This window comes from Scyliorhinus torazame, chromosome 11, assembly GCF_047496885.1.
Source record: "Scyliorhinus torazame isolate Kashiwa2021f chromosome 11, sScyTor2.1, whole genome shotgun sequence".
Taxonomy (NCBI): domain Eukaryota; kingdom Metazoa; phylum Chordata; class Chondrichthyes; order Carcharhiniformes; family Scyliorhinidae; genus Scyliorhinus; species Scyliorhinus torazame.
The window spans coordinates 118,116,497-118,260,675 of record NC_092717.1 but is presented as its reverse complement, the minus strand read 5'-3'; the positions used below and the strand labels follow the sequence as shown (position 1 = coordinate 118,260,675).

The 144,179-nt window shown below is 46.6% G+C and overlaps 1 protein-coding gene and 1 long non-coding RNA gene across 4 annotated transcripts; one reads left to right on the top strand and one right to left on the bottom strand.

Annotated features, from left to right (window-relative positions):
• Positions 1-51,657: 51,657 nt before the first annotated feature.
• On the bottom strand, positions 51,658-64,775 carry LOC140385481 (uncharacterized). The gene is made up of 2 exons (XR_011933388.1): positions 64,689-64,775; positions 51,658-53,178 (listed from the first exon to the last, which is right to left on the bottom strand). It is a non-coding gene; the product is annotated as an uncharacterized lncRNA (long non-coding RNA).
• A 271-nt stretch (positions 64,776-65,046) lies between these two features.
• ythdf3 (YTH N6-methyladenosine RNA binding protein F3) lies at positions 65,047-122,161 on the top strand. 3 transcript variants are annotated; one of them, XM_072467671.1, is made up of 5 exons: positions 65,047-65,367; positions 65,629-65,653; positions 75,331-75,410; positions 112,045-113,607; positions 121,202-122,161. In XM_072467671.1, the coding sequence occupies exons 1-5, from the start codon at positions 65,344-65,346 to the stop codon at positions 121,220-121,222; spliced, it is 1,713 nt and encodes a 570-aa protein (XP_072323772.1). In that variant the 5' UTR covers positions 65,047-65,343; the 3' UTR covers positions 121,223-122,161. The 3 variants fall into 3 exon arrangements, with proteins under 3 accessions (XP_072323772.1, XP_072323773.1, XP_072323774.1); XM_072467672.1 differs by lacking the exon at positions 65,629-65,653 and having other exon boundaries at positions 65,048-65,367; XM_072467673.1 differs by lacking the exons at positions 65,047-65,367; positions 65,629-65,653; positions 75,331-75,410 and adding an exon at positions 105,687-105,776.
• The last annotated feature ends 22,018 nt before the right edge of the window (positions 122,162-144,179 follow it).

The window sequence follows — 144,179 nt, the reverse complement described above, 5'->3', positions numbered from 1 at the left end:
TTGTGACTTTCCAAAGCCTGCCCACTGATAACAGTGACTATCTTGTCTGATCTTCAAAAAGGGAAGGAAAAAGACAAATTCACAGAGAATCATCTGGAACAGGCTTCTACCCAGTGTGGCTCATCCACACTGAAGGCACAGCCATTGTATTGGGTGGGAGCGGAGGCTGGAGTAGAGAGTAACCTGATGATGCTGCTGATGCCATGCCTCTTCTACCCTTGTCTTTCTATCTGTTGGAGCTTGCTGGTCTGGAGGGGGCTACCTAAGTGGCCGAGCGGACTAGCAGCCGTGCATTGCTCACAAATAGAACACACTAACACACTAATGGGTTAGTGGTCGAGGGATAGAATGTAGAAGGTGCTGGATGAGGTGTCAGTCTAGTGGCCTGTATAGTCCTGCGTGGTGTCCAGCTTTCCAAGTCTTCTTGGAGCTGTGCTTATCCAGCTAAATGAACAGTATTTCCTCAAACCCCTTACTTGCTGATGGTGGGCAGGCTTTGGGGAGTCACAAGGTCACTTCTCAGCCACAAAATTAGCAGTATGCAACCTGCTCCTGCATCAGTAGTGCTCACAATCCATCTATCTTCACACAGGAGAAGACAGTGCACAACAGGTGTGAGGGAGAGGATGGGAGGGGTCATGCCCGACGTCCGACTCCTCACACAATGTGAGCAGCAAGTTGCCAAGCTAGCAGGGGAGAATCATGACTGTGTATGTGCCAATGACGAGGGGGGCCTTCCTTCAAGCATCCAGTGAGGAAACATGCTTAATCTCTGCAATTTGGAATATGAGTGTGAGGCAGTGTGCAGTGTAGGATCAGTCTAGGCAGTCACTCATTCTCTTCTCTCATCAGTCCAGGTGCCAGTAAGAAGAAGGCAAGACCAGCTTCCACACATGAACTAAGCCCCAGCCCACAGAAGAACTCAGAAGAGGACGAGGACAACTTTTCACCTGTAGTGCTGTCACAGCATTCACATGGGGCTGTTTAGCACAGGGCTAAATCACTGGCTTTGAAAGCAGGCCAAGGCAGGCCAGCAGCACGGTTCAATTCCCTCACCAGCTTCCCCGAACAGCGCCTGAATGTGGCGACTAGGGGCTTTTCACAGTAACTTCATTTGAAGCCTACTTTTGACAATAAGCGATTTTCATTTTCATTTCATTTCACTTGCACTCTCCAGCAGCTCAGAGACACAGACTTAAGTGGTTTATAGATCTAGTTTAGGCTGAGGCACTGTGGTGGTCACCTTACAGCCACAGGTCCACAGCAGGAGGGAGTAGTGACAGCCAAGATCTCTGGCACTCAAAGAAATACTGGAGAAGATGCTCCTGCTAAATCTGAGTCAGGTGATGAGCCTCTGGCAATAGCCATGGATAAGATGCTGGAGTATCAGTGCGATATAGGGGCATATCAGGCAGCGGTATCAGAGGCCCTCAACAGAGTTGCACGAGAGGCAAAGAAATGCACCCGCGTGCTCTCTGATGTAGTGGCTCCGACATGCAATTGTATTGAGGTCTCCATAGGGAGGCTGGCGGATACCATGGAAAATCTGGCCTAGCAGAACGTCCAGTTTTGCTAGGGATACAGTCAAACCTGCATGCCATTGCTGTAGCCATGGGGGAGCTTTTGCAGTGGCTGTGTGAGAGGGGATGGAGCACCTCTATAATCCTCCAGGTGCCCCTTCTTGTCAAAGAGTCAGATAGGGATCCTCAGCACTCAAAGGCAGGAGATGTATCAGGCAGACATCGTTGGAGTTTCCACCCAGGACTCTCCAGGGGTATCTATGCGTTCTGTGTCCCATCTGCCTATGACCCATCAGCTCCACCCCTTGAGACTTTGCGTTCTGTGATCTTGTCTATAGAATGAATCTACAGAACTGCTGGTGACTTAACTAGAATGATGATTTATTCATGTAAACATGGTAAAGTAACAACCAGAATTCAATACAGACAAAGTTACTGACTGAGTCTCCTAGACTCTCCTGGAACTATCCTTATGTGCGACTGTCCTTGTGTAAACCTTACAACGTTCTGCCTATAGCCGGATGTCATATGGCTGATGTCTGACGCCACCTGTTAACAGGAGGTTGCACTGCTGAGTGCATGTAATATTATTCACAGGCATATCACCACATCCCCCTTCCTTTGGAAATTGCTTATCTCTATATACAAACATTGATTAATATTTTTACTTTACACATTTGGTTTCTGTATCAACAAATTTAACTCATGCGTCCATGGATATGATATGCCTGCTACGTGTGTGTATGTCCCTTGTGCACAGCTCATTGTGCCTCCCTCATGGGATCACCCCACTGATCGCTTGGACTGTTGCCAGCCTTTTTGAAGACTAGTTTGGATGCCAGTCTCTTTTGTTATACGTTTAGCTGCTGTTGTATAAAAAGTCAAAGATTCTGGTCCTTTTCCACAAACACCTTTAATTTACTTCAACAGACTCTGCACGAAACTCTAACACCACACCCCTGAAGCCCCTTTACATATCAGTGTCAATTATTGGATACTTAACATAAATGAGACAACTAATTGGAATGTCTCTTAACCCATTACTTAACAGTCTCCCCTTCCTTGGAGAAAAAAAAAATTAGGTGAAAACAAAATTACAAGAAACTCAAAAACACACACGCAATTCCCCCCCTTTATTTTTTTCATTTTTGGGAAAATAAAAGTCACAGAAACAGGCGCCCTTCATTAACAATATCCAAAAGTTTCTGTGAGCTAGCCACTCTTTTTGTAAAACAGTCTGACAATTGATAGCGACTGTGAACCCATTTAATTTTTGCTATTTCTCCTCTGTCCAACATCTGCTTCAAACTTGCGATGTCTATCCTTCACCTTTTTTCAGTGACACGTTTTGAACAGTGCACATTTTCCCACAGAGATTTATTGTCAATGTGATATTCAATAGGTACATTACCCAAATCCCCTAATCCCGGAATGTCTGTCAATATCTGAGCTATATAAAAGGCCATAACCACTGCCTCTACAAGGCTTAACATCTCAACAGCCAAAGTGCTTTTGACCACTCTCCTTATTTTCTTTGTTTCTCACACAAGAGCGCAACATTTACCATTGTTCCCCAAAAGGAAAATTATTAAATCTCCTGCGCTTGAATCCCCATCACATAAATTTGCAGAGGACGCATCACTATAAACTATGAGTTTCAAGTGCCTAAGGTCACCTAAAACCGGGAACCTCAAAACACGCGCCTGCATTTTTTGTTTGATCAACGCTTTATTTGCTCTTATTATGTCTTCCACTTTGGGATCATTCATTTTTGTACTCAACTCTAAGACATCAAAACTCACGCCCGGTCTAGTCTGTCTACCTAACCAATTCAGTTGCCCAATTAAACTTCGTAGTGGCTCTTTTTCCATCTTTGAAACCATTGCGTCTTTTTGTGAAACCCGGCTACCGCTAATTGCTAGTGGGCTGATGCTTTCCAAATAAGATTGCTGACGTAAAGTTGCCCCTAACTTAGTCTGTCCGATTTCCAGTCCAATATATTTAAATGCACCGGAAACCTGACTTCCAACCCTGAATTCTTTCCTCAAACCAGAGATTACAATAGCATCGAAATCACTAGTCCACCTCCACAAAAAGTCATCGACATGCATCATAAAAGATGCCAGAAAGATTTCCTTTATAGTGCCAGTAAAACATTGCCGGATCTGCTTTCAACTGGCAACAGGGGACCCATTTTTACCAACCGGCCAACCTTCGGGACCGAACCGGGCCGACCTTCGCGGCCCACACTGGCCGATCCTCGCGACCCACGCCGGCCGACCTTCGTGACCCACCATTTTCTCTTACCGTTATTGCGAGAGGTGAGCCTGCTTGGTCCTCATGGTCTCACTCCAATCAGGTTCACAGGAAGAGAGGGCTATGCGCATGTCGGGTGAAGGATTCAGCCGGTTCCTTTGTGGCGACTTCATCTTTGTGAGGACGGAAAATCCAACGTCGTACATGTCGGTCGTTGTGAAGGGCAAGAGCAACAAAATGCTTGTTTTATTCAGCTCCGGATACTCCTCAGAGATGCTACTCCAGAATGCTGACAGCCTCGGTGACTTGTGCCGTGTTTTTAATATGCTGTCACAGCTGAGACGCACAAGCTCAATTTCTTCTTTTGGGGGCAAGTTAAGAACTGATTCTGGGGTCTCAAACTCAAAGGGATTTGTCACCCCCCTCCTCTCTCTCAGAATCTTAAACTTCTCCTCTGGAAAGTAGCGGCCAAAATTATCGATCAGGGCAGCTAGATGCAACTCAATAAGGCTTGCCAATCCATTTACAGTTTCCTTACTAATGCTGTTTTCTTCAATGTGTCGTAGCAATGTGGGAAACATGTAGTAGTTTTGGCTTCGCACTCGCAATTGCCAAACTTTCAATATCTTTTGGAAAGCTTCAATTTCTTCAGAGTGCCGAAAGCAATCATCATCCTTCCCTTGCAATTTGAGGTTCAGTTCATTTAGAATTGAAAAGATGTCTGCAAGGTAAGACATTGCTAGCATCCAAGTTTCATCAGCAAATGAATCTGCCAGAGGGGACAATTTCTCGAGGAGGAAAGCGTGGATTTCGTACCTCAGTTCGTAAACTCTGAGTAGCACCCGACCCTTTGAGAGCCAACGTACTTCTGTGGGGAACAATAAGTGTGTGTGCTCAGCCCCCATATCGGAACACTGAGTGTCAAAAAGTCTGGCATTGAGTGGGCTGTGTTTAATGAAATTCACAACTTTCACTATTCCTTTCAACACCACTTCAAGATTGGATGGAATTCCTTTCGATGCCAGTGCCTCACGATGAATAAAACAATGATTCCAAACAATGTCCTGACCAGCTGCCTCCTTAATCCTTACTATAACTCTGCCGTTTTTCCCAGTCATGTTGGCTGCTCCATCATTTGCGATTCATCTGCAACGAACCCAGTCGAGCCCACACTTTCCAACAATGAAACTATTCAAAACTTCAAAAATTTCTGTACCAGTTGTGTGGGTTGGTAAAGTCAGGTAGCACAGCAAATCCTCAACAAATTCATTGTGCCAAACATACCTAATGTAAACTAGCAAGGTTGCACAATGTGAAACGTCTGTACTTTCATCCAGTTGTATTGAGAACTCCTGTGCTGATATTAAATGAGAAATAAGCTGGGCTTCTAAATTCTCAGCAATATCAGAAATTCGGCGAGCCACTGCGCTATCACTAAGTGGGATGCAATTCACTTTTTCAACGAACCTCTCATCTATGACTGTACGAACTATATCTAATGCTGCAGGGAAAATTAATCTCTCTGCTATAGTGTGGGGCATTTTCTCTTTAGCTACATGGTAAGCTATCATGTAAAAGGCTAATTGTACTTTGTCGTTCAATGTAACATTTCTGCTGAGAAGGACTTCAGCCGATGATTTAAGTTCTCGTTGCATCCTTTGAAAAAGATCAAGAGGTTTTGTCCTCGAACTTGCCATGCTTAGTCTTCAAATACCTTTGAAGTTTTGAGGGTTTTAAACTTTCATTTGCCAGCACTTCCCTGCATATAACACACATGGGCCTTGCATCCTGATTTGCATTGGCACAATTAATAAATCCATACCTTAAAAAATCGTCTTTATACTGCTTTGTGCCTGATTTCAGTTTCTTCTTAATGGGCTGCTCCCCAGAGGCCCTGGAGCTCATACCAGCACTGCTTTGTCATGGTGTGGACCATCCTGAACAGCTCACACCAACACTGCTTTGTCCTGCTGTGGACTCTTCTGAACAGCTCACACCAGCACTGCTTTGTCCTGCTGTGGATTCTCCTGAGCCACTATCTTCAGCAGGTTTAGTTGTGAGATCCTGTCCTGTTTGTGTCTCTGGTCCTCTCTTCCTGAAAATAAAACGATCCATTTTCAATTTTACTGTCCTGTTGCTTGTTTGTTGCTAACAAAATGGAGGAATCGCAATCGCGCTCAAAGCACGTGACGTCGATGTTCGGGGGGCGTGACCTGCCCTCTGCCTCCTTTTAGGCAGGAAGATTAGATAGATTAGGTAAAAAAATCTTGTGTCTCTGCAGCAGCCGGCTTTTAATAACGCCGGCTGCAAGCGGCCTTCAAAATGGCCGCGAACATATTTTAAAAAATCGGCCGCATTCCCAATCATTGGTGCGCATGCACACCGATGATCGGGCGCGCATGCGCAATGCGGCCGATTTTTAAAAATATGTTCGCGCCATTTTGAAGGCCGCATGCAGCTGCCGTTGTTAAAAGCCGGCTACTGCGGCTGATTCGTGCGATCGGGAGCACCGCAAAGGACGGCTCCGCGACCCTCCCGACACCCGCCCTCGACCCACCCGTGGGTCGCGCCCCCGAGTTTGAAGAACACTGCTCTAGACGCATCATTTAATCCATATACACATTTGTTCAACGTCCAGAGTACCCCTTCTGTGTGAGCTGCCTCTTTAGGAGGATGGAGAAAAATGTCTATCTGAAGCTGATCTTCCTGCAAGAAGGCAGCTTTTATATCTATAGATTTGCATTCCCATGCCTTTGTGGCCAATAGAGCCAAGAAGATCTTTAAAATAACCTTTCCTGCCGTAGGTGAATCTACCCTTAAATCCTGATCTTCTAAGTTTTCTTTAAATCCCCTCGCCATAAGCCTGGCCTTTGCCTTAGAAGTTCCATCCGGAAGAACCTTTTCTGTGCAAATCCATCTGTGGGATAGAGCTCTTTGTCCCCTGTCCGGTACTGCCGTGTATAGCCCAAATTCACTCCAACTATACAATTCTTGCTGTTTGGCATCTTTGATAACTTTTTCATCTAACTTATTGGAAGCCACCAAAATCTCACGTGCATGTGGGCTTCTACTCCTATTAGTATTTGTAGTCTTACTCATGTTCCGAGACCTTGATAAACTACGTCCCCTCACCTGCCTGGTATCTCGTTCTGTACTGCTGCTGCTTGATCTTTTCCTTCTGCTGTGGGATGTCCTTTCAATAGTTCTCAACCTTTTCCTGAGGACCTGTTCACTATCCAATGTACTATATGAACTGGCACTGCGTTTCTGTGCCCTCTATTTTTTAACTTCGTGTTCCCAATTCATTGTCTTGACTCCCTCCCCTGATGCTGTATTTTCAACCAATGTCTATACTTTCCAGTGGCCTTCCCTGCTCTACTAATAACAGTTGCATCCTACCATTGACTGGACCCTTCAGGCAAGTATGTCAACTTTTGGCAGTTGTCCTTTAGGAAAAATGGCCTGTTCTAAATCATCAGAAGTGTTGTGTTCCTCCACAGAAACCCTGTCTGTATCAGTTAACTGGTCCTCATAGTTCTGTAACACGTGCGTACCAGATGACCCTGGTTCCTCTTCATGTCTGTCTGCTCTGTCTAAATTTGAAAATTTGTAATCTGTACCCATTATCCTTGATGAATGTACCCTAACAGTTTGATTGCCATGTTGCAAAATAATTGTTTTGCCATCTATGCGTATGATCTTCCCTGGGCCTTTCCATTCATTAAAATTGTCTCTCTTAGAGTATACTATGTCACCTTGCTGAAAAACGGTATTTGATGGCCGTACATTATGCCTCAAAGAAATGTGAATTCTTTCAGAGACTTCTGCTTCCAAAAAAAGCTTTTCTACTGCTATGTAATGCATTTAAACGCTCAGCAAAAGGCAGAGCTAATTGTAGTCCCTTCCCAAGCTGGAGGCTGGTCATCCAAAATGGATGGAATTTTAGGATTTCTACCAAACATTAATTGATAGGGACTATAGCCCCCAACGATCTGCAATGAATTCTTTGCATTTACCACCCATACTAAAGCTGAATTTAGCTTGCAGTTTAGTTTATCTGCCAAAATTTTCCATGTCATCTATTACAGCATGGTTTCTTTCACACACACCATTACTACATAGGCTTTCTGCAGCTGTATTCAGAACTGTGATATTCACGTTTTCACATGTATCCCTAAACTCATCATTAGCAAATTCTCCCCCATTGTCCGTAAGGAATTTTGCCGGTGGGCCCATTCCTGTCCCTATCCATTTTTCCACGATTTGATCCCGAATTACTCTCTTTTCTTTACTTTGTACAATCGTTGATTGACTAAATCTGGTTGCTAAAGCTACAAAATGCAAAATAAATATTTTCTGGCTTTATCCCAGATCTTAAGGTCCATGGCCACAATGTCGTTAAAATCCCTGGCCAAAGGTAGGGTTACTATCTGTCGAGCCGGTGTCCTTCTGTACTTCCTACAAACTTCACAGCGATCACTAACCTGTTTTATTAGCTTAGTATAGTCTTCATCCCTTACCCCTGCATCCTTTAATAAATTTTTCAGCCTCTGAGGAGATGGATGTGCAAATTGCCTATGCAGTTTTAATACAACAAGCTTTTTATCCGCTAAAGTCCCATTTTCAACTGCCATTAACACATCCTTAACAATTGTACTTGAAATATTATTTCTCAGTAATGGAATACATAGTGTCGCGACTGTGTAAATTGTAAGTCCACCGTCTTTCCAAAAACTGTTGCCATATCCTTTTCCGTATCCAGTTTCATGTGTGCTTTCTTCATCGACGGTCTGCTCAGAAGCAAAGGTATCTCACTTGATACAACATCCGTGCTAATGAAATGATTCACTCCGGCAATATTGCAAGGGATCACCATTCTTTTCAGCGACTTCAGAGTATTATCATCCCCAAACCTGAAACATGTGGAACTTTCAAATTCTTTAACCTTGATACGATTTTCAGCATTCTAGGAATCCAGGTATCATTTTAACCAGTCAATTCCACACACAGTAGATATACAGCCACTGTCCAATACAGCACAATTGAAGGATTCTGCAACCAACACCCTCATTACCGGCATAAAACTGCTTGTTTATAGGACAATGCCTTCTTTCTGATCACTATCTTTTTCCTCTTCTGACTCTTCCATGTCATGTGTCGCTTCAAACACTCTATTATAACATGTTGGACTGTTGAAAGCATATTGGTATTGAAAGTCACATAGAAAACATTGTTTTATCATGCCCCGTGCATTTCTGGGGTTCATCTTCCTATTGTAGGTTCTAACTGGGTTTCTGTCTTTATAATTTCCTGGTCCCGATCTCCTTCTATAGTCATGGAACCTGTTTCTAGCCGTGCGATTTCGGCATCCTGTTATTTAAAAAAATATATATATTTTATTGAAATTCTTTTTCCCTGAGCAACATTTTTTCCCGCTTACAAAACAAGCGAAACGATAACAGTAACAAAACAGAAATTTTTAAACTTTTTAACAATAATAATAGTAGTAATAATATACAAGTAACAAAACCTCGTACTCTATTGACCTATACTCAACTGCCTCCCCCCCTCCCCCCCCCCCCCCCCCCCGGGTTGCTGCTGCTGGTCATCCGTCTTCCCTCTAACGTTCCCCTAGGTCGTCGAGAAATGGCTGCCACCGCCTGGTGAACCCTCGAGCCGATCCTCTCAGGGCAAACTTTATCTGCTCCAGTTTAATAAACCCCGCCATATCGTTTACCCAGGCCTCCAGACCGGGGGGTTTCGCCTCCTTCCACATGAGTAGGATCCTGCGCCGGGCTATGAGGGACGCAAAGGCCACGACATCGGCCTCTTTCGCCTCCTGCACTCCCGGCTCTTCCGCAACTCCAAATAGAGCTAACCCCCAGCCTGGTTTGACCCGGGCCTTCACCACCTGCGAAATCACTCCCGTCACTCCCTTCCAATACCCTTCCAGTGCCGGGCACGCCCAAAACATATGTGCGTGGTTTGCCGGGCTCCCGCCACACCTCCCACATTTGTCCTCCACTCCAAAGAACCTGCTCAATCTTGCCCCCGTTATGTGTGCTCTATGTAGCACCTTAAATTGAATCAGGCTAAGCCTGGCGCATGAGGAAGAGGAATTTACCCTGCTTAGGGCATCAGCCCACATACCCTCCTCTATCTCCTCCCCTAATTCTTCTTCCCACTTTCTTTTTAGTTCGCCAACCGACTCCTCCCCCTCGTCCCTCATCTCTCTATAAATCTCTGACACCTTGCCCTCTCCGACCCACACCCCTGAAAGCACCCTGTCCTGTATCCCCTGTGTCGGGAGCCGCGGAAATTCCCTCACCTGTTGCCTAGTAAACGCCCTCACCTGCATATATCTCAAGAAATTCCCCCGGGGTAACTTATACTTTTCCTCCAGTGCTCCCAAGCTCGCAAAAGTCCCATCTATGAATAAATCTCCCACCTTCCTAATTCCCAACTGGTACCAGCTCTGAAATCCTCCATCCATTCTTCCTGGGGCGAACCTATGGTTGTTCCTGATAGGGGACCCCACCAGGGCTCCCCGCACCCCTGTCTGTCGCCTCCACTGTCCCCATATGTTCAGTTTTGCCACCACCACCGGGTTCGTGGTGTACTTTTTCGGTGAGAACGGTAGCGGCGCCGTCACCAGCGCCTCTAGACTCGTCCCTTTCCAGGATCTTCTCTCCAGCCTTTTCCACGCCGCTCCCTCACCCTCCATCATCCATCTACGTATCATTGCCACATTGGCGGCCCAATAATAATCTCCCAAATTCAGTAGTGCCAGTCCTCCTCTGTCCCTACTGCGCTGCAGGAACCCCCTCCTTACTCTCGGAACTTTCCCTGCCCACACAAAGCTCGTAATGCTCCTATCTATTTTATTAAAAAAGGTCCTGGTGATTAAAATAGGGAGACATTGAAATACAAATAAGAACCTCGGGAGGACCATCATCTTAATTGCCTGCACCCTGCCCGCCAGCAATAAGGCTGCATGTCCCACTTCTTAAAGTCCTCCTCCATTTGTTCTACCAGCCGTGTCAGATTAAGTCTGTGCAAGGTTCCCCAGCTCCTAGCGATCTGAATCCTCAAGTATCGGAAGTTTCTTTCCACTTTCCTTAGCGGTAAGCCTTCTATCTCTCTACTCTGGTCCCCTGGATGTATCACATATAATTCACTCTTCCCCATGTTTAACCTATACCCCGAAAATTCCCCGAACCTCCTCAAGATTCGCATAACCTCTATCATCCCCCCCGCTGGGTCCGACACGTATAGCAATAGGTCATCCGCGTATAACGAGACTCGGTGTTCTTCTCCCCCTCTAGTCACCCCTCTCCATTTCCTGGAGTCTCTCAGCGCCATGACCAGAGGTTCAATTGCCAGCGCAAACAACAATGGAGACAGCGGGCATCCCTGTCTTGTTCCCCTATATAATCGGAAATACTCCGATCTATGTCGACCTGTAACTACGCTTGCCGTTGGAGCCCCATAAAGTAGTCTAACCCAGCGAATAAATCCGTTCCCAAACCCAAACCTCCTTAACACTTCCCATAAATACTCCCACTCCACCCTATCAAATGCCTTCTCTGCGTCCATTGCCGCCACTATCTCTGCCTACCCCTCCACTGAGGGCATCATTATCACCCCTAATAGCCGTCGCACGTTAACATTCAATTGTCTCCCTTTTACGAACCCTGTCTGGTCTTCGTGCACCACCCCTGGGACACAGTCCTCTATCCTCGATGCCAGCGCCTTTGCTAGCAGTTTGGCGTCCACGTTCAATAGTGAAATAGGTCTATAGGACCCACACTGCATCGGATCTTTGTCCCTCTTCAAAATTAGCGATATCGTCACCTCCGACATTGTCGGGGGTAGTGTCCCCCCTTCCCTGGCCTCATTGAACGTCCTTGCCAACAACGGGGCCAACAAGTCCACATATTTTCTCTAGAATTCCACCGGGAACCCGTCTGGCCCCGGGGCCTTCCCTGCTTGCATGCTTCCCAGTCCCTTAATAACCTCGTCCACCTCAATCGGCGCCCCCAGGCCTGCCACCGCCTGCTCCTCCACTTTCGGGAACCTCAGCTGGTCCAGGAACTGCCGCATCCCCTCCTCTCCCTCTGGGGGCTGAGACCTATACAGTTCTTCATAAAAGGTCTTAAACACCTCATTTATCTTTCCTGCCCTTCGCCCGGTGTCTCCCCTTTCATCCCTAATTCCTCCTATCTCCCTCGCTGCTGCCCTCTTTCGCAGTTGGTGCGCCAACAGGCGACTAGCCTTTTCCCCATATTCATACCTCCTCCCCTGTGCCTTCCTCCACAGTACCTCCGCCTTTCTGGTGGTCAGAAGGTCAAACTCGGTCTGGAGTCGTCTCCTCTCCCTGTACAGCTCCTCCTCCGGGGTCTCTGCAAATTCCCTGTCCACCCTTAAAATCTCCCCCAGTAATCTATCCCTTTCCTTGGCCTCTGTTTTCCTTTTGTGGGCCCCAATAGAAATCAGCTCTCCTCTGACCACCGCTTTTAGTGCTTCCCAGACCACTCCCACAGGGACCTCGCCGTCGTCATTGACCTCCAGGTATCTCTCGATACACCCCCTCACTCTTGCACACACTCCCTCATCCGCCATCAGTCCCACATCTAATCGCCAGAGCGTTCTCTGCTCCCTGTCCTCCCCTACTTCCAGGTCCACCCAATGTGAGGCATGATCTGAAACCGCTATGGCTGAGTATTCAGCTTCTTCCACCCTAGAGATCAACGACCTTCCTAGAACAACAAAATCTATCCGGGAGTACACTTTATGGACGTGGGAGAAGAAGGAATACTTCCTAGCCCTGGGTCTAAGAAATCGCCATGGATCCACTCCCCCCATTTGGTCCATAAACCCCTTAAGTACCTTGGCCGCTGCCGGCCTTCTTCCAGTCCTTGAGCTGGATCTATCTCGCCCCGGGTCCAGCACCATATTGAAGTCCCCTCCTAAAATCAAATTTCCTGCCTCCAGGTCCGGAATACGCCCCAGCATCCGTCTCATGAACCCCGCATCGTCCCAATTTGGGGCATACACATTAACCAACACGACCTCCATTCCCTCCAGCCTACCACTCACCATTACATATCTACCTCCACTATCTGCTACGATGTTCTTTGCTTCAAATGCTACCCGTTTCCCCACCAAAATGGCCACCCCTCTGTTCTTTGCGTCCAGTCCTGAGTGGAACACCTGTCCCACCCATCCTTTCCTTAGCCTAACTTGGTCCGCCACCTTTAGGTGCGTCTCTTGGAGCATAACCATGTCTGCCTTTAGTCCTTTCAAATGCGCGAGCGCTCGGGCCCTTTTTATCGGCCCATTCAGGCCTCTCACGTTCCACGTGATCAGCCTCACTGGGGGGCTAAATGCCCCCCTCCCGTGTCGACTAGCCATTACCTTCTCTAGGCCAGTCCCATATCCCGCCTCCGCGCTCCCGCTCGCTCCCCCAGCGTCGCATTCCGCCCCCGACCACCTTCTCTTTAGCCATTTCCTTTTGGATTTCCGCAGCAGCAACCCAGTTGTCCCCTTCCCCCCTTCCACCACCCCCCCCCCCCCCACTAGATCCCTATCTAGCTTGATTGCTCCCCCCATATCACTTCCGTAAGTCAGCTAACTTCAACTGACCCCGGCTACTCCTGCTCGCTCCTCGGCCCCCCCGGTGTGAGGGAACTCCCATCCGCCTTGCGCCTGTTTTCCCGCCTTATTCTTTCTGGCGCGGGAACATCCCTTTACCTGTCCCGCCTCTTATGGCGCAGCTCCCTTTCCCCTCCCCCTCTCCTTCCCCATTCTCTGACTATGTCCCGCCTCTCCCCCCCTCACCGGCGCCCACATTTCCCCAGTGTCCCCCCCTTCCCTGTTTACTTCTCGCTTAACTTTCACCATCCCATTAACAAAAACAATAATAACAACAATAACAGTTCCCTGCAGCACCAGTCCCTCAGTTCCGGTCCAGTTTCTCTTCATTGATGAAGGACCAAGCTTCCTCCACCGTCTCGAAATAATATTGTCTCTCCTGATGCGTGACCCATAGTCTTGCCGGCTGCAGCATCCCAAACTTCACCTTCCTTTTGTGCAAAACCTCTTTGGCTCGGTTGAAGCTCGCCCTCCTTCTCGCCACCTCCGCACTCCAATCCTGGTAGATCCTTACCACCGCATTCTCCCATCTGCTACTCCGCACCTTTTTGGCCCATCTCAGGACCTCTTCTCTGTCCTTAAGGCGGTAGAATCGCACGATTATCGCCCTCGGTGGTTCTCTCGCTTTTGGTCTTCTCGCCGGGATCCGATTTGCCCACTCCACCTCCATGGGGCCCACAGGGGCCTCAGCACCCATCAGTGAGCTCAGCATCTTACTTGCGTACGCTCCACAGTCCACTCCTTCCACACCCTCCGGGAGACCTAGTATCCTAAGGTTCTTCCTTCGCGCTCCATTTTCAAGGGCCTCAATCCTGTCAGCACACTTTTTATGAAGTGCCTCGTGCGTCTTGAGTCTTGACCGCCAAGCCCAGGACCTCGTCCTCAATACCTGACACCTTCTGCTCCACCACGCGAAGTTCCGTCTCCTGGGTCTTTAAAGTCTCCTTAAGCCCCTCAATTGCCTGTAACAACGGGGTCATTACCTCCTTCTTCAGCAGGTCCACGCACCGTCTCACCACCTCGTCCTGCTCAGGCCCCCATGTCACCTGTGGTTTCTCCGCCGCCATTTTGTTTCACTCCCTCTCTCTCTCTCTCTCTCTCTGATCTTCTGGCTGCAGATTCTTTGGGCATCAGCCGCCGCCGCCGGTTTTTCCCTCCGTCTTTCGGGGGGGGGCTCCCTTCCCTCGCGCCTTGCACCGGGTTTTACGGCCGTCCAAGTCCCCATTGGGGCTCTTAAAAGAGCCCGAAGTTCCATCGGAGCTGGAGCCGCCGAAACGTGCGGCTAGCTCATCCCTGCCGCAACCGGAAGTCGCCATCCTGTTATTAGTGTATCTTCCATATTCTGTTTCATTGCAGGCTGACCAATTTGGGTCATCAGAGCCATCGGAATCAAATGTTTCCCCAGAAACTTTTTTAAAGCTTCTGTCATACATACATACAGTGCAGAAGGCGGCCATTCGGCCCATCGAGTCTGTACCGACCCACTTAAGCCCTCACTTCCACTCTATCCCTATAACCCAATAACCCTCCGAACCTTTTTTTTTAAATTAAATATTTTATTGAAAATTTTTGGTCAACCAACACAGTACATTGTGCATCCTTTACACAATATTATAACAACACAAATAACAATGACCTATTTTATAAACAAAAAATGAATAAATAATAAATAACAAAAATGAAAACTAGCCCTAATTGGCAACTGCCTTGTCACAAGTAACACTCTCCAAAAATATAATTTAACAGTCCAATATATAATTATCTGTAGCAATGACCTATACATACTATACAGTATATATTAACAACCCTGAGAGTCCTTCTGGTTCCTCCTCCCGCCCCCCCCCCCCGATCCTGGGCTGCTGCTGCCTTCTTTTTCCCATTCCGTCTATCTTTCTGCGAGGTATTCGACGAACGGTTGCCACCGCCTGGTGAACCCTTGAGCCGACCCCCTTAGGATGAACTTAATCCGCTCTAGCTTTATAAACCCCGCCATGTCATTTATCCAGGTCTCCACCCCCAGGGGCTTGGCTCCTTTCCACATTAGCAATATCCTGCGCCGGGCTACTAGGGACGCAAAGGCCAAAACATCGGCCTCTCTCGCCTCCTGCACTCCCGGCTCTTGTGCAACCCCAAATATAGCCAACCCCCAGCTTGGTTCGACCCGGACTCCTACTACTTTTGAAAGCACCTTTGTCACCCCCATCCAAAACCCCTGTAGTGCCGGGCATGACCAAAACATATGGGTATGATTCGCTGGGCTTCTCGAGCACCTCGCACACCTATCCTCCACCCCAAAAAATTTACTGAGCCGTGCTCCAGTCATATGTGCCCTGTGTAATACCTTAAACTGAATCAGGCTTAGCCTGGCACACGAGGACGACGAGTTTACCCTGCTTAGGGCATCTGCCCACAGCCCCTCCTCGATCTCCTCCCCCAGCTCTTCTTCCCATTTCCCTTTTAGTTCATCTACCATAGTCTCCCCTTCGTCCCTCATTTCCCTATAGATATCTGACACCTTACCATCCCCCACCCATGTCTTTGAGATCACTCTGTCCTGCACCTCTTGTGTCGGGAGCTGCGGGAATTCCCTCACCTGTTGCCTCGCAAAAGCCCTCAGTTGCATATACCTGAATGCATTCCCTTGGGGCAACCCATATTTCTCGGTCAGCGCTCCCAGACTCGCGAACTTCCCATCCACAAACAGATCTTTCAGTTGCGTTATTCCTGCTCTTTGCCACATTCCATATCCCCCATCCATTCCCCCCCGGGGCAAACCTATGATTGTTTCTTATCGGGGACCCCCCCCAAGGCTCCAGTCTTTCCCCTATGCCGTCTCCACTGTCCCCAAATCTTCAGTGTAGCCACCACCACCGGGCTTGTGGTGTAGTTCCTCGGTGAGAACGGCAAAGGGGCTGTCACCATAGCCTGTAGGCTAGTCCCCCTACAGGACGCCCTCTCTAATCTCTTCCACGCCGCTCCCTCCTCCTCTCCCATCCACTTACTCACCATTGAAATATTAGCGGCCCAATAATACTCACTTAGGCTCGGTAGTGCCAGCCCCCCCCATCCCTGCTACGCTGTAAGAATCCCTTCCTCACTCTCGGGGTCTTCCCGGCCCACACAAAACCCATGATGCTCTTTTCAATCCTTTTAAAAAAAGAATTTGTGATCACCACCGGGAGGCACTGAAACACAAAGAGGAATCTCGGGAGGACCACCATCTTAACCGCCTGCACCCTCCCTGCCAGTGACAGGGATACCATATCCCATCTCTTGAAATCCTCCTCCATCTGTTCCACCAACCGTGTTAAATTTAACCTATGCAATGTGCCCCAATTCTTAGCTATCTGGATCCCCAGGTAACGAAAGTCCCTTGTTACCTTCCTCAACGGTAGGTCCTCTATTTCTCTACTCTGCTCCCCTGGATGCACCACAAACAACTCACTTTTCCCCATGTTCAATTTATACCCTGAAAAATCCCCAAACTCCCCAAGTATCCGCATTATTTCTGGCATCCCCTCCGCTGGGTCCGCCACATATAGTAGCAAATCGTCCGCATACAAAGATACCCGGTGTTCTTCTCCTCCCCTAAGTACTCCCCTCCACTTCTTGGAACCCCTCAACGCTATCGCCAGGGGCTCAATCGCCAGTGCAAACAATAATGGGGACAGAGGGCATCCCTGCCTTGTCCCTCTATGGAGCCGAAAATATGCAGATCCCCGTCCATTCGTGACCACGCTCGCCACTGGGGCCCTATACAACAGCTGCACCCATCTAACATACCCCTCTCCAAAACCAAATCTCCTCAACACCTCCCACAAATAATCCCACTCCACTCTATCAAATGCTTTCTCGGCATCCATCGCCACTACTATCTCCGTTTCTCCCTCTGGTGGGGCCATCATCATTACCCCTAACAACCTCCGTATATTCGTGTTCAGCTGTCTCCCCTTCACAAACCCAGTTTGGTCCTCGTGGACCACCCCCGGGACACATTCCTCTATTCTCATTGCCATTACCTTGGCCAGGACCTTGGCATCTACATTTAGGAGGGAAATAGGTCTATAGGACCCGCATTGTAGCGGCTCCTTTTCCTTCTTTAAGAGAAGCGATATCGTTGCTTCAGACATAGTCGGGGGCAGTTGTCCCCTTTCCTTTGCCTCATTAAAGGTCCTCGTCAGTACCGGGGCGAGCAAGTCCACATATTTTCTATAGAATTCGACTGGGAATCCATCCGGTCCCGGGGCCTTTCCCGCCTGCATGCTCCTAATTCCTTTCACCACTTCTTCTACCTCGATCTGTGCTCCCAGTCCCACCCTTTCCTGCTCTTCCACCTTGGGAAATTCCAGCCGATCCAAGAAGCCCATCATTCTCTCCCTCCCATCCGGGGGTTGAGCTTCATATAATTTTTTATAAAATGTCTTGAACACTCCATTCACTCTCTCCGCTCCCCGCTCCATCTCTCCTTCCTCATCCCTCACTCCCCCTATTTCCCTCGCTGCTCCCCTTTTCCTCAATTGGTGTGCCTTCTCCCCATATTCGTACTGTACACCCTGTGCCTTCCTCCATTGTGCCTCTGCAGTGCCCATAGTCAGCAAGTCAAATTCTACATGTAGCCTTTGCCTTTCCCTGTACAGTCCCTCCTCCGGTGCTTCCGCATATTGTCTGTCCACCCTCAAAAGTTCTTGCAGCAACCGCTCCCGTTCCTTACTCTCCTGCTTCCCTTTATGTGCCCTTATTGATATCAGCTCCCCTCTAACCACCGCCTTCAACGCCTCCCAGACCACTCCCACCTGGACCTCCCCATTATCATTGAGTTCCAAGTACTTTTCAATGCACCCCCTCACCCTTAGACACACCCCCTCATCTGCCATTAGTCCCATGTCCATTCTCCAGGGTGGGCGCCCTCCTGTTTCCTCCCCTATCTCCAAGTCCACCCAGTGTGGAGCGTGATCCGAAATGGCTATAGCCGTATACTCCGTTCCCCTCACCTTCGGGATCAATGCCCTACCCAGCACAAAAAAGTCTATTCGCGAGTAGACTTTATGGACATAGGAGAAAAACGAGAACTCCTTACTCCTAGGTCTGCTAAATCTCCACGGGTCTACACCTCCCATCTGCTCCATAAAATCTTTAAGTACCTTGGCTGCTGCCGGCCTCCTTCCAGTCCTGAACTTCGACCTATCCAGCCCTGGTTCCAACACCGTATTAAAATCTCCCCCATTATCAGCTTTCCCATCTCTAGGTCCGGAATGCGTCCTAGCATCCGCCTCATAAAATTGGCATCATCCCAGTTCGGGGCATATACGTTTACCAAAACCACTGTCTCCCCCTGTAGTTTGCCAGTCACCATCACGTATCTGCCCCCGTTATCCGCCACTATAGTCTTTGCCTCGAACATTACCCGCTTCCCCACTAATATAGCCACCCCCCTGTTTTTCGCATCTAGCCCCGAATGGAACACCTGCCCCACCCATCCTTTGCGTAGCCTAACCTGGTCTTTCAGTTTCAGGTGCGTTTCCTGTAACATAACCACATCTGCCTTAAGTTTCTTAAGGTGTGCGAGTACCCGTGCCCTCTTTATCGGCCCGTTCAGCCCTCTCACGTTCCACGTGATCAGCCGAGTTGGGGGGCTTCCTACCCCCCCCCCCCTTGTCGATTAGCCATCACCTTTTTCCAGCTCCTCACCCGGTTCCCACGCAGCTGTATCTCCCCCAGGCAGTGCCCCCCCGCCCATCCTCTCCCATACCAGCTCCCCCCTCTCCCCAGCAGCAGCAACCCAGTAATTCCCCCCTCCCACCCCCCTCCGCTAGATCCCCCGCTAGCGTAATTACTCCCCCCATGTTGCTCCCAGAAGTCAGCAAACTCTGGCCGACCTCGGCTTCCCCCCGTGACCTCGGCTCGCACCATGCGACGCCCCCCTCCTTCCTGCTTCTCTATTCCCGCCATGATTATCATAGCGCGGGAACCAAGCCCGCGCTTCTCCCTTGGCCCCGCCCCCAATGGCCAACGCCCCATCTCCTCCACCTCCCCTCCTCCCCCCATCACCACCTGTGGGAGAGAAAAAAGTTACCACATCGCAGGATTAGTACATAAAACCCCTCTTCGCCCCCCACATTCGCCCCACCACTTTGTTCGAACGTTCTTTTTAATAACTCGCTCATTCCAGTTTTTCTTCCACAATAAAAGTCCACGCTTCATCCGCCGTCTCAAAGTAGTGGTGCCTCCCTCGATATGTGACCCACAGTCTTGCCGGTTGCAGCATTCCAAATTTTATCTTCTTTTTATGAAGCACCGCCTTGGCCCGATTAAAGCTCGCCCTCCTTCTCGCCACCTCCGCACTCCAGTCTTGATAAACGCGGATCACCGCGTTCTCCCATTTACTGCTCCGAGTTTTCTTCGCCCATCTACGGACCATTTCTCTATCCTTAAAACGGAGGAATCTCACCACTATGGCTCTGGGAATTTCTCCTGCTCTCGGTCCTCGCGCCATCACTCGGTATGCTCCCTCCACCTCCAACGGACCCGCCGGGGCCTCCGCTCCCATTAACGAGTGCAGCATCGTGCTCACATATGCCCCGACGTCCGCTCCCTCCACACCTTCAGGGAGACCAAGAATCCTCAGGTTGTTCCGCCTTGCGTTGTTTTCCAGTGCCTCCAACCTTTCCACACATCGTTTCTGATGTGCCTCCTGCGTCTCCGTCTTCACCACTAGGCCCTGTATGTCGTCCTCATTCTCGGCTGCCTTTGCCTTCACGACCCGAAGCTCCCGCTCCTGGGTCTTTTGTTCCTCCTTTAGCCCTTCGATCGCCTGTAGTATCGGAGCCAACAGCTCTTTCTTCATTTCCTTTTTGATCTCTTCCACACAGCATTTCAAGAACTCTTGTTGTTCAGGGCCCCATGTTAAACTGCCACCTTCCCACGCCATCTTGGTTTTTGCTTGCCTTCCTTGCCGCTGTTCTAAAGTATCCACTGCAATCTGGCCACTTTCTCCTCCTTTTTCCATCCGTATCCAGGGGGGATTCCCTTCTGGTTTACCGCACAGTGTTTTTAGCCGTCAAAATTGCCGTTGGGGCTCCTATCAAGAGCCCAAAAGTCCGTTTCACGGGAGCTGCCGAAACGTGCGACTCAGCTGGTCATCGCCGCACCCGGAAGTCTCCCTCCGAACCTTTTTTGGTCATTAAGGGCAATTTATCATGGCCAATCCACCTAACCTGCACGTCTTTGGACTGTGGGAGGAAACCGGAGCACCCAGAGGAAACCCACGCAGACACGGGGAGAACGTGCAGACTCCGCACAGACAGTGACCCAGCAGGAAATCAAACCTGAGACCTGGCGCTGTGAAGCCACAGTGCTAATCACTTGTGCTACCGTACTTGCCCTTTGCTACCATGATGCCCCTTCATCTGATCGAATGAGGTATCCTTATCTGCAACCTAAACTCCTGTCAAAACCAGGAGCCTATCAATGTTGCTCACTCTAGCAAAGTCAAGTAATTTAAAGGCCAACACAGACTCAAAATTCCAGGTTGTGTTTCTGCAGCCTTTTATACAGTCTGCCAAATTCCATTATATATTCTTCAATGGAGAAATCCTCTATTTTCCAGAACCTACCAAAATCCGACCATGCTTCATACGCACTTAACAAGTCATCCTTCTTATAAATCTTATCCATATAGAGTTTTGTTATGGGCCAGGGTTTAGAGAACCCCAAAGTGTATCATGGAGTTCAGCTGACCCACAACGTTTACTAGACTGTGGTATCGGGAGCACATGGCCCACTCTACAGGTGTGGTACAGCAGAAATGGAAAAGTATTTTTCAAAGCAAAACAACGTTTATTCTATGAACTCAAGTTAACCTTTTAAAAACATACAGTGAACATCTTAGCAACCATTAATTCACATACAACCCCCAAAGAATACAACACGGGCAGCACGGTAGCATTGTGGATAGCACAATTGCTTCACAGCTCCAGGGTCCCAGGTTCGATTCCGGCTTGGGTCACTGTCTGTGCGGAGTCTGCACATCCTCCCCGTGTGTGCGTGGGTTTCCTCCGGTTGCTCCGGTTTCCTCCCACAGTCCAAAGATGTGCAGGTTAGGTGGATTGGCCATGATAAATTGCCCTTAGTGTCCAAAATAGCCCTTAGTGTTGGGTGGGGTTACTGGGTAATGGGGATAGGGTGGAGGTGTTGACCTTGGGTAGGGTGCTCTTTCCAAGAGCCGGTGCAGACTCGATGGGCCGAATGGCCTCCTTCTGCACTGTAAATTCTATGAATCCTTAAGCTGTCCTTTTAACATCCATAAGGCTTTAAAAAACCTTTAAAATACAAAGATTAGGTTTAAATTCATTATTGAGAGCAGTTCTTTCTTTTAAATCACCAAAGGATCGATTTACAGTCTTTAGATTACAGAGAGAGAGACTAATACACCTTCTGGCTGTGACTGCAGCTATATAGCTCTGAAAATGAAACTAAAACACACCCTGCAGCAAACAGCCTAAAACGAAAGTAAAAAACTGACAAGACCGCCCAGCTCCACCCACACTCTGACATCACTGATAAATACCCAATACTTAAAGGTACATTTCTTAAACACCCATTTCTTAAAGGTACTCTCACATGACAGTCTGCAGACCTTCTTCTGAGTCTATCTCTTCCAATTCCAGCTCAGAAAACACTTTGCTCCGGATTTTACTGTCATTAGGTAGAGAAAGAGCCAATGCCATACCTTGTTTTCTCTTTCCCAAGGCAATTCCCTTAGTCCACATAACTATTGCACTTCTCCATTGGCCGTACGATTTCCTTTCAGAAAATAAGGGGAGGTAGTCATATCCAGCCATCTTTATCCTCGGTTCAGCCATATATCTTTGGGTTTTTTTCTTCTCACTCACTCCTTGGTTTGGGCTGGAAAAGTTGTATCTTTCAACCCTTCACATTTGCACAGCAACCATCCTCTGCTACCATTTGTTAGATGTTTAGCTGCTGTTGTACAAAGAGTCAAAGGTTCTGCTCCTTTTCCACAAACACCTTTAATTTACTTCAACAGACTCTGCACAAAACTCTAACATCTCATCACCTCACACAAAGGCCACCTGAAGCCCCTTTACATATCAGTGTCAATTATTGGATACTTAACATAAGTGAGACAACTAATTGGAATGTCTCTTAACCCATTACTTAACATCTTGCTTTGTATCTTTCTGACGTGGTGCTTTCTGAAGGCATGTATCCTTGTTGACCACACCCACTTTTTTTTTTTGTTTCTTTACATGACTCTGCTGCTGCGTCATAGTACATTCTCTGTCTCTGGCCTGTCGGCTACAACATCGATATCTTCCCTCTTGGTATAATCAGTGGGATGCTCTGCCTCTCCCACTCTTCTTCTCTTCCTCTTTTTAACTTTGATGATTCTTTTGTGAGTTCTCTGTCTATGTTTGGATTTGGCAACCCCTGTGTTTCTACTGGTCTGCACCATGTGCGCAGTAGTGTGCGGATCTTCAGTTGGGACTTTTCGTGCTGGCGTGCTTCCAAGGGACTGCGTAGTCACGACCAAATCTGTGTCCTCAGCTGGTGGTTGCAGAACCTTGTAATCCAGTGCCTGGGTGGAATTCACATCTATCACACCGGGTGCTGTCCATTCCTGGCTTGTTGGAACATCTATTGATGGCTCCTCCTCACTGGACTTTATGATACAAACGTTCTCTGGCCCTGACGATCCAGGCAATGGGTCATCCTGGCCTTGCACTAGTATGTACATGTGATCCATCAAGCTACATAACGATATAGTCATCAGCTCCTCTAACTCATCATCCGCCGGCGTAGCCTCGAGTAGCAGGGAAGTGACGGCTGTAACCATTTCAGAGGCCTGAGACGATTCATCATGTGCCTCTGGAGCCAGTTGCTCCAAGATTGGAACAATGTCTTCTGTGATTAGTTTATTGGAGTCCTATTCCTTCAAGGTGTCAGCTACTGCAATCTCACTTTTTATTTCAGAGTGCACCATTGCATAGCTTTTGCACTTCTCAGGGTCCTGCGTAGTGTGGGACCACCTTGTCATTCTCGTCAAACCACCGGAATAGCGCTGCTCAGGCTCCTTCATCTAGCTCACCATTACTCTTGCGAAATAGGTTCACCCGCATTTTGTAGTCGCCTTCCTCTGGCTCAACTTCCCCGTCCTTGCTGCCTGCATCATTGTTGTAGTCGCCATGTATGTCATCGTAGTATTCATCATCGGAGTCAGTGTCCTCTGTAAAGACTTCTCCTGTAAAATACAACATTGCACACGGAATTATATGTTCGCGCAGGAGGCAGCCAATTTCAAAGTCAGCATCGAGTTTTGCCGCAGAACTTTTGCTGTGGAACTTCAGGAGGGCTGAAGAAATCGAAGAATGATTCATTTGGTACAGTTTTTGTAACTGTTTTGCGAGTGCTCCGGCCCTTATGCTGCTGCTTGGTTTTAATGGTTTTCAACGTGACATTTTTTCTTCCTTCCAGTCGATCTGGCAGCCGATGCACGCCATGATTTCTAGTTCATCAAAGAATGAAGATTCAAGCTTGTCAGCCCGTGACTGTAGCTGGTTTATTTTCGGAATCGCCTCATTTGTAAAATACTCTTTAGGTTTGAACTTAAACTCCAGTGTGAAGGTCCTTGGCTGTTCACGCACTGAACGTCTAACGTTCACATCTTGTAGATGCTTTAATATGGGCTCATCATGCTCCTGTATCATGCCACTAAGTACATACACCTTTTTGAAGACCGTTAACCAGAAGCCTGGAATGCTCTTTGGCTCTTCCGCCTCTTTGTCTGATTCGTCGTCCTCCGCCCAGGCTTCTGCTGAATCCTCATCAAATCACTGCACTATCATATCTCACTGGGATTTGTAGAGTTCGGCTGGCCACCCATCTTCTGGAATGTACAGCCGCTCCACCAGGTTCAGGGATTCACATGCATCCGCTCCTATGATGGATTAGATATTAATATCCACAATATAAAACAATAACATGTATGTTGTATCGTGGACGCCCCGCTCAAGCTCACATTCACCCAACGTCTCAATCTTTTTCTTACCTAAGCCTATGGGCGGTCCCGGTCGATCAAGACTTTCCGCTGCATGTTCAGCTTGTACAAAGCAGACCAACTGACCAATGTCAAGGTTGCAGCAAATTAATGAGTCATTCAAGAACACCATCGTTTTCCATCTGGGTTTGATGGCATCGGGTCTGTTATTACAAACGTCGTTATTTTCTGAGATTATATCTTCATCTTTCTGGGTCGGACTCTTCTAGTCCTTGGTTGCAATGAGATCGATGAAGAATGGTTCGTCCGGAGGCATTTCATCAACCGCGTTGACTGATCTGATTTGGTCCATTGTAGGACGCGAAAAACACAGTTTCGCAAAATGGCCGCAACGGCCACACCTGGAATATACTTTTCCAAATAGCCTGACATTGCCATGGGTCATGTCGGTTGCCACATTTCTGGCACAAGATGGCGGCTCCTGTTGGCCGCTTAAAATGGCCGCCCGCACTGAGACCACATTTCTTATTGACCTGTGTCACAGTTCTGGCGCTGGCGCTTCCTCCATTTTGGTGCCAAAATGTTTCAGAGTGAGTGTACTGCCTTGCTGTGCAGCTCACTTACTTGCATGACATATCCTAATATGGCTTTCTGAATGAAGCCCTTCTTTCTGGGTATGCGTACTAAATGTGTCATTTTTTTTTTCCAGAGAGCAGTACTGATCGAAGTGCTTTATCACCTCATCATAGCTCTTGCTCTTCTCTGTCACAGGCAAAGGTATGGTATAGTTCTGTTGCTTGAGGACCTAATACCGTGAGCAGCAATGCAATAAGCCTCTCATCAGGCTGTGCCTGCAGGCCAAGGGCTACAATATAGAAACCAAATTGCTGCTTAAAAACACGCCAATTTTTTCTACATTACGCAAGAATTGAAGCTGGTGGGGTTCCTTTAAACCTTTCATCTCCAACTTCATCATCGTTCACTGCATTGAGTTGCCAATGGTCGCAGTTCACCAGGTCAGTCGAAGTATACTTTCTTCTCTTTTGTCCTTTGGCCGATTTAACTTAGCCTTTTCTGTTGTTACTTTCAATTCTTCAACACCTCTTGTACCATGTTGTGTTCCATAATCTTGTCTATGCAATGAACCTAGGACTCTCCAGGGATATATATGTGTTCTGTGTCCCCTCTCCCTATGACCCCATCAGCTCCAGCCCCAGAGACTGTTGCATTCTGTGATCTTGTCTATAGAATGAATCTACAGAACTGCAGGTGACTTAACTAGAATAATGTTTTATTGATGTACACGTGAAGTAACAAGCAGAATGCTATGCAAAGTTACTGACTGAGTCTTCTAGACTCTCTGGAACTACCTTTATATGCGACAGTCCTTGTGTACGCCTCGCAACCTTCTGCCGATCGCCGGATGTCACATGGCTGATGTCTGACACCACCTGCTGGTAGAAGGTTGCACTGCTGAGCGCATGTAATATTATTTTTAGGCATGTCACCACAGAGACCACTGAGGATGCACTTGTCCCAGAACAGGAGACCCAAAAAGGTCAGGGCCCTCCAAGCCTCAGTCCTCAAGAGGACGCCTACCAATCATCAGAGACGAAGCCCATTATGGTCAGTGTGCGGCCTCCACCTCTGCTGTGATTATCAGGGAAGCACTTGAAAAGGTAGGATAGGTAGCGTATGGAAAATTGAAAAGATAAAGTTCACATCAGTGGCACGGGTGTACAATCATTGGGCCCGATTCTCCGGCCTTGTTGTGCTCACGCTCAATCAAAGCAAGGCCAGTGAAGTGGCTGAAAACGAGATCCGCGCCAGGCAGCAAACAGTTTGCGATGCAACTGGCCCGCTCCCATTGGCAGAATCAGGATCTCACCATCGCGTGGCGACAAACCAATTATCACCACTTAAGCCCTATTTCCATCCAATCAACAGGAGCAACTCCATATCCAACGCCCTCCCCAACAAGTGGTCACTCTGGCACCGATTAGTACTCCTTTTGAAAAACGTGAACCTGGAAGAAGGGCTTCTGTGGGGAAGCCATCTTTGCTCACAGGCTTGCCAACTCAGTGCTCGGCAGGGCGTGGGGGTCCCTTGGCTGGAGGTTGGGCCACCATGGGAGGGTGGGGTGAGGCACTGCGGGGCAACTGGGGGCATCTGCGCACAGTACCACATGCCAACCTGTGCATTGTGTGTACCCATTCCAGGGGCAACCCTTACCCCTGCCCCATAACCCTCATTGACTGCTGAGGCCTCTGGCCGCGTGGCTCAAGACTATTGCCAATAGGGAATTGGCAATCCTGGGTAAGTGAGCACTTCACGCAACCCAAGTGGATTCCCGTGGGAGGGTGGGCCATGTAGCATGTGCAGCCCATTGCCTAGCATCCCAATCAGACCTTGATGCATGGACACTGTGCCGAAACACTGCAGAAGGCAACACCACATATGCAGCAGCCAACATCCGAACACCCAGAGGATGGGACACAGCTCCAGGGACATGTCCATGGACAGAGGATGGGTGAGTGTCACGGGGGGGGGGGGGGGGGGGGGGGGGGGGTTCTGAGGTCGGCCCACATCATGGAAGAAAGTGACAGAGGTATCATACTGGTTGTGCACAAGGATGTTTATTGTGTGTAACAGTTCTCCAATCACCCAATGGTGTCAGCCCCCCACCCCCTCTCCCAGTGCCCTCAGTGATCCACGATGTGCTTTGCCCTCCTATCTCTACTGCTATGTCTAGGTGTCTCCCTGGGATAACATCAGAGGTAGAGGTAGCCAGCTGCTGACTACGTCCCGTGGCCTTTAGTGCCGTTGGCGAGCATCCTCTGGGGGCTCTGGGGCTAGAGGGCCCCGGCTCATCTGTCGGCAGCACATGCACAGCCATGCCGCCTTGTCCCGTGTGCTGACATCGATATGCGGCCTCATCAGAGACTCAGAGGAGCTGGGTTGCTACTCCAAGGGACGGGTCCGGGTTGGCACCAGCGATCCTCCTCCTGGTCGGTGTCCATTGGTCCCGGAGGTTCACCTTGGGATGGAGGGGCAGCTGGTTCAAGCCCCAGATGCCCCTGCATCATCTGGCTCTGCGAGCCCTGGCTGCTCCCCATGGTCTGCATCATTGTATCAATGCCCTTGACGATGCTCCTCAGTGACTGAGTCATGCTCTGCAGCGCCTCGGCCATGCCCATCTGAGGGTGGGATATGTCCCGCAGAACTTCATCAAGATCAGCCTGGTACTGCGTCACATCCACCAGGGAGGCGGACATTCTGCCGAGACACTCAGCCATGGGCGTCACTGACTGTGCGACACATTTGACACCTTCACTAATGGTGCCAACGTTGTGCATGATTTTACACAGGTTTTATCATTTTCTATGTGGAACATGGTTTCCATGGAACATCAACGGCTTGCCTGTTCAAATCAGGTGACAACGCGATGGCAGGTGAGTGTTAGTTAAATCTAGCAGCCATTGAGCTCTGCATTTACAAAAAGGCATGCTCAGGTCACAGAATCAGAGCGTAAAGCGGGAGCAGAGGGCTCAGTGGAGTGCAACGGAGGATCAGAACCATTGCACCATAAAGGCTGAAAAACTAAATGGATGCCCTGCACTCAGTGTTGGACACCTCCAATCAGGAGGAAGGTGGGAGAGACAGAAAGATAGACTACTTCAGCCTCATGGAGAGGGCATGCCAGTCACATCATGCCATAAACTAATTGGGAGGTGAGCTCTCGGTGAAGGAACTAAGGGAGACCTCGCGACAGGGTGGGGAGATGTGGACTTTGGTAATGGATGGGATGGGATGGGATGAGGAGGGTGCTGCTGCTGATACTGCTGATACCATGGGAGCAGTGGGGCAGGAACAGCTCCAAACTCAAACCACCAACCCACCGCGGCAGTCACGTGTGTGGAAACAAAGAATGCAGAGATGGAAGAAATCTGGAACAAAACCTGTCCCACGGAGGCGGAACCCAGGATGCGAGGCAAAAAGCCAAATTACGGTACATTTCTGGAATGTCTGGGATGGTTGATCCCTTTGACAATACTTTTAAAAGATAAGACACAGGAAAAAATAGACACCATACCTTCAAAATGGATTCCAGATAGTCAGATGACTCTTCTTGCGTTTTCTGGATGGACAGTGAAAATATGTCTGGAAAGTTTCTTGAAGATGCAAATTGTTTTCCAAATACAAATGGACTGCCTCTCATTATTTCAATGGCAGAGATTTACAATAATAATCTTTATTGTCACAAGTAGGCTTACATTAACACCTCAAGAAGTTACTGTGAAAATCCCCTCGTCGCTACATTCCAGCGACTGTTTGGGTACACGGAGGGAGAATTCAGAATGTCCAATTCACCTAACAGCACGTCTTTCGGGATTGTGGGAGGAAACCGGAGCACCCAGAGGAAACCCACACAGACACGGGAAGACCGTGCAGACTCCGCACAGACAGTGACCCAAGCCGGGAATCGAACCTTGGACCCTTGCGCTGTGAAGCAACAGTGCTACCCACTGTTTAAAAGATTTAAAAGACAATAGCTGCTAGAATTGTTACCCCATGCAGATGGGATGCCAAATAAAGTACTTTGGTGAGCTAATCATAATTAGAATGTTGCTGGGATAACCATCCCCCATTATGTATCAATCGCATCAGCTGTGTTGTCAATGGAATGTATCAATATTCCCAATATTCCCATCACATGACCCAAACCAGCTGGAGAGAGGTGTCATGATATCCACATCAGCATATCATGGTGCAATCACACACACACTGATGGACAGGCAGTTGGACCAACCAACACACGCATAACGTTGCAGCCAATCACCAGTTAGAGCACACGCACTACAAAACAGGGAACACCACAGATCCCGCTCATTCTACCAGGAGATAGCTCAGAGCACAGAGCTCACAGCGCGCCTCTCAGACATGACCCCACAGAACAGCGCGATGCGCAGATTGAGAAGGAGTGCCTAGGCCTGTTGACTGGCATCGACAAGTTTCACGACTATGTATATGGTCTTCCGCAGTTCACTGTGGAGACCGACCATCGCCCCCTGGTCGGCATCATTCAGAAGGACCTCAACGACATGACCCCTCGACTCCAGCGCATTCTGCTCAAGCTCCGGAGGTACGTCTTCCAACTTGTCTACACACCGGGGAAGGATCTCATCATCGTAGATGCTCTGTCCAGGGCAGTCAACACACCGCCCGACTCGGAGGGGTTCGTTTGTCAGGTTGACGCACAAGTAGCCTTCACATCGGCCAATCTGCCGGCCACTAATGCACGTAAAATTGTGACACTGCCCCCCCCCACTGCGGCTGACCCCTTCTACAACGTGTGATGCGCCACATGACGGAAGGGTGGCTCAAGGGGCAGTGTCACAATTTTACAATGTCCGGGACGACTTGGCCGTCATTGATGGTGTCCTCTTGAAGTTGGACCAGATCGTGATCCCACGCGGCATGCACCGACTTGTCCTCGAACAACTGCACGAAGGCCATCTCGGAGCTGAAAAGTGCAGGCGGAGGGCCCAAGAGGCTGTGTACTGGCCGCATCAGCGACGACATCGCCAACATGGTGCTCAACTACCCCAACTGCCAGAGGTTTCAGCCGGCGCAACCCCCTGAGACCCTTCAGCCCCATGAGTTGGTCACGTCCCCCTGGTCAAAGGTGGGCGTGGACCTCTTTCATGCGCTCGGCAGGGACTACATTATTCTTCTTGACTACTTCTCAAGTTATCCGGAGGTCATACGCCTGCACGACACAACGTCATCAGCTGTCATCCGGGCATGCAAAGAAACTTTTGCTCGCCATGGAATTCCGCTCACCGTCATGTCTGACAACTGGCCTTGCTTTGTGAGTCAAGAATGGTCTTCCTTTGCCACTTCATACACCTTCACATACGTGACGTCCAGTCCCTTGCATCCTCAGTCGAATGGCAAGGCGGAAAAGGGCGTCCACATTGTGAACGGCTCCTCTGCAAGGCTGCTGATGCTGGATCTGACTTCTGTTTAGCCCTGCTGGCCTATCGCTCGGCCCAGCTGTTGATGGGTCGCACCCTCAGGACCACTGTGCCGGCCATTCATATTCCTGACCTCGACCATGTTCCAGTATTGCGAAGGATGCAACAACAGTGTGCTCAGCAGAAGGTGGCACATGACGCTCGGGCGACTGATCTTCCTGCCCTGGCGCCTGGAGACAACGTCCGCATACAGTTACCGGAGGGTGGCTGGTCGGCAACCGCCGAGGTTCTCCGCCATGTGGCTCCCCGCTCATTCCTGGTTCATATGCCTGACGGCTCTATTTGCCGCCGTAATCGGCGGGCCCTTCGTCTGGTTCCGCGCTCGCTACAAGATCATGCACCAGTGCCACGCCCTCCTGTTGTTCCTGATGTCGACTTTGTTGAACTTCCTGACATTCTGCCTCTTCCTCTCTCGCCCGTGGCCAGGCCCATTCCTCAGCCGGTGGATCCTGACCCACCCTTGAGGCGGTAAACCCAAATTTGTCGCCCACCTGAGAGACTTGACTTATGAGCCTGTTTGAACATTGAACTCACTGAATTGTTTTACAGTACTGTTAACGAGTTTCTTTTCTTGTCATTCATTGTTCCAGAAGTTTTCTCTCATCGTTTGTTGATTTCATTTGTTCTGTTATTGGTACAATCTCGTTGTTCTGTTGCACCTGACACCTTCCTCTGTATATAGTTTAGCCTCATGTACATGTTGTAAATATTGCACACACATACTCAGATGCACTCAGTACACATTTCTATTTATTACCATGTAGGCACATATCCTTGTGAAAAGGGGGGATGTCATGATATCCACATCAGCATATAATGGTGCAATCACACACACACTGATGGACAGGCAGTTGGACCAACCAACACACACACAACATCACAGCCAATCACCAGTGAGAGCACACGCACTACAAAACAGGGAACACCACAGTTCCCGCTCATTCTACCAGGAGATAGCTCAGAGCACAGAGCTCACAGCGCGCCACTCAGACATAGTGCCTCACTAAGATAGTGATAGGGCTGGGTCCACAGGTTAGCTGGTGAAGCACGTACCCAAACCAGTAGTTAAATGTTTCAGTTGTTTAGACAATAAAACAGAGTTGTACCATCTACAGCCGTGTTGGATCATTTGTGCATCAAAACACCCAACACGATAAGAGGGTCAATAATTTATTAATCCACAAGGCAGTCTGGGACCAGCTGCTCAAGGAGATCCCACCCAACAAAGAAGGAAAGAAACCTGCCTCTAAAAGACAGTTCTCTCGGGCAGTGAAGTGGGGCTTACACATTTTACCTGCAAGACTGTATTGCTTCGCTCTGGCAACTTGACCACAATTACACCTGGAAAAGTCAGAGTGCATAACCTCCATTTGCCTTCAAAGACCAAGCAGAGAGGATCCGAGAGGCCTATATACTTTCAACTTCCATCTTAAATTTTGTTTAAACAAGTGACTTGTTTCTTGTTTCACTGTTAGTAACCGAAGTGCGTGTTACATCCTGAGAAATGGTAAGTTTCAGATCGTCGTGTACAAATTTTTTATGTCATGCTGGGTACAAGAATGTTGTTACAAGTTTCACAGAATTTATTAAATTAATCACAACTAGTACACTTAACCAAGGCAATGGTATACAGTTGGTTTACTGGAGCACCGGGTCGTGATCCTCCAGTTGACAGCGGTGCTGTTTCTAACTCGGTTTTGTTGGCTCTAACGTCACGATTGTTTTAAAAGGTGTTCCCCAAAGTCGCCCATAAACAATATGTGTGTGTGTGTGTATGTGTGTGTATTTTCTTATCCGTGGGGTGAGAAATTCAGTTTAAAATAGCTCAGCAGCAAAGCATTTTGATTAAAAAAGAAGGTTTGTTTATTTCACTCTGTTGCTCTGGAGGTTACCTAAGAAAAGACAACAGGAATTTCCAGAATTCTGGGGCTGGATTCTCCGCACCCGACGCCGAAATTGCGTTCAGCAACGGGGCGGAGAGTTCAGTTTCCCGCAAGCAATCAGGACCAGCGCCGGTTCGGTGATTCTCCGCCCCCCCCCGAAATTCGGTGTACTCGGGGAGTACGCCACGCAGAGTATCCACCACCTGAGGCCATTGCCAGAGGCCCGCCCGCTAATCTATGCCCCCGACTGGCCGAATTCCCGACAGCGTGGATCTAATCTGGTCCTGCCGTTCGGGAAACCCACGAGGCAGCTGTGGACTGAGTCCGCGGCCACCGATCGGAGAGCAGGGGGGGCCTCATTTGGGACTGGGCTTTTATTGTGCAGGCGGTCCGGGTCGGTCACACGGCCGATCGGGGGCACTATTTCTGCAGCCTGCGTCTGCCATGGAGCATGGCGCGGCCGCTGGGGGCCGCCGCCGTGCGCATGCGCGGCCTCTGACCTGGAAATGCGGGGGGCCGTGTCGGCAGCTGGAGCTGGGAGCTCCACGACAGCTGCCTGCTAGCCCCCTGCAAGACGGTGAATCTGTGGCCTTTTGACCCCAGTTTTATCTGGCGTAAAAGACCACTGTTTTCACGACGACGTGGGGACATAGTCTCTGAAATGGAGAATCCAGCCCCTGATCTCCATCGCTCACAATTATGTCATGCACTAAAAAAAGTACAAACTGTGTGTGCACTGTGATGCTAAATGGAGCCTTTGTAATGTGGCAATCATAACATCATGCAGTACCCGAAGTGCCGTCCAGCCAGGGTTCAAAACAGGTTTACAATAATTTCCCTACTCTTCAATTCTATCCCTCCAGAGGTAAGGCTTGGTGTTTGGTGTGCATTTTTTAAATAGCCTTACTAACTGTGACACAGCTTTAGTGATTGATGTGTTAATCTGACATTCCTTTGTTCCTTTACCTCACCTAGACTTGCACCTTCCAAGTAATAAGTGACCTCCATATTCTTCCTGTTAAAGTGTCCTACTTCAAGTTTATCTGTGTTGAATTTCTTTTGCCAATTATTTGCTCATTCTGTCAGTTTATCAGTGTCCTGCTGTAACTTGTTGCAATCCTATTCGATATTGATTGCACACTCCCTCCAACTGCCTCCACCCATTTGATGTCAGGCACAAATTTTGAAATTGTGTTTTTAAAATTTATTAACATCAACCATTTTAACCTTGTAGCCCTTACAAATTAGCTCAACTTGTATTTAAAGTCTTGCACTGAGCACTTCATTGTCTATTTAGCAATAATTACCTCTAATAAATTGCAATGATTATTTGCTGCTTCAGTAAAAGGTTCACTGCTTCACTTTCAATACAGTAAGAAGTCTTAGAGCCTTGGATCCATGTGCTCCCCGCGTTGGAGACCTCTACAGAAACTCAGCACCCATGGACCAGTTGAACCAGGAACATTCCTCGTCACAATGGACGTCTCGGCACTCTACACAAGCATCCCCATGACGACGGCATTGCTGTAACAGCCTCAGTACTCAACATTGACAACTGCCAATCTCCAGGCGCAATTCTGCAACTCAACCACTTCATTCTGGATCACAACGTCTTCACCTTCAACAACAAGTTCTTCATCCAGACACACGGAACAGCCGTGGGGACCAAATTCACACCTCAATATGCCAACATCTTCAGGCACAAGTTTGAACAAGACCTCCTCACTGCACAGGACCTTCAACAGACGTTATACACCAGATACATCAATTACATTTTTTTCCTTTGGACCCACGGTTAAGAATCACTGAAACAACTACACGATGACATGAATAAGTTGCATCCCACCATCAGACTCACCATGGACTACTCTCCAGAATCGGTTGCATTCTTGAACACACTCATCTCCATCAAGGACGGTCACCTCAGCACTTTGCTTTACCGCAAGCCCACGGATAACCTCACGATGCTCCACTTCTCCAGCTTCCACCCTAAACACATTACAGAAGCCATCCCCTATGGACAAGCCCTCCGTATACACAGGATCTGCTCAGACGAGGAGGCACGTAACAGACATATACAGACGCTGAAAGATGCCCTCGTACGAACGGGATATGGCACTCGACTCATTGATCGTCAGTTCCAATGCACCACAGCAAAAAACCGCACCGACCTCCTCAGAAGACAAACATGGGAAACAACAGAGAACCTTTCGTCGTCCAGTACTTCCCTGGAGCGGAGACACTACGACATCTTCTTCGCAGCCTTCAACAAGCCATCGATGAAGACGAACATCTTGCCAAGGTCATCCCCACACTCCCACTACCTACCTTCAAACAACCGCGCAACCTCAAACAAACCATTGTTTGCAGCAAACTACCCAGCCTTCAGAACAGCGACCACGACACCACACAACCCTGCCATGGCAATCTCTGCAAGACGTGCCAGATCATCGCCATGGATGCCACCATTACACGTGAGAACACCACCCACCAGGTACGCGGTACATACTCGTGCGACTCGGCCAACGTTGTCTACCTCATAGCTGCAGGAAAGGATGTCCCGAAGTGTGGTACATTGGCGAGACCATGCAGACGCTGCAACAACGGATGAACGGACATCGCGTGACAATCGCCAGGCAGGAATGTTCCCTTCCAGTCGGGGAACACGTCAGCAGTCAAGGGCATTCAGCCTCAGATCTTCGGGTAAGTGTTCTCCAAGGCGGCCTTCAGGACGCGCGACAACACAGAATCGTAGAACAGAAACTTATAGCCACGTTCCGCACACATGAGTACAGCCTCAACCAGGACCTTGGATTCTTTCACCCCCCACCATCTGGCCTGGACTTGCAAAATCCAACCAACTGTCCTGGCTTGAGACAATTCACACCTCTTTAACCTGTGATTATCCATCTCTCCAGTTGCTCCATCTGGACCGGTAGACTTAATTACCTGCAAAAACTCGCATTCAAAGTATCGTCTTGCATCTTTGACTTTGTCTATATACATGTTTCTGGAACCCACTTCCTCATTCACCTGAGGTAGGAGCAGTGCTCTGAAAGCTAGTAATTCGAAACAAACCTGTTGGACTTTAACCTGGTGTTGTAAGACTTCTTACTGTACTCACCCCAGTCCAACGCCGGCATCTCCCCATCATGACTTTCAATAAGCCTGTTCTTATGTGCATCTCTCTGCAGGAGGGAAAAGGCGGGGAGCGCCTTGCCCCTTTCATCACTGTCCAAATGCAGGTCCACCAGCTGCTCTCTATCCATGCTGCTTCCTCAGGAGCTCCCATAGAATGGCCCTGTTAACAATAATGTCAGGATTTGCCATGTCATTCATTTCTGGCAGGTTACGGATCAGTCTTTTCTGTTGGGCAAACCGTGCGCAACAGACCATCACAATCCTCACCATTTAGACAGCTGAGTACTGCAAAGACCCCAAAGACCTGGCTAGGTTCTGGAAGTGTGATTTCAGCACCTAGATTGTCTTCTCCACCAGTTGGTGCATGCACACATGTGCTTGGTTGTTCCACTCCCTGTGCTTAACTATTGGTCATGCAGTAGGGTATCATCAGCTGATACTTTGATGTCTAATATCGATCCAGATCATTGAAGCATCATTTAAGTCTGAATACCAGTGCACATCCCCGGTGATATGTATTGGCATTCAAGATCCACACTTATTATCACAAAAGACATCCCATTTAATGAATGAAAGACCTTCTGGCTATTTTATATGGGATTTAGGTTCCACCATCAACTCCTATCAATTTTGGGAAATCAGCAAATCCTGTGGAATGTAAGATACCTCTCCTTTGGTTTTGTACAAGGGAGGTCATGTCTCACTAATTTAATTGAACGTTTTGAGGAGGTGACAAAAATGATTGATGAGGGAAGGGCTGCGGATGTTGTCTACATGGACTTTAGTAAAGGATTTTGATAAGGTCCCTCATCAAGGTCCCTCATGGCAGGCTGGTGCAAAAGATTAAATCACATGGGGTCAGGGGTGAACTAGCTGGATGTATTCAGAACTGGCTTGGCCATAGAAGACAGAGGGTAGCAGTGGAAGGGTGTTTTTCCCGAATGGAGGTCTGTAACTAGTGGTGATCCGCAGGGATCAGTACTGGGACCTCTGCTCTTTGCAATATATATAAATGACTTGGAAGAAAACATAGTGGGTCTGATTAGCAAGTTTGCGGATGATACTAAGATTACAGGAGTTGCAGATAGTGATGAAAATTGTCAGAGAATACAACAGGATATAGATAGGCTGCAAAATCGGGCAGAGAAATGGCAGATGGAATTTAACCGGACAAATGCAAGGTGATGCATTTTGGTAGATCCAATTCAGGTGGGAGCTATAAAATAAATGGTAGAACCATCAGGAGTATAGAGACACAGAGAGATCTGGGCGTGCAGGTCCACAGATCCTTAAAAATGGCAGCACAGGTGGAAATGGTGGTAAAGAAAGCATATGGCATGATTGCCTTCATAGGATGGGGTATCGAGTATAAAAGCTCGGAAAATATGTTACAGTTTTATAGAATGTTGGTTAGGCCACATTTGCAATACTGTGTCCAATTCTAGTCACCACACTACCAGAAGGACGTGGAGGCTTTGGAGAGAGTACAGAAAAGATTTACCAGGATGTTGCCTGGTATAGAGGGTATTAGCTAGGATGAGAGATTGAATAAACTGGGATTGTTCTCCCTAGAGAGACGGAGGCTGAGGGGTGACCTGATAGAAGTTTAGAAAACTATTAGGGGTATAGATAGCGTGAACAGTTGGAGGCTTTTTCCCAGGGCGGAAATTACAATTACAAGGGGCCACAAGTTCAAGGTGAGGGGGGAAAGGTTCAGTGGAGATGTGCGGGGCAAGATTTTTACACAGAGGATGGTGGTGGCCTGGAGTGAGGTGGTTGAGGCAGATACGTTAGCGACCTTTAAGACTTATCTGGATAGCACATGAACAGAAGTTCATGAACATGAACAGGGGTATAGAAGGATGCAGGTGGTTTGTCTAGATAGGACATGTGGTCGGTGCAGGCTTGGAGGGCCGAAGGGCATGTTCCTGTGCTGTATTGTTCTTTGTTTTGCTGCCCTGAGGTTATGTCAAAGTTGATGAACTGAGAAACCTTAAGGAATCCAAGACGTGGTGAATGAAGGCCATCGTAATGCTCTGGATGATGTTTCAGGGCGGCATGGTAGCACAGTGGTTAGCACTGTTGATCCTGAATTCTCCCTCTGTGTACCCGAACAGGCACCGGAATGTGGCGACTCGGGGCTTTTCACAGTAACTTTATTGTAGTGTTAATGTAAACCTACTTGTGACAATAAAAAGATTATTATACAGGTGCCATCTCCCCCAGAGCTAGTGCCAGTGTTCCAGGAATCCAATGCCCTGTATAATTGGACACTCAGTGCCTGATTAAGCACTCCAGCATTGGGAATGGCACGGCCACTGTAAGCTACCACAGCATTGTCTCCAACACCGCCCATCCCCCTTCTCCAGAAATCCCCCCTCCCCGGGACTTCCATCCCACCCTCACTGACCTGTGAAATGGGATCAGCAAAATCCTTGTGCTGGGCTTCAGTGCATTTCCGGCAGCAGCTGCTGCTTTAGGTAACACTGCTGGCAATCAAGAGCGGCCAGCCTCTGATTGGCTGTCAGTAGGTTTTCCCTCCCACTGGGGACTTGATCACATGACAGGCCTGCTTTGACCAGTTTAGCATCAGGCCTCCCCCTTGGAAACAACATGCAGTTCCTGTCTGGTTTCCAACCAGTGGCGTGGGACCCACCTCACTGGAACAAAATACAGTCCAAAGTTATCTCACACATAAATCTTCTGACACACACTCAAGACACCTACTTCCTAAAATCTCTCCGGGATTGCAAAATGTTCCTCCTGATCAGCTAATGAACATCGTGCCTGACTTAGAATCACAGAATTGTTAAAGCACAGAAGATGGCCATTTGGCCCATTGTTGTTATGCCGACTCACCAAATGAAAAATGTACCTATGGCCATTCCCTAGGCTGCTTCCTGTAACCCTGCACATTTTTTTTTCTTCAAATACTTCAATCGAACTTGTCTCCACAACACTCTCAGACAGTACATTCCAGATCATAGCCACTCGCTGCATGAAAACTTTGTCCTCATCTCTCCATTCCTCCTTTTGCCAATTATTTGAATCTGTTCCAACTCGTTCTCAATCCTTGCACCAATGGGAACAGTTTCTCCCTATCTACTGTGTCTAGACCTCTCATGATTGTGAATACCTCTATTAAATCTCCTCTCAACCTTCTCTTATGGGAACTTCCGGTGCTGGCCATGGTGTGAGTGGTCGCACAGTGCAGCTCCTGCTTGAAGGTACAGGAAAGAGCACTTTTTACCCAAGACAGGGTGGAATTTTGATGAAAAGGCGTAGGTGAAGGTCAGAGGAGTAGTTTTCCCTGGGAGTGGTATGTCCGCTGGTTACCAAACCTGGCAGAAGACGGTGAGAGAATAGTCAAACAGTAGGAGGAAACCTATGCTGCAGCAGCCAGTGTAAGGATGGCTGAGGGGGAAGGGCCGGTGCAAGGTGGAAATCCCCAGATGGAGCAGTTGATGGTTTTTATTAAGGAGGAATTCTGCCAGCAAAGTAAGGAAATGCGGGAGGATCGCTCGAAGGTCATCGAAGGAGCTGTGGCACCCCTGAAGAGTTCATTGGAACAGTGGAGAAGTGTTTGGAGGTGCAGGGGTCGCAGATTTTGGAGATCGAAGGAGTGATCTCGGACCACAGCGATCATATGTGGTGGCTCTGGAGGCAGAGGTGGGGCTCCTAGGGTACCTGTGTAAAACATTGAGCACAAAGATGGAGGAGCAGGAGAATACCTTGAGAAGGCAGAACCTGCGAATAGTAGGCTTGCCTGGAGTGGAAGGTGTGAGTGCCACGAGGTACTTCTCGAAGATGCTGGCGGGGCGGGTGGTGGAATGGGTGCTAGATAAGGCCCCTGAAGTGGACAGAGTGCACAGGTCCCTGAGGCAGAAGCCTAGAGCTGGGGGGCCGCCACGGGCAGTGATTCTGTGACTTCACAAATTTGTGGAAAAGAGAAGATTTAGCGTTGGGCCAGAGGGAAGCGCAACTGTGAATGGCAGGGGAAGGTGGTCCGATTTTTTGAGGACATCGGAGTCGGGTTGGTGAAGCGGTGGGCCGGGTTCAACCGGCGGCAGTTCAGGTTTTAGGGTGCTCTACACGGCAAAATTATGGGTGACGTTCGGAGGCCGGGAGTATTATTTTGAGACCCCAAAGGCGGCCGAAGACATCATTAAGGAGCATGAACTGGGGGGAACTGAGAGGACAATGCTTGAGAACCAGGGTGCTGGCACTTCGTAGGAATTGGTTTTTTTTCATCCCCTCCAGTTTGGGGGGGGTCCTTTTCAGGGTTTGCTGTTAACTGTTGGGTTTGTAAGGGGTGGTAGGGGTGAAAAGTTTATGTGGGGATGGATGTTCCCATCCCCATCTCCTGTTTTATGGGACTGTTTGTGTTTAGCATTTGTTTGTTTGCTTTTGGGGGAGGCGCCCTGGGATTCGGGAGGAGTCTTTGTTTGGGTGGGGGAGGGTAACGCCTTCTTCCTTGAGCTGAGGAGTGGGGTAGGGGAGGTCGTTGGGAGGTGCCTTTGGGCAGGGGCTAGCAGGTGATGCTGGTGAACGGAAGTGAGGTGGTGGAGGAGAGGGGTGGCCGGGGGAGGGGGGAATGGGAAAGGTTGTTGCAACATGGCAGGGGGTGAGAGATGACATGCTAGGGGCAGAGAAGAGGGCCATGTGCGATGGGTTAGATGTAGGGTGGAATTAAGGGGGCGGGAATTAAGTAGGGAAGATGACTGTCATGGAAATTATAGTAAAGACAAATTCCTCGAGGTTCGATTTAAGGAAATTTATTTACACAAATATATTTGCAGAGAGAGAGTGTTCCGGCTGCTTAGTCAGTGCACCACACTCTGAGATTCGATTGAAGAAAGCATATTTTTATAGTCTGAAATAACAGCTTGAAGTAAACAGCCATGTTTATATTAAATAGACCTTGGAAAGCACGCAAGATGGAATATGTAGTACACATGTTCTTGCCCTTGGCTAAAAACAACTCGAGTACACATTTTGTTATCTTTCGGAGGACAATGTGTTTTCATAATAAGGCCGAGAGCAAAATATTAAGCAGTATTTCGTTTATGTTACCTGACCTACTTATTTACATGTAAAAGCAGTGTTAAACTATATAGTCAAGCATTTCCCAGCATGCTTCTAAGTTGGCAACTGATTAATTTCCCTTCCACAATTCCCTCCTTGTTGATCTTTTGATCAACACCTTTTAGTAAATTATCGTGTCCTCCATAGAGAAGGGTGGTTTATAATGTAAGGGGAACGGACGTATGACAGTTCTCAGCTGTGTTATGAGCCTGGTAGCAAGGAGGCAAGGTGGCTAGGGCTGTTCCCATGTCAGTACAATAAAAATATCTTGCGCAACATTAAAACAGTAACCATACGACAATCAAGATGACAATGGCGATTATAATCCAGAACACAATCCTCTGTCCTAACGATCTTACCATCCAAAGTCAAAGTTGCATCCCTCATTTTCATGTAATCTTGTTACCTCTCTACAAATGTGATCCACCAGGTTATCAATTTTCTCTGAGTTCTCTGTACGTGCAACAGTCACTTCCAATCAGGGCACAAGTGCCTCCCTTTTCAGCTAACAAGAAATCAAGAGCCATTTTATTCTGCAGGGCAACCGCTCTTATAGCGACCATCTCAGTTTCTATCTGGTTAACAGCTTCTGCAATGTCAATAGCTACCTGCTCAAGGATATCTTGTAGTTCGCGTAGTTCGTATGCATTAATGGGTATTCCTAATGGTGGTATCATTATTCCCAGCATTTGTGCCCATGTCAAAATACTTTGTGTCGTCCTGTGATGGGGATGGACCTGCAATTGCTAAACGTAATGCACATAAGGGACTACGTATCCCAAATAGCAGGAGCCGTTCCAATTTTCTGGTATGGCCACAGATAAAATACGTGCCGTTATATGCGGTCAGGTTTCCTTTACTATCAGTCATCATTAGTCTAATCGATCCCCTTCCCAGGAGCCTCCACTAGTTTGATTTTCAACCCCTGACTAATCAAAGATGAATAATCCTTCAGCTGTAAGGTGGAACATAGGGGGTTGCCAATTCAAGGTCTGATCACACCGACTCGTGCCTACTGAGTGGATCCCATATGTTTTATGATTCTTAAAGCACATACTTCCTTTTGGGACTCCAGTATAATTGGGAAGGATCAACCAGGGTGGTTGACGTGTTACATTAAACCTTAGGGGGACATATAGGTTTTCCTACCTCATTCCGTTACTTTATGATTGTTTCTTTTCATTTTCTTACTCATTTTGACTCCCTTATCTGTCTTCTCCAAGGAGTTCACCTTCTTTCTCGCTCCGGATGACTTTACCGAGGCTTCGGGACGACCTGTGAACTCAGGTTCATCATTCCTTCTGCAAAATACTTTAGAACATACATATAACAATAACAGCGACCGTGGAAATCATTTACAAATACGACAGAGAGCGCACACCGGTGTTTATCCTTTCACGAACCTTGAAGTCTGTTTTTTAAATTTTAGTCTCTAAGGCACCTTTTTCCTTCCCATGCAGCTATCGTTAATTTATTAATTAAGATAACTCATCCTAGCATTAGTCACCGGCCAGTAATTAAGGCTGCCGAGTGCCGCCACCCCCACTTTAAGCTGGGGTCGCGCTATGGCTCTCTCCCTTTCAGCTGAGAGAGTCCTATTTATAGAGTCCTTTCGGGGTTCACATCCTGTTAAATTAGGGAAACTGCAATTACTACGCCAATTTGTCGAGGAATTTGTCTTTATTATAATTTCCACGACAATGACGGACGGTAGAGGGGATTGGAGGCGGAAACCTCCGGTAAGGCTGGTAACGGGGAACGTCCGGGAACTGAATGGGCCGGTTAAAAGGTCACGGGTGTTCACGCACCTCAGAGCTTGAAAGCGGGGGTTGTCTTTCTGCAGGAGACACACCTCCATGTGAAGGACCAGGTTAGGTTAAAGAAGAGGTGGGTCGAGCAGGTTTTCCACTCGGGGTTTGCTTCGAAATCAAGAGGAATGATTTTAATGAGCAAAAAAGTGGGATTTGTGAATGCGAAGGAGGGGTCCGGGTGGGAGATATGTTATTGCGAAGGGTGCCACCGGTGTTGGTAAATGTGTATGCCCCAAATTGGGATGTTGTGGGTTTTATGAGGGGTTTGCTGGCAGCGATCCTGGATTCCTTCTTCTCACACGCCTATAAGGTGTTTTCGAGGATTGATTACTTTGAAGTGAGTCGGGAGATTTTGGTTGGGTTGGAGGGGGCAGAGTATGTGGGGATAGTTATCTCGGAATATGCGCTCCACTGGCTGGAGATTTGGTTTAGGTCGGGACGAAAGCAGAAGCTGGGGTGGAGGTTTGATTCAGGAGTGTTGGCGGATGCAGGTTTCTGTGATAAGGTGCAGGCGGCGATTAAGGATTATGTGCAGTTGAATCAGAATGAGGAGGTGTTGGCGGCCATTTTTTGGGAAGCACTGAAGGCAGTGGAAATTATTTTGTTTAAGGCTTGTGCAGATAGGGAAAGGAGGGAGGAACAGGACTGTAGTGAGCGAGATAGTGGAAGTGGACAGGGAATATTCAAGGGTGCCCACCGTGGAGGTATTGGCGAGGAGGAAAAAGTTGCCAGGGCAGTTTGACAGGTTGACAAAGGGGAGGGCGGGAGGGCAACTGCGAGGGCACGAAGGATGCAATATGAATTTGGGAAAAGGGCGAGCCGCATGCTGGCCGCATCCAGGGAAATATTGCAGATACAGACTGGGGCTGGGGATGTGGTGTCGGAACCAGGGAAGATAAACAAGATGTTTAGGGTGGACTCCCAGGGACTACCAGGGTGGGGTCGGGGAGGAGGGGGGGGGGGGGGGGGGTGGATGGAGATGGGTGGAGGGTGAAAAAGGGGAAAAAATTTGTACAGACTGTAAAATTGATTGCTGGGAAGTATGCTTTCCGGGGTGTTTATGTGTTGTAATCTGTTTTGATACATGTTGGTAATAAAATACATTTTTAAAAAACCTTCTCTTATGGATGGAAAACAGTTCCAACTTCTCCAACCTATCTTACGAACTGAATTTCTTCGTCCGTGTCAATCTTTTCTGCACCGTCTCGAATGCCTTCATGTCTTTCCTAAAGGGTGGTGCCCGGAACTGGGCACAATACTCCAGCTGAGGCCAAACTTGTGTCTTCCACAAGTTCACCATAACCTACTTGCTCCTGTACTTTATGCCTCCATTAATAAAAGTCCTGGATGCTGTATATTTTATTAACCACTCTCAACCTGCCGTCAACTTTCAATGATTTAAGCTACACCCAGGACCCTATGCTCCTGCACCATCTTTAGAACTGTACCCTTTAGTTTACATTGTCTCTCTGTGTTCTTCCTACTGAAATGAATGTCACATTTCTCTGCATTCAATTTCATCTGTCTCTTTTTCACTCACTCCACCAACTTGTCGATGTTCTTTTGAAGTTCTATTCTTCTCTATCCTCCTCACTGATTCCAACTTTCGTATCATTCACAAATTTTGAAAATGCGTCCCATACACAAGGGGACTGGATTCTCCATTTGAGTCTTGGTGCCTAATGCCGGGACTGAATCAGTTGTGTTCTATGACCACGGAAGTGCCATCGGTCTTGGAGCAATTCAGGATCCATTAATGGGCTAGCACCGGCATCACGTGGAACTAGTGCAATTCCAATGAAAAACAGTGTCCGATGTTCTTGGTTCGGGATTTGCACTTGAGAGTGCAGCAACATATCATCACTCCACTCCCCTCACACACTCATTCCAGGCAACAAGATGGAAACCCGAAGAGCTGCACCACGGTTTGCAGATGCAGAGCTTGAGACCCGGCTGGACCCCGTGGAGGAGAGGTGGGGCACCTTGTTCCCCGGGGTGGGAATGAGGCTGCCACCGGCCGCCGTATACCGGGCCGAGGTACAGGTGGTAGAGGCCATGAGCGCTGTGGGCCCCACAACCAGGACCGAACAGCAGTGTCGGAAAAAGCTGCATGACCCCCTCTGGCGGTCAGGGTGAGTAGCCAGCACCATGCCCCTGGCACCACCTCTGTCCTCCACACTCGCAACTACCCTGCCCCTCCACCAGGGGGAGTTACTGAACCCCACACACCAGCAGTCTGCTTGCACTCCACCCTGTGCCAGCGCTCATTAAAAAAAAAACACATTTTATTCAAACTTGTATCAAAGTAAATAAACACCCCGGGAAACATTCTTCCCAACAATCAACTATACAGTTCGTACAGATTTTTATCCTTTTTCACCCCCCCCCCCCCCCCCCCCGCCCCCCGACGAACAGCTCCTCAAACACGGTCACAAACTCCCCTGCTGAGCCCCTTAACTCATACTTTATATTCTCTAACCGCAGGAAGTCGTACAGGTCACCCAACCATGCTGCTACCCCCGGTGGTGATGCCGACCGCCACTCCAGCAAAATTCGTCGCCGTGCAATCAGAGAGGCGAAGGCCAAGACATCGGCCTTCCTGCACACCATGAGCTTCGGCTTCTCTGAAACCCCAAATATCGCCACCAAAGGGTCCGGGTCCACTCCCTCCTCCACTATCCTGGCTAACACCACGAACACTCCCGCCCAGAATCTTCCCAATTTTTCACAACCCCAAAACATGTGCGCGTGATTCACTGGCCCCCGCCCACACCTCTCACACTCATCTGCTACCCCCTGAAAGAACCCACTCATTCTCGCCCGAGTCATATGCACCCTGTGCACCACCTTAAACTGTATCAGGCTCATTCTTGCACAAGAGGAGGTCCCGTTTACCCTTCGCAGTGCCTCACCCCATACTCTCCAATTGATCTCCATTCCCAACTCCACTTCCCATTTCTCCTTGATCTTCACCATCCGCTCACCTCCCTGCTCTCCCAGCCACTTATATATATCCTCAATTCTTCCCTTCCCTTCCACATCTGGAAGCAGCAGTCGCTCCAGCAGGGTGTATCCTGGCAATCTAGGGAACCCCTTCCTGACCTTTTTGTGCAAAGTCCCTAACCTGTAGCTACCTGAACTCACTACCCCTCGGCAGCTCTACCCTCTCCCTTAGCTCCTCCAGGCTGGCGCACCCTTCCTCCAAATACAAATCCCTCACCTTGACCAGCCACACCTCCCTCCACCTCCTGTATACACTATCCACTCCACCCCCCCGGCTCAAACCCATGATTCTCGCACAGCCTTCCACCCTAAAATGCCTCCTCAGCTGAATCCATATCTTCACCGTGGACTGCAGCACTGGGCTCCCTGAATACCTACTCGGTGCCATTGGCAATGCTGCCATCACCATAGCCCTCAAACTATACCCCTTACAAAATTCCTCCTCCATCCTAACCCCTTCTCCTTCCCACCACCGCCGCACCTTGTCCACATTCGCTGCCCAATAATAATGAAGCAAGTTTGGCAATGCCAACCCCCCCCTGCTGTCTCTGCCTCTGCCACAGGGTCCTCCCCACCCTCGGCACCTTCCCCGCCCATACAGAGTCAGAGATGATTGTGCCCACTTTCCGAAAAAAGGCCTTTGGTATAAAGATCGGGAGAGCCTGAAAGATAAACAAGAACCTCAGCAGAATATCCATTTTCACCACTTGGACCCTCCCCGCCAATGTTAAGTGCAGTGTATCCCACCTCTTAAGATCCTCCCTGGTCTCCTCCACCAGCTTCGTTAAGTTCCACTTATGGAGCCCCGTCCATTCCCTCGCTACCTGAGTCCCCAAGTACCTAAACCTTTCCCTTGCTACCGTAAATGGCACCCCCCTAAATTAGCCCACTGTGCCAGCTCATTCACCGGGAATACCTCGCTTTTCTCTACATTCAGCTTGTATCCCGAGAACCCTCCAAACCTCCCCAACATCCTTCCCATATTCTCCAATGGATCCAAAACATACAGCAAGAGGTCATCGGCATAGAGCGACACCCAATGCTCCCTCTGTCCCCTCATTATCTCCTGCCACTCTGCCGACCCCCTGAGAGCCATCACCAATGGCTCTATGGCCAGCGCAAACAGCAGCGGCGACAGCAGGCACCCCTGCCTCGTACCCTGTGTAAGTCAAAGCTTTGTGAGCTTATATCATTCGTCCTCAACCTTGCTCTTGGCGCCACATACAGCAATCGCATCCATGCCACAAATCTCGACCCAAAACTTCGAACAAGTACCGACACTCCACCCGATCAAATGCTTTTTCCGGTGTCCATGGACACCACCACCTCCGATACCAGAGCTCTCGACGGATTCATCACCACATTCAACAGCCGCCTTATATTATTCGTGAGCTGCCTGCCTTCACGAAGCCTGTTTGTTCTTTTGCAACCACCACCTGGACACAATCCTCCATCCTCCCCGCCAACAACTTAGCCAATACTTTCACATCCGTGTTCAATAGTGATATGGGTCTATACGACCCAGATTCCACCGGATCCTTCCCTTTTTGGGGGATTAGTGTGATTCTGCCTGCTTCATCATCTCCGGCAACTCCCCCTTCTCTAGTGCTTCATTAAACGCCCCCAACAGATGTGGTGCCAGGTCCACCGCAAATTCCTTATAAAATTCTGCCGGGTACCCATCTGGCCCAGGCGCCTTCCTCGACTTCATACCCCTGATACTATCAAGCACCTCCTCAGCCCCAGAGGCTCCTCCAACGCCTGCCTCTTTGCTTCCTCCACCTGGAGAAATTCCAGCTCGTCCAGAAACCGCCCCATGTCCCCCTCATCTCCTCCTGCGTCTGCCTCATAAAGTCCCTGATAATACTCTCTAAATGTCTCATTTACCTTCCCTGGCTCTGACACCACATCCCCAGCCCCAGTCTGGATCTTCAATATTTCCCTGGACGCAGCCTGCCTCCGCAGCTGGTGCGCCAGCATGCGGCTCGCCTTCTCCCCATACTCGTATTGCACCCCTCTTGCCCTACGCATTTGCCCTACCGCTCTCCCCATTGTCTGCCTGTCAAATTGCCCCAGCAACTTTTTCCTCCTCGCCAATCCCTCTACGGTGGGCACCCTCGAATATTCCCTGTCCACCTCCACTATCTCGCTCACTAGACGGTCATGTTCCGCCCTCCTTTCCTTATTCGCACGAACCGTAAATGAGATAATTTCTCCCCGGACCACTGCCTTCAGTGCTTCCCAAAAATGCCCGCCAACACCTCCCCATTCTGATTGAACTCCACATAATCCCTAATCTCCAACCGCACCTTATCACAAAAACCTCTATCCGCCAACAACCCCGAGTCAAACCTCCACCCCGGCCTCTGCTCCCGTCCCTTACTGAACCGAATACTGTGCCAGCACTCATACCATCCAACATGGCCGGGTACCCTGGTCACAAAGGCTACCAGCTGCCAACCACCTGTGCTGCCTGCGTTCAACTGCCTAATACCATGCATTTTCTGTCTCCACCCAAGGAGATGGAGGTGCACCACCGCAGAGAGAAGGAGAAGACTGGAGGGGGCCCGCTGGGCCTGCAGCCCCTCACCATTGCAGAGCTGCGGGCACTGGACCTAGTCGGTGGGTCCAGAGAGAGGGCAGTCATCAAAGCAGAGGTCGGCGTTGGGTTACCAAGTGAGCCCAAGCTGAGTTGCGGTGTCCCTATGGCACGCTTTGCACAACCCCCACACCACCCCACCTCCCCCTCACCATTCCCACAGCACTCTACCACCCCACCATGGGGTGGTCGGCGGGGGTAGTGGGGTTTTGGAGTTGGGATGGGATGTTCGTGCCACTGTCGGCCAGGCACCCTAGTCGGTGAATCTGGAGACGATTACAGCATCCCGTCCTTGGCAGCCTAGGCACACTAGCTGCACAGCCTCCTGTGTCTGTCCCCACCCCATGCCCTGCCCACCCCCGCATCCTCCTCATTGGGCAGAGCCAGGCATTCATTCCCCTCCTCCAGCAAGTCGCCCCTCTGCTGTGTGATGTTGTGGAGGACACAGCAGGCCACCGTAGTGTGCAAGACTCTCCTAGTGCTATACTGGAGGGCCCGTCTAGAGTGGTTCAGGCACCTGAACCGCATCTTCAGGATGCTGATGCACCGCTCACTCATGGCTCTGGTTGCGGCATGGGCATCGTTGTAGTGGGTCTCCGCGTAGGTTTGTGGCCTCCGCATAGGCATCATCAGCCATGACCGCAAAAGATAACCCCTGTCGTCCAAGAGCCAACCACTCACCCGAGGAGGGCGTCTCGAAGGTGTCGGGAACCATTGAGTCTGCCAGGATGAAGGTGTTGTGCACGCTGCCTGGGTATCAGGTGCAGACGTTCATGATGTGCATCTCATGGTCAACACCAGCTACCCATAGAATTGTGCTCTTTTGGTTTGTGAAGGCCACTCCCTCATGTGCCTATGCTCGTAAGGGACATGCGCCATGTTGATCACCCCCTGAACCTGGGGCATCCTGGCAATGGTGGTGAACACTGCTGTCCAGGAATCCTGGTGGGCTCGGTTCACATTGAAGCTGATATATTGCACCAACTGGGTATATGGGGCCTCCGTTACGGTGCGGATGCATTGTGCATCCTACGATGCAGTGCGGATGCACTGTGCATCGGTCTATGAGATCCCTGACGTATCCCCACTCAGTGTCTGGAAGGACCCCATGACGAGAATGTTCAGGATGACAGTTACCTTGATGGCCACCGGGGGCAGGTGTCCTCCCCCATACACCGTGGTTTCAGGTGTGCCATGATCCGGCAGATATGCTGTACGTTCCTCCTGCTTAGCTGGAGTCTTCGACGACACACCCTGTCTAGCTGGTCCTTGAGTGACAGGTGCTGCTGGTACACAGGACACCTTCCCACCTCCTCCTCGGCCTGTTGGGTGGCCGGCTCCATCCTCACCTGCTGCCTCCCGTTCCTCTGGGGTAAACCCCTCTGTTGCAGGGTCCTCCCCGAGCAGCTGCTGTTCCTACAGCCTCAGTGCATCCCCCAGGACTGCAACGGCCAGGCAGATTCCAACCATTCCTGGCTAGATACCAAAATCTGTTGTCTGCACGGGGTGAAAGGCAGATATTAGCATGGTGCATACGCCCATGCCCGACAGGCTACATGGTGGCCTTGGCGTGCACCGCAGCCCCTGCCCTGCATGTCCCCCTCTCATCCCCACACCCACCCCTGGCTGTTCCCTCTGGCACTCTGCTGTCCACACTGCACCCCTGGCTGTCAGTGCCCGGCACTGTGGGGCCTCTAGCTCCGGCATCCGCTGCTGCTGGCAGTGGTACCGGTGGTTGGCACTACCCGTGTCAGCAGTACGCTCCACAGCTCCTGTCCGGCACTCTCCTGTAGAGGCTATCATGAATGTTCCCCTTGGTAGGGCCGCTTGATGCCCATCAGCTTATGGCGCCCGGTTGTGGGTGGGGGCGGTTGGTATGGTGGAGGAAGGGGTGTGGGGTGGGTGCACCCGTATGGGTGCTCTACGCAACCATAGGCCATGGTGATGTTTCAGTGGCGTGCACAGCAGGATGGCTGCCTTGCAATGGCGGTCCGTGCCTGGACACCCCGATCCTAGGAGATGCCCCAACACCACTGCCCATCCTCTGGTCATCCCTCACTACTCCCCCCCGGCCGTGGCAGAAGCTCCCCACCCCAGCCAGCCATGCCAGCGGCAGGAACAGCAGCCCACGGTCATGCCTCTGGGAACATGACCTACCCCCTCTCTCTCCCTCAGCAGCTACTGCACCTTTTTCCCGATTTTTAAGACCACGGGTGATCCTCACTGTCGGTAATTCCTCCTGGGGCGGAGCACCGCTAGAATACCAGGACGGGCCAGTTAATAATATGCCAATGGCGTTTACCGTACGCGCGGTGCAGAACGCATTCATGCCGCTGTTGAGGCACCGAAGCATGGCATTCTGTCGGGCATTTGGCGCCGGCCTCGATTTTAGTCTAACACGTGATTCTCCATCCAATCCTGCCTTGCGATTCCGGTCTCGTGTATCCCGCCCAAGGTCGAGGTCATCAATATACATATCAGGAAAAACAAGGGTCCAATCACTGACCCCTGGGGAACTCCATTACAAACCTTCCTCCAATCTGAATACATCCATTGACAACTACTCGAGATTTCTTGTCACTTGTGTTCATGTTTTGCTCACAACTCTGTTGTAAGGCACTGTTATCAAACACCTTTTGGAAGTCTATGCACATCACACCAACAGCATTACCATTATTCACCCTGTTAGCTCTTCAAAAAATTTCAGCAAGTTAATTAAACATGGTTTGTCCATAAGAAATCCGTAAGAAGTCTTACAACACCAGGTTAAAGTCCAACAGGTTTGTTTCAAACGCTAGCTTTCGGAGCACTGCTCCTTCCTCAGGTGAATCATAAGAAATCCATTTTGGCTTTCCTTTACCGACAATTAAAGTGACCGTTAATTTTGTCCCAAAATATAGTTTCTTGAAGCTTCCCCGTGATCTAAGCTAAAGTGACCAGCCTGTCTTTGCTGGACTTATCTATACCCCATTGTTTGAAGTGTAACATTTGCAGTGCTGCAGTCCTCTGGCACCGCCTCTGAGTCTAAGAAAGATTGGAAAATTATGGTCAGTGCCTCAGAAATTTCCATTCTCACTTCCCACTATGTTCAGAAGCATCGCATTCAGTTCAAGACAGCCTCCTCCTTCTCAATTTTAAACCCTTCAAGTGTCTGATTTATTTCTTTCACCATGATGTGAGCAGCACTTTCTTTGATAAAGACAGAAGCAAAGTATACATTTAATACCTCAGATATGCTTCCTGTTCCCATGTGTAAATCCCCTTTTTTGTCCCTAATTGGCCCTACTCCTCCTTTTGCCTTAGATATGTCTTCAAAACACGATGAGATTCCCTTTCATGTTAGCTGCCCATCTCTTTTCATACTCTCTTAGCTTCTCTTTTTCACTTCACCTCTATATTCAGCCTGGTTCTCAGATGTATTATCCACCTGATATCTGTCATAGACACACATATTTGGCTTCATCTTAATCTCTATCCCTTTCATCATCCAGGGGAGCTCTGTAGTTGTTTGACCTACCTTTCCCCTTTGTAGGAATATCCCTCCAATTATTTTTAAATTAAAGGAGAGTTTCAAACAAAACTGCTATCTAAAGTCTCACATCCGTAACACTTTATAGAACCTTGGTTCTCAAAGTTATCCTTCGTCAAAATCATCATAATAATAATCTTTATTAGTGTCACAATCAGGCTTACATTAACATTGCAGTGAAGTTACTGTGAAAATCCCCTATTCGCCACATTCCGATGCCTGTTCAGGTACAATGAGGGAGAATTCAAACTGTCCAAATCAGCTAATAAGCACGTCTTTCGGGACTTGTGGGAGGAAATCGGAGCACTCGGAGAAAAAACACCAATGAGGGGAATAGACAAATATTTCCAGTACATGATTTAAACAAGTTCCCTCTACATAGAGTTTTGTTAGAAATAAAAGTAATGTAAAAACATGACAATATTCGTTAGCTTGGAAAAGCAAGACAGGTATAGTACTCCACTATATCAATAAGGACAGAATTATTCACATGAGAGTTAATATTCTACTTAAAGAATGCAGTAGTTTTTACCTCAAAGATTTCCTGTGGCAAAGGATTCCTTGTTTTAAAAACAGTTTATGCAACCAATTTTACTTCTGAATGTAATTATTACTATTGTGTGAAACTCCATCAGAAACCAAACCCATTTTTGCAACTGATAATTACTGTATGTATTGTGATGACTTTTGAAACACTTGCATAATCATTAATATCAGTCTAATTATTGATATTTTAGCATACTCCCATCCCAACCTCTTTTCATCTAATTGTGCTGTTACTGTAATTTTAGAATTTATTTAAATGTAAACATACCAAATAACATTTACATAAAAGTAGTAGCCTATGAAACACCAGTAGGATTTGTATGATAGGCTCTAGTGCATCATATCAACTATAATCTCCCTTGCAGCATTTTTCTAAACACGGAAGATTTTGTCACCAATTTAACTTCAATCTTTCTTCCTAAAACAAGCACATGCTGTAAAATTCCTGTCATGATTGCCACAAGTCCAGTATGCTGACAGCATAATGATTCATATCAGCCTGCCAGTAAGTTAGCCATAATTTACATCCTGTTTTCTAATATCTAAAAGGTGTTGCAACTTTGTGTTCGGTTTGGTCTCACCGTATAACCAAGAAAATTACCCAATCGTGAATTGTTTTGGAGTGCAATGACTGTTGCCAACATTATTCATGTTTGCCATCTGGATAGCTATAAACCTATTTATTCCAGATGCATTGCTCAGCTCACGAGTTGAGATAACAAAGGCAACCGTACCTGTACTGTGTTTGAAATATATGTACACAAATATAGCTCAAAATTATTCATTTAAGTGGGCAGCACGGTAGCATAGCGGTTAGCACTGTGGCTTCACAGCACCAGGGTCCCAGGCTCGATTCACCGTTGGGTCACTGTCTGTGTGGTGTCTGCACGTTCACCCCGTGTCTGCGTGGGTTTCCTCCGGGAGCTCCGGTTTCCTCCCACAGTCCAAAGACGTGCAGGTTAGGTGGATTGGCCATGCTAAATTGCCCTTAGTGTCCAAAATAGTTATTGGGTTAGGGGGATAGGGTGGAAGTGAGGGCTTAAGTCAGTCGGTACAGACTCGATGGGCCGAAAGGTCTCCTCCTGCACTGTACACTCTGTAATAAATAATGGGGTAAATTTTAGTCATGGCTGTTGGAACCGGTGAAATGTGAACACAGTGGTAGTTTTGTCTGCATGAACCATAGAAAATTGCAACACAGAGAAGGACATTCAGCACATCTGCCGATGCCGGTTTATTCAGAGAACCATCCAGTTAGTCCCAATGCCCTTTTTTCTCACATACTGCAAATTTTACCCTTTAGATATTTGCCCAATTCTCTTTTGAGAATTTATTATTCCACCACATTGTGCTTCCACCACATTTTCAGGCAGAGCATTTCAGGTCATAAGTACTCACTGCATACAATAGTTTTACTTCATGTTGCCTCTGGTTCTTTTAATTTCCTCAAATCTGTGTCCTCGGGTTGCTAAAGACAGTTTCTCCCTATATGCTGTCAAACCTTCATGAATTTGAATACCCCATCAAATCGTCTCTGCTCCAAGAACAACTCCAGTTTTCCAAACTGAAATCTTCCATTCTTGTACCATTCTAGTAAATCCCCTTTGTACTCTCGAAGGACTCCGTGGTCTAAAGGCCAGGGGCTGGATTCTCTGTTTGCCGACACCAAAATCGGGAAACGCAATTGTGCGGAGAATAGCTTCCGACACCAAAATCGCGGTAGACAAATCGTGAACCTGGCGTCCTGGCTGCTGAGCGACAGAGTGGAGGAAGCAAATGGCGTGGGGTGACTGCCAGCTGTCAGTCCGGACACCGGCCATGCTGGCTGTGGCAGGGCCCCCTGCCAGAGCCGGGGGAGGTGGGGACTGGCCTCGCAGCCGGGGTGGCCCCCCCACGGGACTGAGGCAGTGCCCGGCATCGACTACCATCCTGCTGAACACCCACTGATCGACCACCCACCCCCGGCCCCTGGTTTTACACAGTGGCACCAGCCGTATGGGTGCGGCAACTCCCGCACCCCCCCCCCTCGGCACCAAACAGCCCGCCCAACCAGCAGGGGACCACCCAGGGCCACATCCACGGGAGCCCCCCGTGAGGGCAGAGCAAGCCAACGGTGCACCTGGCAGCAGGGACGGGCACCATCCACTCAGTCAACCACCAACTACAACAACGGTGATACCTACAGCAACCAAGGAGGGGGCCATCCATGCCATCCACAGAGGGACCAGAGCCAGGGACACCGATGACCAGCGACAGACATCCAGCACTGCCAGACAACGGATTCCAGATGAGGCCATATCTGCTCTGCACATGCCAGTCACCTGGAAGTTAAGTTGGTCTTTCTTGGGTGTTGGTTTAGAGTCCAACATGCATGCATGTGTGATTGACTAATATCCTGTGTGTGTGTACTGAACTAGTATTATTGCATGCAGCATCTGTGGTCATTTGTTCATCGTATATACACAAGCTTCTCATCTGCCACATGTTTGCCCATTTCACCAGTCTAGGTCTTCCTGAAGTTTGCTAATATCCTCATTACTTGTGGTAACCTGACCACAAAAAGGTAGTTAAACACGTTGTAAAAGTCTAATCTTTACTTCAGAAAATATTGAAGTAATAATACTTTGGCTTCAGACATCAGCAGCAGCTAAACACCACTATACAAAAGCTTCTCGTGTCTATACTGAGAACCCACACAAGCCTGTGCTCCCGATGATGTCACATGCACATGTGCACTTGTTAAAGACATTCACACACATAATCAAATAGAAAGATGCCTATTAAAACACTATTAAAACACACTATAACATCACTATTTTTAGGATCTGTGTCATCTGAAAACTTTGAAATTATATCCCATATACCCAAATCTAGATTGCTAATATATATCAAAAAGAGCAATCGTCTCAATATTGACTCCTGGGGGACACCACTGTATGCTTTGCTGTAGTCTGTAAAATAACTGGTAACCATTATTTTTCTCTCAAAAATGTTCTAATTGTGTGGATGCCTCTTTCTGCCTCACTGTTAAGCGATTATAGGTACTGTGGGAAACTGGTAAGGTGCTGAAAGCCATAACTGATGGCAAATTGAGTGAAGCATTCATTTGCAAATTGCACACTATTAGAATCCCTAGTGTAGAAGGAGGCTGTTCGGCCCTTTGAGCCTGCACCGGCCCTTGGAAAGAGCACCATATTTAAGCCACGCCTCCACCCTATCCCCGTAAACCATTAACCACCTAGTTCAGGAGGCCGTGGCTCACAATCAATTGAAGGAGCTAACAAGGACTCATGTGGTGGTCGTGTGTAACTGCCTTACTTTGAGCCATCAGAAGAAATAAGCAACCATGATGAGGTAAGACCTGACATTAACTATGAACAAATTCATTCCCAACCGTTCCCACGGCCTGATAGCGAAATATGTGGGGATAAGAGGCAGTGTGCACATTTGGCAATTTGAGATCATTTTTTCAATTGCCCTTAATATTGCCGGCCACCATACTGCAGACTGAGTCCATGCTCTGCACTTTGTAATCCCCAGGCAGCCTTGGTGGATTTGTTGAGTGAATCTCCGGCTGAAAGGGGATGGAAATGTGCAATCGCTTGTTATATACCAGTAGCTCATCTACCTGTGAAGTGTTTCTGCTGTTCAAAACAAATGTTCATGACGCTACCGCCTGGCCTCTGCTGTGGCCATCCATGTTGGCAGTAATGATGAATGTGTACACACTCATCATCTCACAACTGCTCCTGCTGTATTTGCATCAGTGGAGGAGGGAGTGGATATTGAAAGTGGTAGCTGTGGTGCCAGTCACAATAGTTCATAGAATCATAGAATTTACAGTGCAGAAGGAGGCCATTCGGTCCATCGAGTCTGCACTAGCCCTTACAAAGCGCACCCTACTCAAGCCCACGTATCTATCCTATCCTCGTAACCCAGTAACCCCCACTTACACTTTTTGGACACAAAGGGTAATTTAGCACGGCCAATCCACCTAACCCGCACATCTTTGGACTGTGGGAGGAAACCGGAGCACCCGGAGGAAACCCACGCAGACACGGGGAGAACGTGCAGACTCCACACAGTGACCCAGCCGGGAATCGAACCTGGGACCCTAGAGCTGTGAAGCAACAGTGCTAATCACTATGCTACCGTGCTGCCCCAGTTCTTTTATCCTGGATGGTGTCAAGCTTCCTGAGCATTGTTGGAACTGCATTCATCCAAGCAAGTGGAGAATATTCCATCACATTTCTGACTTGTGCCTTGTAGCTGAATGGGTTTGAGGAAGTTGGTTAGTGATTTAATCTCTGCAGAATTCCTAGCCTCTGACCTGCTCTTGTAGCCACAGTATTTATATAGCTGGTTCAGTACAGTTTCTGGTCAATGGAACCCCCAGGACATTGATAGAAGGCGATTCAGCAATGTTATGTCCTTGAATATCAAGAGTAGATGCTCAGATTTTCTCTAGTTAGAGATGGTCATTGCCTGACACTTATGAAGCGAGTTCAGCAACTTTTGATTTTTCTCCTCCACCCTAAACCCCCCTTCTTAAAAATATTCCAGTATGAGGTCTTACAACACCATGTCTTCGGGTAAGCGTTCTCCAAGGCGGCCTTCAGGACGCACGGCAACGCAGATTCGCTGAGCAGAAACTTCTCGCCAAGTTCCGCACACATGAGTACGGCCTCAACCAGGACCTTGGATTTATGTTGCATTACATTCACCCCACACCATCTGGCCTGGGCTTGCGAAAACCTACCAACTGTCCTGGCTTGAGACAATTCACACCTCTTTAACCTGTGATTATCCCTCTCTCCAGTTGCTCCGTCTGGACCTGTAAAGACTTAATTACCTGCAAAGACTCGCATTCAAAGTATCGTCTTGCATCTTTGACTTTGTCTATATATATGTTTCTGGAACCCACCTCTTCATTCATCTGAGGAAGGAGCAGTGGTCCGAAAGCTAGTGATTCGAAACAAACCTGTTGAACTTTAACCTGGTGTTGTAAGACTTCTTACTGTGCTCACCCCAGTCCAACGCCGGCATCTCCTCATCTTAAAAATATTCCATACATGTATTGCCTCAATGCAAAACACCCTCCCCCTCTCACACCAGGTCATCTGCTTTTTGTTCTTAAAGATGCTACTTTCTGTTGTAGTTTCTTTGACATTTGCGGAGAAACTACGACATCTTCACAGCTTTCAACACGTCATCGATGAAGATGAACATCTTGCCAAGGTCATCCCCACACCCCCACTACTTGCCTTCAAACAACCGTGCAACCTCAAACAAACCATTGTTTGCAGCAAACTACCCAGCCTTCAGAACAGTGACCACGATACCACACAACCCTGCCATGGCAATCTCTGCAAGACGTGTTAGATCATCGACATGGATACCACCATTACACGTGAGAACACCACCCACCAGGTACGTGGTTCATACTCGTGCGACTCGACCAACGTTGTCTACCTCATACGCTGCAGGAAAGGATGTCCCGAAGCGTGGTACATTGGCGAGACCATGCAGACGCTGCGACAACGAATAAACAGACATCGCGCGACAATCACCGGGCAGGAATGTTCCCTTCCAGTCGGGGAACAGTTCAGCAGTCAAGGGCATTCAGCCTCTGATCTCCGGGTAAGCGTTCTCCAAGGCGGCCTTCAGGACGCGCGACAACGCAGAATCGCCGAGCAGAAACTTATAGCCAAGTTCCGCACACATGAGTGCGGTCTCAACAGGGACCTGGGATTCATGTCGCATTACATTCATCCCCCACCATCTGATCTGCGAAATCCTACCAACTGACCTGGCTTGACACAATTCACACCTCTTTAACCTGGGGTTACCCCATCTCTGGATCTGTAAAGATTTAATCACCTGCTAATGCTTGCATTCCAAGCATTGTTTGTCATCTTTGAATTTGTCTATATATGTGGGGCGAAATTCTCCGTTATCGGCGGAAAGTCCGCCGATCGGCGCAAAAAACGGCGCAAATCCGACTTGCGTCAAGTCGGAAAAATGGGTCGATAGTCTCCGGCCCGAAATGGGCTAGCAGCGACGTAACGGGATCCGCGCTTGCGCAGTGGTTCACGCCGTGCAGCGTCATACGCGCTGCACGGCGTGACGGCTCATAAGGCCGCGCTGCTCCCCCCCACCCGACCGGAACACCCGACCGGAACACCCGACTGGATGGCTGGCCGTCGCTCAGCCCCGAGGTTCGAGTCACGGGATGTGGAGGCGCTCCTGGATGCGGTGGAACAGAGGAGGGACGCCCTGTATCCCGGGCATGGCCGCAGAGTTGCCCCACACCACAGCCGGCGTCTGTGGAGGGAAGTGGCAGAGGCCGTCACCGCTGTGGCCCTGACACCACGGACAGGCACCCAGTGCCACAAGAAGGTGAACGACCTTGTCAGAGAAGGCAGGGTGAGCCTCCCGCCCCTGCCCAATATCCATATCCCCCCTCCCCCATATCCCCCCCTCCCCCATATCCCCCCCTCCCCCATGTCCCCAAGTGAATCCAGCCCTAACCTTAACCTCTGCAATGCACGCGCAACCGATGGTGTGCATTCATATACCTGCCTAACACTGTTGCCTTTTACCCCTGCCCCCCCACAGGAGAAGCGCGCACACAACAATAGGGAGCATGTGAGGACTGGAGGAGGGCCCGCTGATGAGAGGCCACTGACCGTACACTAGGAAAGGGCCCTGGAACTGGCTGGCGGACCTGAGGACCGGGAGGTTGCTGATGCAGAGGTCGGGGGCGTACTAGCGAGTGAGCCACCGACAGCCCGCCCCCATATCCCCCCTCCCCTATATCCCCCTCCCCCGTATCACCTGATCACTGCCCGATGTCTAACCATGCATGCTTCATTGTGTATCGCAGGACCAAACGTCCAGGCACCCATCCCCGCAGATGCAGACCGCCCGCAGGATGCCCCTCGGAGACCACAGGAGACGGAGAGACCCGCACCCTCCAGCATGCGACACCCGCAGGATGCCCCTCGGAGACCACAGGAGACGGAGAGACCCGCACCCTCCAGCATGCGACGCCCGCAGGATGCCCCTCGGAGACCACGGGAGACGGAGAGACCCGGACCCTCCAGCATGCGATGCCCGCAGGATGCCCCTCGGAGACCACGGGAGACGGAGAGACCCGGACCCTCCAGCATGCGACGCCCGCAGGATGCCCCTCGCACACCACGGGAGACGGAGAGACCTGGAGCAACAGGGAGACGACACCCCCGTCACGTGCGGGAGCGACCACCCAGCGACGAGGGGGGCAGCCACAGGCCCCCGTCACATCCGAGCCAGGACACCACTACCCAGGACACCACTACCCAGGACACCACTACCCGGGACAGCACTACCCAGGAAGACGAAATACCGGACAGTGACTCAGAGTGGATGGGTGGAGACGAACCCCCACCCCAAAGTGCCATAGACTCAGAGTGGGACGAAGAGCACGACACAACGCCACTGCTGTCACCAACACCCTCCACCATCGCAGAAACACTCACCACGGTTGGGCACTTTAGTGATGAGGTGTCTGTTACACTCACTGGTGCGCACAACACAGCCGTCCCGGTACAGCAGGTGGAGGTAGGAGCAGCAGAGGGACCGGGCGGTCGGAGGGCAGCTCAGCCCAAGCGAACATCTGCCGCCCAGATGGATCCCGGGTTCCGGCAGTTACCACACCCACACATAGATCCCATGCAACCACCGACCCGGAGACGAGCGAAGAGGGTGACGGGCGGCTTGCGGCGGCTGCGGTCGCAGGTGGAGGAGTCCACCCGCGTCCAGGAGCTGGGAGTGGTGCCGGTCATGCGTGCCACCCAGGCTGACACCGCGCGGGTGGCGTCCGCGGTGGAGGCAATGGGTGCGACGGTGTCAGACATGGGGAACGGTTTGCGAGGTCTGGGGCCTTCCGTGCAGGCGGCGTCTGTGGCCCAGGAAATGGCTGCCCTCTCACAGGAGGCCATGAACCAGTGCCAGATGGCAGAGGCGCTCAACGCCATAGCCCAGTCTCAGCAGGCCATGGCCCAGTCTCAGCAGGCCATGTCCCAGTCTCTGCAGGCCATGGCCCAGTCTCTGCAGGCCATGGCCCAGTCTCTGCAGGCCATGGCCCAGTCTCTGCAGGCCATGGCCCAGTCTCTGCAGGCCATCGCTGAGGGCATCGGCGCCAGTGGCCATGTGCGAGCCGGCGTCGCACTGTCACAGACAGGGTTTGCCAACCCCTTGGGCTCCATGGCTGCAAACCTGCAGACCCCTGTCGATACCAGCACGGGCCTCCAGGACTGGCAGCGCCAGATGTCGGGGGGGGCATCGGATGGCCAGTCCGTTCGCATCCCACACCCATGTAGAGGCCTGCGGGCCATCGGGCACCCCGAGGGAGGAGGAGGTGCTGTGGTCCGTCCCAGGTCCCCCTGTAGGGGAGGTCCCGGTACACCGCGACACCTCGGACTCCCCCCCCCCCTTCCGTCCCAGGTGCATCGGGTGGGCAACGGGCAGGACAGGCTGGCAGCTCGCCATCCCAGTCGCCCGGGCCGCAGCCTGGCCCATCTAGGCCAGGACGCCCCAGGAAACGGCCGCCAAAGGGATCCAGTGTCAGAGGGCAGGAATCACAGGAGTCCACCTCCAGTTCTGTTGTAGCGTCTGGGGAACCACGTAGACGTAGTCAAAGGGCCCGTAAGGCCAAACAATTAGACACTGAGTAAGTTGGCACGGGTGCAGGGCACAGATGAGTTTTAGGGGCTAGGGCACGTGCATGAACTCCTTTGGTTATTAAAGTCAATGTTACACCTACCGAAGCTGCCTTTGTGCTCTGTCCAAAGTGTGCGGGGGTGTCATGTACGTTGAGCGCAAGTGTGTGTGTGAGGGGTGGTCTTACCTCAGCCCCAGGTGAGTCTGCCCCCTTCCCCCTGGGCCGCCATCAACATCCCCCGGGCAGAGGATGGGACCGTGCGCTGCAGTGTCACAGCCGCATGCAGGGATGGTCCGGGTGGATGGTGGTACTGTGGCCATGGGTCAGACATAGTCCAACGATGTAGAGCCAGGAGCTCATCGCAGGGCTGGTTGTCATCATCCTCCATGGCCTGCGATAGACACGCGTCCACCCGCAACTGTGAGAGCCCGGCCCGTTGTGCCGCAGGTGGATCGGCAATGGGGGGGGGGTGGTGTGCATGCGGGTGGGGTGGGTGGGGTTGGGGAGGGGGGTGAGGGTGCTGGGTGGATGGGTGGGGGGTGTGGGTGGTCGGCTGTTGCCATGGTGTGCGGTCTGTGGCCATACTACCTGATTCCCACGCCCATCTAGTCAGTGAAGCGGGCGTCTATCAGTCTGTCCCGTGCCCGCTGGGCCAGCCGGTAACGGTGGACAGCCACCCGCCTGTGTCTACCCCGTCTGCCCTGACCATTGCCCCCATCCCCCTCATCTGGGGAGGACTGGGCCTCTTCCTGCTGCTCCTCCACTCCGCCCTCCTCTGCCTGCGGCACATCACCCCTCTGCTGGGCTATGTTGTGCAGGACGCAGCACACCACAATGATGCGGCCGACCCTATCTGACCGATACTGGAGGGCGCCCCCAGAGAGGTCCAGGCACCTGAAACGCATCTTCAGCACGCCAAAGCACCTCTCGATCACTCCCCTTGTCGCTACATGGGCATCATTGTAGCGGTTCTCCGCCTCATTGCGTGGCCTCCGTATAGGCGTCATCAGCCACGATCGCAATGGGTAGCCCCAGTCGCCCAGCAACCAGCCCCCAGCCCCTCAGCCGGGGATGGCGTCCCTCGTACATGCCGGGGATGGATGACCGCAACAACACGAATGAGTCGTGTACACTGCCTGGGTGACGGGCGCAGACGTGCAGGATCATCATGCGGTGGTCGCAGACCACCTGTACGTTCATCGAATAGGTCCCCTTCCTATTAGTGAACATGGCCCTGTTATCTGCAGGTGGCCGCACGGCGACGTGCATCCCATCGATCGCGCCCTGGACCATGGGGAACCCGGCAACGGCAGAGAAGCCCACGGCCCGGGCATCTTGGCTGGCCCGGTCCACGGGGAAGCGGATATAGCGGTGCGCCATGGCATATAGGGCATCTGTCACTGCCCGGATGCACCGGTGCACCGATGTCTGCGATATGCCGGACAGGTCCCCACTCGGTGCCTGGAATGACCCCGTTGCATAAAAGTTCAGGGCCACCGTAACCTTGACGGACAAGGGGAGAGGGTGTCCCCCGCCAGTGCCACGCGGTGACAGGTGTGCCAGCAGGTGGCAGATGTGTGCCACGGTTTCCCGGCTCATCCGGAGTCTCCTCCTGCATTCCCGGTCCGTGATGTCCTGGTATGACTGCCGGGGCCGGTACACACGGGGCGCCCTCGGGTGCCTCCGTTGCCGTGGGGCCGCGACGTCCTCCTCCCCCTCCTCGTCCTGTCGGTCAGGTGTCCCTCCAGCCTGGGCGGCTGCCGCCTGCCCCTCTGCGGCAGCCTGCGCCGCCTCTCTGGCACGCTCCTCCTCCTCCTCATCCAGGGCAACATAGACATGAGCGGCTGCCACCACGGCGGCCAACATCGCTGGATGATCTGAAAACATGACGGCCTGGTGGGGGGGAGGGGAACGACGACATGTCATCATTGCCCATATCCCCTCCTCCCCCCAGCCAGGTGGCATGGACCGCATGGGTCCAACTGTTGGAGGCTGGCACCTGGCCAGGTGGACCAACTCACTTGCCCTCCCATCCCCCTCCTCGGCACCGACCCCCCCCCCCAACCTCCACCCCAGCACGGACCCCCCCCAACCTCCACCCCAGCACGGACCACCCCCCCAACCCCCAACCTCCACCCCAGCACGGACCCCCCCCCCCAACCTCCACCCCGGCACGGACCCCCCCCAACCTCCACCCCAGCACGGACCCCCCCACAACCTCCACCCCGGCACGGTACGGACCCCCCCCAACCTCCACCCCAGCACGGAACCCCCCCCCAACCTGCACCCCGGCACGGACCCCCCCCCCCAACCTCCACCCTAGCACGGACCCCCCCCCAACCTCCACCCCGGCACGGCACGGACCCCCCCCAACCTCCACCCCGGCACGGACCCCCCCCAACCCCCCCCCCCAACCTCCACCCCGGCACGGACCCCCCCCAACCTCCACCCCGGCACGGCACGGACCCCCCCCAACCTCCACCCCAGCACGGACCCCCCCCCCAACCTCCACCCTGGCACGGCACGGACCCCCCCCCCAACCTCCACCCCGGCACGGACCCCCCCCAACCTCCACCCCAGCACGGACCCCACCCCAACCTCCACCCCGGCACGGCACGGACCCCCCCCAACCTCCACCCCAGCACGGCACGGACCCCCCCCCAACCTCCACCCCAGCACGGCACGGACCCCCCCCAACCTCCACCCCAGCACGGACACCCCCCCAACCTCCACCTCGGCACAGACCCCCCCCAACCTCCACCCCAGCACGGACCCCCCCCCAACCTCCACCCCAGCACGGACCCCCTCCCAGCACTCCCCCGGAGCCCAGCCTACTCTAACCACCCCCCCCGCCACACACACAACCCGAGACACACCTCTCCTCACGCAATCAGACTGCGGCCACGCCATTGCCTGCCCAGAACCAACTCCACAGGCCGTCACTCACCTCCACGCTGGTCGGCGTGAGCCTGGAGCACCGGGTCACGCCGATGAAAAGGAGGTTTGATTCACGTCGACGTGAACGGTCATCACGTCGACGGGACTTCGGCCCATCCGGAAGGGAGAATATCGGCAGGCCGAAAATCGGCTGCCTTGCGCAGACCCGTGACATTCTCCGCGGCAGCGGCGCCATTAACGCCCCGCCGACTTTTCTCCCTTCGGAGACTTCGGCGGGGGCGGGATTCACGGCGGCCAACGGCCATTCTCCGACCCTCTGGGGGGGTCGGAGAATGATGCCCGTGTTTCTGGAACATACCTCTTCATTCACCTGAGGAAGGAGCAGCGCTCCGAAAGCTGGTGTTTGAACCAAACCTGTTGGGACTTTAACCTGGCGTTGTTAAGACTTCTTACTGTGCCCACCCCAATCCAACGCCGGCATCTCCACATCGTAGTTTCTATGTTGTGGAGATGCCGGCGTTGGACTGGGGTGAGCACAGTACGAAGTCTTACAACACCAGGTTAAAGTCCAACAGGTTTGTTTCGATGTCACTATGTCTATATATATCTTTCTGGAACAGACCTCTTCACTCACCTGAGGAAGGAGCAGCGCTCCGAAAGCTAGTGATATCGAAACAAACCTGTTGGACTTTAGCCTGGTGTTGTAAGACTTCGTACTGTAGTTTCTATAGTTCTAATACATTCTCCATCCTTTCAGTTCTGACCAAGAGTCTACGGACTCGAAACGTTAACGCTGTTTCTCTACTGATAGATGCTGGCAGGTCTGCCGTGCTTTCTTCCAGCTTCCTCTGCTCTCGTTTCTTTTTTTCCCTTACTCGACTCTATTTCTGAGGAGCTTTTTGTGAACCAATATCCATTAAAAGCTCACTGACTTCCACAGATACATTTCCCTACTTCCTGATACACTATTCCATTCTCCCAGCTTCTCTTTTGAAATCTACTACCTCTCCATTTTTCCAGTCCGGATGAAAGTTCATTGACTTTAAAGGATCACTTTGCTTTTCTTTTCCCAGCCTGAGGTCTGGCGTCCACGCCACCACTAGGTTGCGCACTGCGTGCGCACGCGCAGATGTGGGGTGTCGCAGTGAGAAGTCTTCTTGTTCCAGCGTTTGTCTGCCAGGGGGTGGCAGTGTCCGAGACTCGGTCGGCCAGCGCTTTGTACTTGCTGGGGGCGGAGATGTCCTCCGCTTTCTGGCGCCCTCTTGCGTGGAGGACTACATTGAACCCGGCGTCGCCTCGCGCTCTTCCAATTTCTTCCTCTTTTCTTCAGTTGTCCTTCACGCAATGACGTCAGGTGCCGGAAGGTCAGAGGCTGCGAACGGAAGTGAGTGTTGGAGCTCTCCGCCATTGTGTATGAGAGCGAGCGAGAGAAAGAGATAATCATCGCACCTTTACCGACACGTACACCCGCTGACGCCTCAGCAAATACACAGGCCTCGGGAAAGCTGTCGACAAACAGGCAGCGGCGCCATCCTCTACGATCCTTGGATTTACCGGCGTTGCCTTAGGCCGCTGTTGGGAGCGCGGTTTAAACGGGAATCGGCCGAAGCCGGAGGCCGAGCCCCTGCCGCCGCCACTGCTGCTGCTCTTTAATGAAGAATGTCTGCTACCAGCGTGGATCAGGTAATAGACTGGCTGCCAGCTGGAGAGTGAGTGCTGAATGCGGCCGCCGCCTGGCAGGCCCTGACTCTTTCTCTCTTCTCTGACATTTCCTGTCGTTTGCAATGTTATAACAAGGTGTATTTTTTTTAAAAAGAGAAAACTTGTTCATATTTAATTCCGAATTTCCATAAGGTACTGACGGGTGTTTTCTTCTTTTTGTGTGTTTTTTGTTTCCTTTTCTTTTGTATTTTTGCTTTCTATTAAACACGATTACTACATCAGAGACCGAAAGGCCAGGGAAGTAAAGGTGAGTTGGTCCGTTACTCAATCTGTTTGATTTCATACAGATTGAGTACTTTGACTTTTTTTGTATCTTTTTATTTGCTTTGCTGGAGCGCGTAACTTGTTTTTCCTAGCATCAGCACCTCTTATTTCTGAACTCATTAAATGAAACTTTGAAAACTTTTAACTGTTTTCTACACTTTGTCAAACTTAAGAGCACTTTCGTATCCATTCTGAAGACATGATTTATAACTTGTGGGACAATTTGCCCCACAGGGCAAATAAGCTTCCACGTTTTGCTTAACTGAATCAAGTTTAAACTTACCTTGATTTTCTGTATATAAACCTAGTAACAACATAATTCGGGCTGAAATTCATGATGCTTTATTCCTATACATTCAATTGTTTGCACTTTAAGTCTTCACTCCTAATTATTTCGAGTTTTGTTTTTCCTTGTTTCAAAGGCTGAGTGAAATTATAACATAATATTGATTATTTCAACATTGATTTGGCATAATCTGCCAATTAGAGCAGTACGAGGCCTTGATTGTTTCTGAAAACAGTATAGTGTTTATTTGATTTCAGCATATACACTTTAGTAATTTGAACAAATTTAAGACCTGCTTGATATATTTGGATCCATTTACAGTATTATATCTTTGAGGCACCCAGTCAAGTTAAAAAATTCTAGCCAAGCCTTGTGGTTAAATACAAACACCTACAATAATGAATTTTAGGTACTCGCTTTGTATATTTTTTGATTGAAATACTGATTATCTGAAGACTTAACAAAATAGTTTTTCCTGCCTCCAGTCTTAAATTGCTGACTACTTCAATTCTTGATTACACTATATTGGGTTGTAGAAAAATTTCAGTAGTGTTTATTTTTTTCTCTCTCAATCACTAATTATCTGTATTCCTGGACATTGGCTATAATTTATTGTGGTAGAGCATTCAATGGCATCTGCCATTAGCTAGTCTTGTGTTTATAGGTTATTAATTTTTCTGTGTGGCTACTTTCTGAAAGTGCGCGCTGAGAATACCGCAGCAAGGGACATGGCATGCAGGACCTAAATAAACAGGGAAAACAACTGTATCTGCAGAACCATAACCAATCCGATTGAAGTATTGTGAAATTAATTGTTCTCAGTCAGTAAATTAGTGAGTGAATCCATTGGCAATCAGGTACCGAAAAAGAAATAAAGAAAAATTGGATTGAGAGAAAGGAAAAATTAAATAAATTACATTTGACGTTTTTAAGTCTCCAGCAACAATTAAAATCTGAAGGATTGTGAAGTACAAAACTTTGCATTATTTAATATGTTTCAATGGTGAGACAGATGGCAAGATTAATTTTCACAGAAGTAATGGTGGTCTGGCACAAGTTATATAGCAGTGTTGGATAATTAGGTTTAATCGCACATCTGCCTTGTTTAAAGTTGCTGTGCCATTTGTGCATGAATGACCACAAGCGCCATTAGCCTCACTGTTATACTTTGACGGAAAAATCAGAGTCATTCTATTTGTAACTGAGAATTGAGTCCACAATAGAATTATTTTAGAATTGTAAAATGTTTGCAATTTCTCCAGGAAAATCCATTGCCCTCTCTGTGCCCACATTGTGCAATACCATGAATCCAGTGCTCTGACAGTTTACTCACTTTGTGCAATACAATGAAACTGGTGCATTCACTGTGTGCCCACATTGTGCAATAATATTATTCCAGTGCTTGACTATGTCCACATTGTGCAATAAGGTAAATCCAGTGCTATGACTGTGCCCACATTGTGCAATAACACAAATCCAGTGCCCATATTGTGCAATAAGGTACCTCCAGTGCTTTGACTGTGCCCACATCGTGCAATAAGGTAACTCCAGCATTGACTGTGTGCCCACATTGTGAAATAATGTGTCTCCAGTGCTCTGACGGTGCTCAGTGTGCTATCAGGTAAATCCAGTGCGTTGACTGCCCATATTGTGAATAGCATGAAACCAATGCGTTGACAGTGTGCCCACATTCCAATAACATAAATCCAGTGCTTGACAGTGCCCACTTCTTGCAATAACATCAATCCAGTGCTTTGATTGTGCTCACATTGTGCAATAATATTATCCCAGTGCTTGACTGTGTCCACATTGTGTAATAAGGTAAATCCAGTGCTTTGACTGTGCCCACATTGTGCAACAACACAAATCCAGTGCTTTGACTGAGCCCACATTGTGCAATAAAGTACTCCAGTGCGTTGACTGCGGCACATTGGCCAATAACGTACCTCCAGTGCTTTGACTGCGCCCACATTGTGCAATAATGTAACTCCAGTGCTTTGTGCGCACGTTGTGAAATAACGTATCCCCAGTGCTTTGACTGTGCTTACATTGTGCAATAACATGAATCCAGTGCTTTGACTGCCCACATTGTGCATAACACAAATCCAGTGCTTTGACCGTGCTGCCATTGTGCAATAACAAATCCAGTTGTTTGATCATGCCAATGTTGTGCAATGACATGAATCCAGTGTTTTGACTATGCCCACTTGGTGCAACAACGTAAATCCAGTGCTTTGACAGTGCCCACATTGTGCAATAAATACGCTATGTATAAGAATGTAAGAAACAAGCTATGTGTATAAGAATGTACCAAATTCTGACTTCACTTGCCGATTGTGCATATTTGCTGAACCTGGTGAATCGTAATGTGTATTCTTTACTGATTGGGATCTTGAGATGGTTGAGCTGTTGACATTTTACAGTCCGATTTCTAGATGCCTGACTGCTTTTGTGCCTGTTTTAAAGGTTCATAAATTTGCCACCATGTCTACGTGGAAGTAACTTGTTTGATTGCTGGAGTGGAGGGGAGGTGCTATTGTTTGACTCACCAAATGGCCATTTTCCCTAATGTAGCAAAAGCAAAATCTGCACCTCAGACAATGTTTTCTTACTGGCTGGGAGAAGATGGGAATTGAAGAAAGGAAAATAATAACCTTTTGTGCTCTGCATTCTTAATTACTGTTAACTAAACATTGGATTTCCTATTAAAATTATAATTACATTAATTGTCCCTCTTCTCCGACCTTAACTGCATTAATGGTTGATATCTACACAAATACTGATCAAAAACAATTAATTATTTGTCCAGCACAATGGAATTGGCTGTTTGCCTATATGTATAATATGGAAATAGTATGTTTTGTGCAGTGTTGTCCAGTGTGAAATTGCTGACTAGGTACAGGTATGTTTTAACCACCTGCACTAATTTTAGTAGAAAGTGCCTTGCATACTTACATTTGCATTGTTCAAGTGTACTTTGCATGTACCTATTTACTTAGCATACTTCTACTATTCAGTAAACCAGCAAAGACTCTATAATCACACGGACATTTGCACACTTTTATTTTACCATTTACCAACAAATCCAAAAAAGTTGAAGTAAATATAACTTCTGAGATTGTATGCCCAGCAATAGAATCTGTTGCTGTTTTTTAACATTTGCTGATTGAATAGAAGTACAATTAGGCACAAATGGCTAGTGGCTTATGTGAACTGGAACAGTGTTATCCAATACATTTCTTGGCTCTAGTATTTCAAGCCTTACACTCAAACATTTGAGTGTCACTTCAAAGAGAAATAAGGCAGCTCGCTGAAACCCAAACGGTGGAAGCTTCTTCATTGACATCTGCATGAAATTTGGTATCAAGAACAGCTTAATTGATCTCTGAACCAATCCATTTTAAATTTTACAGTGTTTTGGAGCTCTGATACGAGCATTTGCACATTACTAGAACAATAATGCAATATGTTTTTATCTTTGTAAAGTAATCTTTTGATTTACCATAAGCAAGATTATTAGGAATATAAAACTACATGTACATACACTTCCTGTCTGTCATATTTCAGTGTCATACTCTCAGGTGCAAATTTCTGTTATCACATAGGATAAGAATAGGGTAACGGCAGTCATCTAAGGCACAGACTGCATCCGTTCTAAATTGACCAGTGTATGAACTCAACCAATGATTACTTAATTAGACTTTGCAAACACACCGATTGTTAAATAATCACATGCATATTCTATGTTATTCCTGCCCTTTTTTAAACAATTTTTAATGAGTTTTTTTTGGCATAACAAACAACCACAGTACAAAAACAATAGAGTACAAAGAACAATAATCAAAAAGCAACCGGCGACATCCGTCCCTCCAATGCCCGCCTATTTAACCCCCTACTCTATACTACCCTACCCCCCCCCCCCCCCCCCGCTGACGATTAATTCTCCGCAAAGAAGTCAATGAATGGTTGCCACCTCCGGGCGAACCCTGACACCGACCCTTATAGAAACATATAAAATTATGAAGGGAATAGGTAGGATAGATGCGGGCAGGATGTTTCCACTGGCGGATGAAAGCAGAACTAGGTGGCATAGCCTCAAAATAAGGGGAAGTAGATTTAGGAGAGAGTTTAGGAGGAACGTCTTCACCCAAAGGGTTGTGAATCTATGGAATTCCTTGCCCAGTGAAGCAGTAGAGGCTCCTTCATTAAATGTTTTAAAGATAAAGATAGATAGTTTTTTGAAGAATAAAGGGATTAAGGGTTATGGTGTTCGGGCCGGAAAGTGGAGCTGAGTCCACAAAAGATCAGCCATGATCTCATTGAATGGCGGAGCAGGCTCGAGGGGCCAGATGGCCTACTCCTGCTCCTAGTTCTTATGTTCAAGGCGAACTTGATCTTTTCCAGGCCGAGAAAGCTCGCCATGTCGGTTAACCAGGCCTCTGACTTTGGAGGCCTAGACTCCCTCCAAGCCAGTAATATCCGTCGCTGGGCTACCAAGGAGGAAAAGGCCATAACATCCTCCTCTCTCTCTCCTCCTGGGCACCCGGGTCTTTCAACACCCCAAAGATCGCTACCCCTGGACTCATTGCCACCCTTGTCTTCAATACCCTGGACATGACATCCGTGAACCCCTGCCAATATCCCCTAATTTTTGGGCATGCCCAGAACATGTGGATATGGTTCGATGGTCCACCTGCACACCTGACACAATTGTCTTCCACCCCAAAAAATCTACTCATCCGGGCTGCTGTCATGTGCGCCCGGTGCACCACCTTAAATTGGATCAAACTGAGCCTTGCGCATGTAGCGGTCTCGTTGACCATGCTCAGCGCCTCTGTCCTTGGGCCATCTTCCATCTCACCCCCAGTTCCTCCTCCCACTTGCGCTTCAGCTCTTCTATATGCGTCTCCTCCGCCCCCATTAATTCTTTGTATTCTATGTAATTCTATGTCCGAGACGTTCCCCTCCCCCACCCATCCCCTAGACACTACCCTATCTTGAATCTCTCTTAGTGGCAGGAGTGGGAAGGATGATACCTGCCTGCGCAGAAAGTTCCGCACCTGAAGATATCTAAAATCATTCCCTGCTGCCAACCCGAACATCTCCTCCAGCGCCCTCAAGCTGGGGAAGCTCCCTTCCAGAAACAGGTCCCCCATCTTCTCCATTCCCACCCTTTGCCAGACCCGAAATCCCCCATGTAGGCTCCCAGGAGCAAACCGATGGTTGTCACATATTGGGGACCAAACCGATGCACCCACTGCACCAACGTACCTCCTCCACTGACCCCAGATCCTCAGGGCTGCCACCATCACGTGACTGGTAGAATATCTCACCGGCGGGAACGGCAACGGTGCCGTTATCACCTAAGCTGGTGCCCCTGCATGAGGCTGCCTCCATCCGCTCCCGTCCCCACTACCCACTTCCTTATCATCATCGCAATATTAGCCGCCCAGTAATAATTACTAAAATCTGGCAGGGCCAGCCCCCCCCTCCCCCCGATTCCTCTCGAGCATCACTTTTTTCACCCGTGGGGACTTACCCGCCCAAACAAACCCCAAAATAATTTTGTTGATCCTCTTAAAAGAGGACCGTGGGATGAAAATCGGGAGGCATTGGAACACAAATACAAATCTCGTCAATATCGTCATCTTAACAACTGCACCTTCCCCGCCAGTGACAGCGGGAGCGCATCCCATCTCCGAAACATGTGGGAGTAAGTCATTCGCATACAGCGATACCCTATGCTCCTCCAACCCCCCCCCCTTCCCTCCCAACCAGCCCCTAGAAGCTCTCAGAGCAATTGCCAGCGGCTCTATGGCTAACGCAAACAGCAGTGGTGAGAGGGGACATCCTGTCTTGTCCCACGGAGTAGTCTAAAATAGTCCGAGGTCGTCTTATTCGTCCTCACACTGGCTTCCGGGGCTGGTACAACAGCCTGACCCAGTCGATGAAGCCCCTACCAAACCCAGCACCTCCCAGAGATAGTCCCATTCTACCCGGTCAAACGCCTTCTCCTCGTCCATGGCCACAACTACCTCAACTTCCCTTCTCTCTGGGGGCAACATAATCACATTAAGCAGCCTTCTTATATTGGCTACTAATTGCCTACCCTTGACCAATCCAGTTTGGTCCTCCATAATCCCCTCCGGCACCCAATCTTCAATCCTGGAGGCCAACACCTTGGCCAGCAACTTAGCTTCCACATTAAGCAACGAGATCGGCCTATAGGACCCACATAGCTCCGGCTTCTTGTCCCGCTTCAATATTAGCGAGATGGTGGCCTGTGACATCATCAGGGGCAGCACCCCTCTATCCCTCGCCTTGTTTAAAAACTTTAACCAGCAACGGCCCTAATATCCCCGAAAATGTCTTGTGAATTCCACCGGGAACCCATCTGGCCCCGGAGCTTTACCCGACTGCATCGCCTTCAAGCCCTCAGATATTTCTTCGGCCCTAATCGGAGCCCCCAACTCGCCCACCAGCTCCCTACCCACCTTGGGAAAGTCAACCCGTCCAGAAAGCGTTTCATCTCCTCGGACCCAGTGGGGTATTCCGAGTGATCGAGTCCGCTAAAGAAGACCCTAAATGCCTGTTTAGCCCAGCCGAGTCCCCTACTAGGTTCCCAGCTCTGTCGACCACCGTATCAATTCCCCTGGCCGCCTCCCTCTTCCTCAGCTGCTGTGCCAGCATTCTGCTGGCCTTATCTCCATATTCGTACTGTGTCCCCATCGCCTTTCTAAGCTGCTCCACTGCCTTGCCTGTGGACAGTACCCCAAACTCAGCCTGCAGCCTCCGACGCTCCCTTAACAGTTCCGCCCTTGGGGTCACCGCATACCTTCTGTCTACCCGTAGGATCTCCTTGATCAGTCGGTCCATCTATGCCCTGTCCTGAAGGTAGTCCCGCATGCACTTCCATACTCTTTCGCACACCGCCTCGCCCGCCAACAAGCCCACGTCCAATCGCCACTGGGCATTGGAAGCTCTCCTCACTGGGCTGCAGTTCCACCCCGTGTGGGGCATGATCCGAAATAGTGATGGCCGAGTACCCCGTGTCCACCACCCCCGCCAGCAGATCCCTACTCAAAATGAAAAAATCGATCCGGGAATATACTTTATATACATGCGAGTAGAAAGAAAACTCCCTAGCCGTCGGCTGCCTAAACCTCCATGGGTCAACCACCCCCCCCCCCCCCCCCCCCCCCATCTGCTCCATGAACCCTATCAGCTCCTTTGCCATCGCTGGCACCCTCCCCGTTTTTGAGCACGATCGGTCCAGGCCGGGGTCGATAACCATATTAAAATCCCCTCCCATCGCCAGCTTGTGCGAGTCCAGATCCGGTATCTTCCCCAGCACCCTCTTGATGAATTCAACATCATCCCAGTTCGGTGCATAGACATTAACCAATACCACCTTCCTCTCCCCCAGCTTACCGCTTATTCCTGTCCTTTTAACAATTCATTTGACTTTCAATTAGCATTGCCATGTGGGACTGTTTAATTTTTAATAAAAACAATATCTGGATCCATCATGTTCTTGCGGATGAATAAACAATCTTTTTAGAAAATGTTAATTATGAGAGCACAGTGGGTACTCCAAAAGTTCACGATTCTTTTATGAAGAAATTTCTCCTCATTTAGGTGCTAAATGATGACCCCCCTTATTCTGAGACTGTGATCTTTTTTTAGTATTCCCTAGCTAGAATAATCATTTTCTCAGATTCTAACCTGTCACCCTCCCCTCAAGAATTTTATGTTTCAACACATCATTTCACAATCTTCTAAACTCCAAGGATTAGATCTATTCTACCCAATCTCTCCTCACACGACAATCCCTTTCATCTCGAGAACCAGTCTAGTAAACTTTCACCACACTCCCTCTTTGGCAGGCAGAGAACAAAACTGTATATGGTACTCTAGTTGTAGCCTCACACCGCGGTGCCCTGTATAATTGTAATAATGCTTTTACTCTTAATTCCTTTTGCAACAAAAGCTAACATACCATTTGCCCTCCTAATTGTTGACTGTACCTGTATGTTAACATTCTGTGATTTCATATATAAGGATACCCAGGTTCCTCCGAATCCTAAAATTTCACCAGTCCTGTCAACATTTGAAAATATTTTTTAATTTTTCTGACATAAGAGGACAACTTCACACTTGCCACATTCTTGTCCACTTTGAGACCCGGGTTTTGTGTTTACTTAACAATTAGACATTGTTATCTGAAGTGTGACACAACATGACTGTAGCAGAATAATACATTGATTACCACTTGGCATAAAATCCTGTCCTTTATAAGGATTATTTTTTTAATTGAACAATGCTTCAGGAGATCTAGTAGGTGCCATCGCAAACAATCTCAAAATGCTTACTTTTTCAGAGTTTCACATTCCAATTCACTCAGTAATTGAACAAATAATTAAAATCTGACCTCTGGCTGTGTTATCTTGTGCAGTTAGACTTATTTTTGCCTTAAAGTTGCACCTTAACCAGCAGAATAATATATTGTGCATCACGTTATAATGGTTTTGTTGTGCATCATCCAATCTAGCGTTTTTTGAGGAATGACTTTGCGCTTGTCATTTTTGGAGGGGTGATAGTTTAAATGTTGTATTATTGACAGAAACAAAGAAAATAGGAGCAGGAGTAGGCCATTCGGCTGTTTGAACCTGTTCCGCCATTCATGGCTGATCACCTAGTCTTTCCCCGCCTCCCCACCCCTCCATATTCTTTTATCCCTTTCGCCCCAAGAGCTATATCTAACTTTTTGGAAACATAAAATGCTTTGGCCTCAATTATTTTCTGTGGTAAAGTATTCCACAGACTCTTGGTGAAGAAATGTCTCCTCATCTCAATCTTAAATGGCCAACCCCATATTCTCAGACCCTGACCCCTTGTTCTGGACTCCCTCAGCATCGGGAACATCCTTCCTGTATACCCTGTCTAATCTTGTTAGAATTCTATAGGTTTCTATGAGATCATTCAAAATTCTTTCTTTTATTTTGACATGATTGATGATCATTGACAAAATGTTGTCATGTAATTATCCTAGGTATATTTTGAATCTATATTAGTTCTGCTAAATCATTCAAAATTATCTTTTGGGTGTGTAATGCAAAAGAAAGACAATGATCTGCAGCTTACGGACTACATAATGTTCTAGTTCATAGTACTAGATATTATGTTCATGCAGCATGTTCTGAAACTACATGTTTATGAATTCATTGGCATTTCATGAGCTGCTGGTCCTTTTCATCGTTGACTCTGTTGGTTATATCCTGTTACACTGTCCAATATAATGAACCTTAAGTTGGATTTTAAAGGTGACTACATTGTTTGAAAAGCATTTTCTAATTGAATGTTTTTAATTACAGTTCAGAACGGTTCGATGCATCAAAAAGACACAGTGAACGATGATGATTTTGAACCTTATTTAACCAGCCAGACAAATCAGGTAAGTAACTTTTAATCTTCACTGAACATTGACTGGCATTGTATATATTTTTCTAAAAATCTGAATATATACACAATGGAAGAATTTTATTTCCATGATTTTTCATTGATCGGTCTGACTTGAGAAAGACTAATGTAACATTATGAAATGCAGAGCAGTAAAGTTATTCTTTGCAAGAAATAGTTCCTATGCTTAATGTAGTAAATAGTAACGGAAATCTATATTTTGTTCACTGTAATGACCAGACTTAAAGTTTGCTTGTTCTGCAAGATTTTGCCTTATGTTCTCATCAGTCTTTCGAGTGCAGCATGATTCAAGGGGAATTTGCTGAATTTTTATAGATTCAAAAGATACCTAGGATAATTACATGACAACATTTTGTCAATGAACATTTTATTGGAATTTTTATTGGAAAGTATCTTTAGTAACACAAAATAAGTTGTATGACAGTTGCAGCAGTGACTTTTGATCCTGGGGAAGAACCATTTAAGGCAAACAATGTGGAAACAGCTGTACTAGGTAAATAGCTTTTCTGAAACCAGTGTGGTTAGTGGCTCATCAGAGCTGCAGCTGGTAGCAGTATTAAACGCTGCTGCATAAATTCTGCTGCCTAATGGCACCTGAAAGTTGCGGCTGTTGCTGTTGAAGTTGGAGGAAGCACTTCTGTAAAGTTGGCACTGTATTTTTAAGTATTCGTTATAACTGGCAATTAAATCACTCCAATACTAAGACATCTGACAAGTTACTTGTGGATTTGGGAATAGATCAAAAGAAAGCAAATCCAAAGTACAAATGGCAATTTATGACTATAAACTGTTGTCTGTGCCCCAAAGATAAAAGGTTATGTGTGAGATGCTGGATAACAGGCAGTGCCTGGAAAATCTCAGTTCAGGAGAGAAAATAGGAACTGGGGAAAAGACTGACCAAAAAATAAATGGATTCTGTGCCTCAAGACCGAGGCTGTGAGCAACTTGGTTTATGTTACTTTTTAAAAAAACAATTCCAATTAAGGGGCAATTTAGCATGGCCAATCCATCTACCCTTTTGGGTTGTGGGGGTGAGTCCCACGCAGACATGGGGAGAATGTGCAAATGCCACACTGCCGTGATCGAACCTGGGTCTTCGACGCCGTGAGGCAGTTGTGCTATGCCACCGTGCTGCCCCAACTTAATTTACATTCAAATATATTTTGCATATCACATTCATGGAACAATTTGCACTTTTGGGCAATCTGATGACTTGAAAACACAAAAATAATAAATGGATTATGAAGTACAGTGCCCAATATATCAGTTAAAAATGCCAGCTAATTTACAATTGGCAAGGCCCTATATACAGAGATGAATGATCTGTTAATTTTTTTATGGCGGTGGATATTGACCGGGTCGTCCGAGTTGACCTGCTCTTCTCATAGTGACATGGAATTTTTCTGTCCACCCAATCTGCAGATGTGATATATTTATATCTATCCAAGAGGTAACACTTCGAACAATGCAGAATTTTCTCAGTACTGTACTGAAGTTAAATCAGACTATAAGCTACAGAACATAGAACAGACACAGCACAGTAGAGGCCCACAATGTGTGCCGACCATTTATCCTAATCTAAGATCCACCTAAGCCACACCCCTTCAATTTACTGCTGTCCATGTGTCCGTCCAAGAGTCGCTTAAATGTCCCTAATGACTCTGACTCCGCCACCTCAGCTGGCAGTGCATTCCAAACACCCACCACTCTCGGTGTAAAGAACCTACCTCTGACATCTCCCTTATAACTTCCTCCATTCACCTTAAATTTATGTCCCCTCGTGACAGCCATTTCTGCCCTGGGGAAAAGTCTCTGGCTATCCACTCTATCCATGCCTCTCATCACCTTGTACACCTCTATCAAGTCACCCCTCTTCCTTCTTCGCTCCAGTGAGAAAAGCCTGAGCTCCTTCAACCTTTCTTCATAAGACATGCCCTCCAGTCCAGGCAGCATCCTGCTAAATCTCTGCACCATCTCCAAAGCATCCACATCCTTCCTATAATGAGGTGACCAGAACTGGGCACAATATTCCAAATGTGGTCCAACCAGGGTTTTATAAAGCTGCAGCAAACGTTTGCGACTCTTAAACTCAACCCCCCTGTTAATGAAAGCCAAAACACCATACGCCTTCTTAACAAACCTATCAACCTGGGTGGCAACTTTGAGGGATCTATGTACGTGGACCCCAAGATCTCTCTGTTCCTCCACACTTCCAAGAATCCTGCCTTTAACCTGTATTCAGAATTCAAATTCGACCTTCCAAAATGAATCTCGCACACTTTATCTGGGTTGAATTCCATCTGCGACTTCTCAGCCAAGCTCTGCATCCTGTCAATGTCCTGTTGTAACCTGCAACAGCCCTCAACACTATCAACAACTCCCCCAACCTTCGTGTCATCGGCAAATTTACTAACCCACCTTCCATTTTCTCATCCAAGTCATTTATAAAAACCACAAAGAGCAGAGGTCCCAGAACAGATCCTTGCGGGACACCACTGGTCACCGACCTCCAGGCGGAATACTTTCCATCCACTACCACTCGCTGTCTTATTTCAGTCAGCCAATTCTGTATCCAGACAGCCAAATTTCCCTGCATCCCATGCCCGCTAACTGAGATGTGGCAAGTCAGGGACCCTTCTGGTGTCCCTGACTCCTTCATCTGCAAGAAGTGTGTCCAACTGCAGCTCCTGTTAGACCGCTTGACGGCTCTGGAGCTGCGGATGGACTCACTTTGGAGCATCCGCGATGCTGAGGAAGTTGTGGAAAGCACATTCAGTGAGTTGGTCACACCGCAGATTAAAATTACTGAGGCAGATAGGGAAAGGGTGACCAACAGACAGAGGAAGAGTAGGAAGGCAGTGCAGGGATCCCCTGCGGTCATCTCCCTCCAAAACAGATTTACCGTTTTGGAAACTGTTGGGGGAGATGGCTCACAAGGGGAAGGTGGCAGCAGCCAGGTTCATGGCACCGTGGCTGGCTCTGCTGCACAGAAGGGCGGGAAAAAGAGTGGCAGAGCTATAGTGATAGGGTATTCAATTGTAAGGGGAATAGACAGGCGTTTCTGCGGACGCAAACGAGAATCCAGGTTGATATGTTGCCTCCCTGGTGCAAGGGTCAAGGATGTCTCGGAGCGGCTGCAGGGCATTCTGGAGGGGGAGGGTGAACAGCCAGCTGTCGTGGTGCATATAGGCACCAACGATATAGGTAAAAAACGGGATGAGGTCCTACAAGCTGAATTTAGGGAGTTAGGAGTTAAACTAAAAAGTAGGACCTCAAAGGTAGTAATCTCAGGATTGCTACCAGTGCCACGTGATAGTCAGAGTAGGAATGACAGGATAGCTAGGATGAATACGTGGCTTGAGAGATGGTGCAAGAGGGAGGGTTTCAAATTCCTGGGACATTGGGACCGATTCTGGGGGAGGTGGGACCTGTACAAATCGGACGGTCTGCATCTGGGTGGGACCGGAACCAATGTTCTCGGGGGGGGTGTTTGCTAGTGCAGTTGGGGAGGGTTTAAACTAATGTGCCAGGGGGATGGGAACCGATGTAGGAAGTCAGTGGGGACAGAAACAAAAGGCAGGAAGGGAGAGTGTGTAAAGCATGACCAGAGAAAGCAGGGCAGAGAGCAAGGAAGGTCTACATTAAACTGCATTTATTTCAATGCAAGGGGCCTGACGGGCAAAGCGGATGAACTCAGGGCATGGACGGGCACATGGGACTGGGATATTATAGCTATGACTGAAACATGGCTAAGGGAGGGGCAGGACTGGCAGCTCAATGTTCCGGGGTACAGATGCTATAGAAAGGATAGAACAGGAGGTAAGAGAGGAGGGGGAGTGGCGTTTTTGATTAGGGAGAACATCACGGCAGTACTTAGAGGGGATATATCCGAGGGTTCGCCCACTGAGTCTATATGGGTGGAACTGAAAAATAAGAAGAGAGAGATCACCTTGGTAGGACTGTACTACAGGCCCCCAAATAGTCAGCGGGAAATTGAGGAGCAAATATGTAAGGAGATTACAGATAGCTGCAAGAATAATAGGGTGGTAGTAGTAGGGGACTTTAACTTTCCCAACATTGACTGGGACAGCCATAGCATTAGGGGCTTGGATGGAGGGAAATTTGTTGAGTGTATTCAGGAGGAATTTCTCATTCAGTATGTGGATGGACCGACTAGAGAGGGGGCAAACCTTGACCTCGTCTTGGGAAATAAGGAAGGGCAAGTGATAGAAGTGCTAGTGAGGGATCACTTTGGGACAAGTGACCATAATTCCATTAGTTTTAAGATAGCTATGGAGAATGATAGGTCTGGCCCAAGAGTTAAAATTCTTAATTGGGGCAAGGCCAATTTTGATGGTATCAGACAGGAACTTGCAGAGGTAGATTGGGGGAGACTATTGGCAGACAAAGGGACGGCTGGTAAATGGGAGGCTTTTAAAAATGTGTTAACCAGGGTGCAGGGTAAGCACATTCCCTTTAGAGTGAAGGGCAAGGCTGGTAGAAGTAGGGAACCCTGGATGACTCGAGATATTGAGACTCTGGTCAAAAAGAAGAAGGAGGCATATGACGTACATAAGCAACTGGGATCAAGTAGATCCCTTGAAGAGTATAGAGATTGTCGAAATAGAGTTAAGAGGGAAATCAGGAGGGCAAAAAGGGGACATGAAATTGCTTTGGCAAATAATGCAAGGGAGAATCCAAAGAGATTCTACAGATACATAAAGGGGAAAAGAGTAACTAGGGACAGAGTAGGGCCTCTTAAGGATCAACAAGGGCATCTATGTGCAGAGCCACAAGAGTTGGGTGAGATCCTGAATGAATATTTCTCATCGGTATTCACGGTGGAGAAAGGCATGGATGTTAGGAAACTAAGGGAAATAAATAGTGATGTCTTGAGAAGTGTGCATATTACAGAGGAGGAGGTGCTGGAAGTCTTAAAGCGCATCATGGTAGATAAATCCCCGGGACCTGATGAAATGTATCCCAGGATGTTGTGGGAGGCTAGGGAGGAAATTGCGGGTCCCCTAACCGAGATATTTGAATCATCGGCAGCCACAGGTGAGGTGCCTGAAGATTGGAGAGTGGCGAATGTTGTGCCCTTGTTTAAGAAGGGCAGCAGGGAAAAGCCTGGGAACTACAGACCGGTGAGCCTAACGTCTGTAGTAGGTAAGTTGCTAGAAGGTATTCTGAGAGACAGGATCTACAAGCATTTAGAGAGGCAAGGACTGATTCGGGGCAGTCAGCATGGCTTTGTGCGTGGAAAATCATGTCTCACAAATTGGATTGAGTTTTTTGAGGGAGTGACCAAGAAGGTAGATGAGGGTAGTGCAGTAGACGTTGTCTACATGGACTTTAGCAAAGCCTTTGACAAGGTACCGCATGGTAGGTTGTTGCAGAAGGTTAAAGCTCACGGGATCCAGGGTGAGGTTGCCAATTGGATTCAAAATTGGCTGGACGACAAAAGGCAGAGGGTGGTTGTAGAGGGTTGTTTTTCAAACTGGAGGCCTGTGACCAGTGGTGTGCCTCAGGGATCGGTGCTGGGTCCACTGTTATTTGTGATTTATATTAATGATTTGGATGAGAATTTAGGAGGCATGGTTAGTAAGTTTGCAGATGACACCAAGATTGGTGGCACAGTGGATAGTGAAGAAGGTTATCTAGGATTGCAACGGGATCTTGATCAATTAGGCCAGTGGGCCGACGAATGGCAGATGGAGTTTAATTTAGATAAATGTGAGGTGATGCATTTTGGCAGATCGAATCAGGCCAGGACCTACTCAGTTAATGGTATGGCGTTGGGGAGAGTTCTAGAACAAAGAGATCTAGGAGTACAGGTTCATAGCTCCTTGAAGGTGGAGTCGCAGGTGGACAGGGTGGTGAAGAAGGCATTCGGCATGCTTGGTTTCATTGGTCAGAACATTGAATATAGGAGTTGGGACGTCTTGTTGAAGTTGTACAAGACATTGGTACGGCCACACTTGGAATACTGTGTGCAGTTCTGGTCACCCTATTATAGAAAGGATATTATTAAACTAGAAAGAGTGCAGAAAAGATTTACTAGGATGTTGCCGGGACTTGATGGTTTGAGTTATAAGGAGAGGCTGGATAGACTGGGACTTTTTTCCCTGGAGCGTAGGAGGCTTAGGGGTGATCTTATAGAGGTCTATAAAATAATGAGGGGCATAGATAAGGTAGATAGTCAACATCTTTTCCCAAAGGTAGGGGAGTCTAAAACTAGAGGGCATAGGTTTAAGGTGAGAGGGGAGAGATTCAGAAGGGCCCAGAGGGGCAATTTCTTCACTCAGAGGGTAGTGAGTGTCTGGAATGGGCTGCCAGAGGTAGTAGTAGAAGCGGGTACAATTGTGTCTTTCAAAAAGCATTTAGATGGTTACATGGGTAAGATGGGTATAGAGGGTTATGGGCCAAGTGCGGGCAACTGGGACTAGCTTAATGGTAAAAAACTGGGCGGCATGGACTGGTTGGGCCGAAGGGCCTGTTTCCATGCTGTAAACTTCTATGATTCTATGATTCTTTCTGAATGAGCCTACCATGGGGAAGCTTCTCAAATGCTTTACTGAAATCCATATACACCACATCCACTGCCCGACCTTCATCAATGTGTCTCGTCACATCCTCAAAGAATTCAATGAGGCTTGTGAGGCATGTCCTGCTGACTATATTTAATCAAACTCTGTTTTTCCAAACAATCAGACGTAAGACTGACTGGTCTGTAATTCCCAGGGATTCCCTTTCTTGAACAGGGGAACAACATTCGCCTCCTTCCAATCATCTGGTCCTACTCCAGTGGAGAGTGAGGACTCCAAGATCATCGCCAACGACGCAACAATCTCCTCCCTCGTTCCTGTAGTAACCTTGGTATATCCCTTCAGGCCCAGGGGACTTACCTATCCTGATGCTTTTCAAAATTTCCAGTACATCCTCCTTCTGAATATCAACCTGTTCGAGTCTATTAACCTGGTTTACGCTTTTCTCCTGAGCAACAAGGTCCCTCTCTCTTGTGAATACTGAAGCAAAATATTCATTTAGGGCCTCTCCTATCTCCTCAGACTCTAGGTACAAGTTCCCTCCACTATCCCTGATTGGCCCTATTCTCACTCTGATCATCCTCTTATTGATCACATACGTGTAGAACGCCTTGGGGTTTTCCCTAATCCTTCCGACCAGGGCTTTTTCATGCTCCCTTCTAGCTCTCCTAAATCCATTTTTGAGTTCCTTCCTGGCTACCTTGTAACCCTCTAGAGCAGTGCCAAATCCTTGCTTCCTCTTGACTAGAAGCTCCACTTCTCTTGTCATCCAAGGCTCCGTCACCTTACCATTTCTTCCTCATCTCAATGGGACAAAACTATCCAGCACTCACAGCAAGTGCTCCTTAAACAACCCCCACATTACTGTTCTGCATTTCCCCAAGAACAACTGTTCCCACTTTATGCTCCTCGGCTCATGTCTAGTAGCAGTATAATCTCCCCTCCCCCAATTAAATACCTGCCCATACTGTCTGTTCCTATCCCTCTCCATGACTATGGTAAAGGTCAAGGAGTTGTGGTCACTGTCCCCAAAATGCTCTTCCACCGAGACATCTGACACCGGCCTGGTTCGTTGCCAAGCACCAAATCCAATATGGCCTCCCCCCTAGTCGGCCTATCTACATATTGAGTCAGGAATCCTTCCTGTACACACCTGACAAAATCTGTTCCATCCAAACCATTTGCAGTAAGGAGGTTCCAGTCCATATTAGGGAAGTTGAAGTCACCCATGACGACTCTGTTACTTCTGCACCTTTCCAAGATCTGTTGCCCAATCTGTTCTTCTATTTCTCTGCTGTTATTGGGGGGTCTATAGAACTCCCAATAAAGTGACTGCTTGTTTCTGACTTCCATCCATACTGACTCAGTAGGCAAACCCTCCTCGACTGCCTCCTTTTCTGCAGCTGTGATGCACTCCCTAATTAACAGTGCCACTCCCCCTCCTCTTTTACCTCCCTTCCTATTCTTAAAACATCTAAACCCTGGAACATGAAACAACCATTCCTGCCGCTGTGAAATCCATGTCTCCGTAATGGCCACAACATTGTAGTTCCAAGTACTGATCCATGCTTTAAGTTCATCTCCCTTATTCCTGATGCTCCTTGCATTGAAACAGACACACTTTAACCCATTCCACTGAGTGCAACTTTGCCCTATCAACTGTCTATCCTTCCTCACAGACTCTGTGGAAACTATTTCTGCCTGTTCAACAGCTACCCTATCCTCTGATCCATAGCTCTGGTTCCCATCCCCCTGCCAAACTAGTTTAAACCCTCTCGAAGAGCCCGAGCAAACCTCCCATCCAGGATATTGGTGCCCCTCCAATTTAGGTGCAATCCACCCTTCATGTACAGGTCCCACCTTCCCCAGAAGGTAGCCCAATGATCCACATATCTGAAGCCTTCCCTCCTGCACCAGCCCTGCAGCCACGTGTTCAGCTGCACTCGCTCTCTGTTCCTTGTCTCACTTGCACGTGGCACCGGTAACAATTCTGAGATTACTTCTCTCCTCGTCCTGCTCTTTAGCTTATAACCTAACTCCCTAAAACCACTTTTTAAGATCCTCATCCATTTTCTTAGCTTTGTCGTTGGTGCCTATGTGCACCACGACTTCTGGTTGCTCACCCTCTCCCTTAATAATCCTGTAGACTTGATCCGAGACAGCCCTGACCCTGGCACCCGGGAAGCAACATACCTTCCGGGACTCGTTCGCGACCACAGAATCTCCTATCCGTTCCCTTAACCCTTGAGTCTCCTATAGAACATAGAACATAGAACAATACAGCGCAGTACAGGCCCTTCGGCCCACGATGTTGCACCGAAACAAAAGCCATCTAACCTACACTATACCATTATCATCCATATGTTTATCCAATAAACTTTTAAATGCCCTCAATGTTGGCGAGTTCACCACTGTAGCAGGTAGGGCATTCCACGGCCTCACTACTCTTTGTGTAAAGAACCTACCCCTGACCTCTGTCCTATATCTATTACCCCTCAGTTTAAGGCTATGTCCCCTCGTGCTAGCCATTTCCATCCGCGGGAGAAGGCTCTCACTGTCCACCCTATCTAACCCCCTGATCATTTTGTATGCCTCTATTAAGTCTCCTCTTAACCTTCTTCTCTCTAACGAAAACAACCTCAAGTCCATCAGCCTTTCCTCATAAGATTTTCCCTCCATACCAGGCAACATCCTGGTAAATCTCCTCTGCACCCGTTCCAAAGCCTCCACGTCCTTCCTATAATGCGGTGACCAGAACTGTACGCAATACTCCAAATGCGGCCGTACCAGAGTTCTGTACAGCTGCAACATGACCTCCTGACTCCGGAACTCAATCCCTCTACCAATAAAGGCCAACACTCCATAGGCCTTCTTCACCACCCTATCAACCTGGGTGGCAACTTTCAGGGATCTATGTACATGGACACCTAGATCCCTCTGCTCATCCACACTTTCAAGAACTTTTCCATTCGCCAAATATTCCACATTCCTGTTTTTCCTTCCAAAGTGAATCACCTCACACTTCTCTACATTAAACTCCATTTGCCACCTCTCAGCCCAGCACTGCAGCTTATCTATATCCCTCTGTAACCTGCTACTTCCTTCCACACTATCGACAACACCACCGACTTTAGTATCGTCTGCAAATTTACTCACCCACCCTTCTGCGCCTTCCTCTCGGTCATTGATAAAAATGACAAACAGCAACGGCCCCAGAACAGATCCTTGTGGTACTCCACTTGTAACTGAACTCCATTCTGAACATTTCCCATCAACCACCACCCTCTGTCTTCTTTTAGCTAGCCAATTTCTGATCCGCATCTCTAAATCACCCTCAATCCCCAGCCTCCGTATTTTCTGCAATAGCCTACCGTGGGGAACCTTATCAAACGCTTTGCTGAAATCCATATACACCACATCAACTGCTCTACCCTCGTCTACCTGTTCAGTCACCTTCTCAAAGAACTCGATAAGGTTTGTGAGGCATGACCTACCCTTCACAAAGCCATGCTGACTATCCCTGATCATATTATTCCTATCTAGATGATTATAAATCTTGTCTCTTATAATCCCCTCCAAGACTTTACCCACTACAGACGTGAGGCTCACCGGTCTATAGTTGCCGGGGTTGTCTCTGCTCCCCTTTTTGAACAAAGGGACCACATTTGCTATCCTCCAGTCCTCTGGCACTATTCCCGTATCCAATGATGACATAAAAATCAATGCCAATGGTCCAGCAATCTCTTCCCTGGCCTCCCAGAGAATCCTAGGATAAATCCCATCAGGTCCCGGGGACTTATCTATTTTCAGCCTGTCCAGAATTGCCAACACCTCTTCCCTACGTACCTCAATGCCATCTAATCTATTTACCTGGATCTCAGCATTCTCCTCCACAACATTATCTTTTTCCTGAGTGAATACTGACGAAAAATATTCATTTAGTATCTCGCCTATCTCTTCAGACTCTACACACAACTTCCCATCCCTGTCCTTGACTGGTCCTACTCTGTCCCTAGTCATTCGCTTATTCCTGACATACCTATAGAAAGCTTTTGGGTTTTCCTTGATCCTTCCTGCCAAATACTTCTCATGTCCCCTCCTTGCTCGTCTTAGCTCTCTCTTTAGATCCTTCCTCGCTACCTTGTAACTATCCATCGCCCCAACTGAAACTTCACACCTCATCTTCACATAGGCCTCCTTCTTCCTCTTAACAAGAGATTCCATTTCTTTGGTAAACCACGGTTCCCTCGCTCGGCACCTTCCTCCCTGCCTGACCGGTACATACTTATCAAGAACACGCAGTAGCTGATCCTTGAACAAGCTCCACTTATCCAGTGTGTCCAACACTTGCAGCCTACTTCTCCACCTTATCCCCCCCCAAGTCACGTCTAATGGCATCATAATTTCCCTTCCCCCAGCTATAACTCTTGCCCTGCGGTGTATACTTATCCCTTTCCATCCTTAACGTAAACGTCACCGAATTGTGGTCACTGTCCCCAAAGTGCTCACCTACCTCCAAATCCAACACCTGGCCTGGTTCATTACCCAAAACCAAATCCAATGTGGCCTCGCCTCTTGTTGGCCTGTCAACAAACTGTGTCAGGAAACCCTCCTGCACACACTGTACAAAAAACGACCCATCTAATGTACTCGAACTATATCTTTTCCAGTCAATATTTGGAAAGTTAAAGTCTCCCATAATAACTACCCTATTACTTTCGCTCTTATCCAGGATCATCCTCGCCATCCTTTCCTCTACATCCCTGGAACTATTTGGAGGCCTATAGAAAACTCCCAACAGGGTGACCTCTCCTTTCCTGTTTCTAACCTCAGCCCATACTACCTCGGAAGATGAGTCCCCATCTAGCATCCTCTCCGCCACCGTAATACTGCTCTTGACTAGCAGCGCCACACCTCCCCCTCTTTTGCCTCCTTCTCTGAGCTTACTAAAACACCTAAACCCCGGAACCTGCAACATCCATTCCTGTCCCTGCTCTATCCATGTCTCCGAAATGGCCACAACATCGAAGTCCCAGGTACCAACCCATGCTGCCAGTTCCCCTACCTTATTTCGTATACTCCTGGCATTGAAGTAGACACACTTCAAACCACCTACCTGAACACTAGCCCCCTCCTGCGACGTCAAATCTGAGCTCCTGACCTCAATACTCTCATTCTCCCTTACCCTAAAACTACAATCCAGGTTCCCATGCCCCTGCTGCATTAGTTTAAACCCCCCCAAAGAGCACTAACAAATCTCCCCCCCAGGATATTTGTGCCCCTCAGGTTCAGATGTAGACCATCCTGTCTGTAGAGGTCCCACCTTCCCCAGAAAGAGCCCCAGTTATCCAGAAATCTGAATCCCTCCCGCCTGCACCATCCCTGTAGCCACGTGTTTAATTGCTCTCTCTCCCTATTCCTCATCTCACTATCACGTGGCACGGGCAACAACCCAGAGATAACAACTCTGTTTGTTCTAGTTCTGAGCTTCCATCCTAGCTCCCTGAAAGCCTGCCTGACATCCTTATCCCCTTTCCTACCTATGTCGTTAGTGCCAATGTGGACCACGACTTGGGGCTGCTCCCCCTCCCCCTTAAGGACCCGGAAAACACGATCCGAGACATCACGTACCCTTGCACCTGGGAGGCAACATACCAAACGTGAGTCTCTCACGCTCCCACAAAATCTCCTATCTGTGCCCCTGACTATAGAGTCCCCAATTACTAATGCTCTGCTCCTCTTCCCCCTTCCCTTCTGAGCACCAGGGACAGACTCTGTGCCAGAGGCCCGTACCCCATGGCTTACCCCTGGTAAGTCCCCCCCCCCCCCCCCCCCCCCACAAGTATCCAAAGCGGTATACTTGTTTCTCAGGGGAACGACCGCAGGGGATCCCTGCACTGACTGTTTTTTCCCCGTCCCTCTTACAGTTACCCATCTATCTCCAATCTTTGGTGTAAGTAATTCCCTGAAGCTGCTATCTATGACCCCCTCTGCCTCCCGAATGATCCGAAGTTCTTCCAACTCCAGCTCCAGTTCCCTAACTCGGTCTTGGAGGAGCTGGAGATGGCAGCACTTCCTGCAGGTAAATCTGCAGGTAAAATCAGCAGGGACACTAACGGCATCCCTCACCTCAAACATCCTGCAGGAGGAACATTGCACTCCCTTCCCTGCCATTCCTCTAACTTTCTACCAAGATCTGGCTAACAACTAAATTAAATTTTTTTATATATAAAAAAAAAAATTATTAATAACAATAATAAAATATGGTACTTGCCTCACACCAAAGGGTTTTATTATTAGGTTAGAGGAGGAGGGCGGGTGGGAGACACTACACGTGTAGTGTCTCGGGTTTCCTCTCCACCAGAATTTATTGGTGAGGGTCTTCCCAGAAGTCCGCGGGTCGACTTCCTGTTCCCACCTTAAACACTAGAATTTTTAAAAAAAATTTAAAGGAGAAACTTACCTCCCAGAAATCACTTCCGCACTGCCCCCGCTGAAATGGACTAGCCTGCTCCGCTCCTGCTGAAATCGACTTGGCCTGCAAGGTAAGTAAGTTGTTAATCTGTACTCACCTCCCACAGACAGCGACCTTTTAAATGGTCCCCTCTGCCTCGCAGCCCCCGCGCTTTTTCAAAATTCCCGCGCTGATTCTAAGGTCCCAGCTCTCACTCCCGAACTCAACAGCTGACCTGCAAGGTAAGGAAGTTAATCTGTACTCACCACAGGCAGCGACCTTTTAAATGGTCCCCTCTGCCTCGCAGCCCCCGCGCTTTTTCAAAATTCCCGCGCTGATTCTAAGGTCCCAGCTCTCACTCCCGAACTCAACAGCTGACCTGCAAGGTAAGCAAGTTAATCTGTACTATCACTCTTGCTTTTCTATTCTCCCCCTTCCCTTCTGAGCCACCGAGCCAGGCTCAGTGCCAGAGACCTGGCTGCTAGGACCTTCTCCCAATAGATCATTCTCTCCTCTCCTCTTTCTCCCCCCCCCCCCCCCCCCCCAACAGCATCCAAAACGGTATACTTGTTTTGCAGGGGAATGGCCATGAGGGATCCCTGCACTGTCTGCCCATTCCTTTTCCTTCCCCTGACTGTAATCCAGCTACTCTTCTCCTGCACCTTGGGTGTGGCTACCTCCGTGTAACCCCTGCTCTATCACCCCCTCTGTCTCCCGAATGATCCAAAGTTATATATATACTGCTGCTACTCTCTCGGGTGAACCCTCTAAAATTGGTGATTCTGCTAAATGATGCAAAGATAGCTTGGTTCCCCCCAAAAACAAAAAAAAAAAAACAAACAAACAAAAAACTCTTACCTTACAGAATGTAGGTGCCCTGTGAACCAACTGGAACTCCGCCCTCTGACTCTGCTCCCAGTCAGCTGCACTCTCTGTAAACCCCCCACTCCCTTCACGCTCTTTGAGGAAATGTAGGAAATGAAAGGAGCACCTTGCTCCCTAACTCCCTCAGTCACCAAACTCTCACTATAGCACTCGAATGCACCCAAATTCAGCACTCCAGTGCAAACAGTCAGCACTGTAAGATGGCTCACCTTTACACTCTGACTCTAGCCTCTGAAAACTGGCCTAATCCAATTCACTAATTAACAAGCTGCAGCTGCAAGTAGAGCCTGGGTGAACTCTGTTTAAAGCTGGTTTAAAACTCCCCTTCTAACCCAAACAGCAACTTTTAATATTTACTAAATAAAAGAAAGACTAGATTTTAGATAAAAATGAACCCTTATTATCTCTAGTTCTGCAGTCAAGCTTAAAACCATTCCAGGCCTTGACTATACAAATCTAAAGAAGCAGTGTTATGTTAGAAGGGGCGATACTCAATACGCACATAAGAGAACTTTGGTAAAGCAATACATCAGTGCATTCGTCACAGCTTGGACTGTGCTATCTAATGACACTTGCCAATGGATCACAGGAGCATTTTCTTGTTAATGTCAAATCATTAAAAGGTTTTTGGGCATAAGTATTCTGAACTGTTATAACCTGTGTAGTCGCCAACTCTCAAATGGCCGTGAGTTTTCCGATTGGTGCACTGATAGTCAGAAGGTTCTTGGTTCAAGGCCCAGAATAGACATTACATAACTTAAGCTTAATTTCAATGCAGTATTAATTGTTGATCTGTTGAACTTAAAATCACTGTCTCTAACTCAGATGGTTGTAACAGGTTTTGTAGCATTACCAATTCTGATATCCTGGCTTATGTTTAAAAAAACTAGTCGTCTCAGTTGCTGTATGTGAAACCTATTACCTAAAGTGTCTCAACATTTGTTGATAATCCTGCCAATCCTTAAAGTAGAATTAGTTATAAACTAGTTTGGGAGACTCTTATAAGGTATAGTATAAATGCAAGTTTATTGATTTTTTTCCTCGCTCTGTATGCAGTGCTCACATTCATGCATACTCCTTGGTTTGGCTGATTATTCCTGTGTTTTAATGTTTTATATTGGTGAGTGTGAAAGATGAGATTGTAATTAAAGGATCAAGGTGAATCATATTGGTACTGGAGAGTGAGAAACTTTCACTTTTTAAGTACTGTCTAGCATTGGGTGAAATGCTGCAGTTAGGTGTAAAATGAAGCTGGAAAGATGGACGTTTCTCTGCCACTCTGCAAATCAATTTGCTTCACTCCACATTATATTTCATGATGAGCTCAGTGCTATTGACACATGGAGGATTGTAGATACATCCAAATTGTAGCACTGACAACTTGTGCAGCCGAGCTAGCTGGTTGCCTAGCTATGATACATTACAGTTATTCACCTGGCATCTACCTGGCAGTGTAAAAAAATATCCCAGTTATGTCCTTTCTACCAAGAAGTAAAACAAATGGAACTCATCTTGTCTATGAGACCCAGCTTCCTTTTGGTCCCTTGACCCCATTGCCACTAAACTGCTGACCACCTAACTTCCCTTCCTGGTCCCCACATTAATTGTCCACAGGTACCCCCTTTTTCTTTCAAATCTGCCATCATCCCCATCCTCAACAGGTCATTTGACATCCCACTGTCTGTGACAATGATAGACTATACCTTCTTGTCATTCTCGACCTGACTGCAGCCTTTGACACAGTTGAACATGACAGTCTTCACCAACACCTCTCTACCATCAGCTGGGTAAGATTGCATATTCCTGTTATCTATTCAGTTGTCATCTGCAGCGGCTTCATCTTTCTGCTTCTGCAATTACCTCTGGTGTCCTCCAAGGATCTGTCCATGGCACAATGGTTTCTTTCTCATCCCCCACCCTGCCCCCAGATATCTGGACATACATCAATTTCCACATATACACTCAGTGACCCAGCAATATTTCACCATCACTTCTCATGACCCCACCATGACATGAAGAAGAGTCACATGGAGTCAAAAGATTGGGATAAATCTGGTCCTGCCCGCTGTGGACAATGTGATGGACCGTTTAAAGATTTGTTGACCGTGGGCAGGAATTTTGGGTTTCGGCAGGAATTTTGGATTTCGGGACGGACGTGACCAGAAAGCCCTGCCCATTAACTATTTCTGTCTCCGCAATTGATGTTGGAGTTGCTGAGTCTTTCCTGCATTTTCTGTTATTATTACTATCTCTAACTTGTCCGACTACTTGTCAAGACTATCTGCATGAATGAGCAGAAACTCTCTCTTTTCTTTCCCCCCCCCCCCCCCCCCCCCCCCCCCCCCCCCCCACACCACACACTTAGATATTGGAAAGATTGAAGCTCCTGAATTGTTTCCAGTTGCAAACTCTTCCTGGTCTGAGACTGAACCATATGATCACAAACGTAGTATTACATTCAACCCTCAGATGAACTTCTGACTACACCAGTAATGATGCCTAGTTCTACCTCGCCTGACTCCACCCATGCCTAAAATGCTGCTGAAGCACTCTTACATGCCTTTGTTACCTCTAGACATGACCATTCTGATGTTGATCCCAAATTTGTTGCCCATGGGCCGAATTGTACATTGGCCTGCCAGTAGTTTTGTAGGCAGGGCAGTCTGTATAACCTTTCCGTTGGCTTTCCCACTAGGTTCCCACCTATCCCAGACCACGCAACAATTTTACTTCAGGATCTGTATGGCCTACGCCGGCCAGCCCGCCCATCTTTGCCCCAGTTGAGGCCCTTAATTGGCCAATTATTGATCAATTAAAGGCCATTTAATGACCACCCTCATTTTTCGGGCAAACAACAGAGGTTCAGAGGTGGGAGGGTGGGTAGGTCTCCATCAGTCTCCTTTTAAGGTCCAGTGCCCCTCCAGAAGTTCTGGTCTCTAAAGGTGCTCACTTCATAAACCCCCTGGACCTCATCTCACTAGCCTTCCTGAGACTCCCGCAGTTACTTGGTCTTGGACTCCTGGGACTTAGAGACTCTTAACATTCAAAGAATGCTCGGTGGTCAACTGTCAGTCACCATTAACTGTTGCTTTCTCCATGACAAAACCTCTGCCAATCAGAGTCTACTTGCCAACCAATCAGCATTCTCTTCTCGTACAGTATGAAGTTGTTCTTTCCCTGACATTGGTATTCTTGTGATGGCCTGATGAGTGCAAAATGCAAAGCTTCAACAATATGTCTTTTCAGCAAAGTTCATTGTCATGTTGGGGTGTATCTTCAGCAACCAAGGCCCTAAGCTCTATAAATCCCTTCCTAAACATCTCGTCTCTCTTTCCTTCTCTTAAAATACTCCTGAGAACCATGCCTTTATCTCCTTATGTGGCTTAATGTCACATTTTGTTTCCTAACTCTTCTGAAGAGCCTTGAGACGTTTATTATGTTAAAAGCACCATATCTATGTAAACTGCTATAATTACTGTCCTAGCTGCCTCCTTCCGATCATCAGCAAAGTGATAGAAGAAGTTGTCAACAGTGCTATCGAGCAAAACCAATAATCTGCTCTTAGATGCTTAATTTGGATTCTGCTAGTCATGAAGCTTTGGATATCATCTTGATCTTGATTCGGACATGGACACGAGCTCAATGCCTGAGGAGAAATGAAAGCAGCTGCCCTCAATACCAAATAGCTATGAGCTGAGTATTGTATAGGGAACAATGCCATTGATTTAAAAAAGAAAATAAAAAAATTTAGAGTATCCAATTCATTTTTTCCAATTAAGGGGCAATTTAGCGTGGCCAATCCACCTACCCTGCACATCTTTGGGTTGTGGGGGTGAAACCCACGCAAACACTGGGAGAATGTGCAAACTCCACACGGACAGTGACCCAGAGCAGGGATCGAACCTGGGACCTCGGCGCCGTGAGGCTGCAGGGCTAACCCACTGCGCCACCGTGCTGCCCAACAATGCCATTGTTGAGTCAATGGGGAACGTTTCACTGGCTGGAACCAGACTCGGTGCGCAGGAAGGTGGCCATGGTTCCTGAAACACAACTACCGCCGGCCCAGATTTATGATACAAGAGTTCATCAAGTAGGACCTGGACAAAGAGGTGGTGTGTGACAGGTTGCATTTGCACTACTTAAATACCAGCCTGTAAACCATCTCTACCAATAGAAAGCCTAAACTTATTGGTCTGACGGTTCCACAATACCATAATTGCTGAGTCCCTCATCAGTAACATCCTGGGGATCACCATTAATCAGAAGCTTAATGGAAGCAGCAAGATCAATACAATGGCTACAAGTACAAGACAGAAGCTAGATACTCTGTGGCAGGTTGTTTGCTTCTTGATTCCTCAGTGCCAACCCACCATTTACAGGGCTGAATTCAAGAGTTTGATGAAATGTTCACCACTTGCTTAATTGGATGTAGTCATAAGACAAACTCAACAGTATTATTTAACAGCAGACCGTTTGTTTGATGCCTCCGCCTCTATAATCAATATCCATTCCTTGCGTCAGAGGCTCATTGTGGCTGCAGTATGTGCTAGTAAATTGCAGTGCAGCAATTTGCTGATGTTATTGCAACAAGACCCCTAGCCCTGTGAACGGTACTATTGGGGGAAGAATAAAAGCAGTATTGTCATAAATATACCATGACCTCCACATGCTCTCCTTACTTCAAATCATAATGCTATTCCCTCATCACTAGGTCCAAATCCTGCAGACTCAACACCTGAGAATAAACATCAATATAAATCAAATTTTGCTGTCCATTGATTTTTGAAGGATTGCAATGCCTCTTTTTTTTTTTTTTTTTGTTGTTGTGTATTTTCATTTTAACATTACCAGCATGGGTAAAATAAGATTGTGTCTTGATCTAATGAGTGGCTTTACTATACCTATCAGATTAAGCCTCCAATCTTCTTTGCTAACTGATTTTAGGTAGGATTGTTTTTTTACTTGACAGTGGTTCTGACTTAATTGCTATTCAACAATCCTTGCTGTGGATATTGCAGGTGCTGGGTAAAGTTAGATGGGCTTGGGTGTAATAAAAATACGGTTCCCAATCTTCTAGAATTGGCTGGGAGTCTCCATGAATTGAGAATAATTTCCAGGATACTGTTGCAAATTATCCAGAAGAATAATCACAGGGAAGGGTGTTCGAACTTTGGGATTTGGACTTTCTTTTCCAGACTACTTTGTCCCTGCTTATGGTGTCTCTGCATATTCCAGGAGATCCTGCTCTGTCCTTCATTTGAAATGAAGGAGTGAGTCCAATGTGTGCAGGAGGGTTTCTTGACACAGTATGGAGATAGGCCAACGAGAGGCGAGACCATATTGGATTTGGTACTGGGTAATGAACCAGGACAGGTGTTAGATTTGGAGGTAGGTGAGCACTTTGGGATAGTGACCACAATTCGATTAGGTTTACTTTAGTGATGGAAAGTGATAGGTATATACCGCAGGGCAAGAGTTATATCTGGGGGAAAGGCAATTATGATGCGATGAGGCAAGACTTAGGATGCATCGGATGGAGAGGAAAACTGCAGGGGATGGGCACAATGGAAATGTGGAGCTTGTTCAAGGAACAGCTACTGCGTGTCCTTGATAAGTATGTACCTGTCAGGCAGGGGGGAAGTGGTCGGCGAGGGAACAGTGGTTTACGATAGCAGTCGAAACATTTGTCAAGAGGAAGAAGGAGGCTTGTGTAAAGGTGAGACATGAAGGTTCAGTTAGGGCGCTCGAGAGTTACAAGTTAGCTAGGAAGGACCTAAAGAGAGAGCTAAGAAGAGCCAGGAGGGGACATGAAAAGTCTTTGGCAGGTAGGATCAAGGATAACCCTAAAGCTTTCTATAGATATGTCAGGAATAAAAAAATGACTAGGGTAAAGAGTAGGGCCAGTCCAGGACAGTAGTGGGAAGTTGTGCGTGGAGTCCGAGGAGATAGGAGAGGTACTAAATGAATATTTTTCGTCAGTATTCACACAGGAAAAAGACAATGTTGTCGAGGAGAATACTGAGATTCAGGCTACTAGACTAGAAGGTCTTGAGGTTCATAAGGAGGAGGTGTTAGCAATTCTGGAAAGTGTGAAAATAGATAAGGCCCCTGGGCCGGATTGGATTTATCCTAGGATTCTCTGGGAAGCTAGGGAGGAGATTGCTGAGCCTTTGGCTTTGATCTTTAAGTCATCTTTGTCTACAGGAATAGTGCCAGAAGACTGGAGGATAGCAAATGTTGTCCCCTTGTTCAAGAAGGGGAGTAGAGACGACCCCGGTAACTATAGACCAGTGAGCCTTACTTCTGTTGTGGGCAAAGTCTTGGAAAGGTTTATAAGAGATAGGATGTATAACCATCTGGAAAGGAATAATTCGGAAGGGTAGGTCGTGCCTCACAAACCTTACTGAGTTATTTGAGAAGGTGACCAAACAGGTGGATGAGGGTAAAGTAGTTGATGTGGTGTATATGGATTTCAGTAAAGCGTTTGATAAGGTTCCCCATGGTAGGCTACTGCAGAAAATATGGAGGCATGGGATTCAGGGTGATTTAGCAGTTTGGATCAGAAATTCGCTAGCTGGAAGAAGACAAAGAGTGGTGATTGATGGAAAATGTTCAGGCTGGAGTCCAGTTACGAGTGGTGTACCACCAGGATCTGTTTTGGGGCCACTGCTGTTTGTCATTATTATAAATGACCTGGAGGAGGGCGTAGAAGGATGGGTGAGTAAATTTGCAGACGACACTAAAGTTGGTGGAGTTGTGGACAGTGTGGAAGGATGTTACAAGTTACAGAGGGACATAGATAAGCTGCAGCGCTGGGCTGAGAGGTGGCAAATGGAGTTTAATCCAGAAAAATGTGAGTTGATTCATTTTGGAAGGAATAACAGGAAGACAGAGTACTGGGCCAATGGTAAGATTCTTGGTAGTGTGGATGGGCATAGAGATCTCGGTGTCTATGCACATAGATCCCTGAAAGTTGCCACGCAGGCTGAGAGGGTTGTTAAGAAGGCGTACGGTGTGTTAGCTTTTATTGGTAGAGGGATTGAGTTCCGGAGCCATGAGGTCATGTTGCAGCTGTACAAAACTGGTGCGGCCGCATTTGGAGTATTGCTTACAATTCTGGTCGCCGCATTATGGGAAGGATGTGGAAGCATTGGAAAGGGTGCAGAGGAGATTTACCAGAATGTTGCCTGGTATGGAGGGAAGATCTTCTGAGGGAAGGCTGAGGGACTTGAGGCTGTTTTCGTTAGAGAGAAGAAGGTTAAGAGGTGACTTAATTGAGGCATACAAGATGATCAGAGGTTTAGATAGGGTGGACAGTGAAAGCCTTTTTCCTCGGATGGTGATGCCTAGCACGAGGGGACATAGCTTTAAGTTGAGGGGAAGATGTCAGAGGTAGGTTCTTTACTCGGAGAGTAGTAAGGGCGTGGAATGCCTTGCCTGCAACAGTAGTGGACTCACCAACACCAAGGGCATTCAAATGGTCATTGGATAGACGTATGGACGATAAGTGAATAGTGTAGATGGGCTTTAGAGTGGTTTCACATGTCGGCGCAACATCGAGGGCTGAAGGGCCTGTACTGCGCTGTAATGTTCTAGGTTCTATCTGCCTTTTCAAAGTGAATGTGCCTGGCTCACCCTTATGGGATCACTTGTGCTGCCCAGTCAGAGGGAATTCCCGACTCTGACCAAGGCGGCAGGTGGGTACTCTATCTTTGCAGGCTCCTTCTGACCCTGGTATGTGCAGCAGACTGGAGGAAGGAGCAGGTAAGGGAAGTAAATTGCACCTGCTGGCCTGCACTGAATGGAGAAAAATGTAGCATTTTTTACAGCAAGTAGATCAATAACAGTGGTTCATTTCAAAATTTCTCAAAGTAAATCATTGCATCAAATGACTTTTATTGGTCCAACAACAAAGAACACACAAAATCCAATTCACGAGGAATTTCAGATAGTGAATTGGGAAAGCCTAATGTATATTTAGAGGGCTGCAGTTAGTTTAATAAAAACTGGAACCACTTTTAAAATGTTATTGTGGGAATAATTATTTGTGAGAATGGCCTTTTTCAAAAGCTGTTCTAATTTTAATGATTCTAATGTCGACTTTCAATATAAATGATCAATGCTGAGTATACAAACCTAAAATATAACTTAAAAAACAGGAGTTCAATAACTTTGTCACAAATGTACTTAATAGAATCAAATGGCTGTTTCATCCTGTTCACAAGTAGGCGTCAGTGAAGTTACCGTGAAAAGCCCCAAGTCGCCACATTCCGGCGCCTGTGTGGGGATGCCATTTCCAGTCCTCTGGGACTTTCCCTGCCTTCAGTGATTTCTGAAAGATGATCACCAATTCCTCCATAATCTCCTCAGCTATCTCCTTTGGAACCCTGTTCCATTAACACAGCCATGCTGTCCCTGCAATATATTCCAGAAAATATTCCAATTTCTTAGATTTCCCTGATATTTTCATGTTACCACTATTTTCCTGACACTTTTTATAGCAGGTTAAGTGATTAATCGAAGTATACAACGTTATGGAAAAGTCAAGCAACTTGCAAGTTGGAATAATAGAATTTAAATATTCATAATTTTTTTTTAGTGGTTCAGTTGTGTCTTTAATATCACCCAGTAACAGTGAAATTTGGGAGAATTATATTTTGAAGCAAATACAGATTGTCAAAACTAGATTCCAAGAAGAATGATAATTTTTCTTTTCGAGAAGAGACTTTGTACACCTATTTGAGAAAAAGATTTAAATTTTCCAATGCGACTCGCCCTGGAAAGTTCTAATTTCCAGTATGATGAGAAAATCTCATCAATTAAGATCACTGATACTCAGCAGAAATAATGTCATTATGTCGATTAAATTTGTTCAAGTTCAGGACCACCTAGTTTTAAAAATTGTCTCTCAAATTAAATCTGGCCTTTTACGTGAAAGACTTTTGTATATCAACACTGGTGTAAAACTAGAAAATGCTGGAAACACTCCAGTCAGTCAGGGAGCACCTGCAGAGAGAAGGTAGGGTTAGTGTTTCAGGTACCTTCTTTACAGATATTGCCTGACCTGTTGGGTGTTTCCAACATTTGTTTTTTACTTCAGATTTCCAGCATCTGAACACCCAACACACAGATTGTCTCAATCCATCTGCTGTTAAAATCAAACCTACGCTTTTAACTCTGGACTTGACTATTCAAGTGCACTTCTGAGTCACTACTTACATGAACTGAAGCTCATCAAAAATGCTGCTATAAGTATTGCTGCCCACACCAAGTACTGCTCGGATTTGTTAATAATTCACCCAAATGTCAGTGACCACTGTGAGCCTTGTTAAAACTGTGCCTCCCATATAAGGAATTTCAACTCTTCACTTTTGAGGGTCTAGCCCCTGAATTTCCTCAAAAGCTGCAATAACTGCTCACCTCCCGATGATTTGACCTCAACTGAGACTGTTCCATGAGATTCACAGAATTGTGCTCCTGCATCGAATTACTGGCACATTTCTAACTCTTTGGGACACTGCTAGTTTTGCTACGTTGGCACTGCCCGTTGATTTTTCCAAACTCCAGTCTCCTGGCTGCATTGAGCTCTGAATGGTTCGTAGGGATTCTGCCTAACATGGAACCAATGACATTTCACCACTATCTCAGCTCCTCGAGACCTCTGAGACCTAACTGGACCAGACAGCTCCCAGGGCTTCTCTGTGTGCTGCCAACAAAACAATTTCCAAAAACCAACCAACCCCCTCTCCCAACAAATACAAATAAATTGAAACCAGAGAAACTTCTTAAGCTCCACCCATCTCCATGGCCTTTCTGGGTTCACCAAAATCTAATTCAGCTCGAGAACTCTCAAAACAAAACATCTCTCTGGGCTATGCTTCTTCTCTCTGGGCTTTGTTTCTTTGCCAACTGTAAACATCATGTCTCCAGCTAGGTGAGCCTACTTGCTGTTTTATGACTTCTATTCTGACTCTCTTAAATAAGCACAACCTTCTGAACTGCCATTTTCTTTTAGCTAATTTGAATGAGTGGGTTGCTAATGGTGTTAGTATGTCTAAAATTAAATTCTATTGTACATCAAAAAATCCCCTCAATTAATAGTAAACATTAAAAAGCTTCCTGCTTATGTGAATCTCAAGTACTGTTTAATATTTCTTGAAGGATAGGTTGGTCCCTATCATTCCTTGTCTTAAATAATTTCCTTTCCTTACTGGAACTCATGATTTTTATTTTAGCTACTTTCACTAAGATCCTCTGACTTTTAACTGGAACTGATGCATCATTTATTGATGTAACTTTTGCTCTATAATTGACTAGATTTGTCTTTGATCTTCAGAAATTAGTAAGCAAACTGCTTCACAAAGTAAAACTGATGCTTTCTGATAAAAATAGGAAAAGCAGTTGTTTAATTCCCACAGACAGAAGCAACTAAAATTAACTAATTTTTGCATAAGTTATATTTTTTTCATATGTTCTTTAATTTCTATAGTGACAATCTTTCTTGCACCTTGTTAACTCCTTCAGCAACATTTTTAAAATTTACAGATTTTTTTGCCCCTCATCCCTACTCTTTGTCGCCAAATTGTTTGGAGAAACTCTTCAATGTTTATTGGTAACTTTATAGTCTAGTAGTTCATGCTCCTTTTTGTACAACGAGAACCTAGATTGAGATCCTAGCAAAACTCTGAAATATATTGTTTCATTGTTTATGTTGATCTGAAAGCTGAATATTCATTAACATCAGTGCAGTTCTACCACTTGAAAAAACACACTACCATTTAATTTTTTTTGCCTTTAAAATGTTATTAACAAGTTTGTTGACACATACGAACAGGTCAGATTCCATGGACAGTACTCACTGATCCTTAGACTTCCGGTGGCGGCTATGAAGGAGTAAGTCGCACATTTGGTGGTTCCCGCTCCTGTCAAACTTTTGGACCTTTCCACCGTTTTTCTACCGGACTTGAATTGTAAAACGGATGTTAGTGGCAATTATTTACTGAATTCCTACTTAGGTGCATGGAGAGAAGGACTAGAAGTGTTCGTAAGGGTAGAAACAAAAAGATAGAGGAGGCTTGGGCTGTAGCTGCAACAAAAGACAGCATGGCGGTGGTTCGAACCTCTGGCTTGTCGACCCAGCAGTCGATGGAGCATCTAATGCAAGTCATTCAGGAAGGTTTTGCTACGCAGAAACGGGGCTGCTTGGACCCGATTAAAAGAGTCGATTGGGCGGTTGGAGCATAGATTGGACGCCCAGGATCGGGCTATCCAGAAGGTGGAGAAGGTGTTGGTTGAACAGGAGGAACATCAGACTGCGGTGGAGCTGGAGGTGGGGATGCTGAGGACCACCAGTAGAAGCTCCTGGAGAAGGTGGGGCATACATCGCAGACATGCTTGTGAAGCTGCTGGGGGATGGGGCATTCTCCTGGCCCTTGGAGGTGGTTGGGGCTCACAGAGCACTCGCGAGGAAGCCGCGAATGGGAGATCCCCGAGGGCAATGGTGGTGAGATTCCACAGGTTCTCGGATAAAGAGCGCATTCTACAGTGGGCCATGCAGACACGGAGCTGTAAATGGGTTTACCAGGACCAGAGTGTAGAGGTGGCTAGGAGGAGAGCAGGCTTCAACCAGATCAGGTCGATCCTTTTTGAGAAAAAGGTGAAGTTTGGACTGTTATACCCAGCCCGCCTCTGGGTCACGCATGAAGATCAGCACTTCTACTTCGACGAGTCGCCTGAGGATGCGTTGGACTTTGCGAAAAAGAAAGGGCTGGTGATGGATTGAAAACTTTTGAACTTGGCTGCAACGCTCATGTTTTTGTTTTTCCTTTTTGTTTCTCTGTTTTTGTAAAATGTTTCCTGATATGCGTTTAATGGAAGATGTTTGTGGTGCCGTTTGCATTGATTTGGAACCAGCGGTAGAGCTGATTGAGTTAAGGTTTTCATTTGCACTGTTGGGGGATGGAGGGGTGTTTGTTTTGATCTTGGTGTTTTTCTGTTGGGCAATTGTGTGGGGATTGTTTGGTGTTGGAGTTTGTTTGTAAGGGTGGGGAGGGAACAATAGGTAGGAGACTATCTGGCACCGGGGATGGGGGCCAGCTGGGCGAGCTAGTTCTCGGAAGCACAGTGGGGGTGTGTGCATATGTTTGGTTTAGGAAAGGGATTGTTATTAGGGGGGTGAGGGGGGGTGAATGTTCTGCTGACGCAGGAGGGACTTGAGCTGAGGGACAGAGAGGAAGTTGGGGGCGGGGGCTGCCTGGGGATGGACCCGGTGGAGATGTGGAGCACTGGCTGGAGGTGGACCTAAAAAAGGGTATGGCTGATCGGGGGGGGGGGGGGGGGGGGGGGCGGCAATGAGCATCCCAACTAGGCTGATCACCTGGAATGTTCGAGGGTTAAATGGGCCGGTCAAAAGGGCACGTGTATTCGCGCATCTTAGGGGATTGAAGGCGGACGTGGTAATGTTGCAGGAGACGCACCTTAGAGTTATGGACCAGGTTAGACTGAGGAAAGGCTAGGTCAGTCAGGTCTTTCACTCGGGACTAGATTCAAAGACTAGAGGCGTCGCGATCCTGATCAATAAGCGGGTGTTGTTTGAGGTGGGTAGAATAGCCTTTACTAACCTGCAGGTCAACCCAGTGTGGAGCATGGTCTGAGATTGTAAGCGCCGAGTGCCCTGTGTCCACAACTCCAGTAACCAGCGCCCGCACTGGAGGTTGGATGTGGGACTTTTGGCGGATGAAGGGGTGTGCGAGCGGCTGAGGAAATGTATTCCGAGCTGCCTCCAGATCAATGACATGGGGAAATTTCATCAGCGGTGGTGTGGGAAGCACTGAAGGTGGTGGTCAGGGGGAAGCTGATCTCGATCCGGGCCCATGGGGAGAAGGTGGACAGGGTGGAGACGGACTGACTGGTAAAGGAGTTACTACAGATTGATAAGAGGTATGCGGAGACCCCAGAGGCACGGCTTTTAAGGGAACGGCGGAGGTTACAGGCGGAGTTTAGCTTGCTGACCACGGAGGGCGGTGAAGCAGCTGAGAAAGGCGAGGGGGGCGATCTATTAACATGGAGGGAAGGCCAGCAGAATGCTTGCATATCAGCTTAGGAAGAGGGAGGCAGCTGGGGAGATGGGGAAAGTAAAGGATGGAGAAGGGAACCTGGTTGGTGATTCAGTAGGGGTGAGTAAGGCATTTAGGGATTTCTACAGCAGGCTGTACAGGTCGGAATCTCCTACTGGGCCGGAGGGGATGAGGCACTTCTTGGAGGGGCTGAATTTCCCAAAGGTGGACGGGGAGCGGGTGGAAGGCTGAGGGCCCCAATCGGGCTGGAGGAGATAGTGGAGGTCTTGAAGGCCATGCAGGCGGGATAGGCCCCGGGTCCGGATGGATACCCAGTGGAGTTTTATAAAAAGTTCTCTGGGATGTTGGGGCCGGTATAGATGAGGATGTTCAATGAAGCAAGGGAAAGAGGGGTGTTGCCCCCGATGATGTCACAGGCAACTATTTAGCTGATTCTTAAGCGGGACAAGAACCCGGAGCTGTGGGGGTCCTAAAGGCTGATCTCCCTGTTGAATGTAGATGCCAAGTTACTGGCCAAAATCTTGTCCTCCAGGATTGAGGCTTGGGTTCCGGACGTTATTGTGGAGGACCAGACAGGGTTTGTTAAGGGCAGGCAGTTGGTGGCCAATGTAAGAAGGCTGTTAAATGTGATCATGATGCCCCCGGAAGGTAGGGAGATGGAGGTAGTGATCGCAATGGATGCAGAAAAGGCTTTTGATCGGGTAGAATGGGACTATCTGGGAGATACTGGGACAGTTCAGATTCGGGCGGGGCTTTATTGACTGGGTCAGGTTACTGTATCAGGCTCCTCTGGAAAGTGTGTGGACGAATCGGACAACATCGGACTATTTTAGACTGCACCGGGGGACGAGACAGGGATGCCCCCTCTCCCCACTGTTGTTTGCGATGGCTATAGAGCCGTTGGCAATTGCTCTGAGAGCCTCGAGGGGCTGGAGAGAACTGGTCCGGGGGGGGTGGGGAGCACAGGGTTTTGCTCTATGCGGATGACCTGCTTCGGTACGTTTCGTACCCAATACAGGGGATGGAAGAAATCATGAGGAATTTGGCCGGTTTTCGGGGTATAAGCTTAATATGGGAAAGAGTGAGATGTTTGTGGTCCAAGAGAGGCGACTGGGAGAGCTGATGTTTAGGTTAGTAGAGGGTTAGTATATTTGCGTTGAAGGAAAAGTTTGGGTTGGCAAGGGGAAACAAATTCAGGTATCTGCAGGTGCAGGACTTCCTTCGTAAACAGGTGTCAACCGTCCCGCTTCTACCGCTAAGGGGAATTCAGGACAGGGTAGTTTCCAGAGGGTGGGTAGGAGAAGGGAGCGTCTCGGACATTTACAAGGAACTTATGGGGTCAGAGGAGACGCAGACCGAGGAGCTGAAGTGCAAGTGGGAGGAGAGATAGAGGATGGTCTATGGGCGGATGCGTTGAGTAGAGTCGACGCGTCCGCAACATGTGCCAGGTTCAGCCTGATACAACTTAAGGTTGTTCACCGGGCTCACATGACAGTGGCCCGGATGAGCAGATTCTTTGGGGTGGAGGACGGGTGCGCAAAATGTGCGGGAGGACCGGCGAACCGTGTCCACATGTTTTGGACATGTCCAAAGCTTAGGGGATTTTGGCAGGGGTTTGTGGACGTCATGTCCACGGTGTTAAAAACAAGGGTGGCGCTGAGTCCAGTGGTGGCGATTTTCGGGGTGTTGGAAGACCCGGGAATCCAGGAGGAGAAAGAGGCAGACGTTCTGGCCTTTGCTTCCCTGGTAGGCCGGAGACGGATACTATTAGCTTAGAGGGACTCAAAGCCCCCGAAGTCAGAGACCTAGCTATTGGACATGGCTCGCTTTCTCTGTTTGGAGAAAATCAAGTTTGCCTTGAGAGGGTCACTGTTAGGGTTCACCCGGAGGTGGCAACCGTTCGTCGACTACTTTGCGGGAAATTAACCGTCAGCAGACGGTGGGGGGCCGGGGGGGAGCAATTTAGATTGGAGTAGGGGGTCAATAAGGGTGGGACCTGTACGAGAGATAAATGGCTTTTGCACTATGTTTATTGTTTCATGTATGTTGTTTATTTTGTTGTCGCTATACCAAAAATACCTCAATAAAATGTTTATTTTTAAAAAGAAGTACTCACTGATCCTTCAGCTCCTGCAAATTGCAGACTCTCCGTAACGGCTGAGGTGGTGTTGTAGGCCCAGCCACTGTCATAGAATTTACAGTGCAGAAGGAGGCCATTCGGCCCATCGAGTCTGCACCGGCTCTTGGAAAGAGCACCCGACCCAAGGTCAACACCTCCACCCTATCCCCATAACCCAGTAACCCCACCCAACACTAAGGGTAATTGTGGACACTGAGGGCAATTTATCACGGCCAATCCACCTAACCTGCATATCTTTGGACTGTGGGAGGAAACCGGAGCACCTGGAGGAAACCCACGCAGACACGGGGAGGATGTGCAGACTCCGCACAGACAGTGACCCAAGCTGGAATCGAACCTGGGACCCTGGAGCTGTGAAGCAATTGTGCTATCCACAATGCTACCGTGCTGCCCCTGTTTTAATGCAATATCCACAGTGCCAGATACTGACTGCCCTGTGCTTCATCTTTGTTTTCCCACAGAAGGATTTTGCAGAGTGAGGCTCCATTTTGTGTTCCCTATTTTCTGACAATTCCCACTTTCTTGGTGCGTTTCTCTATCCTCCCGGGTGATGCAGAGAGGCCACACTACCTTTTAATTAGTGACATCTACATGAAATATTTTTAAATCGACAAACTAATGGTAAATACTGCTAACAGCAATAACTTTTTTTTTAAATCCCCATTTTGCTACTGCATCCATACATGCATTCCCACCAGCATTTATATTTAACAGAACCAAACACTTGGTGTTTATAACTTGCTGATCATTATTTAGTGTTTTACAATTAATAGATTTGCTGCTGGTTCTGAAATGCAAGGCTTCCTTGTATATTTGAGTTGGACTTGGAGGAATCTTGAATTTTTTTTAAAGGATGCATTAACCTTGTGTCATAGGGTGAATTGAGTTTTTTTTTTAAAGAATTTTTAAAAATTCATTTTTACAGGATGTGGGCTTTGCTGGCTAGGTCAGCAATTTTGTTGAGCATCCTTAATTGTGGTAAATGTTGTGGGTTATTTGATTTAGAATATTGTGAATTGTCTCACCTGCTAGTTGGAATTTGGCACAGATGTTAAAGTGGGCAGTTTTCAGAGCAGGTTGTTGAATGTGGATTCGCCTGAAGCCTTTTCACTGAGATGGAAACTCTTAATGAAAATATTTCTTTTTTCAGATTTTTAGTTAGAGCATCAACCAGGCAGGAAAAGCCTTGAGGAAGAGCTGCGTAATTGTAATAATATTGAGTTAACACAGCATGTCAGAGGTAAGCGCTCCATTGAGTGCCCTCTTATTTGAACAATGTTTTTTTTCACTGGTTTACCCATTTTAAGTACTTATTTCAGGTAAGGGTCTCAGCAGACCGGCTCAAAGATTTGAGATTTTAAATTCTCAATAGATTTTACTAGGTCATTGTATGATATTCTTTCCCGGTTACCTGCTCACTCCTAGAGGTGGTTTTTGTTTCTTAAATGTGTAATTGCTGGGTGTAGTTGCAGCAATGTTAGGCGGAATGGGTGAATAAAATAAATACGCATTGGTTCATTTAAAAAAATCTATTCATGGTGTGGATGCCACTGACATGCCCACCATTTATTCCCAAATCCCTATTTGCCATTAGGAAGGTGGTGGTGAGTTGCCACTTCGATCCGCTGAAGTTTGTGTGATGCAGGTAAACCTAGAGTGCTGTTATGTAGAGTGTTTCAGGATTTTGACCCAATGAAGTGATGGAATCTTCCCAAGTCGTGATGATGTGGACTTTGTAGGAAACTTGTAAACCTGTGGTCTACTCATGCACTCACTGTCCTTGTCCTTCTAGATGGTTTGGCAGCACACTGCTATTCAAAGTTTGCCAAATTAAAACAATTACCAAATTTACTCTAATTCACTGGCGGAGTGGTGCCTAATACTTCCTTATTGCTGCCATTTCTGCATCCATTCAAAGAAGCTGCAGTTCATCCGTAAAACTGTTCTATTAAAAACAAAAGCTTGGGACATGGAATCGGATTGGTTACAGCGCAAAATATTATATGCAGCCCATCATATCCATACAAGTTTTGCAAGTGCAACTCTGCTAATCCCACTCTTCCTCATTTTCTTTGTAGCTCTGCAATTTGTTTTCCTCTTTGGGTGCTTATTCAGTTCCTGATTGAAAGCCTCCACCACACACTCAGGCAGTCCATTCCAGATCCTCATCATTTGCTTCTTTAAAAAAAAAGTTATTTTTCTTGTTGCCGTTGATTGTTTTGTCAAGTAGCTTAAATCAGTGTCCTCTGGTTATTGAGTCTTCTGCCATTGAGAACAGTTTCGCCCTCCTGATTTTGAACACTTCTGTGAAAGCCCCTCTCAACCTTCTCTTTCTAAGCAGAACAATCCAAGCTTCTCCAATATATCCATGCAACTGAAGTACTTCATTTCTGGAATCATTCTGTTCAGGCCCTTCCGCACCCTCTCTAAACCCCTCACCCTCTAGTGTAGTGCCCAGAATTGGCTCCAATACTCCAGTTGTGGCTAAGCTAGTGTTGTAGAAAGTGTCATCAGAACTTCCTTTCTTTTTACACTCTGGTTCTGTAAAGCCCAGGATCACATATGCCGTATTCACTAGTTACTTAACGCCCTGAGACATGCACCAATTTTTGCACATGTATACCTGCAGCCCCTTTAGGATTGTATCCTTTAGTTCATATTGGCACTCTTCATTCTTCCTATTGAAGTATCACTTAACATTTCTCGGCAGTAAACTTCATCTAATTTCTGCCCTTTCCACCACGCTGCCCTCATGAAATCTATCACTATCTCGCAGTTGACAATACTTCCAAGTCATGTCATCTTCAAATTTAAAAATTGTGTTCTGTACACCCAAGTCTGAATGATTAAAATATGAAGGAAAGCAGTAGTCCTAGTACCCACCCATGAGGAACTCCAATGTACCCTCTTCCAGTCCAATAAGCAAGTATTCACCACTACTCCCCGTTTCCTGTCGTTCAGCCAACACTCTACCCATGCTGCCTTTGTCCCTTTTATTCCAAAGGCTTCAATTTTGCTGGTGAGCTTATTATGTGGTACTTCCATCAAATTGTTTTGTAATTCCATATACACTACATAACCTTCTGTTACCTCATCAAGTTAGTTAAATGTAACTTGTACTTAACAGTACATGCTGGCTTTCCTTCATTAGTCCACACTTGCCCAAAATTTAATTCTATTCTGGATTATTGTTCCCAAAACCTTTCACACTCCCAATGATAAACTGACTGGCCTGTAATCACTGGGTTTATCTTTAAACCCTCTTTTTTTTTTTTCTTTTTTTGAACCATTATAGCAATTTGCAATTCTCCAGTCCTCGCCCCACTCCTCTATCTAAGGAGGATAGGAAGATTATGGCCAGTGCCTCTGATATTTCCACCTTTTCTTCCCTCTGCATCCTCTGATGTGTTTCATTTGGTCCTGGTGACTTATCAATTTTAAGTATAGCCGTTCTATCTAATAACGCTCCATCAATTGTTAACCAATCTATTGTCTCAGCGTCTTCCTCTTTTGCTGATTTTGATAGTACCTTCGTCCTTAGTAAAGGCATGCAAAGTATTCATTTAGTACTTCAGCCTTGCCCTCTGCGCATAGATCACCTTTTTGGGCTATAATTGCCCCCCACCTCTGCCCCTTTTATGACTATTTTACTACTTAAACGCCTATTGAAGACTTGATTTCCCTTTTATGTTAGCTGCCAATCTCATCTCTTATACTCCTGCCCTCTCGTGCATCCTGCCCCAATCCTTGTATTGTCCTTGTGCATCGTGCTAAGGTACTGCATTGGTATTATCTGAAAACATCAGCTGCTTGCTTTACCAGCACTCTCAAATCCTGAGCATCAGGGATCCTGATATTGGGATGGCATTATTCGATTTTAGGTTGATATTTTAGCTAGCTACTAATCTAGTTATTAAACCCTAACATTGAACAAAGTGTACTTTAGCCCAGTTAATAGTCACTCAATTATGGGATAAATACTGTTATGTCAAAGGCCATTTTCTGTTCAGTTTCTTATTTGGATTTTGAAACTTTGTTTCCAATAGAACCCATTTGGTCTTCATTTGGACAATAAATTATCTTAATTTTCAAATAAGAAAAAGGAGCCAGAAACTTGTTTGAAAATTAGATTCACAATCGTGGAAAGAAAATATGTTGGCAACAGATGGAAATTTCAGGCAACCGCTCTGCGCAAAGGCTACTGGAAGAGTTTATTAACTAATTGAAGTGTTTGTAAGGATATCAGACTATGTATATTGAACTTAATGTAAATAGAATTGTGATCTTGAGCTAACCTCACAGTTCAGTGAGTAAATGGAGGAGCAATGTAAAGCTGAGTCACACAACCTAGGAAAGCCCTAATTTTAAACTTTGGTTGATGATATTAAGATAGTAGTAAGGGGTTGAGTATTAGCATTGCCTCAGTGGTGGCACTTATCGCTGATCCTCAAAATTTTGCATTCCAAGCCCGACACATGGATTTGAGTAATAATCCAGGCTGACAGTCTAAGGGAGTAGTGAATATGGGTGGTGGGTCTTTCAGATGAGATGTTAAATTGAGATCTCATCTGTGCTATCAAGTGGGCGTAAAAGATCTTGGGGTCCTATTTAATTGAAGGACGAGTATGGGAGTTCTTTTGATTTTAAACTAAATCCTTAACTAGCAACTTTTTCAGTCATTTGAGTTAAAGTCACAGTACGTGCAAAAGGGAAGGGTAACAACGACTTCCAATTTCAGCATTACATTTAGAGGGAGGAGGAAGTAGAAAGTTAGTTGGGGCCACTATATTTTAGAAGGTGAAATATTGCTGGTAAAAGGAGCCATACTGTCAAAGCTTTTGGTCTTGTAGACATAGAGGACAGACGCAGGAATGCCAAATTTCAAAGGGAGAAAATTTCTACTGCACGGAAATTGGCACAATTAAATTAAAAGCATGGTGGACATTAGATCTCTGGTTCATTTTACATGGAAAAGCCTTGACCAATCACAGTTGACTTGCCTGCCAATCGGCACCCTTTTCTCATGCCGTAGAAATTATTGCTCCCTTTGAAATTTGACATCCTTGCCTCTGTCCTGTTGAGTGTAAGATGAAGAGCTTTGACAGCATGTCTCTTTTTTCAGAATTATTTTTCATACTGTCAAGTGACTAGAATGCAAAATGTGCTGTTTTAACAGCCTTGTGTTGTTTATGTGTGTATGTTGAGCATGAGCATTTTATGTGCCAATGGGGAAATGCCGGCAGGGACACACACCAAGGCAATGAGTAAAATGATTGCCATCTGTATTGTACTTTATGATGATGCAGAATTAGTGTTAAGCTGCACAGAATAGGAAAGCCCCAGGTTTTTGTCTCTTAAGATCACCTAAAGGTTACCTGTACCTGAATTGTTGAAAATCAACCAGTGGTCCAATTTTGAATGTTAGGCACTAATACCCGCTGGAAAAGTCGCATCTCATAGATTACAACACGGCAAGAGGCCCTTTGGCCTATTGTGTCTGTGCTGACCATCAAACACCTATCTATTCTAATCCCATTTTCCAGCACTTGGTCCATAGCCTTGTTATATTATGGTATTTCAAGTGCTCATCTTCATGTTGAGGGTTCTCGCTTCCACCACTCTTTTAAGGCAGCGAGTTCCAGATTCTCACCACTGGGTGAAAATGTTTGTCCTCATCGCCTATAAATCTTCTGCTCCTTACTGTAAATCTGTGCCCCCTGGTTATTAACCCCTCTACTATGGGGAACGGTTTCTTCCTACGTACCCTATCTAGGACCTTCATAATTTTGTACACCACAGTCACGTCCTCCCTCAGCCTTCTCTGCTCTTAAGGAAAAGAAACCCTAGCTTCTCTTCACAGCTGGAACGCTCAGCACAGGCAACATCCTGGTGAATGTCCTCTGCACACTTTCTACTGCATCACATCCTTCCTATCATGTAGCAACCAGAACTACACACACAATACTCTAGCTGTAGCCTAATAAGCGTTTTACACAGGCCCATCCTTACCTCCCTGCTCTTATATTTTGTCTCAGCTAATAAAAGCAAGTATCCCATATGCCTTCTTAACCACCTTATCTACCTATCCTGCTGCCTTCAGGGATTTTTGGACATGAACCCCAAGATCCCTCTGGTCCTCTGTACTTCCTAACGTTCATTGTGTATTTCCATGTCGTGTTAGTTCTCTCAAAATGCATCTGAGTATATAATTTTTACTTGTATCTTTTTGGTCGGCATTCAGTCAAGTTCTCTGATAAGGAATGGCTGATTGGACAAGTGGTGAACAGCTGCTTATAACATCAAAAGAGACAACATTGGGTATCAAAATAAAAGAAAAGTGGTGTGGGCATTTGATCACTGGGCTTTTCCCACAGTTGTAATGTTGCAGTTATAAATATGGTTTTAGAAGGCCTCAAACTATCATGATAGAACCAACCTCTTTAAAAGAACTTGTATTTGTATAGTCTTAACGAGAAATTTTCTACGGTTCCAAACACTTGCCTGGTGCAAAATCATAAGCTTAATTTTCCGTTTTGAAAGTACAAATGCACACTGTTGGAAATTATTGTGGACATTTCCCTTAAGGCAGATTAGTTTTAGTAATTCTGTTTTTTGGGCCTATTACACATAGCCTGGAAGTTTAATTCAATCCATCAGAAGATCTGTGAAATGGAATAGGTATTTTTTTGTTTCAGACTTCAGCTTTGTTTGAATTAACAATTTGAAATAGTTCAGGAGTTGTGAATATGTAACTAAAAAAAGACTTAATGGCATTTCCCCATTTTTAACGTGGCTGATAATTTGTATGATTTGGGTTTCTTATTTTGTTTGTTTTGTATTAAATTTGTCGTGACACTACTGTGGGATTGTTTAGTGTGCATGAAGTTTGCGTACAACTACATTCCATTCAAGTGGAACCAAATATTTAATCATTTTATGTAAATTGGTGCTATGCCTGAAGGAAAATTAAATCTTGCTGCTCCAGTGTATGGAGAAACTTTCCCACCCGCAGACAATGGCTTTGAATTCAGACTATAAGACAGGAGCAGAATTAGGCAATTCAGCCCATCGAGTCTGCTCCACGATTCAATCATGGCTGATATGTTTCCCATCCCCATTCTCCTGCTGTCTCTCCATAACCCCCGATCCCCTTATTGAACAAGAAACCTTTTATCGCTATGTCTTAAAGACATTCAGTGACTTGACCTCCACAGCCTTGATTTAATTTAAATTATAAAGTCTACCTCTTAATTAGCCAGATGATCTGCCTGAAGTGAATTAATACCTAACTCACCCAGGAAGGCACTTTCTGGTCTTAAACAAATGCTGATATAAATGCAACTGTATTTTAGTAACTGTATGGGAATGTCCAATTGCTGATGTCATTATAAATTGAGGTGTCTGCTATCTTGCAATAAATGGCCTTGCAAAAGTTCTGATCATACATATGAAAAATGTATAGTTTTTGTTTGGATGTTCATAGCTAAACTTTGCTTTATTTCTTGCAGAGCAACAGCTACCCACCAATGTCCGACCCATATATGCCCAGTTACTATGCTCCTTCCATTGGATTTCCATATTCACTTGGTGAAGCTCCCTGGTCAACAGGAGGAGATCCTCCAATGCCATACCTAACAACGTATGGACAAATGAGCAATGGTGAGCATCACTTTATACCGGATGGTGTATTTAGTCAGCCTGGGGCCTTGGGGAGCACCCCACCATTTTTGAATCAACATGGATTTAACTTTTTTCCTGGAAATGCAGACTTTTCTACTTGGGGAGCAAGTGGATCTCAAGGACAGTCAACACAAAGTTCTGCATACAGCAACAGTTATGGATACCCACCTAGTTCTCTTGGAAGAGCCATAGCTGATGGACAAGCTGGATTTGGAAGTGACTCTTTGAGTAAGGTGCCTGGCATAAATAGCATTGAGCAAGGCATGACTGGACTGAAGATTGGAGGTGATATGACAACAGCTGTCACTAAAACTGTAGGTTCTGCTCTTAGTAGTACAGGTATGTGCAGTAGCATTGTTGCTAATAGCACCCCAGCAACGACCACTTCAGCACCTAAACCTACATCCTGGGCTGCTATTGCTAGGAAACCAGCAAAGCCTCAGCCCAAACTAAAGCCTAAGCCTAACATGGGAATAGGTGGGCCTGCAGTGCCACCTCCACCTATAAAACACAATATGAATATTGGAACTTGGGAAGACAAAGGCAATGTGCCCAAACTCTCACCTGCACAGCAAGTTATGCCTCCTCAAGTTGTTGTTCAGCAGCATCAGCTTGCACAACAGCCAATTGCTATTCAGACCCACCCAACAAATCAACAACCACAACACCCAGGACCTCCACAACCACAGTCTCAAGGTCAGCAGCAGCCACAAAACCGTTGGGTGGCTCCTCGCATTCGGGGAGGTGGCTTCAATCAGACCAGTGGGGCAAGTGAGAGTTTTGTGTTGGGTATAGCATCATTACACCCTTCACCACCTGGAGGAGAAGTACATCCTGTATTGGAAAAACTGAAGGGCATACACAACTACAACCCCAAAGATTTTGACTGGAGTCTGAAGACGGGCAGAGTATTTATAATTAAAAGTTACTCTGAGGATGATATACATCGTTCTATCAAGTACTCTATTTGGTGCAGTACTGAGCATGGTAATAAACGTTTGGATGCAGCTTTCCGCTCCCTGAATGGTAAAGGACCACTCTATTTACTCTTTAGTGTAAATGGAAGTGGACATTTTTGTGGCGTGGCTGAGATGAAGTCAGCAGTGGACTATAATGCTTTTGCTGGAGTATGGTCACAGGATAAGTGGAAGGGCAAGTTTGAAGTGAAATGGATCTTTGTGAAAGACGTACCTAACAACCAACTACGGCATATTCGATTGGAAAACAATGATAACAAACCAGTTACCAACTCAAGGGACACACAAGAAGTGCCCCTGGAAAAAGCCAAACAAGTGCTTAAAATAATTGCTACTTACAAGCATACCACTTCAATCTTTGATGACTTTGCACATTATGAAAAGCGTCAAGAGGAGGAGGAAGCCATACGTAGGGTAAGTATATAATAACTGTTGAACTGATATAGTCTGCAACTCTGATATGAGTACGTAAATTTTTCTAACGTTTGTGATATCTAGAACGTGGGCATATAAAGCATGTTATAACCTATAAATGCATTTGAATGTAAATCAGAAACCTGTACTGCACAAGAAACTGCTCTGGCTACTGCAGGTTATCAGTTACAGGTCTGAGATCTTTGGAACGCTTTTAAGGATTCAGGTAATTACCTTTAGCTTTTGAATTCAATCGGTCCATAAAATATATCATTTGAAAATTTTCACGTTTCAAAATTGACACGTATACTTGGCTTTATAGATCTCACTGAACTTGAATGACCATTCAGGTGCAATTCACAATTATTGTCTCTTCAATGAATTATATTTGCTTTAGGGTTGAACTTCCGGTTATTCAGAAATTATCCCCTCCCCAAAAATTAACAACCTTCAACCCAATTGGTAGTTAGCCAAACCATTTCAGTGTAATTGCTGCGCATAAAAGGCAAATAAGGGAACTACACGTTAAAACCTTTTCCATAATCGGAGAAACAATGATGTGACATCTTGAGATTTTAATAACCATTAAATTCTATTGCCAATATGCTTTTTTTTTATGGCACAAGTTTTAAGATGGTCATTTGTGATGTATGTGTAATCCATAAAAATAATGACCTTGCTGTGACAGTCACTCAGAACTGATCAACAGCTTTGGTACCATAGAACAGTGTTTTTTCAAACTTTTTTTCCGGGGACCTATTTTTACCAACCGGCCAACCTTCGGGACCCAACCTGGCCGAATTTCGGGTCCCAACCCGGCCGACCTCCACGACCCATGCTGGCCGATCTTTGCAGCCCACACTGGCCGCCCTTTGCGAGCGGCGCTGGCCGCCCTTTGCGAGCGGCGCTGGCCGCCCTTTGCGAGCGGCGCTGGCCGCCCTTTGCGAGCGGCGCTGGCCGCCCTTTGCGAGCGGCGCTGGCCGCCCTTTGCGAGCGGCGCTGGCCGCCCTTTGCGAGCGGCGCCGGCCGCCCTTTGCGAGCGGCGCCGGCTGCCCTTTGCGGCCCATGCAGGCCGACCTTTGCGGCCCACCATTTTCTCTTGCCTTGTTTGCAGCTGACAAAAATGGAGGAAATGGTTTTGGGTCCCTTTGACCCTCGTACACGCTCCTCCAATGGAACCTGTTGGATGAAGGTGAAGCCTTCTGGTGTCGGAAAGTATGGAGTCTCAATCTGTCTCGAAGCATTTTTTTCCTTTAAAATTTTATCAAACAAAACCCCTCCCGAACTTGTAAAAAAGTAATTGAAAAAATAAAAATAAAATGAATAATATAAATGAATGAAATAAATGAATAAATCCCCCCCCCCCCGAACTTGTGAAAAAAGGCTCCGACTGTATAAAAAAAAAAAAATGCGGCCGCACTGCGCATGCGTGCCCGATCATTGGTACGCATGCGCTTATTTCGTGCATGCGCACCAATGATCGGGCATGCATGCGTAGTGCGGCCACATTTTTTTTTACATGTTCGGGGCCATTTTGAAGGCTGTTTGCAGCTGGCGTTATTCAAGGCCAGCTGTTGCGTGCAGATATGCACGATCGGGAGTGCCGCGACGGACGGCTCCGTGACCCTCCCGACACCCACCCGCGGGTCGCGCCCTCGACTTTGACAATGCCTGCCATAGAATATTGCACAGTGAGGCAGAGGGTACAGCTGAGGTATTGAATGAATACTTGTCTTTAACAAGGAACATGTTGACAAAGTCATTGTGAAAGAGAAGGTTGAGAGATTGGATAGGCTACAAATTGATAGAAAAGGAATTAGAATGGCTGGCTGTACTTAAAGTTACAAAGTAACCTGGATTAGGAGGAATGCATCCAAGGATGCTGAGGGAATGAGGTTGCGCTCCCCATGGAGATGAATAACAAGATAGTGAGTTTCCCATCAACCGATAGAAAGAATAGCACAACAGGATTTTACATTTTTAGACTTTGATTTTAACTCATTTGTTAGACAATGTAGTTGCCTATTAAGTATTAAGTAATCAGGACGGCATGGTGGCGCAGTGGTTAGCACTGCTGCCTCATGGCGCTGAGGTCCCAGGTTCGATCCCGGGTCACTGTCCTTGTGAAGTTTGCACATTGTCCTCATGTTTGCGTGGGCCTCACCCCCACAACCCAAAAGATGTGCAGACTATGTGGATTGGCCACGCTAAATTGCCCCTTAATTGGATAAAAAAATAATTGGGTACTTATGTAATCTATTATACAAAACTACAGAAAAGGTACTTCCCCATTAACTAATTAACTCAACCAAAAATACTTTGAAAGTTCCTTAATTCAGCCGTTTGACTCTCCTTCAACTGACTTCCAACTACAAGAACCAACTAGCTTTGACCAAGGGTCACCTGGACTCGAAACGTTAGCTCTTTTCTCTCCCTACAGATGCTGCCAGACCTGCTGAGATTTTCCAGCATTTCCTCTTTGATTTACCAAAGGTGTTAGATAGTGTACCATGTTAGCTGAGTTAAGTTCATGGAATAAAAGACAGTGGCAGCACTGGTGCAATGCTGATGGAGTGAAAGGGAACAGAGTAGTGGGGAACACTTGTTTTAGGATTGAAGGGTCAGGAGTAGGACACTGTTTTCCTGATGCATATTAAAATAGGACACACTTCAAAACTTGGAAAGACAGCGAACTGTGAAGAGCATAATGATCGACATCGAGGACCGGTGGGATGGTGGGGCGGGCAGAGACATGGCAGAAGAAATTCAACACAGACGTGTGAAATAGTTCAATTTTTTTGAAAATATTTCTATTCACATTTTTGACATTTTAACATTTTAAACGCCTAGCATAGCAAAGATACCCCCCCCCCCCCAAAAAGCAACTTTCACTGTTTCCAGATTCAAAAACTTCATTACATTCCCCAGCTACACCAAGGCACAGTGTGGAGCAACTGGCCTCCACCCCAACCAGGATCTACCTGTGAGCAATCAGCCAGGCCAGCCAATTCTATATCCAGACAACCACATTTCCGTGTATCCCATGCCCCCTAACTTTCTGAATGAGCCTACCATGGGGAACCTTCTCAAATGCTTTACTGAAATCCATGTACACCACATCCACTGTCCGACCTTCATCAATGTGTCTCGTCACATCCTCAAAGAATTCAATGAGGCTTGTGAGGCATGACCTGCCCCTCACAAAGCCATGCTGACTGTATTTAATCAAACTGTTTTTCTAAATAATCATAAATCCTATCTCAGAATCCTTTCCAATATTTTGCTCACCACAGACATAAGACTGATGGGTCTGTAATTCACAGGGATTTCCCTATTCCCTTTCTTGAACAGGGGGCCAACATTCTCCTCCCTCCAATCATTTGGTACTACTCCAGTGGAGAGTGAGGACGCAAAGATCATCGCCAACGGCGCATCAATCTCCTCCCTCGCTTCCCGTAGTAACCTTGGGTATATCCCTTCAGGCCCAGGGGACTTACCTATCCTGATGCTTTTCAAAATTTCCAGTACATCCTCCTTAATATCAACCTGTTCGAATCTATTAACCTGGTTCACACTGTTCTCATGGGCAACAAAGTCCCTCTCTCTAGTGAATACTGAAGCAAAGTATTCATTTAGGGCCTCCCCCATCTCTTCAGACTCTAGGCACAAGTTCCCTCCACTATCCTTGATCGGCCCTACTCTCACTGATCATCCTCTTATTTCTCACACAAGTGTAGAATGCCTTGGGGTTTTCCCTAATCCTTCCCGCCAGGGCTTTTTCATGCCCCCTTCTAGCTCTCATCAGTCCATTTTTGAGTTCCTTCCTGTAACCCTCTAGAGCCGAGTCAGATCCTTGCTTCCTCAACCTTGCCTAAGCTTCCTCCTTCCTCTTGACTAGAAGCTCTACTTCTCTTGTCATCCAAGGCTCCTTAACCTTACCATTCCTTCCTCATCTCAGTGGGACAAAACTGCTCACTCTCACCAAGTGCTCCTTAAACAATCCCCACATTACTGTTGTGCATTTCCCCAAGAACAATTGTTCCCACTTTATGCTCCTCAGCTCCTGTCTATTAGCAGTATAATTTCCCCTCCCCCATTTAAATGCCTTCCCATACTGTGTTCCTATCCCTCTCCATGACTATGGTAAAGGTGAAGTAGTTGTGGTCACTGTGGCCACCGAGACAAATGACACCTGGCCTGGTTCGTTGCTGAGCACCAAGTCCAATATGGCCTCCCCCTTAGTCGGCCTATCTACATATTGAGTCAGGAATCCTTCCTGTACACACCTGACATCTGCTCCATCCAAACCATTTGCACTAAGGAAGTTCCAGTCAATATTCGAGAAATTGAAGTCATCCATGACAACAACTCTGTTACTTCTGCACTTTTCCAAGATCTGCCGCCCAATCTGTTCCTCTATCTCTCTGCTGTTATTGGGGGGTCTATAGAACTCCCAATAAAGTGACTGCTCCTTTCTTGTTTCTGACTTCCACCCATACTGACTCAGTAGACAAACCCTCCTCAACTACCTCCTTTTCTGCAGCTGTGGTGCACTCCCTAATTAACAGTGCCGCTCCCCCTCTTTTGTCTCCCATCCTATTCTTCTGAAAACATCTAAACAACGGAATATGTAACAACCATTCCTGCCCCTGTGAAATCCATGTCTCCGTAACAGCCACACATTGTAGTTCCAAGTACTGATCCATGCTTTAAGTTCATCTCCCTTATTCCTGACACTTCTTGCATTGAAACAGACACACTTTAACCCATCCCACTGAGTGCAACTTTGCCCTATCAACTGTCTATCCTTCCTCACAGGTTTGCTGCATACTATTTCTGCCTGTTCAACAGCTACTCTATTCTCTGATCCATAGCTCTGGTTCCCATCCCCCTGCCAAATTAGTTTAAACCCTCCCGAAGAGCTCTAGCAAACCTCCCACCCAGGATATTGGTGCCATTCCAATTTAGGTGCAACCCGTCCCTCATGTACAGGTCGCACCTTCCCCAGAAGATATCCCAATGATCCACATATCTGATGCCTTCCCTCCTGCACCAGCCCTGTAGCCACGTGTTCAGTTGCACTCGCTCTCTGTTCCTTGCCTCACTTGCATGTGGCACTGGTAGCAATCCTGAGATCAGTACTCTGTTTGTCCTGCTCTTTAGCTTCCAACCTAACTCTCTCAAATCATTTTTTAGATCCTCATCCCTTTTCTTAGCTATGTATCTTCCGGGAGTCTTGCTCGCAACCACAGAATCTCCTATCCATTCCCCTAACCATTGAGTCTCCTAACACTATTGCTTTTCTATTCTCCCCCCCCCCCCCTTCCCTTCTGAGCCACAGAGCCAGACTCCGTGCCAGAGACCTGGCTGCTAGGGCCTTCCCCTGGTAGGTCATCTCTTTCCCCCCCCCCACCCCCCCCCCAAACAGCATCCAAAACGGTATACTTGTTTTGAAGGGGAACGGCCATGAGGGATCCCTGCACTGTCTGCCTGTTCGTTTTCCTTCCCCTGACTGTAACCCAGCTACTCTTGTCCTGTACCTTGGGTGTGGCTACCTCCCTGTAACTCTTCTCTATCACCCCCTCTGCCTCCCAGATGATCCAAAGTTCATCCAGCTCCAGTTCCCTAACACGGTCTCTGAAGAGCTGGAGTTGGGTGCACTTCCTGCAGGTGTAGTCAGCGGGGACACCGGTGGTATCCCTCACCACCCACATCCTGCAGGAGGAGCATGCAACTGCCCTAGCCTCCATCCCCTCTGATCTTACAGAATGTTGCTGCCCTGTGGACCAACAGGAACGTCACCCTCCGACTCTGCTCCCAGTCAGCTGCACTCTCTGTAAACTCCCCGCTCCCTTCTTGCTCTTTGAGGAAATGAAATGAAAGGAGCACCTTTCTCCCTCCTCACCTAACTCCCTGTCACCAAACTCTCACTGTAGCACTCAAATGCACCCAAGTTCAGCACTCGGTGCAAACAAAGTCTGCACTGTAGCTGGGTCCCCTTTTATACTGTGACTCATCCCATCTTCCCAGAACTCGATGTTTGAATCCCTTCAGTCAGGTTCCTTTCTCTGTTTCAAACAGCTCTTATCAAAGTCTCAAAGGCATCCTATGTGACTGTGACATTGGTAAACTTCTCGTCTTCCTTAAGCTGCCTATAGCCTTTGACATGGTTTCTCACCATTTTCCTCCAATTCTTATCCATTGTTGTCCATTTGGGTGAAACTGTCCTCGACTGGATCCATTCTTGCCTGTCTAATCATTGCCAGGGAACCACTTGCATTGGCTTCCCTTCTTGCTTCTGCACTGCCATCTCTAGTGCTCCCAAACGGTGATCCATGGCCTCTTCTTATTTCCATCTGCATGTTGCCTCTTGGTGACATCATACAAAATGACATTAATTACCACACTGTGGTTAGCACGCTGTCAATCCCAACTTTACCTCACCAGAACCTCTTTTGACTTCTCACTATTGCTAAATTATGAGACTGCTTATCAGACAACCATCCTTTTCTTGCCTCCATAACATTGACTGACATCACCTCTGTCTCGAATCATTTATGCTCAAACCCTCATTTATGCATTTATTGCCACTAGACTTGATATTTCGAACACAATCCTGGTTAGTCTTCACATTCTACCTTCCATAAATTTGAGGTAATCCAAATCTTTGACCATGTTTTAATTACATCAAGTCCTTTTCTACTATCATCCCTGTGCCCACTAGCTTGTATAGCTCCTGGTCAAGCAACATCTTTATTTTGAAATTCTCATCCTTGTTTCTCTCGCTCTCTCTCTCTCTCTCTCTCTCTCGCGTATGCCCCTCGCTCTCTCGCGCATGCCCTCCGGCGCGCCCCGAACTCTCTCTCCGGCACGATATACGTCCCATTGACGGGCAAAGCAGCCATCAGAGTCTGTAATGGACTAATAGCTGGTCAGACAGATGTGTCCCAAAGAACAATGGATGTGGGGCATCCTGTATATTCCCACAAACAAGTTTAAGTCTGACTGGGACAATGTAACTCTGCCAGGTGTGGGCGTATCTCTCTGACTCTGCGAGCAGGTTTCTTTCCCTCAGTCTGTTTAACCCCTAAATTGCCTGCTACGTGAATGCCTCACCTATGGACCAATTTCCTAATATCTCCCTAGCTTACCAAGTCTTCCTTTCCGTCAGTCATATTTGCTAAGATCACTGCAAAGTACAGTGTTGTGTTCTCCGCGTACGAGTACTCTGATTTTATAGTCCAAATCAAAACTGAAAATATTTTTATACAGAGATGCAGTGGCCCTACTGTCAATGCTCTAATATTTCCATTTGCAATGATATTTTTGTAATGTTGTGTTCGTTTCTGGTTGTCTATTCACTATTATTGGATCTGGAAAATATTGGGTGTGGGTCTGGCAGGTTTCAATAGCACTGCATGGACAACAGTGGGATTTCATTTAATTAAGCTGCTTAAAACAAACCTGGATTTGTCAGTATATCTATCGCAAGGATATATTTCAAAGCTAATATATTTATTGCAAATATTAAGTTTTATTTAAGTGATTGAAAACACAGATGTTTAGCACGTATGTTTCTGTGCTGTTTTTACAGGAGCGCAACAGAAGCAAATAGTAACTGAAAGGACATGCTGTACCAGAGTTACAACACTAATGACACGAACCTTGGAAATTTACTAGTATCTTCCAGGAACCATGGTTATTGGAACTTTACTGCTCAAGGCAACCTCTTTTGAACACTTGAACACGAGATTGGCGTTCCCTGTTGGTTCTCATTGCTGCATTTGCCCGTATACTGTTGTTTCACAAAACACATTTGAGCGCTATATGTCAAGCACTTTTTGCCTTCCTAAAGCTTTTTATCAATAACTGCTGTCTTTCTAAACTCATCCTCTTAGTTGAAATCCAGAAATTGAATGAATGTGAGAAACCAATTAATCTTTTCTTTGGATTTGTTTAATACTAACAATTAACGAGTGTAGTTTGGTCAATGATCTGAGATTTCACAGTGCTTAGCTCTTCATCCTACTTTTTTGTGTTGTAGGATTTATTTTTTAAGTTAATTTTAGCTCTACAGAAACAATTTGGATATCATGTAATTTTTAGTTCAAACTAATAAATCCAATATACCTATGTGAAAACTATTGTAGTAAATAAAGCAAATAAATGGAATTAATATTTTGCCAAATGTAAAACAAACCAGAAGTTATGCAAGATTCTTTCCCCAAATTATTCCTGGTTTTGAAATATAATTTTTAAAAATGTATGTGCAACCAGTTGAATGCAATGCTTTTTTTTCTTGTACTATGTATTACATAGGTTTCAGAAAAGTGCATTTGTCTATGGAAGAGATGCTAGATGTTTGATACGAACATTGATGACACTGTCCTAAGTAAATGTACCTCGGTTTGATTTAACTTTTTAGACTTCTGTAATGTCTTTTAAATATAACTTCCTAGCTTTGAATGTTTGCCTTTCTGACAGATTACTATCATGGAAGTGGAAAATTTTCTCCTAGGTGATTCACTAGCTTAATAAATCCAATACTTGTTTAGCAGGTGTTATGGCATGAATTAATTTACAGTGTTTCACATTTTCATACTTCTGAATATTACTTCACAGGAAATCAATCAACGTAGGAGATGCTGAACCCATAGTCTCCTGTTTACGTAGACTACTATATTGAGTCTCCGACATGATTGCCTTAATTTATAATATGTATGTTCAGTAGGTACCATTAGCTTAATTAATAGAAGATAAATTGAATTTTTATAAGCACAGAATCTAAAATCATTGTTCATAATTTGAAGTCTATTTAAGTTATTTTAGGACATTTTTCAATGTATTTAAATTTGTTAGTATCCTAATGTGATCTTGTCTTTGTGATGTCCAGGGCCAATTAAATCACATTAAGTTAGGATTTCATATTTAGTGTTTGTGGTCCCCAAGTAGTTTAAACAGTATTGTGTATTTGAAGTCTAAATAACAAATTACTACTTTTGCCTTTTAGTCCTGCATACATTTGAATTAAATGAACTAGTATAAAGACAATAGAGTGTAAGTTAGCATTAATATGTATAATTCCTATGCATTTATATCATGGAGTTTCCTGATTTCAAGTCTCATATTTTGATTCTTGCAACTACCATAATGATATCATGTGGTGCATAACTGGCTAAAATAATTACCTGTAAAGATAGAACATTTAGTAAAACATTGGAGCTATTTCTTTATCGTCTTCAGGCAACAGGACCTTTTTATAAATTGTTTTTAATTTCCCTCTGATTTAGTAAATACATTTGTTCCCTTGTCCAAATTATTAGACTGACAGTGTATTGGGGCACTTCTGATTCCTTTCATGGGTTTTTAAAATCATTTTATTAGATCAGTAGTTACCCAAGGCATTGCATGCACCTTTGTCTCTCACTCTGAATGTTGCATGGAGTAATGCATCTTTGACAGATCTCTATAAAGTAATTATCAATATGGTTGTCTTTAAATGATTGACAGCATCAGCAAAAGAATATTCAGCTGGGAGCTTTAATGTTGCAGTTTTGTTCCCTGATTTAAAACAATTGAGTGTACTTTGGTCGGAATAATTTAACTTCAATGTTAATCTACTCAACCCTATTTTTGATTTGTGGGTCTGTAACAGTGTTTTAAAATTTAAAATTGAAGTGGAATGTTTAAAATAAGTACATATGATTAAAGGAAATGAAAAGTATTGCATGAGTGCAAAAAATACACGATTGTTTGATTTAGAAAACCATACCATTTTTATCTCTGATTTATTGTATAGTATAAGAGTGTCAAATTTGGAGGCTTTTCAAAATCCTGATGGGAACCCTTATGCTAATATACTGCTGATATAACTTTTGTTCAGTATGGTAATTCTGAAATGGCTTTATAAAACCACTTTTATTATTCAGGCCATTATCCAAATAAAAGGATATTGCAATCATAAATTTAAATTGCATAATATTTAGAAGATCTATTTCTGATACTACTTATATGCAGCTTGATTAAAAACTGGCCTTGTGCTATCATACTACTTAAAAAAAAAAAAAAAATTGCTGTTTTTTGCTTGCTTTAATAAACCATAAGTTACATGTTATTCCATTTACTTTATCCTCCCACTCGCCATTGGTCACTTCCCAGTCTCTATCACAAATTTTGAATTGCTGTTTCATGTTTAATTAAAGATCGAAATGTCTTGACTCGTTAATTTATGGGTATTTGATGTTTTCACCTTTCAGGAAAATCTGTGTCTTGTGCTGATTGAATTGTATGAATTTTGTCAATGAAAGTCATAGTTTTTGTACGTAGCATATCTGTTGCATGTATGAAAAGTCACTTGAATATCTTAACATTGAGATAGACATGGAAAATTCAGAATTATCACTATTCTTGAATTATGGTATGTAGACAATTTTGTTCCATGTGTAGGTAGTGTGTGTTGAGTTATACAAGAAAGCCAAGGTGATGATATCCAAAGTTTACAAGGGTGGACGTGGGTTGAATTTACCAGTCCGAGATAGTTTTGTCAATTTTTTTTATCTCCTCTGATATTTTCCGAAGAATAATTGGCCCATACAGAATGTGTTGATATCTTCATATATTCTACTGTTAAGTATTTGTTCACCTGATCAACTTTTATCATGGTATAAAATGTGCCACAGTGCTCTCTGGAATGTTACTGAATAAGATTTGACACAATGCTCTCAGGGTAGGTGAACAAGAGCTTGATCCAAGAGGTAGCTTTAAAGGAGCATGTTGAGGCAGAAAGCAATAGGCATTCCCAAACTTTAGGACCTCGATGTCTGAAAGCATCCTCGTCAGTTGTGGGCTGAAAGAATAAGAGACCAGCATTGGAGAAATACAGAGTTCTCTGAAAGGCTTGGAGGAGGTTATAGAGATGGGGAGGAGTGAGGCCATGGAGGGGTTTGGATACTAGCATGAGCCAGGTCAGTGAGTAGAGTGGTGAAGGTTTAATGGTACTTGGTGTTAATTAAGATACAGGCAGCAGAGTTTTGGTTGAGATTATGTTTATGGGAGATGGACGATGGGAGGCAGACCAGAAGAGGTTGGGACTCCTCAGTCTGAATTGAATTTAAATTCTGGTCTTCAAAATGTAGTAATATTGTATTTGGGTTTTGCAAGCATGGACTGGTTGGGCACAGTTAATACTTCACTTGTTCTAGGGATGAGAGATTACAGTTCTGCTGAGAGACTGGAGAAACTAGCATTTAAAAAAAAATTTTTTTAATTGTTGGGTGGCACACTGGTATAGTACTGCTGCCTCACGGCGCCGAGAACCTGGGCTCGATCCTGGCCCTGGGTCATTGTCCGTGTGGAGTTTGCTCACCTTTCCTGTGTCTGCATGGGTCTCACACCCACAAACCAAAGATGTGCAGGATAGGTGGATTGGACACACTAAATTGCCCCTTAATTGGAAATTATTTTTTAAAAATTATTCAAGGTATGTGGGCTTCACTGGATAGGACAGCATTTATTGTCGATCCATAATTACCCGTGAGAAGGTGGTGATGGGATGCCTTCTTGAACGGCTGTGGTCCATGTGGTGTAGGTACACCCACTATGCTTTTAAGGAGGGAGTTCCAGGATTTTGATGCAGCAACTGTGAAGGAATGGCAATATATTTTCAAGTCATGGTTAGCGGTTTGGAGGGGAACCTCCAGGCGGTGGTGTTCCCATGCATTTGCTGCCATTGTCTTTCTAGATGGTAGTGATTGTGAATTTGGAAGGTTGAAGGAGCCTTGGTGAGTTCCTGCAGTGCATCACGAAGATGGTACATACTCCTATATGTCGGTGGTGGAGGGAGTGAATGTTTGTGGATAGAGTGCCAATCAAGCAGGCTGCTTTGTTTCAAGCTTATTGAGTGTCGTTGGAGCTGCACATCCAAGCAAGTGGCGAGTATTCCAGCACGCTCCTGACTTGTGCCTTGTAGGTTGTGAACAGGCTTTGGGGAGATGAGTTGAGTTACTTGCCATAGGATTCCTAGTCCCTGACCACCTCTTGTAGCCGCAGTATTTATATTGCTAGTCTAGTTAAGTTTTTGGTCAATAGTAACCCCCCAGGATGTTGATGGTGGGGGATTCAGCGATGGCAATACATTAGATGTCACGGGGAAATTCTCTCGTTGGAGATGGTCATTGTCTGGCACTTGTGGGTACAGATATTTTAAGAAGGCCAAGAGGAGATTGGATAGAAGGGGTTAGATAGCATCAATAAAGAGAAAATGTTTCCAGAGCTAAAGGGTCAATAGCCAGAGAGCACAGATTTAGGGTGATTGACAAACGAACCAGAGGTGACGGGAGAATGTTTTTACGCAATGAGTGGCTAGGATTTGGAATCTACGGTCTGATAAAGGTGTTGACTGCAGGTTCAATAGTGGCCTTCAAAAGGGAATTGAATAAAGATTTGAAGGACAAAGAAAATGCAGGAATATAGAGGGAGTGGCAGAGGGTCCTAACTGGATTGCATTTGCAAAGAGCAAGAATAGACTCTGAGCCATTATGACCTACTTCAGTGCCATACTGTTCTGTGTTTGGCACATTCTACCTCTTCATCATAAAAATAGCGAAGCTTCTGATAAATTTTAAATGAAAAATCAGCATAAAAATGAAAGGCTAAATGCTCACTGGTTGTTCAGCAGTGTGTTAACATTTAGCTATCAATTCTTGATTTAGCAATTATAAAATTTCATAGGAGAACTTTGTTCCAAGTGATAATACAAATTACAATATTTTGGTATTGACTTTTGCACATTCTCCAAAATGTTGCAGAAGCATGCCATATTATAAAATTAGCAAGCCTAAATGTGTTGTTTGGGTGCAGGTTCTCTGAATATTCACACAAATTGGTCCTTAAAGTATTTAAGTGGATCTGACCTTCCAGAGCACTTTTGGCACTTCCAACATCAACCTTCAATTAGCCCAGTACTCCTCCCACTATTCATTCCTGTGCTATTCTGAAGGGAACGTAAGCACAGTGCAGGTTAGCAGTTAGGACCTCTACTATCAAAAGTAATATTATAGCCCCTTGCTCTTGTTATATTTTCATGCCATTTTGAATTCTGCACATCCAATCACCTTCTTCAACTGCTTCCCCATCCTTTGCACTTCTTTCCCTTGTCTTCCATCTCTCCAATATTCCCCCCTAATTGAACTCCCCATTGAACTCCTTTCTCTTTGCCAACCCGAGCTCTGGAGTTTGTGTCTCAGTCGATACTGTGTATCCTCACTGGGCCTATTAGTATGTGCCAGCAACCTACTACCAACAGGCACCTACGCTGCCTTATTTCCCTTACCTGGCATGTTCCTGAGATCCTCAAGTTCTCCAACCACCACCATCTGTTTAGTGTCCCAAATTATTGTCGTCTTTCCCTCAGCCTTGCAATCCAACCCATCCATTCCTTCATCTTTGGGGAGAGCCTCAACGTACAATGCCTTTAAAATCCTGGTTTCATCCTGGTAACTCTTCACATTTATGGAGGCTATTTCACATTTCCCCCATGTTCCTTGCCCTAATCAGTAGTGATGGGGTCATTGTTCAAGACTTATTAACCATCTAATCCATTCCTGCTTTCCAATTTATTTCCTATATTGGAACACCTTGTTCCTGTTGGGTCTCATTTCTTCAAAATCTTTATTGCACATAAAAAGAAAAAACAGGGCTAAAGTCTTGACAGCATTATTTAAAAGGCTTGAATTGAGTTAGCTTATCGCTTCATTGAGACTAAGAAATACTCTTGCAATTTCCTCTTGTAAGGAACCTTAATTGATTTTTTAAAATAATGAAATCTTATATCCAAATTCTGGCTGTGTACCTTTGAGGAAGTGGTTAATCAGATTGTTCTGAAACCTGTTAATATTGCACTGCTATTAATTTCTTATTTTTGTAGCCATAGTCACCTTTGACCGTTGCCTGATAACCTGATAATGGCACTGTGGTCATTGTTGCAGAAGAAGGATTGTTGGTCATTCAACAATAGCTTCCACGTGATTGAGGCTCAAGTGGTGTCAACTTCTGTGTAGTTGGAATTAACAGTATTGTTTATGTGTAACTAATCTGCAGTATTACATTAAATGACAAGTAAGTGATGTAACCTGGGTCATGATTGCCTGCAATGGCTATGGATGTCCAACCATCGGAGAATTCTAACTTTGAGAAGGTGAAAGCTCTATCTTTATGCTACTTGGCTCCCCGCGTGTACTGATTTGTTATTGCTTTCTAGTCATTAGTTAACCCAACATCCTAGCTCTGCATGCCAGACAATGGGATGGTGACAGCCTTATTCTCTAGTCCTGGTTGGGGACAGTCTTGAACACACCCAAGAGACATAGACTGTTATGCACATGCCTGAATGCTACAAATGCGTGTAGTTTCACATGTTGGGTATATGGGTCTCCGAGCAATTTTCTTTCTTATCTAGGCAAGGGTTACCACAACCTAGTTGTTACAGCTAAAGGGAAATTGAGCATTTTCTAACTCAAATGCTTCCTTTGTTCACAAAGACTTAAAAACAAGAGACAAATTCACACCCATACTCCACATTGTTTTCTGCTCAAAATGCTACTTTAAATCTTGCTGGAACATTTGACAAATATCACTAAATAGCAGATGAGCTGGGATGTATCGCATTGCTGTTTTTGCGGGATTGCACTGCAAATTGGTTGCTGTTTATTGTCAGAGCGGTTATGCTTCAACATCAGTTTCATTGAGTAAAACATTTGGGATTGCTGTGCCTTTATAAACCACAGAGTGTGTTTAACCCGTATACGGTGGACAAATGCTCAAGTTGTTCAGTGCAATAATTGTTTATTAATACGTACAAAGATAAATACTTAATCACACGTTCATGCACATTGGACCAAAAACGAATACACTTAAAACAACCTTACTTAACTTCCAGATGACTGGCAAGTACAGAGCAGATATCTGTGATCTGGTAGACTGGCAGTGCTGTTTGCTAGTCTGTTGCTGGTTGCGTCCTCTGCTCTGGTCCCTCTGGATGGCATGGATGGTCCTCTTTTTGGCTGGTGATGTGTTCACTGTTAGCTGCCAAAGCTGTAGCCTGGAAGGCTGCAGTTCAGAGCTTCTAAGGTGGTGCAGCACCTTTTTAACCGGCTTGGATTTTCATGCCCTTTTGTGGGCAGTCTCTGGTCATAATCAATTGATCAGGGCTCCATCCCCCTGATCGATCAAGTCCAATCGGCCTAGCATATCGATTTTGGGGTGGGCACTCAGTGGCCTGCCTGGAAGTGTTGGGGGCAGAGGCTGGGTGCCGCTCTGTCCGGTATGTCATGAGAATGTCACTTTAAGAAATGTTTGCTCAATTTGCTGCAGTGATGTCAGAATGTGGGTGGAGCTGAGCTCTGGTTCTGCTTTTTAGTTTCACTTTGAGAAAAGCTTGGATGTGTCTTTTTTGGTTTCGTTTTAGTGTTGGAGCTGCAGCTAGCCAAAGAAGGTGTAATGTTGTTCTCTCTGCCATGTAAAGACTATCTCTTGATCATTTGGTGAATTCAGAGTGATAACTGTTCTCAGTAGTGAATTTAAACCTGATGTGATTCTGTCGAAAGGTTTTTTTAAATCTCTTATGGATGTTAAAAGGAAAATTTAAGGATTACTTAGTGTTGTATTCTTTGGGGGTTGCATTTGAGTTGATAGTTGCTAAGATGTTCACTGTTTTAAAAAAAGTTAACTTGTGTTCATAGAATAAACATTGTTTTGCTTTAAAAATTACTGTCCGATGTCCGCTGCACCACCTGTCGCGTCGGCCGTGTGCTCCCCATACCACAATCTATTCAAAGTTGTGGGTCAGGCGAACTCCATAATAGACTTTGGGGTTCTCTAAACCCTGGCCCATAACAAATTGGGGGCTCGAGGTTAATAAAAGTCTTATCTATTGGCTTAGTGAACTTAAAGACAGTGAGGGGTGAGCATATTGTGGTTGCTTTTCAGGTGTGGTACTCTAGTTTAAGTGGGGAATGTGTTGTGGACAATGGCTCTTTCAGAGACTGAAGTTTTTAGGGGTGGAGACGGTCACATGCAGTACCTTATGAACAGAGACTAAAAGCAGACTGTTAGATTTGGTAAAAACATTGCAGTTAACATTACTTGACAAAATGTGAAAAGATGAGGTAATTATGGCGGTGGCTAAGCATTTAAAATTGCCTGAGATCCAGTTTGACTCATTGGAAATGGCAAAAATTCAGTTACATATTAAACAAATGGAAAATGAGAATTAAAGCAGCTTGAATATGAAAGAGATAGATGATGTGTTAGGCAGGTCGGTTCGGTGTGGACTGCACTTGATGCAGCGATGCGAGAAACAGACCTCTAACACTGTAGAAGATCCAACACTGTTTTATTGAACGATAGAACTAACATACATATTTGACTGTGGGTCGACACTATACTGAACTGACTGGAGACCTTGTACTAGCCTGACCAGACTTACTAGCTACCGCATGGTGTTTGCACTGTGCTGGCCCGTGGACTCTGACTGTCTCAGTGGCTGGGTCCAGAGAGTGGGAAACCTAGTGCCCTCTGGCTTTATCGTGGTGGTGTCCTGTCCGGTGATTGGCTGAACTGTGCTGTGTGCTTACTGGTCATCCTGTGTGTCAATCACTGCCTGTCTGCACTTCATTATATACATGCGTGGATATTATGGCATCTCCCCCTTTTAAAAAAAAAATACTAAGATGTGGATGCTTATAAATATATATATATATATATATATATATATATGAGCCTGACTATATACAGAAAGATGTCTAAACGAACGTATATACATAGGAAGGATGCGACAGTGCAGATACATGGCAAACGAAACAATATTTACAGAGGCCCAATTGGTGAAGTCACAAAAATGTACACAAGCTCAGCCTGTAGATTTAGTCTTTGTGGTGGGCGACAAATTCTTGTTGATCGGCGCAGAGGCGGATTAGGAGCCGCCTGTGCTTGGAGAGACGGGATCGCGGTGGGCGCGTGGACCGGCAGGATTTGCAGTAGATCGGTGGCCTTGTGGTCGGGTACGTCCGGGGGCGACATCGTAGGCGGCGGTGCACGCCGCAGGTAGCGGGTGTGGAACTCTTCGCAGTGCCCACCTGTTATGCCGTAGCAGGGAGCCATCAGCCATGCGGACAAGGAATGATCTTGGGGCCACTTAATTGAGCACAACAGCTGTGGCTGACCAGCCGCCCTCAGGCAACTGTACACGAACGTGATCAGTGTGGGCAGATCCGTGGCATGGGCATCGTATATGGCTTTCTGTTGGGCCCATGACTGCTGCATTTTCTGTAGGATGATGAGGTGGTCAAGGTCGGGAACGTGGATGGCTGGAACTGTGGTCCTCAGAGTGCGATTCATGAGCGTCTGGGCTGGAGACAATACAGTGGACAGTGGGGTCGCCCTGTATGCCAGCATCGCCAGATTAAAATCGGAGCCTGAATCTGCAGCTTTGCACATCAGCCGTTTTACAATGTGGAACCCTTTTTCGGCCTTCCCGTTTGACTGCGGGTAGTGGGGTCTGGAGGTAACATGACTGAAGTTGTAGGACTGCGAAGTCAGACCATTGCTGGCTGTAAAAGCAAAGGCCATTGTTGCTCATTACCGTGAGCGGTATCTCATGCCTGACAAACGTTTCTTTGCAGGCTTTGATTACCGCCTTCGATGTGAGGTCGGACAGTTTCACTACTTCTGGGTAACTGGAGAAGTAGTCGACCAGGAGTACGTAGTCACACCCCTTTGCGTGAAAAAGTTGTACACCGACTTTGGACCACGGAGAGGTCACAATCTCGTGCTGCTGCAACGTTTCTTTGGATTGAGCTGGCTGAAACTTCTGACAGGTAGGGCAGTTGAGGACTGTCGGCAATGTTCTGACTGATGCCTGACCAATAGACCGCCTCCCGACCTCTGCGTCGGCATTTCTCGACCACAAGGTGACCCTCATGGAGTTGGCCCAGCACCATAGCATGCATACTCTGAGGAATTACGATCTTGTCGAGTTTCAGAAGGATTCCCTCCACCACCGTCAGTTCGTCTTTTACGTTATAGAACTGGGAACATGTCCATTCTGCCAGCCATTGCTGAGGTGCTGCATCACACGCTGCAGCAGAGGATCTTTGGCCGTCTCCTCACGAATTTGGACCACCCATTCGTCGGAGGCCGGAAGGTTATAGGCACACAACTGCACTTGGGCTTCTATGTGAAAGATGAAGTCACTTTGTTCATGGGGTGTGGTAATGGACCTGGACAGGGCATCTGCAACGATCAGCTCTTTACCTGGCGTGTAGACCAGTTCGAAGTCGTAGCGGTGTACCTGTAGAAGAATACGCTGTAACCGAGGTGTTGCGTCGTTTAAGTTCTTCTGGATTATGTGGACTAGAGGCCTGTGGTCCGTCTCTACCGTGAATTTTGGCAGGCCATAAACATAGTCGTGTAACTTGACCATCCCTGTTAGGAGGCCCAGACACACTTTCTCAATCTGAGCGTACCGTTGCTCAGTGGGTGTCATGGCCCTGGAGGCATACGCCACTGGAGCCCAGGACGTGGAGTCATCTCGCAGAAGAAGCACCTCCCCAATGCCGTCCTGGCTTGCATCAGTTGATATTTGGTGTCCTTGGTTGGGTCGAAGAACGCTAGGACCGGAGCTGTTGTGAGTTTTGCTTTCAGCTCACACCATTCCTCTTCATGCGTGGGCAGCCACTTGAATGCCGTCGACTTTTTGACGAAATGGTGGAGGGCCGTGGTGTGGGATGCCATATTGGGAATAAATTTCCCGAGGAAGTTGACCATTCCGAGGAAGCGGAGGACTGCCTTTTTGTCCTCCGGGGTCTTCATGGCGTTGATCGCCGAGACCTTGTCGGCGTCTGGCCGTACGCCCTGCTGTGAGATGTGGTCACCTAGGAATTTGATCTCCGATTGACCAAATGAGCCCTTGGCCCTGTTGAGCTGAAGCCTCTGCTGCAAAATGTACCGTTCAAAGCTCTCATTCACCTCAATGGCTGTCAAACTCCAGGACTGTTTTGAAATTTGTTTTGTCTTCGCCGTCAGCGAACGTGAGGGAGTTGTAGATGTGGATGGCGTGGTCCCTCGCGGTGGAGAGCAATAGCGCGATCTTCCTGGCATATGATGCTGCTTCGAGGTTGGAGGCCTTGATGTACCAGAGGAACTGTTTCTTGAAAAGATTCCAATTTGCGCCGAGGTTGCCGGAGCTGTGGAGGAGGCTGGATGTTTTCCGTGTCACCGGATGGCTGCTTGCTGATCAATGCTGATTCACTTGAGGTAGGTCCTTCAATTTTCAGTATCATTCCGTGATACCATGTTGTGTTAGGCAGGTTGGTTCGGTGTGGACTGCACTTGATGCAGCGATGTGAGAAACAGACCTCTAACACTGTAGAAGATCCAACACCGTTTTATTGAATGATAGAACACATACATATTTAACTGTGGGTCGACACTATACTGAACTGATTGGAGACCTTGTACTAGCCTGACCAGACTTACTAGCTACCGCATGGTGTTTGCACTGTGCTGGCCCGTGGACTCTGACTGTCTCAGTGGCTGGGTCCAGAGAGAGCAGGAAACCTAGTGCCCTCTGGCTTTATAGTGGTGGTGTCCTGTCTGGTGATTGGCTGAACTGTGCTGTGTGCTTACTGGTCATCCTGCGAGTCAATCACTGCCTGTCAGCACTTCATTATATACATGCGTGGATATTATGACAATGGAGGAAAAAGAAAATGAGAGAGGTAAAAGAAAGAGAGAGTTTGAATTTTGGAAAATGGTCATGAAACATGACAGTCAGTTAAAATTGGTGGATTTAAAGGGAAATGTACAGTTGGATGATAGTGATGAGGATAAAGAGAAAGAGCGTCATAATCGAAGACTTGGTGGTGATCTATTTACATAGGTCCAAGCATTGCCAAGGTTTGACGAGAAGGAGATAGAAGCCTTTCATTTCATTTGAGAAAGTGGCTAAACAAATGAAATGGCCACAGGACATGTGGGTATTATTGATTCAAACAAAGCTGGTAGGTAGGGCTAGTGAAGGGTTTGCATCACTTCCGGAGGAGGTATCTGAGTTGTATGAGGGTTGAAAAAATCCATCTTGGATGTATATGAACTAGTGCCTGAAGCCTACAGACAAAGGTTTAGAAGCTTAAGGAAAGAATTTGGTCAAATATACATGGGAGTTTGAAAGGATCAAACAGTAATTTTGACAGGTGGATAAGGGCTTTGAAACTGGACCAAATGTATGAAGCTTTCAGAGAAATTATACTTTTGGAGAAGTTTAAAAATTCAATTCCTGATGTAGTGAGAACTCATGTGGAAGAGCAGAGGGTTCAACCTGCGAGGTTAGCAGCAGAAATGGCAGATGATTATGAATTTGTTCAAAAATCAAAGCTTAGTTTCTGACATCAGTTTCAGCCTGTGAGAGATAGAAACTGGGGAAAAGAAAAATACTCAAGTGGTAGAGGCAAAGGTTATCTGATGGGAGATAATAAAGAGAGTTCAGATTTTTTTTTTAAAAATCCAGGAGGGTGGGGAAAAAAAAAGAAAAGTTTCAAATGTTTTCACTGTAATAAACTATGCCATGTAAAGTCAGAGGGTTGGTGGTTGAAGAAAAGCACTGGGAAGGCTGATGTGGTAAAACAGGATAAGACAGTGGGGTTTGTTAAAGTGGTAAAGGAAAGCCTAAGTGAAGTGAAGGAGGTGCAAAAGATTGTACAGCCTGATCAAGAGGTGATTGATAAGGTGCCAGATATCTTTAAAGAATTTACTTATGTGGGTAAACTTTACTCGTGTATCAGGAGGAGCGGGTAAAAAATGTCACAATTTTAAGAGATACGGGAGCTAGTTAATCTTTAATGGTAAGAGATGAGGAGTTGTGTAGTTTGGGAAGAATGTTGCCAGAAAAGGAGGTAACATGTGGAATTCAGGATGAGACAAGTAGTGTTCCATTATATAAGGTAAGGTTGGAAAGTCCAGTGAAGTGTGGTGTAGTGGTAGTAGGAGTAATAGACAAACTATCTTGTCCAGGAGCACAGTTTATCTTGGGTAATGATTTAGGTGGATCGTAGGTGGGAGTGATGCCTACTGTGGTTGATAAGCCAGTGGAAAATCAGACAACTGAAGTGTTGAAGGACAAGTATCCTGGGATTTTTCCAGATTGTGTAGTAACAAGGTCGCAAAGTCACAGGTTAAGACGAGGAGAAATCAGAATGAAGATGAAGTTGAAGTGCAATTATCAGAAATTATTTTTAATCAGATGGTTGAAAAAGAACAAGAACAGGTGGAGGATGAGGCAGATATTTTTAGTTCAGGAAAATTGGCGGAGTTACAACAGAAAGATGCAGAAATAAAACTGATGTATTAGAAAGCACATACGGAAGAAAAATCTGAGTTTATACCAGAGTGTTATTACCGTAAAAGTGATGTCTTGATGAGAAAATGGAGACCTTTACATGTGCAGGCGGATGAAAAAGTTCATCAAGTTGTATTGCCGGTAGAGTAGAGAAAGGAGGTGTTGCGAGTTGCAAATGGTACCAGTGGGAGGTCATTTGGGAGTAAGGAAAACTCAAGCTAAAATACAAAAACATTTTTATTGCCCTGGACTACATAAAGATGTAGTTAAATTTTGTCAATCATGTGACACATGTCAAGTGATAGGGAAACCTCAAGCAGTGATAAAACCAGTGCCCTTAATACCCATTCCAGCATTTGAGGAACCTTTTACAAGGGTCCTAATTGATTGCGTAGGACCGCTTCCTAAAACGAAAAGTGGGAATCAATATCTTTTGACTATAATGGATGTGTCTACTAGGTTTCCAGAGGCCATTCCAGTATGTAATATTACAGCTAAAAGGATTGTGGAGGAATTATTTCAATTCTTTACTCGATATGGACTACCCACAAAAATACAATCGGATCAAGGATCGAATTTTACCTCCAGATTATTCAAAGCTGTTATGGATAGCTTAGGAATAAAATAATTTAAGTCAACTGCGTACCATCCAGAATCACAGGGAGCGTTAGAAAGGTGGCATCAGACATTAAAGACAATGTTGAGGGCTTATTGTCAAGATTATCCAGAGGATTGGGATAAAGGAATTCCATTCGTACTGTTTGCAATTAGGGATGCACCTAATGAGTCTACCAAATTCGGTCCTTTTGAACTAGGTTTTGGTCAAGAGGTAAGCGAACCACTTAAATTGATTAAGGAAAAATTGGTGAATGAGAAATCGGAATTTACATTATTGCATTACGTGTCAAATTTTAGGGAACTATTAAATAGAGCAGGTGAATTGGCTAGACAGCATTTAAAAGGTGCACAAAATGTGATGAAACGGGTAGCGGACAAGAAATCTAAAGTTTGTAGTTTTGCCAGTGGAGATAAAGTTTTAGTATTGTCACCAGTGGTAGGTGAACCTTTAAAAGCAAGGTTTTGTGGACCTTATCAGATTGAAAGAAATTAAGTGAGGTGAATTATGTGGTTAAAAACACCAGATAGAAGGAAGACTCACCGAGTGTGTCATGTGAATATGCTTAAAAGGTACTTTGAAAGGGAAGGAGAGAAAAAGGAGGTTTTAGTGATTCTAACTCAGTGACGAACCAAATCCAGATGACTGTGAATTTGACATAGCTCAAATTAAATTGGAAAATGAGGATGTTCTTAAAAATTGGGATGAATTGTTAAGTTACCTTCCAGAGGAAAAACGGACTGACCTGTAAGAGTTATTGATATCACATGGACAAGTTTGTAGAGATGAATTTGGAAGTACTAAAATGGCTATACATGATGTAGATGTGGGAAATGCTGTTCCAATCAAACAACATCCATATAGACTTAACCCTTTAAAATTGACACAGGTTAACAAAGAGATTGAGAGTATGCTTAAAAATGGCATAATTGAAGTGGGTTGCAGCCAAAGGAGCTCACCCATAGTGATTTACCTAAACCAGACATTATCCAACTGTTATGTGTGGACTACAAAAAGGTTCATACAGTTACAAGAACGGACTCTTATCCTACCCAAGTTTGGAGGATTGCATTGAGAAAGTGGGACAATCAGCTTTTATTTCCAAATTGGATTTACTTAAAGGTTACTGGCAGGTACCTTTATCCGAAAGGGCGAAGGAGATTTCAGCTTTTGTGACTCCAGATGGTATATACCAATTCAAAGTTATACCATTTGGCATGAAAAACGCCCCAGCCACATTTCAACGGTTAACTAACAAAGCCATTTCAGGATTACCCAATTGTGCAGTATACATTGACGATCTGGTAATTTTCAGCCAGGCATGGAAAGAACATTTAAAGCATCTGATGGAGCTACTCGATCAACTTCAGGAGGCGGATTTGGTGGTAAACCTAGCCAAAAGTGTCTTTGGAAAAGCCCGATTCACGTTCCTTGGCCATTCAATCGGACAGGGTCGAATGGTCCCACGGGATGTAAAGCCAAACGTTATTGGGGAGTTTCCAATACCTTCGACACAATAATGCGATTTCATGGCATGAGTGGATTTGATCCAACATTTGTGCAAAACATTTGTAGCGTGGTTGCTCCACTGATGGTCTTGCTGAAGAAACATCGAAACAGCGGAGTTTCAACAGGCATTTGACTGCCTGAAAGCTGTGATAACCAATGCTCCTTTGTTGGAGAATTACAAGGGACTCTGATCAAATTGAACTAAAGTATCTGACTTTAAAGAGACATGCCGAGGCGTAGAGAAATGGATGGATCGTGCAGAGACCTTGTTCAAAGAGACTGTCAATCGAGAAGGATTTCAGTTGGAGGAAGAACTAAAATGGACTATATTATTATTCATGTTTGCATGTTTTTTGTTTAAAAAAAAAAAAAAGAATGTATATTCACTGTCCATATTTCTTAAAGGAAAGTGAAAAGGTGAAAAATGAAACCATCTTGAAGTTGATGGGGGTTTTTTTCTTGGGGGGGGGGAGGTGTCATGAGAATGTCACTTTAAGAAATGTTTGTCTGCTCAAGTTATTGCAGTGATGTCAAGAGTGTGGGTGGAGCTGAGCTCTGGTTCTGCTTCTTAGTTTCACTTCGAGAAAAGCTTGGGTGTGACTGTCTTTTGGTTTTGTTTGAGTGTTGGAGCTGCAGCCAGCCGAAGAATGTGTAATGTTGTTCTCTCTCCCATGTAAAGACTATCTCTTGATCATTTAGTGAATTCAGAGTGATAACTGTTCTCAGTGAATTTAAACGTGACGAGCTTCTGTTAAAAGTTTTTTTTTAAATGTCTTATGGATGTTAAAAGGAAAGTTTAAGGATTACTTAGTGTTGTATTCTTTGGGTGTTGTATTTGAATTGATGGTTGCTAAGATGTTCATGTTTTAAAAAGATTAACTTGAGTTCATAGAATAAACATTGTTTTGCTTTAAAAATTACTGTTCGATGTCTGCTGCACCACACCTGTAGAGTGGGCCGTGTGCTCCCCATACCACAATCTATTCAAAGTCGTGGGTCAGGTGAACTCCATGATACACTTTGGGGTTCTCTAAACCCTGGCCCATAACAGGTAAACAATGTGATTGACAGGATAGTTCTATTGTTCCTGGGATACCTGGAGATGGTCTTTATCCTGGGCTGTTAAAACCGTCTGAGCTGCAGCTTTTGTGTATCTGCAAGCTGCAGCCTGTCTGTCCCTGACTTTGACCTTTTTTCCCAGTGTTCTTTGCGGGAGGCCATTTTAGATGGCCACAGGATCTGAGTTTGTTGCAAAGTGCTGCATAAATGCAAGTCTTTCTTAAATATGTTTAACACATGCAAGGAGGAAGTATAAGACAAATCCGATTCATTGAGCATTGACCTGTTGAATGAAGACTGACACAAGCCACGGTAAGTTTAGACAAATGTAATTAAGCATTCCAGTTCATACTGCAGATAAATCTATTCCGTAATTTATTGCGCAGGATAAATCTGAACATGTCATTTTTAGAAGCAGAAGATTGGTACAGATTTAAAATCATGAATTTCACATGGTGATAAAATAGGAACCAAAGTGAATTATTTTGTGGTCAATGGAAAAATCTGACTGTTCTTATTGTTGCCTTCTAGAACTAGGAGTAGGATTTCTCAAGGTCAGTGTTGAATCATTCCTTGGTCTTGTCTGTTGCCTTGTAGAGGAGCATATGGCAGTAACATGCTGATTCCTTATTAGGGTGAGCTAGGCAGTTGTGAGGTGTTCGTTTATCCCACTAAGTGAGTTGTTGAGGTGCCAGATCAGCTCATCCCACAGAGGCATAATTCCTCTTCTCGAAGGGCCTTCCTGTAAGAAGTGTGCCCGCTGGCTTGTCCTTTCAGTTGGCCTTATCCTGCATGTAATGTCTTACTTAGGGTGACAATGCCAAGGCGTTTGAGTTCTGCAGTTGGGGGTGCCATGAGAGTCTTGATGTTTCAGGTTCCAAATTTCATTTCACCAGGGGGCAGATGTGACTGTAGTTGCTATCACTAAGGAGAAGGTGCTTTTGTTGCTACGTTTGCAGATGATGCAAAGACCTGGAGAGGGACGGGTAGTGTTGAGGAAGTGAGGAAGCTGCAGAAGAACTTGGACAGGCTGGGAGAAGTGACAAAGAAGTGGCAGATGGAATACAATGTGGAAAAGTGAGGTGATACACTTTGGTAGAAAGAATAGAGGCATAGACTATTTTCTAAATGAGGGTCCAAAGGGGGTTCACAAGAATGATCCCTGGAATTAAGGTTTTGTCATATGAGGAGTGGTTGAGGACTCTCGAGTCTGTACTCGATGGAATTTAGAAGAATAAGGAGGGATCTCATTGAAACTTGCAGAATATTACGATCCCAGACCAGGCCCCAACAGTGGTTAGGATACTGGACCGAAGCTCCAACACTTTAGTTTATTTTAAAACTGTGTAGGAAGAATAATTCGCTCCAGGAGTGATTGCATGAAAAAATCGGGCTTTGGTATTTCTAAAACAAAACTTTATCATGAATACAATATTAAACCTGTAACTTCACACCTGAAACGAACAGCTTGCAATTGCCTCTTAACACGGCTAAACAATTTCCCATTAAGCAACAAGAAAAGAAACATGCAGCTCTTAATCCATCATAAAATTAGCAGGGCATAGAGTAATACTTGCGTTATACAGCAGATTTGGTTCCGATTGGAACCCCTTCAGACTCTGCTGAATATCTTCAAATAGCTGTTTCAACTAGGTTGTTTGAGCCTCTTCAGTCAAGACTGCTTTTCTTCAAATTATTATTACTTTTATTTTAAAAAACTATCCTACTTTAAAATAATTGTCGACTCGGGTGCATCAGAACTATGCTCTTTTCTCTCGAAGCTTCTCCAAACTCTGCCTTTCTGAGTTCCACCAAGCAATTACCTCATCTCCCCAACACATTAACTCCCCAGGGACCTTACCAATCAATCCATATTGTTCTGGTCAATTTTACCTGCTGTTTCCTAGAAGCAAAACAAAATCATTTTTAAAAGCATGACTATTGCAGCCAAACACACTAACCCCCAGGCTTTGAACTCTTAACTTGTCCCAATATTTAGAAGCCAATGTTCCTAAAATCCTCCAATTTTCACAAGCATATGGAATAGGTCTAGATAGAGTGAACGTGGAGAGGATGTTTCCACTAGTAGGAAAAATTAGAACCCCGAGGACACAGCCTGAGACTGAAGAGGTTACAGGGAGAAGGCAGGAGAATGGGGATGAGAAACATATCAGCCATGATCAAATGGCGGAGCAGACTCAATGGGCCGCATGGCTTAATTCTGTTCCTATATCTTGTGGTCTAAGGTGACTATTATTTTCTTTAATGGGGAGTTTTGCAGGCCAACTGCCACACTCTTAGCAGAGCAGGGCCTTGGTCCAATGGCAAGGGTGTTTCAAAATGTTTGGATGCCAGGTTCTGCTGTGAGACATTGGCATGATCTTGTACATGATCGTATGCAGATACATATGTAACCTGTGGCCAGGAACAGATAGTAACTGAAAAGCCAGTAGCAATAAACCGGCTCAGAGACTGAATTCTCTCAATCATTGAGTGGTAGGGGAAAGGCAGTTGACTGACCCAACGGATATTAAATGTCACATGTCACAGAAGATCAACAAGAGAGAGAAAGTATTGTGGTATAACCATTGTAATAAACAACAGAAAATCCTATTTATGTTGAGAGGAATCTCTGACTTGGATGTTACGCTTGAATAATAATGTACGTTATTAGGTTTTTCCCGAGGTTGCAGATCAGGAAAGATTTTATTTTTTTTTTTAAAAGATTCTGGCCAGAAGCCGTCCTTTTTTCCAATGCACAATTGTGGTCTTGATGTGTGGTGAAGTGCAGGAATTTAGAGTCAATTTGAAAAAGAATCCGCAACCAGAACTTTTCCAAATTGACAAAGCTCTTGGGGTGTGTTGAGAGACAGATTTTGAACCATCAGGTACAGGCTGTTTTTAAAAAAAAAAAAAGTTAACTTTGGGTAAAAATGTACCCATAGTTTGAATGAGGGACACTTCAGCAGAAATGAGGATTTGGAGGCAAGAAAGAGCAACATTTGGCAGCAGATGGGCATGGTGAGGATCTCCCTTGGAAGCTGAGCCATCTTGCAAATTATCCACAAGTGTGGGGATGACCTACAGAACAGAAGGGAAACTGTTCAATCCAAGACCACTACATTTTCTGTATCTTAGACCCCCTTCTCTTGACGAAGGCAGACATATACAATGAAATTTTTTATCATCTTTAATGTACCATCTCGGTCTTCGGCTGCCTGAGTGAAAAAGTATTTGAAGACCAGGAGCTCAAACCAAGATTAAAGTTCTGCTTGCCATGAAGTAGAGATCTCTGCACTCCTATACACTTTGGAGACTTGGGACAACCAACAGCAGGCACCTCCAAAACGCAGAAGTATCACTATTGGTGCCTTCATAAGATCCTCCCAATCTAGTGGAAAGCAAGGCAGCACGGGAACAGTGTCCTCTCCCAAGCCAAGTTGCCCAGCATCAACATGCTCCAGTTCACTGGTTGGACCATGTTGCTCATATGCCTGACACTTGAACTCCTGAAGCTAATGGTCTACTTTGAACTCTTCCTGAGTGAGACAGGACTGAGTGAATATATATGGGAATTTGAATCAAAGTGGGAATTCAGTGTATAGAGGAAAGAAGTGCACTTTTGCTTTCTAACTTTTTCATCCTTCAGGAAGTCGTCTTGCCCTGCTGCAGGATGAAGAGGATGGTTATTTGCTGATTATTTCAGCTGCAGGCAGCAGCAGGAAAAGAAAACAACAGTGATGTCACAGAAAACTGGTAAGTTGATTGGCTGGTTGGTGCTCAGTGTAAGGGGCAGTGTGTGGAAAAACTAACGTCTGGACTCCGGAATGCTAGGATCTGTATAGTAAGGTAATACGAATAATCCAAAATAGAATTGAATTAACACGAGAAATAAAACTAAGACATGGCAGGGCAGCTCAGTTGAGTGGAATGTGAGCCCTGAAACATCAACATCATGGATGCTACTGGTGTAGCCGTGTAGGAAGTGCTGCCAATTGTAGAAACTTGAGCTCCGGATTTCAGAGCTTGAGGGGTGGCTGGAGTCATTGTGGCGCATCAGCAAGACTGAGAGCCACGTGGATAGCATGTTCAGAAGAGGTAGTCACACCGCAGCTTAATGGGCCTGGAAGCAGAGAGGGAATAGTTGACCTACAGGCAGCCCAAGGGAACTAGGTGAATAGTGCAGAAGCCCCTGGAGCCCTGCTCCGAAATCCATTTTGGAAGCTGGTGAGGATGCTGGTTCCTCAGAAGCGCAGTCTGTGCCAGGTTTGTGGCACCACAAGTGGTTCAGCTGTACAGGAAAGGAGGAAGAAGAAAGGAAGAGCAATAGTGATAGAGGAATCATTCGTTGGGGGAACAGACAGGCATTTCTGTGGCTGTAGACATGACTCCAGGATACTTTTTTGCCTCCCTGATGCCAGGGTCAAGGATGTCACAGAGGAACTTCAGAACATTCTTTTAGGGGTGCATAAACAGCCAACGGTTGTGGTCCACATTGGTACCTATGATTCGGATAGGAAAGGAGATGGGGTCCTCCAATCTGAATTTAGAGAGCTATGTAGAAAATTAGCAAGCAGGGCTTCAAATGTAGTCATCTCTGGATTACACCCAGTGCCACATGGAAGTGAGTACAGAAATAGGAGGATAAGGCAGATGAAGGTGTGGCTGGAAAGATGGTGTAGGTGGGAGGGCATTAGATTCCAGGAACACTGGGATTTGCTCTGAGGGGAGATGGCACCTGTACACGTCAGATGGGTTGCACCTGAACAGAGCTGGAAACTGAGTTCCATTGCAGAGTGTTTCTGTTGTGCTGTTCGGAGGGCTTAACTCAGCAGAGGTGTGGGAACCAAGAGGAAATATTGGGGAGGAATACCAGGATGCACATTTATTTATTTATTGTTAAATTATACTTTATTCATAAAATCTCTGCACATTACTGTAAGTGCAATGATTTTTGCATTTTCTCCAGAGGTCAAGATGCACTCTGAGGTGCTCCAATTCAGTAATGAGAACATTTCATACATTTCAGTATTTTAATTATAGAGAGTACAATTCTTTACAAACTATATACTTCCATTATGTTGCACTCTGCGGTGCTTCAATACAGTTACATACGGTTAGGATAAAGCACCCAGTCCAAGGGGTTTTACACATTTACCAGCCCCTCGGTGAACATTGATTGAAAGGCACTACACCGTGGCCTTTATCCACTGTACCTTGGAAGTGGCTGCCCCAAGCTTGATAGCGTCCTGGACCTTCGAAAGTGCCAGTCTGCAACACTTGGTCAAGGACAATTCTTTTTTTTCTACTTAGAGTACATAATTGCTTTTTCCAATTAAGTGGCAATTTAGCACGACCAATCCACCTACCCCACACATCTTTTTGGGTTGTGAGAGTGAGACCATAACCACGGAGAGAATGTCCAAACTTCACACGGACAGTGACCCGGGGGGCTGGGATCGAACCCGGGTTCACACTGAGGCAGCAGTGCTAACCACTACGCCCCGTGCCACCCAGGACAATTCTTTGCACTGGAAAATCAACAAATTTTCGGGCAGACCAAAGAGTGCCTTTCACAGAGTTGATGATCCTCCAGCAACGGTTGATGTTTGTTTCTGTGTCCCCCCCCTGGGCACAGCCCTAGGTCACAGCTGCACGGGTGAACCTCGACAACTACCACTGCATCTCGCCAGACCTTATTTGCAAAGGTGTGCGACGGTCTCGCTCCCTGTCTCTCTGCAGCTGCTTCTAGAGGAGCATGCAGTAGCGCAGTAGCGCGTGCATGAAGGATCTGACAGGGAGTGCCTTTACCACCAGCCAAGCTAAGTCTTGGTGATTGTTTGAAAGTTCTGGTGATGAGATGTTCTGCCAAATGACTCTGCTCAGGGAGCCATCCGACTGGCTCCACTGTCCCACCGCTGACCCTGGGGAATTCCACTACAGAGCTATCTCCAGTCCCAAAAAATCATTCGGTAATCACTACTTTCTGTTCCCTGT

Bases quoted from the DNA above. Each gene is read 5' to 3' on its own strand.
- ythdf3 (XM_072467671.1), top strand. From the start codon at position 65,344: ATGTCTGCTACCAGCGTGGATCAG. The intron at 65,368-65,628 runs GTAATAGACTGG...TTACTACATCAG, and splicing joins CTGCTACCAGCGTGGATCAG to AGACCGAAAGGCCAGGGAAG. The intron at 65,654-75,330 runs GTGAGTTGGTCC...TTTTAATTACAG, and splicing joins GAAAGGCCAGGGAAGTAAAG to TTCAGAACGGTTCGATGCAT.